This window comes from Ceratotherium simum, unplaced genomic scaffold (assembly GCF_057802395.1).
Source record: "Ceratotherium simum simum isolate JZ-2026a unplaced genomic scaffold, ASM5780239v1 HiC_scaffold_43, whole genome shotgun sequence".
Classification (NCBI taxonomy): domain Eukaryota; kingdom Metazoa; phylum Chordata; class Mammalia; order Perissodactyla; family Rhinocerotidae; genus Ceratotherium; species Ceratotherium simum.
The window spans coordinates 5,590,238-5,725,079 of record NW_028261259.1 but is presented as its reverse complement, the minus strand read 5'-3'; the positions used below and the strand labels follow the sequence as shown (position 1 = coordinate 5,725,079).

General features: G+C 41.2%; 1 long non-coding RNA gene across 5 annotated transcripts; it reads left to right on the top strand.

The window, feature by feature from the left end:
* The first annotated feature begins 25,806 nt into the window (after window positions 1-25,806).
* On the top strand, window positions 25,807-78,519 carry LOC147911472 (uncharacterized). Of its 5 annotated transcripts, none has more exons than XR_015550839.1 (5): window positions 25,881-25,895; window positions 60,594-60,734; window positions 61,730-61,887; window positions 75,187-75,345; window positions 77,246-78,519. It is a non-coding gene; the product is annotated as an uncharacterized LOC147911472 (long non-coding RNA). The 5 variants fall into 5 exon arrangements; XR_015550838.1 differs by lacking the exon at window positions 25,881-25,895 and adding an exon at window positions 25,904-26,004; XR_015550837.1 differs by lacking the exons at window positions 60,594-60,734; window positions 61,730-61,887 and having other exon boundaries at window positions 25,807-25,895.
* The last annotated feature ends 56,323 nt before the right edge of the window (window positions 78,520-134,842 follow it).

Here is a 134,842-nt window from a genome sequence, read left to right as displayed (position 1 = left end):
GGAAGAAGAGCTGAAGACAAAAAAATAAAGGCAAAAAACCAGTTCTCAATTTTCTAAGATGGAAATGCAAGTCTTTCTTCTTCAAAAAGAAAAGAGTCATTGAACCCTTTCCTTTAAAATAAAATTGAAAGGGGTCACATGTTACAAATAATGATTTTAACCATGATGTCACTACACAATAATGTGTAACAATCAGTTGTTAAATGCACTGCAAATAGTTCAAACTTAACAATTATGTTATCAAAGTATGCAATTGATATATATATATTTTAGTAAATATTAGACTGTGTGCAAAGTTGTCACTATATTATTGACAATATCACTCTTACTACTGAAAACATGACTAGGAGGGAGAAGATAGTGTGACCTCAGATTGCTAGAGTCACAGTAAGAAAAGTCAAGAAAGTGCCATCAGGTCATTTGGACAAAAGGATGCTATATGGCTGTTGGGTTTATAACAGATCAACTGGAGAAAAACAAGTCACTACATTAAACTATTTTCTACCTACCTCCATCACCCTCTCCAAGAACACATATTTTAAAATGAGACAAGTTATTATATTAAAAATTACTTGCTCTGTCATTTTGAAAACTACATCAAAAAATGAAGAAAAAACTGGGTTACAAACATCCTGGTATCAATTCCAACTACCATCTTTCACCAAACTAAAACTCTAATCATCACTAATTCACTTGCAATCTAGTGCTCCTCCAATATACAATATCAACAACTTAAAATGTTTCATAACTTTTTTTAAATTGCCCTAGAATTTTAGACGATAATATAAATATATCTCTTAGAAAAATTGAGAAAGATAAAGACACTAGGACAGGAAAAGATGAAAATATTACCCTAATCGATGATGTAAAACACAAGATATGAACAACTGTTAAAAAGAATTCTCTATGAAATCGATCAATTCTACTATCTCTACACGTGGCTATTTCCTATCAGTAATTTGATGCATAAACAAATAGAATAGTGTATTTAATGGGATCAATTCTTTTAGTTGTGTGCTTTTCCTTGTAAAACTACATATGCTTTTATGTTCTTCCTTTATTTTCAGGTGGTGTCACATTAGAACACCCTCATCTCTGAAGATCTTTGCATTAAGGAACTCTACCTTGGCCCTTGATCAACTGTACTTTGCTATATGATAAACTCAGAGACCTACATAGAACAATGTTTCCTACATCTTATCTCCCATGAGTTGTTCATGTCAGGGAGTATAGTCCACCAAGTAAACACCAAGCAGTGTTTCAAAAGAATCGGACACTAAAAAGAAGACATGCGGGGTTGGGTGTGGGCCCCCATTCAGTGCCTAGTGCAAAGAAGAAAGAGGTCAATGCATCCCTCCAGAGACTGGGATAAAACAGGAGGTTATAAGCACGAGGCTTCCTTTGCAGGCCTTTAAGCAGGGACCTAGAATAAAACTGTTGACACTGTGGATCATTGTTGGTTTTACAGGGAACTCATGAGGAAGATAAGGAGATAAAATAATGATAATTATAATAACAGCAGCAAACACTTCTACTGAACCAGGCACGGCAATCTGAATGTTACTTCTGTGCTTGAACATACATGAACTCCTATATCCCTCAAAATATCCTGATTTAGTAGATGTTGTTCTTCTCACCATTTTACAGATGAAGAGACTGGGTACAGTGGCTAGAAAACTCACCCAGGTTACAAAGCTGATAAATGGCAGAGCCCAAGCTCAGTGCTCTTATGTTACGCTCTTTGACTACAACTCCAAGTTAAGTCTCTAATGACTATATTTCTCTCTATAATCCAATGGGGGAAACATCAAAATTCTTAACTCTAACACCCATGCTACCATTTAAGAAAAGTTGGTGAAGGAGAGATTTCTGAATAGTAACAATGTCCTTCTATTAACTCTTCACTTATAGATCAGACATCAATAGTCCTGCTCAGTCCACCAAGAAGAAACTGGGACTTTATTATGCCAAAAAGAAGAAAAAACAAATAATAAAACAACCAAATTCCTTTATACATCATTACACAAATGTGATTCTTAATTCCGCGTGACAAGATAAAGTGCTTTCCTGGTTTACGGCTCCATATAAAGCTGATGTTAATCTCATGCTATCTTCCCAGCCAATAACACAAAATACTTTAAAACAACAAAAGGCACAGAGACAAAAAACAACCCCAAATAAAATTAAATATTACATCTGAACGCTGTACAATTTTTTAAAGATTACTTAAAAGTTAGGTTTAGTAAAATTTTTATCTCTATCTTGCCTCTCCCAGTTATCTCTGAAGGTAAAGAAAAGGACTAAGAGAGACACAAGGAAGCCAGTTAGGGAAGCGAGTCAGCGGGAAGAGGTAAGGTGGCCGCCCCTCTGCAGACGACAGACAGAAATCTCCCCTGGGAGCCGTCTCAGGCTTCACAAGATGTGGAGCTTTGACCTCGGGCAGTGGTTACAGCTGGACGCCAGCAGCAGTGCTTCTCAGACTTCAGTCTACACGGTAATAACTGGACAAGTACAGTGTCCCCTTCCCTGGAATTCTAACTCAGCAGCATTGAAGTTGGGACATGAGAATTTTCCATTTAACAAGCCTACCAGTGATTTTCCTTGAGTTATCTGCAGATTATGATCAAAGGCGTACCCTGAAGAGAAGCACAAACTCACAACCCGGTATGCACTGCACAGATACTTTGTGTCACACACTCTCAGACCATTCCCTGCTCCAGGGGTCCCACATGCCTCAGCATCCTTGGGCCTGTGTTCTTCATCAGGAGGTTCCAATGGTGGCAAAACAGACAGGACTCAACTGGGAAACTGCCCCTCTGTGTAATTCAGTGAGTGTGTGGGCTGCCTGCAGCCCAGGTGTAAAGTGGGTCTTGCTATATTAAAAATAAATTTCTTTTTAATTTTATTGAGGTCATATAGCTTATAACTGTAAATTTCAGGTCTACATTACTATATTTCAGTTCTGTATAGACTGGATCATGTTCACCACCAATAGTCTTGTTTTCATCTATCACCATACATATGTGCCCTTTTACACCTTTCTCTCTTTCCCTCTGGTAACCACAATCTGTACTCCTTATCTATGTGTTTGTTTATTTTCCACATATAAGTGAAATCAATCAGTATTTTTCTTTCTCTATCTGACTTGTTTTGCTCAGTATAATACCGCCAATGTCCATCCATACTGTCACAAATGGCATGAGGTTGTCTTCTTTATGGCTGAGTAGTATTCCATGGTATATATGTATATATATCACATCTTTATTATTTCATCCATTGATAAGTACTTGAGTTGCTACTCAGTGTTGGCTATTGTGAATAACGCTGTGAAGAATATAAGGGTGCATACACATTTTTTTGAATTACTGACTTAATATTCTTTGGATAAATATGCAGAGGTAGAATAGCTGGATCTTATGGTATTTTTATTTTTAATTTTTTGAGAAATCTCCATCATTTTTCCCTAGTGGCTGCAGCAGTTTGCGTTCCCACCAGCAATGTATGAGGGTTCCCTTTTCTCCACATCCTCTCCAACACTTATTATTGCCTTTTTAATAATAGCCATTCTGATGGGTGTGAGGTGATATCTCATTGTAGTTTTGATTTGCATTTCCCTAATAATTAGTGATGTTAAACATCTTTCATGTGCCTGTTGGCCATCTGTATAACTTCTTCAGAAAAATGTCTTTTCATATCCTCTGCCCATGTTTTGATCAGGTCGTTCATTTTTTTGTTGTGGAGTTGTATGTGTTCTTTATATATTTTGGAAATTAGCCCCTTGTCAGACATATGATTTGCAAATATTTTCTCCCAGTTGGTAGGTTGTCTTTTCATTTTGTTGACAGTTTCCTTTGCTGTGCAGAAACTTTTTAGTCTGATGTAGTCCCACTTGCTTATTTTTTTTTTGTTTCCCTTACCTGACAAGAGACAAAGACAGACATTATATAAAGATAAAAGGGACATTCCACTAAGAAGACATAACACATTAATATACATGCACCTAACACAGGAGCAACAAACTATATAAAGCAACTATTAACAGACTTAAAGGAAGAAATTGACAGCAACACAATAATTTTAGGGGATTTCAACACCCCACCCACATCAATGGATTGATCATCCAGACGGAAAGCCAACAAGGAAACAGTGGTATTAAATGAAACATCAGACAATATTGTCTTAATAGATATATAGAGAAAATTTCATCCCAAAACAGCAGAATACACATTCTTCTCAAGTTCACATGGAACATTCTCAAAGATAGACATATGTTGGGAAAGAAAGCAAGCCTCAATAATTCTAAGAAGACTGAAATCATATCACGCATTTTTCTGACCACAATTGTGTGAAACTAGAAATCAACTACAAGAAACGGTTGGAAAAGTCACAAATATTTGGACACTAAACAACATGCTGCTGAACAACTATTGGATCAATGAATAAAGCAAAGGAGAAAACAAAATATTACTAGAGAAAAATGAAAATAAAAAACAACATATGAAAACTTATGAGATGCAGGGAAAATAGTACTAAGAGTGAAATTTATAGCAATAGAAGCCTACGTCAAGGAAGGAGAAAAATCCCAAATAAACAATCTAACACGGTACCTAAAAGAACTAGAAAAAGAAGAATAAACAAAGCCTAAAGTCAGTAGAAGGACATAAATAACAAAAATCAGAGCAGAAATAGATGAAAGAGAGGCTAGAAAAAGAATAGAAACGTTCAATGAAACTAAGAGCTGTTTCTTTGAGAAGATGTCTCTTTCTTTAGAGGTAGAGATGGCATATGGGCAGAGATTATAAGATCAGAAAATCCAGACACTCAATCGGAGAACTCCCTGAAATTTAAGCATCTTTTAAGCAACTTTTTAGCATTTTTAATACATTCGAATATGCTGTCCCTTTAACATCTGTTTGAATACGTGTGGCCAAGTCAAAGGACAGCCTATACTAGGCACCACAGGATGATAATAGCTTCCCTGCCTTCAACAACAAAAGGTCCAGGAAACTGACTTATCTTGGGTCCAAGTTGGGAACTATTTGGGAGAAATATAGTGAAAAAGTAAATAAACCAGACAAGAATAAAAGAATTAGACAGGGATCTGATGGTAAAGAATACTTTTCCCAGCTACAGACCAATAGAATCTGGACAGAATGAGAAGGCTCACAACTACACCTGGCATCAGGGAATAAAGTGGAAATCTCACAAAGGAGGCCACTTTGAGGCCTATAAACTCCTTGCAAAGCTACTCATTAGGATTTCAGGACAACAACATGTTTAGGATGTGTGTGTTCAATATATGCATGTCCTGGGTTCTCCTCATGATATTTTCCTTACCTATATGTATATTTCCCTAAACCTTTGTTGATTATAAAGCAAAGTGAAGAGAATAACTGTGTGGTAGAGGTAAAGAGCAAATTAAAAACAAAAAACATACTGTAGTCATCGTGTTGAGACTATAAAGTAAACTGAATTAACTGATGGACAGGAGATGCTCCTTCTGAAATTTTTTTAACAAATTAAAAAATTCATAAAATATTCTTCAGCATTGACGGTAATATACAATGCATAGATCAGTTAGTTCAAGCTTTACCTTCAGGGAGAGTCATTGACCATAATAGAGAATTCAGATTCCAGGAGTCAGCTAGTCTTATATCAGAAAGTGTCACATTTCAGACCTGGCTGTGCGTTTCAGCTATTCACTTCTCTTTAAGCTAGTCATATCTTGATAAGCACCAGAGGCTTTGCTACTTAGCTTACTGAATATCAGAAATAGCTTTTCACTGGTGAAATGAGTGGTTCGTTTAATTAGCATGAATTTAGAAATGAGCTCTCATTGGTGAAACTGAAGGGATTCCACATACGTGGATTGGCCGAAACATCAGAGAATATCCTCATACTTAGAGGAAGAAGGTAAGAGTCGAGCAAGAGAGGATGTCAGGGGTGATGTCCTGACAGTGCTGCACCACCTGCTGGTTTAGGAAAATGTCTCCTTGCCTGTTGCCAGCCTTTAGGCACAGGATCCTGCCTCCTTCACATCTGTATCATGTGAAACTTTCATGGAAGGTGTAGCCGGGCATCTATCCGGGTAGCGAGCTGCACATCCCCCAATTAAGGGACTCTTGCCTAGAATGCTTCATCATCCTAACACAATGCCACTCAGTCTTGGACTTCACTGGCTCCATATAAAACAGGCAACACCAATAGCCAAAGGGATAAATGGTTTCACTTAGGATTCCATGTTCAACCCAATACAATGTATGCTATAAGCACTCTATACAACCCCATAAAACTATATATATATGGAAAGTTCAGTTGGTCCTCCAGGCTTTCAGCCACACCCCAGGACTCTCACATATTGCAGTGCTGTGACGTAATCTCAAAACCTCTCCTTCACCTCATGGATCAAGTAGCAGAAAATAAGGAAAACACATTTTCTTTCATGGCTTTTTAGTGTCTACACATGCCATCTCTTCAACCAGACTATCACTTAAATTTTTCTACATGCCTCTCGCCCACCCCCCAAATTCGTCTCTCCCTGTTTCCTGAGTCAAGCTCCACTCCACTAGAAGGCCCTCCCTGGTCCTCCCCTCACAAAGTCTCATCAATCACTAAAGTCAGGTTGAAGCCCCAGCTCACGTGGACCACTCCGGAATCAGCACACAGACAGGGCACACCTGCACCCCTCGTTTTGACAATAATGTTATGCTGTCTGGAAGGGTGGCGGCTTAACACTTTCCTGAGTGTATTTCATTTTCCCTCAAATGCACTGAAAGCCTCTTCAGCACGAGAAGTGTGCACACTTGTCCTGTCAATCCACCCACTCTTGACAATGTCATGATGACTGCATAACAGCCACTTAATGTCTATTGAATGAACATGCTTGTCAGGTAGAAAAATAAATGAAATGTCTTGTCAATATGAGCAGCAGCTGTAGCTGGTAATATCATTTTCCTCATTTGCTTAAAAGGTACCAAAAGACTCCGACAAACTTTGTGGGTTTCATTTGAAAAGCCAAGGTAACAAGTTATCAGTTATATCGAAACCTAATGGCAATTACAGAAGATAAATAAAAATAGGGAGTAGACAAAAATCCTAGGATATCATCAATATCCAGACAGATCTCCTAACTTTACAAGTCCTCAGCGTTCTCACCAGGAAATCAAGAATGATACCCCCCTTGGCCCTGTTCATAGGGCAGGTGTGACGCAGGAGCAACTACTATGCGGAAAGAGCTAAGACAATGACAGCTGTTATTCAGAAATAACCCACCAGGAGTACCACTTGTTTTGAGATTTTAAAAATCTATGTTTAGTTAGAATAATCACACATTATTTCCTGTGTTTAAAAAATCCTCTTCAGGGCCGGCCCCATGGCTTAGCGGTTAAGTGCACGCGCTCCACTACTGGCGGCCTGGGGTCAGATCCCGGGCGGGCACTGACGCACCGCTTCTCTGGCCATGCTGAGGCTGCGTCCCACATACAGCATCTAGAAGGATGTGCAACTATGACATACAACTATCTACTGGGGCTTTGGGGAAAAAAAGGAGGAGGATTGGCAATAGATGTTAGCTCAGAGCCGGTCTTCCTCAGCAAAAAGAGGAGGATTAGCATGGATGTTAGCTCAGGGCTGATCTTCCTCACACACACAAAAAAATTTTAAATCCTCTTCAGAAGAATTCAACGTCATCACCATATGCCCACATCAAGGTCTCTCCAGAACCAGTGCTGAATCTTTGCTTTATTGTGAGAAGCTAGTTGAGCAAACTTGAGTCTCCAGAGCTTTCTTGGCATTTGTGCTGATTGTCGCTGTTTTGCATTCAATTAATAACTTTGCTGTGGCATTTCCTCGACCATCGAGGCATGTCTTTTTCTCTGCTGTATTTCTGTTTAGCATTTCAGAAATGTAGTTATTTTCCAAGTAGGGTTATATGCTCCCTGCCTCCAGGCACCATATGGTATGACCCCTGTTTTCCCCAGGATATTACATATTCCATATACCTAACAGACACACAATGAGAACTAAGGAACTGATAAATAAATGGCAAGCAATAGGATATATTGGAACACATGAGGAAGCCATTTGGGGTAAAACTAATTTGGCCAGAGTTTGTTTTTCCAAAATGGCCTGTCTCCTGCATTGTGTATCTGCTTTCCCGTGTCCCAAAGAGAAGAGTAAATGCCCTTAAGATAAGGATGCAACTTCCCCCTCATTGACATTACCTTAAGGATGAGCATTTCTCCTTAAGCTAGGATTTGGTTGCTGCAGTCATCCTGTGACCACCCAGTTAGAGACAACAGACCTGACCCAGCCAAGCCCATCTAGATAGCAGACCTGCTCCCTGCTGTGTCCATCAATAGCTATTCTGGCCAGGTAATCTGACAGGGTGATCTTGTCACTATAGTAAAAGGGACATTACAATCCTATGTGATACATGCTCTTTGACGGTATATAACCACTCTGTACACCCCACTTCTTTGGTGCCCTTCCTTCCTTAGGGAAGGAAAGCCCAGGGGCACAGTCCTCAAAAGTTGGCTCATAATAAACTCACTCCAATTTTGATTTATACATTGATTATGGATTATTGACGTAGACATTTGTTGGTGTAGTCATGGCAGGATTTCAGAGAAACCCACCAGAGACCACCTGGGAATCTACACTGAACTGGCATTGGGTACCAATAGGGGCCCATTGTGCCCCCCAGATCACTGCATTCTTCAGGTGATCCTGGTGAGTTCTCCTGAAACCCGGACCTCCTTACTGTAAGTCAACAGTTCAGAGTTTATTTGAGCTCTTTTCCAGTCTTAAGGCTAGGTGTCTTAAGGCGGTACCGGTACATACCCTAGGTCAGAGGAACCTAGGGGAGCATTCCTAGGAAAGAGAAACCCAGGGGGTATTTCCTAGACCAGAGGAGCCTAGAGGGCACTTTTGGAGTGAATGGGGCAGGCTGACATTTTTAATTTGGCTTAAAATTGGAAAGAATTGTGTTTATAAGGTCTGAACAAAACTGCTTGATAGAGAAATGAGAGACTGAATCTGTTCAGCTGCGGAAAAAAGGGACATTGCTCCTCCCGGCCTTTTCTGCATTCTCAGACCTGAAGTTGTAAAACTTCTAGAAGAAAACATAGGGAAGAGGCTCCTCGATATTGGTCTTGGGAATGATTTTGTGGATAGCCCACCAAAACCGCAAACAACAAAATAAAAAATCAACAAATGGGACTACATCAAACTTAAAACCTTCTGCCCAGCAAAAGAAACAACCAACAAAATCAAAAGGCTGGGAGAAAAATTTTACAAACCACGTATCAGATAAAGGGTTAAATATCCAAAATTTATAAAAAAAACTTTTACAACCCATAAGAAAATGTATAAAGAACTCATACAACCCAATAAGAAAAAAGCAATCCAATCGAAAAATGGGCAAAAGACTAAGTAGACACCTGTCCAAAGAAGACATCCAAACGGCCAACACATGCATGAGAAGGAGATCAACATCAATAATCATCAGGGAAATGCAAATCAAGACCACAAAGAGCTATCACCTCACACGTGTAAGGATGGTGATCATCAGAGACAAGAGATACTAAGTGTTGACAAGGATGTGAAGAAAAGGGAACCCTTGTGCGCTGGTCATGGGAATTTAAATTGGTGCTGTCACTATGGAAAAGACAGTGGAGGTTCCTGAAAAAATTAAAAATAGATACACTTCAGTGTATTTATCCGAAGAAAATGAAAACACTAACTTGAAAAGATATATGCACCCCTGTGATTATTACAGCATTATTTATATAGCTAAGATATGGCAACAACCTAAATGTCCATCAATAGATGAGTGGATAAAGAAAATGTAGTATGGGCCGGCCTGGTGGCGTAGTGGTTAAGTGCATGTGTTCTGCTGTGGTAGCCTGGGGTTCAGATCCTGGGAGCGCACTGCCTCACCACTTGTCAGGCCATGTTGTGACGGAGTCCCATATAAAGTGGAGGAAGATGGGTACGGATGTTAGCCCAGGGCCAGTCTTCCTCAGCAAAAACAGGAGGTTTGGCACATGTTAGCACAGGGCTGATCTTCCTGACAAAAAAAAGGAAAGAAAATGTGGTACATATTTACAATGGAATATTATTCAGCAATAAGAAAGAAAAAATCTTGCCATTTGCAATGTCATGTATGGACCTTGAGGTCATTATGCTAAGTGAAATTACTGAGACAGAGAAAGACAAATACCATTTGATCTCAGTTATACATACAATCTGGCTCTTTAGTTTCTCACCAAACTGTCACTGGCAGGCCAAGTTGAGTACCGGTTTTCTTTTTTTCTTTTTTTTTTGGGAGGGAGATCAACCCTGAGCTAACATCCGTGCTAATCCTCCTCTTTTTGCTGAGGAAGACCAGCTCTGAGCTAACATCTATTGCCATTCCTCCTCCTTTTCTTCTTCCCCAAAGTTCCCAGTAGATAGTTGTATGTCATAATTGCACATGCTTCTAGTTGCTGTATGTGGGATGCCGCCTCAGCATGTCCAGAGAAGCGGTGCGTCAGTGTCTGCCCGAGATATGAACCCGGGCCACCAGTAGCGGAGCTTGCGCACTTAACCACTAAGCCACAGGGTCAGCCCCAACATCTGTCTCTTCTTTATATGTGTCTGTCTACATGTATGTTATATGTATTTTACCTCTGGGGGGTATGGTCAAAATTAAGAGCTCTATTCAATTAACTTGAGGTAAGTGCTTAGAAAAGTTATTTCTAAATCCAAATGTTTTTCCAGTTAACATGATACGAAATAATATTTGGTAAATAAAAGCTTATTTAAGCTTGTTAGTTTTCAGCATTGGATATAAGACAGACATACAGACTTTCTTTGTCAGATAGACAATCTTGATGAAGAATAAATTGATGAACTCACACTTCTCAATTTCAAGATTAATTACAAAGTCAAGAGACTGTGATATTTTACAATACTACAATAATCAAGAGACCATGATATTTTAAAATGAATAGACACAGAGGTAAATGAAAAAACATGGAAAGTCCACACATAGGCCTCTGCAAGTACAGACAACTTGATTTTGGTCATGGCAATAAATGCACTCCAACAAAAAACATAATAGATTTTTAGTCTTTAGTCTTTTAGTCTCTAGTCATCATCAACCATGGTGATGATACAAAAGGAAGACCCTATGGAAATAAATGAACAAAGACACAAATTTTGCACCTTAGAAATAAATCAAAATCACTCATCAACTTAAATATAAAATGCAAAACTATAAAAATCATACTGGGAAATAAGAGAAAATCCTCATGATTTATAGTTTGATGATTTGTTTTCATATACAACACAAAAAGCACAATCCATGAAGAAAAGAATTGATCATGTGGACTTGGTTAAATTTAAATTCTCCAATATGGGAAAGACAGCATTCACGGAGTGGAAATACAAACTCCTGACTAAGATAATACATTTGTAAAACACATATCTGCAGAAAGACTTGCATGCAAATTATTCAAAGAACCAGTCAAACGCTGCAGCAAGAAAACAAACTCCCCAAATTAAAATAAATAGACCAAAATATGAATAGACAAGTTACCAAATATATATATATATATATATATATACATGGGAAATAAGCAAATATAAATTGCTCAACAACAAGGAATTATTGGAAAATAAAATCCATTGTGCATTAAGAAAAAGCAAATTATAACACCAATGTGATACTCTACGCTTCTAGTAAAATAGCTAAAAACCAAAAACTGACAATACCAATTACTGGTGAGGATGTGGGACAATAGGAAATCTCATTCATTGCTGACGGGAATACACATAGTATAACCTCTTAAGAAGACATCTTGCTAATTCTTGTGAAGCTAAGTATAGTGTCACTATATGATGCACCAATTGTGCACCAGTGTATTTCTCCAACTACCATGAAAATATACATCCACACACAGACCCCTAAGAACATCTAAAAAGCAACTTTATTCACAATGACCAAAACCTAGAAGGAACAATGATATCCTTTAACAGGTGAATGACACCCAAGTGTGGGACACTGGGTGAAGATACTTGAGGAACACATGGGCTACAGGCACAGGGTAAGGAAACACAAGCGTTCAGACAGCGCCTAGAGTAACAGTAGATGAATACACTGGTTGTCTAGATGGGCTGGAGGCATAGAGAACACAGACAAACACGAGCTGGCATGGGCTGAAGCACAGCTAACAGGCACACTCAGGGATGGAAAGGGATGCAGACACATGGAGTGAGAGAGACATGTGAGGTCTGGTATCAAATGTGGGCACAGGAGATAGAGACACTCGAGGAAAGATACCCACTGAAATTACGTGAGAGAATGAAATTAGGTTTCTGACATGGGTTTTAGAGAGATGGAATGGAGACTCATATGGGTTGACATGGGCTACAGGAACAAGGAATGGAGACTTTTGAGAGGTGGCATGGACAGAGGGGAGAGAAAACCTTGACAACACAAAAGGTCAGACGTGGGCTGCAATCATATGAGATGGTGACACTGGACAGAAGATATCAGTTTCAGGTGGAGGGATGGAGACACACGAAGGCTGGCATTGTTGCAGGCTCATGGGCTGGAGATCCTATGGGACAGACATGGCTTGCAGCACAGAGTTTAGAAGTACACTAGAGAAGACAAGAGATACCAGCTACATCTGTGCTTGGAAGACAATGGTGTGTAGCCTTAAATGAATGTATGAATATGGAAGAAATACAGGAAATCCATAATCTCAGCTTCTGTCTTAAGAATTAAAAGAGAATCACACTGGAAAAAGTACAGAATGGAAACAATAATAAAGATAAGGATCAATGAAATAGAAAAATACTAAAGAAAAAAATCAGGATAAAAGTTATTTTTAAAAATATTAATAAAGTTAATAAACCACTAGAAAAACTGATTAAGGAAAAAAAAAAGAAATGAAACACAAATCACCAGTATCAGAAATCAAATAAGAATTTTTGCACCCAAGGTGGGGCTACACTGGCTAGCAAGTTGCCTTCTCTGCCTGGAAGAACTGCCTTCTCCCTGGATTACTACAGCGGATGAAATACGGGAACCCCTGATGAAAGCCGGCAAAATGTAAGACTTCTTAGCACGTCAGCCTCCCGGAATCTCTACCTGTGGAGTCCGGTGGAAGGAAGTGGTGAGAAATTTTTTCTCTTTCTAAATTTAGATTGGCAGGAGAAAATATTTGGGAAACTAGTTTCTTGCGAGTTAGTGACTCTGGTAAATTTGATAGAGTACTCTTGGTTTTGATCTTGATCCCTTTTCCCCCCAGAGATAATCTCTGTTTTTCTCTTTTGTCTCTGTCTTTTGTATCGTGTGTCATAAGAAGGAAATACTATAGGGTGGGATGCAGGCATAGGCCCTATGAGCCTACTATCTGGGCCGGCCCCACAGACTGGTGAGTTTGCGGGTCTCACCAGACTGGCGTCTATTTAGACATATTTTGCTGTGGTTTAATATGCACATGAAGTGAAGGCCATTGCCAAGGGCATCTTGGAAGCCAAAAAGGCCGCAAATTTGGTGGGCACGGGTCGAGCAATTAAGAGCCTTTAGGGCGCTCTCCACTTTCAGAAGACTCCCGTGACAGGATAATTTGGGTCACAGAACAGGGTAGATGACACAGGTCTCCCACCAACTGCAAGAAAATGTCCATGCAATGACGAGGTACTCTGTAAAGCACACAGTCCCCAACCCTGTGGCACCTCCCCCCCAGGTATTATTCTGACTCCAAGAGACCTAAGGCGTGGCTAAAGCTGTCATTGTGCACATAAGAAAAAAACCAGATGAGGTTTTTCCTTCTGTCTTGTTCTGTGTCCTGAGACAACTTGGCTTTGTGACCAGTGAGAATATTCTCCTTGGTCTCCACCATACGGAAGGTGCATTTACCGGGGTGCCCCTTGGTGGCCAGTCGAGTAGACTGGGGTTCTGAACTGTCTCTTTGTCCGGCTGTGCCAAGCTCTCAGGGGAGTTTGTCATAAAGGGCCCAGTCCATAAGGGCTTTTGTCGTCTTAACCTTTGTTGTGTGGGAGATCAAGATTTGGCCACCCTGAAATGTATCTCTTTGCCTTGATTGTTTTCTCTGAGGGACATTTGACCTCCCCCACTAGCTGCCTAAAGAATTTGACATGGTGGTTCCTTCCTGGAACAGATCTTCTATCACGATAGCTGTAATGATAATGTAAGGTAGATGTTACAATGGGAGAGGCACCAAGCCCCTTTTATCAAAAAACTCTATCTCTCCCTGACCACATTATCTATAGATGACCCTGAAAAGAATTGTCCTCCTGCCCTCTGAAGTCCCAGGCCACTACCCACCCCCAACACGTTCCTCGCCTTTAGCTGCAATACTTAAGCAAGCAGCTTAGACAGAGGGACGAGTTGCTCATTTCTGAGTTTCTCCCATGTATACATGTTATTAAACTTGGTATTATTTTCTCCTGCTAACCTCTCTTGTTAATTATTTGACCAGCCAGAAGAACCTTAAGGAGAAGGGCAGAGGGAGATTCTCCCTCTTCCCCCAACAGTTTTGGCGTAGTCGCCAGGAGCCTCACTGGCTGGCAAGTTGTCTTCTCTGGTTGGAAGACCTGCCTTCTCCCTGGCCTACTGCAGATGATGAGATACGGGAACGCCTGACGAAAACCAGCAAAAGGTAAGACTTCTTACCACGTCAGCCTCCCGGAATCTCTATCTGCGGAGTCCGGTGGAAGGAAATGGTGAGAATTTTTTCTTTTTCTAAATTTAGATTGGCAGGAGAAAATATTTGGGAAACTAGTTTCTTGTGCTTTTAGTGACTCTTGGTTTAAATTTGGTAGAGTACTCTTGGTTTTGATTTTGATCCCTTTTCCTCCCAGAGTGGTCTTTGTCTTGTTCTGTGTCCTGAAAACTTGGCTTTGTGACCAGTGAGAATATTCTCCTTGGTCTCCACCATACGGAAGGTGCATTTACCGGGGTGCCCCTTGGTGGCCAGTCGAGTAGACTGGGGTTCCAAACTCTCTTTGTCCGGCTGTGCCAAGCTCTCAGGGGAGTTTGTCATAAAGGGCCCAGTCCATAAGGGCTTTTGTCATCTTCACCTTTGTTGCTTGTTAGTGCTGGAAAAATCCCATTCCAGTATCGCCTGCCCGGTGTCACTGATTAACGGGTATGTGACTGGAGGCGTCCCACACTATTTTGGGAGACCGGAGACACCATCCTTACCACCTGTGCAATGAAGGTCTTTACTTTCTCTGAATATCTTTGGGAGTGAATTCTGTGGATCATGGGGGCTACATCATCTGCGCCCTCACCAGGGACGTCTCTTGCATCCATGGTAAAGATTTATTCTAAGCGTGGAAAGTTACCCCAGGGTCTTTCCTTAAAAAGGCTTATTGGATTAAATCACTATTGGAATAAATATACAAATGAAGATCCTACTCGTCAATGGCCACACGACGGATCCTTTGAATTGGAAAAACTTCTAAATTGGGGGAAAAAAACATGTTTTGAGAGCTCTCACATAATTATTTATTTGGTACCTAAGAAAAGGCCAGAAAAAGGAAGGGAAAAATTTGAGTAGCCTTAAGACCTTGACTCAGGTTACAATTGACTTGAGAACATGTTAAGTGTTGATAAGATTATAAAGGTTGGAATGTTTGAGCTAATTTTATATAAAGAGGTTACATCAACTTTGCCTGAGTATGTTTTAAAATGTCTGACTGGGAATGCTTCCCTTGTCCAAAATTAGAAGACCAAGACCTATTGATAAAAATCTTAATGATAACTATGTTTAAAGGTATGAGGTGATGAAATTTACATGAAATTTTGTAGAAAAAAACTGATGTTATTTCTATTACAGAATTGGTTAACAAAAATAGTAATTTAAATGATGGCTAATTTTATCTGAAGTCTTATGAAGTCTTGTAGGCAATCTAAATAATTATTGGGAACAAGTAACTAAATATTTGTGAGAAAGATGAATGTTGAGTGAACTTTAAACAATAATTATGTGTTATGGTTGTTACAGATTCCAAACTATTTTTGGTGACTTAAAACTTTAGAGTTTTGCTAAATTTTATGATAAAAATTCAATTGAGTATCTAGATCATTTCGAAATAAGATAAGATATTAGACATTGATTGCTAAATGTACGTTTGTCTACTTTTGGCTTTTCATTACAGGAAAACTAAAAGGTGTTTTGGGTCTATCGGTAAACATGTGTTTTATTAAAAGATTGTACTATAAAGTAACATATTTCTAGAAGTTATAAGGTGTTTATAAATTTTCCAAGCCACAAGATAGTAATGTAAAAGAAATTTATAATTGTTTACTTAGTTTTTACTTACAAATTGGGGTTTCTAAGAGTTAAATTTCTAATTAGCATATGTGATTGAAGCCACTAAATATTAAGAAAAATATGTCTGTGTACAGGGAAAGTAAGATGTATAAAGAAGGTACAAAGAATGGAAATATTTTGTTTGGTTTATTAAGAAAGATAAATTTTTCCTCAAGTAGTAGGAGGGAAAAGAAAGACATGGGACAAATTCTGAATGTAAAAAGAAAGCTATAGAACGTTTGTGGAAGGAATTCTGGAAAAGCAGTTTTTGCATGGTCAAGTTGGCTAAGGTTGAAATGAATTTAATTAAGTAAATGAGTTTTAATATCAGAAGTAAGCTGGTACAAAATTATAATTTGGTCTTATTTCTCTTAAAAGGATAATTTTCTTGAACTTGATAAAGAGATTATAAAAGATTTTTCTTTACCATTGATTAAGTCTACCTAAAAAAAAAAAAAAACCTGTTACAATACTTTCCTACGTTCAAAAGACTGAGGTCTCTCTATTAAGGCTTGTTGGACTGTCAATGCTCTGTTTGCTTTGACTGTTTATATTTTTGACAAGCTCCCCAAAATTCATATCTTAAATAAAGTCTTTTTTTTTTACTTTTTTCTTTGAGAATTTTCAAAGGGCCCTGGAACTTCTCAAAGAAATTTGCTCTCTTAAGGAGAAAGATAATACTAAACTTATTAGGCTGATTCAGTATGTTAAATTACATGGGAAGCATTGTCAGACAAGTGATGATAAGTCTGCTTAAGTGCTATTATGCGGGTAAATGTTATTGATATAAGTGTTTTAAAATTGTATAACATTACTGAAATTCTGATCTGTTCTTGTTATCAGTCATAATTCTGGTTATTATTATTTTAAAATGTTGTATGTCACAAAATTAACCAAATTTCTTTGTCAATTGCCATTTTGAGGTCTTGTTGTTTACAGACTCATTTCTTTGCTCTAATGCTTTTACAAAATGTTTCAACTTCAGAAAAATTCATAGAAAGGACTCTGACATTTACACTGAAGTACAGGCTTCTGATAAACTTTCTGATCATAAAACTGAACTTGGTAAGAAATTACAGAAATCTGATGGAGAGACTGATGACTTCATGAAGCTGCTAACAAAAAGATTGGGATCAAGAATGGATTACACAGGACTGAATGAACTGATAAGGATGATTATAATTTTTATGATTTTTCATTTGAAGTATTGATGAATTTTTAATGTTTTGTTTTTTCAGATTTAAGGAAAACTTTTTCTCTTTTCTCCTGAGCTAGCTATGATTTATAGCAATTTGGTAAATGATATTTTTGTGAGTAAAATTGAAATATTTATCTTTTTCTCTCTATCTGATCCCTCGAATTTGGAAACTCTTAGTGAGTATTGTTGTTTTCATGACAATATAGTTATTTGCATAAGTTCAATAAGAATCTGTTCTCCTTATAACAGGATACAATTGGAAACACTGGTTATATTACCAAGGTTGTGACTGGAACATCATATTTGCAATATAACCATACAGCTTTTGAGGAATGAAGATTGGACTTTATGGAATAAAGCCACGTGGAAATATTGGCCTGGTACCTTATGTTCCAAGCAGCACTTACCAGGATAAGTAAAGAATGTCATTTATCTGGCAGGTACAAGGAACCTCGAAATATTTGGGGGGAACCTCGGAGGAGAGGAATTCACCCAAATCTGTAGGTATTGCAGGCAAAGTCTGATGACAAAATCCTTGGCTTGGCTTTCCTGGCCTCGAGAGGCCTTTGAAGTTCGATCTGAGATTCCTTATAAAAAGTTCCAGCAAAGCAGATCTAAAAGAACCTATGTGATCAATTGCTATTCTTGCTGTACTTATGTAAATAATTGTGCCAACTCTGTTGGAACTAGACTTATTTTGCAAACTAGTTAGTTTTAATTTGGCTATCTTAATAAAAATGAGAGTGATTTTAGAGAGAAAAATTATATTTCAGTAAAAACTCTAGTATACATTTGTGGATATTAGATCCTAGTTTTGCTGTCTTTTGAGGTTTTTGTTTTATATCTGTTGACTTGACTGGATCCTGATTTCTTCTATTCTCCTAAAATATCTGGCTACAGATCTCCAAACTAACGTTTTTGATTTCATCCATCATTTTCATTTGAAATCACTGAGAACTGAACCTCCCCTTTTTCCTGAAACCTTACAAACTGAAGCTGATGGACTTGATACAAACTTGAGATGACCTGACGACACCATCAGAGACATTTTAAACTGCAAAAGATTCTTTGACGCTGACATCTAAAAATCTTCTTAACTTGCTGTCCTCTAACTCAGAAACACGTTTCCAATTTGCTCCAACCATTAACCTTGTTTTTCTTTTGTTTCCATAGAAATGCTTCTTATTAAATACTTGATTGCTTGCTTCCATAAAATAGGTGCAACCTTGAGAGCCCACCTGCATCACCACCTTCCGAAATGAACTTAATTGAACTGATCTATTATCAGGACTAAGAAATGTGTTCAGTGAGATGAAACAATCTGCCAACTCAGCTTCTGGACTATGAAACTTCTTTAAGTTTCAAAAAGACTGTGAAACTTTTAGTTTCAAAGGTGGGACTGTGGGAGATCAAGATTTGGCCACCCTGAAATATATCTCTTTACCTTGATTGTTTTCTCTGAAGGACATTTGACCTCCCCCACTAACTGCCTAAAGAATTTGACATGGTGGCTCCTTCCTGGAACAGATCTATCATGATGGCTATAAAGATAATGTAGGATGGAGATTACAATAAGAAAGGCACCAACAAGCCCCTCTTATCAGAAGTTCTGTCTCTCTGGCCACATTCTCTGGATGACCCTTCGAGTAGTTGCCAGATAATCATTTACATTTATAAGGGAAATCTCCATTTGTAAAGGTATCTCCCTCTCTGTTTTGAGAAGAGAGGGGGATGGCCTCATTTCTAGAGGCTTATCAATGTGGAAGTTGAGGCCTTAAAGCTGCATAATAACCTTACTCTTGTTTACTGTGCTTTAGTGATAATCTCCTGTAACTGACTCTCCCCACCCCCAAAATCCTCCTTTGTCATTGGCTGAACATGGTATTTAAGACGAGAATTTCTGCTATTGTGTTGAGAAACGCAGTGTCCCTGCTTTCTCCCATGTATACATGTTATTAAACTTGGTATTATTTTCTCCTGCTAACCTGTCTTGTTGATTATTTGGCCAGCCATAAGAACCTTAAGGGAAAGGGCAGAGGGAGATTCTCCCTCTTCCCCCAACACTACCTAATAAGTTGAACCTAGAGAAGAACTGGAGAAAAAAAGCAATACACTTATTAAATATTTTTAACACAATAAAGAAACTTAGGTTATCTAAACTGAAGAGGAAAATGCTAATAGGTGACAATTACCATCTTCAATGTATGAGGAAGTCCAGAGAAGGCTAAATTTAAAAAGTGGATATAAAGTGAAAATTATTTAAATAACACAAAGAAAAATTTTATTATATGGCAAAGTAATATAGCAAACAATCAACCAATAAATAAAAAAACAATTAATGTATATCATTGATTAGAGATATTAATAATCAACAGAACTGTTTTCTGGAGGTTGTGGAGTCTTTGTCCCTGGAAACTTGTCAGAAAAAAACATTAAGCCATTTGTCCTGGATAGACTTTAGACCTTCTCCTGCTGGGGCTCAAGATCCCTTCAAGTTTCTTCTGTAATTTTAATCTACTGTTAAATTAAATGAGAGAAGACATGGTGAGGTCAATTATGAGTGTGCTCTGGGGGGTTCCTTAGAGGAGTTGTGGAGAAAGAGTAAACACACCTGGGATCCCGTAGGGTTCTGAGAAGCAGAGAAATAAAAGTATGTAAAGGGCTTGAGACATATTGGGACCTTAGTAAATAACCATTGTTATCAGTAATAATTCGTTTCCAATAGTGTAGATAAAGTTGGTTATTCTGTCAAAAAAACCTCACTCAAAAATGTCTTAATTGACTGAGGATTAAATAATCAAAGCTGGCTTTGTTTTTAATATTCTTTCCTAGCCAGGTAGGGCTCAAGGGAAGCAAGCAAAAGAATTGTGTGACACTTAGGAGAGTCACAAACCCTGAACTCAGAGTAATGTTTGCTTTAGCCCCTGAAAATTCAGGAGCCTCTAGATCCAAATGCCAACACATTCAAGTTGTTGGTGAATCTTGATTACGATTTTGATACTTTTGGCTGTCTGCTCGAGCAAAGCATCCTTTGAAACCTAGGGTTTCTAAGCCGGTGGTTCTCAATGTGTGGCTGGTCAGCAGCATCACCTGGGAAACGATCAGAGACGTAAATTCTCGGGTCCCCCCATTCTACTGGATCACAAACTCTGGGATGGGCTCAGCACTCTGTGTTGTAGGGGACCTCCACACGGTTCTAATGCACACTGGAGTTCAGGAACCACTGTCTTAGGAGAAGCCAGTCCTAAGTACAACATAGGATTAGCAAAGATTCCTCTCTCACGAGGGCTTCTCCTGAGGCCCCATGGCCAAAATAAGGATTCCCCTTTATGGCTATAGGAAGAACTCCTATGGCTCAACTCCAGGCAGCCAACTTCAGGAATTTTTCCAATATGACCAGGAGCTCTGAAATTTGGATTCAAAAAAGAAAAAAATATAAAAAATTGATTCAACATTCAAGAAATTTTCCTGCTTCAGATTGAGTGTGAAGTACCTGAAATAGAGAAATTTTTCCCAGAACACTGATCTGTCATTTCTTGATGGAAAACACTGAGTTATTTCAGTGGAACTAAACAATGACCAGGAAGGTTATGGTTAGTCTGATGTGTAAGAGGAGGAAGAAAACACAAAGATAAAGGAAACAAACAAAGAAACAAACAGGAGAGATGGAGAGTAAGGAAGGGAGATAGAAACAGCGACCATCAGTCAGAGGTAGTGAGAGGAGGGGGAAAGGAATAGAAGATGCAGAGGGAGAGAAGCAGGTGCCGCTCGGTAGGAAACATACCTGTGGACACTGTGCACGTGTGGCTTTCATAGAAAGGTGTAAGATTTCTAGAAAGCAAAGAAAATAAAAACAAATCCAATTTAGTAATTTGTCCTAAATTTATTTGATCAGCTCTGATCACTCTGATGTCTTCCTTCTCATTTATTTCATCCATGTCTCAAATTCTATGTCCTGCCCTTGTCTAAGGCTTCAGAAACACACCACAATTCAAACCTTCACAAGGTGAACTTTTTAAATCATTTCAACTTCTTCTTTGCCCTTCTGCACAAAATAGATGCCCTACAGTGTTAGCTTACCTTTCGGTGCCTTTCAAAAAAACTTTAAAAAACTTTATTCTTAAAAGTACAGTTTTATTTGCAGATGACATGATTTTATATATAGAAAACCCTAAAGAATCCACCAGAAAACTTTTAGAAGTAATAAACAAATATGGTAAAGTTGCAGGATACAAAATCAACATACAAAAATCAGTTGCATTTCTGTACACCAACAACGAAGTAGCAGAAAGAGAAATTAAGAATACCATCCCATTTACAATTGCAACAAAAAGAATAAAATACCTAGGAATAAACTTAACCAAAGAGGTGAAAGAGCTGTACACCGAAAACTATAAAACATTTCTGAAAGAAATTGAAGAAGACACAAAGAAATGGAAAGATATTCCGTGCTCTTGGATTGGAAGAATTAACATAGTTAAGATGTCCATACTTCCTAAAGCCATCTATAGATTCAATGCAATCCCTATCAAAGTTCCAACAACATTTTTCACAGAAATAGAACAAAGAATCCTAAAATTTATATGGAACAACAAAAGACCCCGAATAGCTAAAGGAATCCTGAGAAAAAAGAACAAAGCTGGAGGTATCACACTCCCTGATTTCAAAATATACTACAAAGCTATAGTAACCAAAACAGCATGGTACTGGCACAAAAACAGACACAGAGATCAATGGAATAGAATCGAAAGCCCAGAAATAAACCCACATATCTATGGACAGCTAATCTTTGACAAAGGAGCCAAGAACATAGATTGGGGAAAAGAAAGTCTCTTCAACAAATGGTGTTGGGAAAACTGGATAGCCATATGCAAAAAAATGAAAGTAGACCCTTACCTTACACCATACACAAAAATTAACTCCAAATGGATTAAAGACTTGAATGTAAGACCTGAAACTGTGAAAGTTCTAGAAGAAAACATAGGCAGTACGCTCTTCGACATTGGTCTTAGCAACATCTTTTCAAACACCACATCTGACCGGGCAAGAGAAACAATAGAAAAAATAAACAAATGGGACTACATCAAACTAAAAAGCTTCTGCACAGCAAAGGAAACCATCAACAAAACGAAAAGACAACCTAACAATTGGGAGAAGATATTTGCAAACCATACATCTGATAAGGGCTTAATCTCCAAAATATATAAAGAACTCATGCATCTCAACAACAAAAAAACTACCAACCCAATTAAAAAATGGGCAAAAGACCTGAACAGACATTTCTCCAAAGAAGATATACAGATGGCCAACAGACACATGAAAAGATGTCCAAAATCACTAACTATCAGGGAAATGTAAATCAAAACTACAATGAGATATCACCTCACGCCTGTCAGAATGGCTATAATTAACAAGACAGGAAACAATATGTGTTGGAGAGGATGTGGAGTGAAGGGAACTCTCAGACACTGCTGGTGGGAGTGCAAACTGGTGCAGCCACTATGGAAAACAGTATGGACATTCCTCAAAAAATCAAAGATAGAACTACCATATGATCCAGCTATTCCACTGTTGGGTATTTATCCAAAGAACTTGAAAACACCAATTTGTAAAGGTACATGCACCCCTGTGTTCATTGCAGCCTTATTCACGATAGCCAAGACTTGGAAGCAACCTAAGTGCCCATCAAGGGACGAATGGATAAAGAAGCTGTGGTATATATACACAATGGAATACTACTCAGCCATAAGAAATGACGAAATCCAGCCATTTGTGACAACATGGATGGACATTGAGGGTATAATGCAAAGTGAAATAAGTCAGAGGGAGAAGGTCAAATACCATATGATTTCCTTCATTAAGTAGTAGATAATAACAACAATAAACAAACACATAGGGACAGAGATTGGATTGGTGGTTACCAGAGGGGAAGGGGGGAGGGAGGAGGGTGAAAGGGATAATTCGGTACATGTGTGTGGTGATGGGTTGTAATTAGTATTTGGGTGGTGAACATGATGTAGTCCATGCAGAAATAGAAGTACAATGATGTACACCTGAAATTTTTACAATGTTATAAACCAACGTTACCGCAATAAACAAAAAATTAAAAAAAAAAAAAGTACAGTTTTAGATTTACAGATAATTGAACAGATAGTACATAGAGCTCCATACACCCACCGCACTGCCTCTCTCCTCTCTCCCAAGCCCCGTTTCCCCTATTATTAACACCTTGCATTAGTGTGATACGTTTGTTACAATGAATGAACAATATTGAAACGTTGTTATGAACTACAGTCTCTAGTTTAAGGGTCACACTTTGTGTTGTACAGTTCCATGGGTTTTGACACACATATAGTGACATGTAGCCACCATTATGCACAGAACAGTCTCACTAACCTAAAAATCCTCTGAGCATCAGATTAGCTCTTAGTCGCTTTTTAATATATTAACAATTGTCAGAATAACATAAATTTTTATGATGAAAAAAGTCCCACAAGTGTTAAGTTTTGTTAGTCTCACTATTATGATCACTATTAGAAATAATGAAAAAAATGAACCTCTATATAAATAGAAAAATCGTAGAATTTTAAAGATAAAAAAGATCTGGAAGATTAGGAAATCCCACATTCTTCAAGACTCTGCCCTCCCGTCTCTCAGCATTCTGTGTCATCTATCTGCCGACTCTGCTGAGGAGAAAGAAAAAAATCGATAAAGAAAAGCAAAGCATAAAACAAAGTTGGGCTCTAAGTAGTCCTCTTGAGCCAAATTTAATCACGCATGGATTCTTATTTATTGCATATTTGCATCAGGAACATAATTACTAGCTAGAGCCTAATTTGAGAATATTCATTACGAATGAAAGATGTCATATCTAAGAACAGAATGGAATTCACTGAGGTTTTACTCTTGGGACATTTGTAGGATTAAGTCAGGACATGCTGTGAGAGTGATAAATAAGTTCTATATATTTTTATTCTCCAAGACCATGGATTTCAGCCACACTTTATACCCATGTACTTTGCAACAATGAAAAACAATTAAACACTGACCTTGAATATTTTGCCCTCAGATTCATTAGTCTTTAAAATATAAATTGAGCAATTTTAATCTAGATGAGTGAAAGACTGTGGAGACTTCTAGAATGTCACTTTAGGTCCTTTGGAAGTGAAGAATTGACTTTATAAAGCATTTCTATTCCTTCTCATACCTTGACAATAGTGCTACTGTGACTCTGTTTTAAAGAGGATAATGGCAGGCTTTACTTTGATTTGCACCTTTTTGATTTTAGTACATTTACTTAATATTTCTCAGTCTCTTGAAAACTTTTATCATTAAGCTCAACCTTCATTTAAATCACCAGACCTATTTGATGAAGGCGACATGAACATTTACTTGCAAACTCCTCAGAAAATTACTAATTTAACCTTCAGATGATACATTGTAGAACTCAAACTGGATTTCCCAGGCCCCTCAAAAGGGCTCATAACTATGTGTTTGTACATTTATCTGGGAAGCTACTATCTGAAGGTAATTGTTATTCCCAAATGCTTTCTTTACCTCAAACAGCAATACTCCCAGAGTTTTAATGAAAATGTGGCCAATTTGGTGAAAACCAAGTGACTTGTTTGTTTTAGCATGCCAATGAGATTAAGAAAATAAGTATTTTAATTATTGTTATTGATTATAAAAATCAGAAATTAAGCAAACTTCTTTGTCCAAAGACATTTCTGCGAGTGAAATCGTCGGAAAAACTGACAGCTAGCTTCCCGTTTTAACGACTAAATCATAAGAAACGTAATACCATGGGCAAACCCTTGAGCGTTGTCACCTGCACGAGTCCCCAACGCTATAGCCCCATCAAGGCCACAAATCAGAGGAAGGAGCCCGCAGAGGGGAGACAGCTGTGCCCTCAGCATCCTTCCTTCCTGGGTCAGAACACGGTCCCAGCTGCTCGCTGTCTAGTTTTCTGGGGAAGCAGAGAATTCTTCTGGGGACACGACACATCAGGTGTTAAGGATGTCATCGTTCTTTTTGAAACAAATGTTAGTTCATGTGACACACTTCTCAGGACAGGAGGAGCCGCCTCAAGGGAAGGCAGATCTTCTCCAGGAGCTGACAGTCATCCAGGGAGAGCAGAGTCAAGAGCTGCAGAGGGACAGCCCGCTCCACCTTCCCTCTCAGGGACACCTCAGTCCCCAACCCCTCCCGCGCCCACCCCAGCAGTTCCCATTGTATCCTCGGAGATGCCTGAGCATGCGCAGGACGGATGCTCAAAGCAGCAGAGGGGCCGGCGAGCTGGAGAGCCCCGGAGAGTGTGCACTGGAGGCGGGGTCCCTGGTGTGGACGTGGCTGCCTCGGAGGTTTGTGTGGGGGTATTGGCGATTTCTGGATCCTTCCTCCAGGATTTTCAGCGCTGGGGAGCTCTCCTTTCTGTAGTGTGAAGGAACGCTGGGCAGGAGTGGCGCCAAGGTAGGCGGTGGGCAGCGGGCTCGGTGTGGAGATCTCCGCTGCAGATGGCGGGAGCGTAGTGTCGGGGGCGGGGGCTGGGGCTGCTGGCGGGCTGCCCCAGGCGGGGGAACCCAACTTTGTCCCTTGGAGGAGCAGAGGAGCACCGCCTGGCAGGCCAGTCCCTCTGCCTTATTGTAAACTGCATTTAATGAAAGGAGCTTTAAACAATCTTTGGTGCAAATTATGTAGCTTCCTAATAATAACTCACATTCTGTTATCATAGACTGATGACTGATAAGTGATGATTGACATAATGTGTAGGGAATTTTGGTATCAGTGGAAAGATTTTTCTTGGCAGTTGGTGATAGAATTAAAATCGGATAAGAAGGAGGTTTTTGGAAGTAGTATGTAGTGTGTCTTTTGTCTCCATATTCATTTACAATTGTAAGAATTTAGATTTGGAATGCTCATAGAAAAGGAATTTTCAAATTTTGATTTGACTGATAGGGTGAAAAGTCAAAAGGCCAAATACGATAGGATTCATTTATATGATATTCTAGAAAAGATAAACCATAGGGAAAGATAACAGGTCGTTAGTTGCCATTAGTTTTAATATTTAGTTAATCATTTAGTTTAATCATTAGTTTTAATATTTCTGATTAAAAAAATATATTTGTGGGAGCTCAAGATTTGGCCACCCTGAAATCTATCTCTTTACCTTGGTTGTTTTCTCTGAAGGACATTTGACCTCCCCCACTAACTGCCTAAAGAATTTGACATGGTGGCTCCTTCCTGGAACAGATCTATCATGATGGCTATAAAGATAATGCAGGATGGAGATTACAATAGGAAAGGCACCAACAAGCCCCTCTTATCAGAAGTTCTGTCTCTCTGGCCACATTCTCTGGATGACCCTGCGAGGAGTTGCCAGACAATCATTTACATTTATAAGGGAAATCTCCATTTGTAAAGATATCTCCCTCTCTGTTTTGAGAAGAGAGAGGGATGGCCTCATTTCTAGAGGCTTATCAATGTGGAAGGTGAGGCCTTAAAGCTGCATAATAACCCTACTCTTGTTTACTGTGCTTTAGTGGTAATCTCCTGTAACTGACTCCCCTCACCCCCAACATCCTCCTTTGTCATTGGCTGAACATGGTATTTAAGATGAAAATTTCTGCTATTGTGTTGAGAAACGAAGTGTCCCTGTTTTCTTCCATGTATACATGTTATTAAACTTGGTATTATTTTCTCCTGCTAACCTCTCTTGTTAATTATTTGGCCAGCCAGAAGAACCTTAAGGAAAAGGGCAGAGGGAGATTTCCCCTCTTGTTGTAATCGCCAGGAGCCACACTGGCTGGCAAGTTGCCTTCTCTGGCTGGAAGACCTGCCTTCTCTCTGGACTACTGCAGATGATGAGATACGGGAACGTCTGACGAAAGCCTGCAAAAGGTAAGACTTCTTACCATGTCAGCCTCTTGGAATCTCTATCTGCGGAGTCTGGTGGAAGGAAATGGTGAGAATTTTTTCTCTTTCTAAATTTAGATTGGCAGGAGAAAATATTTGGGAAACTAGTTTCTTGTGCTTTTAGTGACTCTTGGTTTAAATTTGGTAGAGTACTCTTGGTTTTCATCTTGATCCCTTTTCCTCCCAGAGGTAGTCTCTGTTTTTCTCTTTTGTCTGTGTCTTTTGTCATAAGAAGGAAATACCATAGGGTAGGATGCAGGCATTGGCCCTATAAGCCTGCTGTCCGGGCCGGCCCCACAGACTGGTGAGTTTGCGTGTCTCACCAGACTGGCATCTACAAACTTTGCTGTGGGTTAATATGCACATGAAGTGAAGGCCATTGCCAAGGGCATCTTGGAAGCCAAAAAGGCCGCAAATTTGGTGGGCATGGGTCGAGCCGTTAAGAGCCATTAGGGCACTCGCCACTTTCAGAAGACTCCCGTGACAGGATAAGTTGGGTCACGGAACGGGGTAGATGACACAGGTCTCCCGCCAACTGCAAGAAAATGTCCATGCAACGACGAGGTACTCTGTAAAGCACACAGTCCCCAACCCCGCGGCACCTCCCCCCCTAGGTATTATTCTGACTCCAAGAGACCTAAGGCATGGCTAAAGCTGTCATTATGCACATAAGAAAAAAAAAAAAGGATGAGATTTTTCCTTCTGTCTTGTTCTGTGTCCTGAGAAAACTTGGCTTTGTGACCAGTGAGAATAGTCTCCTTGGTTTCCACCATACGGAAGGTGCATTTACCGGAGTGCACCTTGGTGGTCAGTCGAGTAGACTGGGGTTCTGAACTGTCTCTTTGTCCGGCTGTGCCAAGCTCTCAGGGGAGGTTGTCATAAAGGGTCCAGTCCATAAGGGTTTTTGTCATCTTCATCTTTGTTGCTTGTTAGTGCTGGAAAAATCCCATTCCAGTATCGCCGGCCTGGTGTCACAGATTAGCGGGTCTGTGACTGGAGGCGTCCCACACCATTGTGGGAGACCGGAGCACTACACCATCCTTACCTCCTGTGCAACCAAGGTCTTTACATTCTCTGAACATCTTTGGGAGTGAATTCTGTGGATCATGGGGGCTACATCATCTGCGCCCTCACCAGGGACGCCTCTTGCGTCCATGGTAAAGATTTATTGTAAGCGTGGAAAGTTACCTCCGGGTCTTTCCTTAAAATGGCTTATTGGATCGAGTCACTATTGGAATAAATATACAAATGAAGATCCTACTCGTCAATGGCCAGACGACGTATCCTTTGAATTGGGAAAACTTCTAAATTGGGGGAAAAAATGTTTTGAGATCTCTCACATAATTATTTATTTGGTACCTAAGAAAAGGCCAGAAAAAGGAAGGGAAAAATTTGACTAGCCGTAAGACCTTGACTCAGGTTACAACTGAATTGAGAACATGTAAAGTGTAAGTGTTGATAAGATTATAAAGGTTGGAATGTTTAAGCTAATTTTATATAAAGAGGTTACATCAACTTTGCCTGAGTATGTTTTAAAATGTCTGACTGGGAATGCTTCCCTTGTCCAAAATTAGAAGACCAAGACCTATTGATAAAAATCTTAATGATAACTATGTTTAGAGGTATAAGAGATGATGAAATTTACATGAAATTTTGTACAAAAAAACTGATGTTATTTCTATTACACAACTGGTTAACAAAAATAGTAATTTAAACGATGGCTAATTTTATCTAATGTCTTATGAAGTCTTATAGGCAATCTAAATAATTATTAGGAATAAGTAACTAAATAGTTGTGAAAAAGATGAATGTTGGATAAACTTTAAAGAATAATTATGTGTTATGGTGGTTACAGCTTCCAAACTCTTTTCGGTGACTTAAAACTTTAGAGTTTTGCTATATTTTATGAAAAAAATTCACTGAGTATCATCATTTCCAAATAAGATAAGATATTAGACATTGATTGCTAAATGTACGTTTGTCTACTTTTGGCTTTTCATCACAGGAAAACTGAAAGGTGTTTTGGGTCTATTGGTAAACATGTGTTTTATTAAAAGATTGTACTATAAAGTAACATATTTCCAGAAATGATGAAGTAAGTGTTCATAAATTTTCCAAGCCACAAGATACTAATGTAAAAGAAAGTTTATAATGGTTTACTTAGTTTTTACTTACAAATTAAGGTCTCTAAAGGTTAAAATTTCTAATTAATATATGTGATTGAAGCTACTAAAAAATTAAGAAAAATATGTCTGTGTACAAGGAAAGTAAGATGCATAAAGAAGGTACAAAGAATGGAAATAAATTGTTTGATTGATTAAGAAAGATAAATTTGTCCTCAAATAATAGGAGGGAAAAGAAAGACATGGGACAAATTCTGAATGTAAAAAGAAAGTTATAGGTTTGTGAAAGAGGAATTCTGGAAGAAGAGTTTTATGCATGGTCAAGTTGGCTAAGATTAAAATGAATTTAATTAAGTAAATGAGTTTTAATAGCAGAAGTAAGCTGGTACAAAATTATAATTTGGTCTTCTGTCTCTCAAAAGGATAATTTGCTTAAACTTGATAAAGAGGTTACAAAAGATTTTTCTTTACCTTTGGGTAAGTCTACCTAAAAGACAGAAAGAAAAAAAAAAAACTGTTAATTTCCTGTGTTCAAAAGACTGAGGTCTCTCTATTCAGGCTTTTTGGACTGTTAATGCTCTGTTTGCTTTGACTGTTTATATTTTTGACAAGCTTCCCCAAAATTCATATCTTAAATAAAGTCTTTTTTTTACTTTTTTTCTTTGAGAATTTTCAAAGGGCCCTGAAACTTCTCAAAGAAATTTGCTGTCTTCCTATAAGGAGGAAGACAAAGAAATTTGCTCTCTACCTATAAGGAGGAAGATACTAAACTTATTAGGTTTATTTTGTATGTTAAATTACATGGAAAACATTGTCAGACAAATGATGATGTCTGTTTAGGTGGTATTATGTGGGCAAATGTTATTGACATAGGTGTTTTAAAATTGTATAACATTACTGAAATTCTGATCTGTCCTGGTTATCAATAATAATTCTGGTTATTATTATTTTAAAGTGTTGTATGTCACAAAATTAACCAAATTTCTCTGTGAATAGCCATTTTGAGGTCTTATTGTTTAGACTTATTTCTTTTCTCTAATGCTTTTGCGAAATGTTTAAACTTCTGAAAAGTTCATGGAAAGGACTCTGACATTTACACTGGAGTACAGGTTTCTGACAAACTTTCTGATCATAAAACTGAACTGGGTAAGAAATTACAGAAATCTGATGGAGACACTGATAACTTCATGAAGCTGCTAACAGAAAGACTGGGATCAAGAATAGATTACACAGGACTGAATGAACTGATAAGGATAATTATAATTTTTATGATTTTCATTTGAAGTATTGCTGGATTTTTAATGTTTTGTTTTTTCAGAGTTAAGAAAAACTTTTTCTCTTTTCTCCTGAGCTAGCTATGATTTATAGCAATTTGGTAAATGATACTTTTGTAAGTAAAATTGAAATATTTATCTTTTTCTCTCTACCTGATCCCTCGAATTTAGAAACTCTTAGTAAGTGAGTATTGTTGTTTTCATGGCAATATAGTTATTTGCATAAGTTCAATAAGAATCTGTTCTCCTTATAACAGGACACAATTGGAAACATTGGTTATATTACCAAGGCTGTGACTGGAACATCATATTTGCGATATAACCATACAGCTTTTGAGGAATGAAGATTGGACTTTATGAAAAGCCACGTGGAAGTATTGGCCTGGTACCTTATGTTCCAAGCAGCACTTACCAGGACAAGTAAAGAATGTCACTTATCTGGCAGGTACAAGGAACCTCGAAATATTTGGGGGGAACCTCGGAGGAGAGGAATTCACCCAAATCTGTAGGTATTACAGGCAAAGTCTGATGACAAAATCCTTGGCTTGGCTTTCCTGGCCTCGAGAGGCCGTTGAAGATCAATGTGAGATTCCTTATAAAAAGTTCCAGCAAAGCAGATTTAAAAGAGCCTATGTGATCAACTGCTATTCTTGCTGTACTTATGTAAATAATTGTGCCAACTCTATTGGAACTAGACTTATTTTGCAAACTAGTTAGTTTTAATTTGGCTATCTTAATGAAAATGAGGGTGATTTTAGAGAGCAAAATTATATTTCAGTAAACACTATTTCAGTATAAATTTGCGGATATTAGATCCTAGTTTTGTTAATTGTCTTTTGAGGTTTTTGTTTTATATCTGTTGACTAGACTGGATCCTGATTTCTTCCAGTCTCCTGAAATATCTGGCTACAGGTGTCCAAACTAACATTTTTGATTTTTTCCATCATTTTCATTTGAAATCACTGAAAACTGAACCTGCCCTTTTTCCTGAAGCCTTACAAATTGAAGCTGATGGACTTGATATAAACTTAAGAGATTACCTGATGACACCATCAGAGACATTTGAAACTGAAAAAGATACTTTGTCGCTGACATCTAAAAATCATCTTAAATGGCTGTCCTCTGACCTCAGAAACTGGTTTATAATTTACTCCAACCATTAATCTTGTTTTTCTTTTGTTTACATAGAAATGTTTCTATTAAATACGTGATTGCTTGCTTCCATAATATAGGCGTAATCTTGATAGCCCACCTACATCACCACCTTCTAAAATGAACTTAATTGAACTGATCTATTATCAGGACTAATAAATGTGTTCAGTGAGATGAAACAATCTACCAACCCAAATTCTGTACTATGAAACTACTTTAAGTTTCAAAAGGACTGTGAAACTTGTAGTTTCAAAGGCGGGACTGTGGGAGATCAAGATTTAGCCACCCTGAAATCTATCTCTTTACCTTGGTTGTTTTCTCTAGGGACATTTGACCTCCCCCACTAACTGCCTAAAGAATTTGACATGGTGGCTCCTTCCTGGAACAGATCTATCATGATGGCTGTAAAGATAATATAGGATGGAGGTTACAATAGGAAAGGCACCAACAAACCCCACTTATCAGAAGTTCTTCCCCTTGGCCACATTCTCTGGATGACCCTGCAAGGAGTTGCCAGACAATCATTTACATTTATAAGGGAAATCTCCATTTGTAAAGGTATCTCCCTCTCTATTTTGGGAAGAGGGGGAGATGGCCTCATTTCTAGAGGCTTATCAATGTGGAAGCTGAGGTCTTAAATCTGCATAATAACATTACTCTTGTTTACTGTGCTTTAGTGGTAATCTCCTGTAACTGACTCCCCCCACCCCCAAAATCCTCCTTTGTTATTGGCTGAACATGGTATTTAAGACGAGAATTTCTGCTATTGTGTTGAGAAACGCAGTGTCCCTGCTTTCTCCCATGTATACATGTTATTAAACTTGGTATTATTTTCTCCTGCTAACCTGTCTTGTTAATTATTTGGCCAGTCATAAGAACCTTAAGGAAAAGGGCAGAGGGAGATTCTCCCCCTTCCCCCCACAACATTATAGTTTTTATTGAAATATAATTTTTTTTAAATCACCCTCATTTTTATCAAGGATAGTCAAATTAAAACTAACTAGTTTGTAAAATAAGTCTAGTTCTAATAGAGTTGGCCCAATTATTTATATAAGTATAGTAAGAATAGCAATTGATCACATAGGCTCTTTTAAATCTGCTTTGTTGGAACTTTTTATAAGGAATTTCAAATTTAACTTTAAAGGCCTCTCTAGGCCAGGAAAGCCAAGCCAAGGATTTTGTCATCAGACTTTATCTTATCTATAGATTTGGGTGAACTTTTTTTGAGGTTTTTCTAAAATATTTTGAGGTTTTTTGTACTTGTCAGCTAAGTGACATTTTTTATTTATCTTGGAAAGTGTTGTTTGGAACATAAGGTACTAGGCCAATATTTTTATGTGGCTTTATTTTATAAAGTCTAATCTTTATTTTTCAAAAGCTGTATGGTTATATCGTAAATATGATGTTTTAGTCACAGCCTTGGTAATATAACTAGTGTTTTTAATTGTGTCTTGTTATAAGGAGAACAGATTTTTATTGAACTTATGTAAATAACTATATTGCCATGAAAACAACAATATTTACTCACTAAGAGTTTTTAAATTTGGAGGGATCAGGTAGAGAGAAAAAGAGAAATATTTTAATTTTGCTTATAATAGTATCATTTATTAAATTGTTATGTCATAGCTGGCTCTGGAGAAAAGAGAAAAAGTTTTCTTTAAATCTGAAAAAAACAAAACATTAAAAATTTAGCAATATTTTAAGTGAAAAATCATAAAAATTATAATCATCTTTACCAGTTTATTTAGTCTTGTGTAATCTATTCTTGATATCAATCTTTTTGTTAGCAGCTTTATGAAGTTATCAGTCTCTCTAACAGATTTCTGTAACTTCTTACCCAGTTCAGTTTTATGATCAGACAGTTTATCAGAAACCTGTACTCCAGTGTAAATGTCAGAGTCTTGTTTATGAATTTTTTTGAAGTTGAAACATTTTGCAAAAGCCTTAGAGCAAAGAAATGTCTGTAAACAACAAGACCTCAAAATGGCAATTGACAGAGAAATTTGGTGAATTTTATGACATATAACACTTTAAAATAATAATAACCAGAATTATGACTGATAACCAGGACAGATTAGAATTTTACTAATGTTATCCAATTTTAAAACACCTATATCAATAACATTTACCCAAATAATACCACATAAGGAGGCTTATCATCACTTGTCTGACAATGCTTTTCATGTAATTTAACATGCTGAATAAGCCTAATAAGTTTAGTATCTTTTTCCTTATAGGAAGAGAGCAAATTTTTTTGAGAAGTTTTAGGGCTCTTTGAAAATTTCCAAAGGAAAAAAAAGACTTTATTTAAGATATGAATTTTGGGAAGTTGTTCAAAAATATAAAAAATCAAAGCAAACAGAGCATTAACAGTCCAAAAAGCCTAAATAGAGAGACCTCAGTCTTTTGAACACAGGAAATTAACAGTTTTTTTTCTTTCTGTCTTTTAGGTAGACTTACCGAAAGGTAAAGAAAAATCTTTTGTAACCTCTTTATCAAGTTTAAGCAAATTATCTATTTAAGGGACAGAAGACCAAATTTTAATTTTGTACCAGCTTACTTCTGCTATTAAAACTCATTTACTTAATTAAATTTATTTTAATCTTAGCCAACTTGACCATGCAAAAACTCCTTTTTTAGAATTTCTCTTCCACACCTTTTATAACTTTCTTTTTACATTCAGAATTTGTCCCATGTTTTTTATTTTCTTCTTAGTACTTGAGGACAAATTTATTTTTCTTAATCACCCAAACAAAACATTTCCATTTTTTGTACGTTTATACATCTTATTTTTTTGTACACAGACATATATTTTTTTAATTTTTTAGTAGCTTCAATCACATATATTAATTAGAAATTTTAACCATTAGAAACCTTAATTTGTAAGTAAAAACTAAGTAAACAATTATAAACTTTTTTTTTGCATTAGTATCTTGTGGCTTGGAAAATTTATAAACACATTATAACTTCTAGAAATATGTTATTTTATAGTACAATCTTTTAATAAAACACATGTTTACCAATGGACCCAAAACACCTTTTATTTTGTTTATTGCAGTAACATTGGTTTATGACATTGTAAAAATTTCAGGTGTACATCATTGTACTTCTATTTCTGCATAGATTACATCATGTTCACCACCCAAATACTAATTACAACCCATCACCACACACGTACCGAATTATCCCTTTCACCCTCCTCCCTCCCACCTTCCCCTCTGGTAACCACTAATCCAATCTCTGTCCCTATGTGTTTGTTTACTGTTGTTATATCTACTACTTAATGAAGGAAATCATACGGTATTTGACCTTCTCCCTCTGACTTATTTCACTTTGCATTATACCCTCAATGTCCATCCATGTTGTCACAAATGGCTGGATTTCATCGTTTCTTATGGCTGAGTAGTATTCCATTGTGTATATATACCACAGCTTCTTTATCCATTCGTCCCTTGATGCACACTTAGCTTGCTTCCAAGTCTTGGCTTGGCTATTGTGAATAACACTGCAATGAACACAGGGGTGCATGTACCTTTACAAATTGGTGTTTTCAAGTTCTTTGGATAAATACCCAACAGTGGAAAAGCCGGATCATATGGTAGTTCTATCTTTGATTTTTTGAGGAATGTCCATACTGTTTTCCATAGTGGCTGCACCAGTTTGCACTCCCACCAGCAGTGTATGAGAGTTCCCTTCTCTCCACATCCTCTCCAACACATGTTGTTTCCTGTCTTGTTAATTATAGCCATTCTGACAGGCGTGAGGTGATATCTCATTGTAGTTTTGATTTACATTTCCCTGATAGTTAGTGATTTTGGACATCTTTTCATGTGTCTGTTGGCCATCTGTATATCTTCTTTGGAGAAATGTCTGTTCAGGTCTTTTGCCGATTTTTTAATTGGGTTAGTAGTTTTTTTGTTGTTGAGATGCATGAGTTCTTTTTATATTTTGGAGATTAAGCCCTTATCAGAAGTATGGTTTGCAAATATCTTCTCCCAATTGTTAGGTTGTCTTTTCGTTTTGTTGATGGTTTCCTTTGCTGTGCAGAAGCTTTTTAGTTTGATGTAGTCCCATTTGTTTATTTTTTCTATTGTTTCTCTTGCCCGGTCAGACGTGGTGTTTGAAAAGATGTTGCTATGACTGATGTCGAAGAGCGTGCTGCCTATGTTTTCTTCCAGAAGTTTCACAGTTTCAGGTCTTACATTCAAGTCTTTAATCCATTTGGAGTTAATTTTTGTGTATGGTGTAAGGTAAGGGTCTACTTTCATTTTTTTGCATATGGCTATCCAGTCTTCCCAACACCATTTGTTGAAGAGACTTTCTTTTCCCCATTGTATGTTCTTGGCTCCTTTGTCAAAGATTAGCTGTCCATAGATGTGTGGGTTTATTTCTGGGCTTTTGATTCTATTCCATTGATCTGTGTGTCTGTTTTTGTGCCAGTACCATGCTGTTTTGGTTACTATAGCTTTGTAGTATATTTTGAAATCAGGGAGTGTGATACCTCCAGCTTTGTTCTTTTTTCTCAGGATTCCTTTAGCAATTCAGGGTCTTTTGTTGTTCCATATAAATTTTAGGATTCTTTGTTCTATTTCTGTGAAAAATGTTGTTGGAACGTTGATAGGGATTGCATTGAATCTATAGATGGCTTTAGGAAGTATGGACATCTTAACTATGTTAATTCTTCCAATCCAAGAGCATGGAATATCTTTCCATTTCTTTGTGTCTTCTTCAATTACTTTCAGAAATATTTTATAGTTTTCAGTGTACAGATCTTTCACCTCTTTGGTTAAGTTTATTCCTAGGTATTTTATTCTTTTTGTTGCAATTGTAAATGGGATGGTATTCTTAATTTCTCTTTCTGCTACTTCATTGTTAGTGTACAGAAATGCAACTGATTTTTGTATGTTGATGTTGTATCCTGCAACTTTACCATATTCGTTTATTAATTCTAAAAGTTTTCTGGTGGATTCTTTAGGGTTTTCTATATATAAAATCATGTCATCTGCAAATAGTGACAGTTTCACTTCTACTTTCCAATTTGGATCCCTTTTATTTCTTTCTCTTGCCTGATTGCTCTGGCTAGGACTTCCAGTACTATGTTAAATAGGAGTGGTGACAGTGGGCATCCTTGTCTGGTTCCTGTTCTTAGAGGGATGGCTTTCAGTTTTTCACCATTGAGGATGATATTAGCTGTGGGTTTCTCATATATGGTCTTTATTATGTTGAGGTACTTTCCTTCTATACCCATTTTATTCAGAGTTTTTATCATAAAAGGATGCTGGATCTTGTCAAATGCTTTCTCTGCATCTATTGAGATGATCATGTGATTTTTATTCTTCATTTTATTAATGTGGAGTATTACGTTGATTGATTGGCGAATGTTAAACCATCCCTGCATCCCTGGAATAAATCCCACTTGATCATGGTGTATAATCTTTTTAACGTATTGTTGTATGCGATTTGCTAGTATTTTGTTGATGATTTTTGCATCGATGTTCATCAGTGATATTGGCCTGTAATTTTCTTTTATTGTGTTGTCCTTGTCTGGTTTTGGTATCAGGGTAACGTCGGCTTCGTAGAATGAGTTAGGGAGCTTCCCCCGCTCCTCAATTTTTTGGAAGAGTTTGAGAAGGATAGGTATTAAGTCTTCTTTGAATGTTTGGTAGAATTCACCAGGGAAGCCGTCTGGTCCTGAACTTTTATTTTTAGGGAGGCTTTTGATTACTGTTTCGATCTCCTTACTGGTGATAGGTCCATTCAAATTCTCTACGTCTTCTTGATCCAGTTTTGGAAGGTTGTATGATTCTAAGAATTTATCCATTTCTTCCAGATTGTCGAATTGGTTGGCATATAGCTTTTCATAATATTCTCCTATAATCTTTTGTATTTCTGAGGTGTCTGTTGTAACCTCTCCTCTTTCATTTCTGATTTTACTTATTTGTGCCTTCTCTCTTTTTTTCTTGGTGAGTCTAGCTAAAGATTTGTCAATTTTGTTGATCTTTTCAAAGAACTAACTCTTGGTTTTATTAATTTTTTATATTTTTTTTTGGTCTCCATTTCATTTATTTCTGCTCTGATTTTTATTATTTCCCTTCTTCTACTGATTTTGGGCTTTGTTTGTTCTTCTTTTTCCAATTCCTTTAGGTGCATTGTTAGATTGTTTATTTGAGATTTTTCTTGTTTGTTGAGATAGGCCTGTATCACTATAAACTTCTCTCTTAGAACCGTTTTTGCTGTATCCCATAAATTCTGGCATGTCGTATTTTCATTTTCATTTGTCTCCAGGTATTTTTTGATTTCTTCTTTGATTTCTTCATTAACCCAGTCGTTGTTCAGTAGCATTTTGTTTAATCTCCTCATATTTGTGGCTTTTCTGATTTTCTTCCTATAGTTGATTTCTAGTTTCATACCGTTGTGGTCAGAAAAGATGCTTGGTATTATTTCAATCTTCTTAAATTTATGGAGAATTGTTTTGTGGCCTAATATGTGATCAATCATGGAGAATGTTCCATGTGCATTTGAAAAGAACATGTATTCTTCGGTTTTTGGATGGAATGCTCGATATATATCTACTAGGTCCATCTGTTCTAGTGTGTCATTTAAGGCCAATGTTTCCTTATTGATCTTCTGTTTGGATGATCTATCCATTGGTGTAAGTAGAGTGCTAAAATCCCCTACTATTATTGTGTTAATGTCTATTTCTGTTTTTATGTCTGTTAATAATTGCTTTATATATTTAGGTGCACCTACATTGGGTGCATAGATATTTACAAGTGTTATATCCTCTTTTTGGATTCTTCCCTTGATCATTATGTAATGCCCTTCTTTGTCTCTTTTTACGGTTTTTGTTTTAAAGTCTATTTTATCTGGTATGAGTACTGCTACCCCAGCTTTCTTTTCATTGCCATTTGCGTGGAGTATCTTTTTCCATCCCTTCACTTTCAGTCTGTGAGAGTCTTTAGTCAAAACACCTTATAGTTTTCTTGTAATGAAAAGCCAAAAGTGTACAAACGTAAGTTTAGCAATCAGTGTCTAATATCTTATCTTATTTGGAAATGATGATACTCAGAGAATTTTTGTCATAAATTTTTGCAAAACTCTAAAGTTTTAAGTCACCAAAAAGAGTTTGGAAGTTGTAACCACCATAACGTATAATTGTTTAAATTTTATCCAACATTCATCCTTTTTACAACTATTTAGTTACTTATTCCCAATAATTTTTTAGATTGCCTACAAGACTTTATAAGACTTCAGATAAAATTAGCCATCATTTAAATTATTATTTTTGTTAACTAGTTAAGTAATAGAAATAACATCAGTTTTTTTCTACAAAATTTTATGTAAATTTTATCACTTCTTATAACTTTAAAGATAGTTATCATTAAGAAATTTATCAATAGGTCTTGGTCTTCTAATTTTGGACAAGGGAAGCATTCCCAGTCAGACATTTTAAAACATACTCAGGCAAAGTTGATGTAACCTCTTAATATAAACTTAGCTCAAACATTTTAACCTTCATAATCTTATCAACACTTACATTTTTACATGTTCTCAATTTAACTGTAACCTGAGTCAAGGTCTTAAGGCTAGTCAAATTTTTCCCTTCTTTTTTCTGGCCTTTTCCTAGGTACCAAATAAATAATTATGTGAGAGCTCTCAAAACATTTTTTTTTCTCCAATTATAATTTATTCCAATTTAAAGGATCTGTCATCTGGCCATTGACGAGTAGATCTTCATTTGTATATTTATTCCAATAGTGATTTAATCCAATAAGCCTTTTTAAGGAAAGACCCAGAGGTAACTTTCCACGCTTAGAATAAATCTTTATCATGGACAGAAGAGGCGTCCCTGATGAGGGCGCAGATGATGTAGCCCCCATGATCCACAGAATTCACTCCCAAAGATGTTCAGAGATAGTAAAGACATTCGTTGCACAGGCGGTAAGGATGGTGTAGTGAAAATGGTGTCTCCGGTCTCCCACAATAGTGTGGGATGCCTCCAGTCACAGACCCGCTAATCTGTGACACCGGGCAGATGATACTGGAATGGGATTTTTCCAGCACTAACAAGCAACTAAGGTTAAGACGACAAAAGCCCTTATGGACTGGGCCCTTTATGACAAACTCCCCTGAGAGCTTGGCACAGCCAGACAAAGAGACAGTTCAGAACCCCAGTCTACTCGACTGGCCACCAAGGGTCACCCCGGTAAATGCACCTTCCATATGGTGGAGACCAAGGAGAATATTCTCACTGGTCACAAAGCCAAGTTTTCTCAGGACACAGAACAAGACAGAAGGAAAAAACCTCATCCGGTTTTTTCTTTTTTCTTATGTGCACAATGACAGCTTTAGCCACGCCTTAGTTCTCTTGGATCCAGAATAATACCTAGGGGGGGAGGTGTCGCGGGGTTGGGGACTGTGTGCTTTAAAGAGTACCTCGTCGTTGCACGGACATTTTCTTGCAGTTGGCGGGAGACCTGTGTCATCTACCCCGTTCCGTGACCCAACTTATCCTGTCATGGGAGTCTTCTGAAAGTGACGAGTGCCCTAATGGCTCTTAACGGCTCGACCCGTGCCCACCAAATTTGCGGCCTTTTTGGCTTCCAAGATGCCCTTGGCAATGGCCTTCACTTCATGTGCATATTAACCCACAGCAAAGTTTGTCTAAATAGACGCCAGTCTGGTGAAACCCGCAAACTCACCAGTCTGTGGGGCCGGCCCGGACAGCAGGCTTATAGGGCCTATGCTTGCGTCCTACCCTATGGTATTTCCTTCTTATGACACACGATACAAAAGACAAAGACAAAGACAAAAGAGAAAAACAGAGACTATCTCTGGGAGAAAAATGGATCAAGATGAAAACCAAGAGTACTCTACCAAATTTAAACCAAGAGTCACTAAAAGCACAAGAAACTAATTTCCCAAATATTTTCTCCTGCCAATCTAAATTTAGAAAGAAAAAATTCTCACCACTTCCTTCCGCTGGACTCTGAAGATAGATATTCCGGGAGGCTGACATAGTAAGAAGTCTTACCTTTTGCCGGCTTTCGTCAGGCGTTCCCGTATTTCATCATCTGCAGTAGTGCAGGGAGAAGGCAGGTCTTCCAGCCAGAGAAGGCAACTTGCCAGCCAGTGTGGCTCCTGGCGACTACGCCAAAACTGTCAGGGAAAGAGAGAGAATCTCCCTCTGCCCTTTTCTTTAAGGTTCTTATGGCTGGGCAAATAATTAGCAAGATAGGTTAGCAGGAGAAAATAATATCAAGTTTAATAACATGTATACATGGGAGAAAGCAGGGACACTGCGTTTTTTAACACAGTAGCAGAAATTTTCTTCTTAAATACCATGTTCAGCCAATGACAAAGGAGGATGTTGGGGGTGGGGGGGTCAGTTATAGGAAATTACCACTAAAGCACAGTAAACAAGAGTAAGGTTATTATGCAGATTTAATGCCTCACCTTCTACATTGATAAGCCTCTGGAAATGAGGCCATCCCCCCCTCTTTCCAAAACAGAGGGAGATACCTTTATAAATGGAGATTTCCCTTATAAATGTAAGTGATTGTCTGGCAACTCCTAGCAGGGCCATCTAGAGAATGTGGCCAGAGAGACAGAACTTCTGATAAGAGGGGCTTGTTGGTGCCTTTTCTATTGTAATCTCTATCCTACATTATCTTTATAGCCATCATGATAGATCTGTTCCAGGAAGGAGCCACCATGTCAAATTTTTTAGGCAGTGAGTGGGGGAGGTCAAATGTCCCTCAGAGATAACAATCAAGGTAAAGAGATATATTTTAGGATGGTCAAATCTTGATCTCCTACATTAGTATGGTGAATTTGTTTTGGAATGTTAAAATGGGAGAGGACATATGTGTTACCTGAGGGTGACCCAAGTCAATATGGTGGGTTTCGCTGTTTATATGCTCTTTCTGAGTTATGATCTTGATTAAACAGCTAGTCATAGACGTACTAATAAATTTGGGCCATTTTATGTATCAATATTTTAAGATGTCCTATTTCCCTGATAGTTTCTGATTTCAGGGTGTCTGGGAAAAACAGTTTCTCAACATAGGTAAATTGGAATATAATTTTTGATTGTTGACTTATTGAATCATAGAATTGTGGAGTTGGAAATAATTTTAGTGGTTGTAGAGCCTAATCTCTTCATTTTCCAGGAAATGGAAAGTGAGGTTTCTCAAGTTAAGTCATCCATAGTCTGACTGCTACTGCGTGGCAGAGTTGGAACTAAATGCTCAGATGCTTGTCTCCAGATTCCTAGTACAGTGCTGTAGACAAACCAATGAGTTACCTTCCCAGATCATATATGTAGCCAGCAGGGTTGATTCTTTCCCATATGCATTTTTCCTTTCTTTTTTAAATAACTACTAACCACAATTAATTCATTCCCCTACCATGTTTAATGACTATACTTGTGTTTGTGTCTCCTCGACCACACCTGGACTCCTTAGAATGGACACCTGCTTGTGAGTGGATTGCTGGGCCAGAGGCTGATGTGCATCTGCAACTTGACGAGCTGCAGCTAAATCACCCTCTGAAGTTTTAACAATTTCCATTCCCGCCAACAGTGTCTGAGTCATCCTTGCCTTGGGAAGTGTCAGATTGGCATTGTCAGATTTTTAAATTGTTGCCATTCTGATGGGTGAGAAATGATGTATTTGTTTTCCTCTTTGTACATTAGTTTTGACAAATGCATAGAGCTGTGCAACTACCAAAATCAAGATACAGAACAGTTCCAGCACCCAGAACTCCCTTGAGCTGCTCTTTTGTAGTCAACTCTTCCCCCACCCTTAACCCCTGGTGGCTAATGATCTGTTGTCTTCCCCTATGGTTTGCCTTTTCTAGAATATCATATAAATGGAATCCTACAGTATTCAGCGTTTTGAGTCGTTTCTTTCATTTAGCGCAATATGTATATTTGAGTGTTCATCCATGTTGTTGACTGTATCAGCAGTTCCTTCTGTTTTATTGTTGAATGTGGTATCCATTGTATGAATGTACCACAGTTTATCCACCCACCAGTTGAAGGAGGTTTCGGTTATTTTCGGTTTTGTCTTTTTTGACTATGAATAAAACTACTATAAATCTTTGCAAACAAGTTTTTGTGTGAACATTAGTCTTCTTCTCTTGGGTAAGCACCTAGAAGTGAAATTGCTGGGTCACATGGTATGTGTATGTTTAACTTTATTTTAAAACTGTTTGTAGTAGCAAAGTCATGGCCCACAAAGATGTCCTAATCCCTGAACCTGGGAATACTTTAGTTTACTTGGCAAAGGTGAATTAAATTTGCAGACGGAATTAAGGTTGCTGATCAACTGCCTTTAAAATAGGGAGATTATCCTGGATTATCCAGGTTTGCCCAGTGCATCACAAAGGCCCTTAAAAGGGAAAGAGAAGCAGTAGAGTATAAAAAAGATGCAACAAGGGAAGCAGGGCCAGAGAGATGCAGAGTTCTTGGTTTTGAGGGTGGTGGAGGGGCGCCATAGGCTAAGGAATGTGGTGGTCTCTAGAAGCTTGAAAGGGCTAGGAAATGGATTAACCTTTATAGTCCCCCCAAAAAAACCTAGTTCTGCCAACACCTTGATTTTAGCCCAAGGAGACCCATGTCAGACTGCTAACCTACAGAACTGTAAAACTATAAATCTGAGTTGTCTTAAGCCATGAAATTTGTGCTAATTTGTTACAGCAGCATAACAAACTCCACTTTAAAACTGTTTTTCCAGGGGCCGGCCCCGTGGCTTAGTGGTTAAGTGCGTCCGCTCCGGTATTGGTGACCCGGGTTCGGATCGTGGGTGCACACTGATGCACCACTTCTCCAGCCATGCTGAGGCCGAGTCCCACATACAGCAACTAGAAGAATGTGCAACTATGACATACAACTATGTACCGGGGCTTTGGAGAGAAAATAAAAGGAGGAGGATTGGCAATAGATGTTAGCTCAGAGCTAGTCTTCCTCAGCAAAAAGAGGAGGATTAGCATGGATGTTAGCTCAGGGCTGATCTTCCTCACAAAAAAGTAAATAAACAAATAAAACTGTTTTCCAAAGAGGTTGAACCACTTTGTAGGAGCAATGTAGGAGTGTTCCAGTTACTTTCCATCCTCATTAACACTTGGTATCCTCAACCTCTTTAATTCTAGTCATTCTAATAGGTACATAGCAGGATCTCAATGTGGTTTTTATGTGCATCTTTCTCACGATTAATGACGTTGAGCATCTTTTCATGTGCTTATTTGTCATCTGTGTATCTTCTTTGGTGAAGTGTCCAAACCTGTGCCCATTTTAAACTAGGATTTTCTTATTGCCGAGTTTTGAGCATTCCTTATAGTCCTGTCAGATATGTGATTTGCAAAGGTCTTCTCCCAGTCTGTGTCTTACCTTCTCCATCCTCTCACCAGTGTCTTTGGAAGGTCTGTGTAACATAACTCAAGAGGTTCCACATGACTTTATTTTCCTTCATTGAGAAACAGAGTGAGGTTGGAGCACCTGAGTCCAATCAGACCTTGATAAGATTCGGGGCTGGGTCTCACTTTTAGTAAACCCAGCCCTTCCACTTTCCCTGTTCCTGTTTGCTGTGCTCCCCTCCCCCGCACAGGCGTCTGGTTCTAAGTCTGGTAGATTTCTGTCTCCTCAAGTTTGGGAGCCCAGAGACAATTCAGCTACACCCTTCAGACATCTCAGCACAGCTCTCCAGCCTCCTACCTGATATCACTTCACAATATGGGAAATTACCTGAAGATCAGACTAGCCGTATGTTGGACTTAGGCCACTTCCACCACTTCTGGAGGTTTCATTTTGTTTTGTGGAAGCTTTTGGCCTAGTTCCCCAGATGTCTGTGTGGCACCAAAACTTAGCACAAGTGCTGTGAGAAAGAGCAGTTGTGTGTCTGAAACCTCTCAGGTTTCATCTGCCACACCAGTCTTGCAGAATCACTACAAGTTTGACTAGTTTCTCTTCCTTAGCCGAGGATCTGAATGAGCAAGCCAGATTCTCGGCAACCACCCAGAACCAGAAAACGCCTGCAGGGCTCACATAAAAATCTTTTTCTTCTTTCTGGAATTTTAGTTGGTTGATTCTGAAGTTCTCCGATGCTCTAAAAATATATTTATAATTTATCTGGCTTTGTCCAGTTTTGCAGCGAGTGCTTTCCTGTCCTGGTCTACTCTAAAACAGAAGTTCCCTTGTCATTGGTTTTTAACTCCATTAGTTATACATTGTTAATATTATGATTGTTTGGAAAAATCATGCTTTCAATAATTTATTCAGACGTTTACCCTTTTTTAACCTCACGATCCATTTTTACCTCTTACCATTTCTTCTTCTATCAGTTTGTTTCTTCTTTTTTTTTGTGTGAGGAAGATCTGCCCTGAGCTAACATCCATGCTAATCCTCCTCTTTTTACTGAGGAAGACTGGCTCTGAGCTAACATCTATTGCCAATCCTCCTCCTTTTTTTTTTTTACCCCCAAAGCCCCAGGAGATAGTTGTATGTCATAGATGCATAACCTTCTAATTGCTGTATGTGGGACACGGCCTCAGCACGGCCAGAGAAGGGGTGCATTGGTGCGCATCCAGGATCTCAACCCAGGCCACCAGTAGCGGAGCGCGCACACTTAACTTCTTAGCCACGGGGCCGGCCCAGTTTCTTTCTTCTTAAAGTACATTCTTTTTTACTTTTTAAGTCTTTTCTTTGAGGAAGATTAGCCCTGGGCTAACATCTATGCCAATCTTCCTCTATTTTGTACGTGGGTCATCACCATAGCATGGCTGATGAATGGTGTAGATCCACGCCTGGGATCCAAACCCACGAACCCAGGCCTTGGAAGCAGAGTGTGCTGAACTTAAACCCCTACGCCAGGTGGCTGACCCCCTTAAAGTACATTCTTTAGAAATTCCTTAATGAGCATTTGTTCGTGGTAATACCCTTAGTAAATGTTTACATAAAAATGTCTTTAAGTCACCCTTGTTATTGAGATATGGTTTGATTGGGTATACACTGAAAGTTATTTTCTCTCTGTATCTTGAAGATTTAATCCAACTCTCTCTTGCCTTCCATTGTTAAGTAATGTATCATAGGTCTACATGTAAGTCTCTGTAAGTGTTCTGTTCCTCTGAGGGACTTTGAATATCTTCTTTTGTATTTAGTGTTCTTTGGTTTCCCTGAATGGATCTGGCTCTAGATTTTTTTTTTTTTATAATATCGCTTGAGATGTATTCAGCTGCCTGAATCTAGAGTAGAAGTCTTTTATCAATTCTGGAAATTTCTGTTATTATATCTGAATATTCCTTTAAATCATATATATATATTTATATTATTTAATTCAAATATATATACATATACACATTCAATATATATTCATTAAATATATATTTATATTATTTAATTCAATATGTGATATTATTCAATATAGTGATTTTTATTGAAAAAATATACGAGTATTACTTATATATATAGTTTCCTGTACTTGACCAAACTCAAGCCAGTCTCCTTTGAGCCTATAATAACTTGGCCTATAATAACTACAGCCTCTCAGCACAAATGGTTTCACACTCCCACACATATTATAAGACTTAAACACTTACACAGTTTCTAACAGCTCAAATCAACATCCTTAGGATGACCCCTGCCACCTTAAAGTGCCTGCCTGAGAAACCTCAAGGCAGCCAAAAGAATTGACTATTTGTTCTGGCCAACACTTGATCATTGGCCCCTGACATCCCTTTCTTAGAGCATTTACCCAAAAGTGCTTACAACTGTGAATCTTTCCTCTGTCCTTTAGAGTTGTAGGTGTGTCTGCTATAACTCAGGGGTGCATTTCTCAAGGTCTTGAGAGCCATTCATTGAAATGAGGACAGGGTGTCTGTCTCCCAGACGCTGTGAGAGGAGAGAAGTGAAACTTTGATTATTTCCAACTAGCAGACACTACTGGCCAGATCACACTGTACTGACCAACATTCTGTAACTTTTCCCTCCCTGACTCTACTGAGCCCCTGCTCACCCCTCTGCCTGCTTCCTCATTCTCCCTTTCAAATGCCCAGTCACATCTGTACAAATCAAATTGAGTTCAGTTCATCCTGTTCCTTCTTCCCTATTGCAGTAGTATATGCCTGATTAAAATCTGTCCTGACCACTTTAACTAGAGTCTGGCTTTCTGTATACTCCACATTTAACACACATACAGATAATCTCATGCATATGCATAGATACACATATACAAACGTAACCATAGGCCCTCCAGGACCAGTTCAACTGACCCCATCTTATGAACAGAGTAGTTAAGAGTTTTCTTTCAGGAACTGAGACCCTTCTTCCAGTTCAGACCAGTTGGGACCACCAACTCATCAACTGGGAGTTCACAAATGCTTTATATGTGACCTTTATGACATCAAGGAGATAAAACTCCATTCTCCGATCATGGTAACACTGCCCATTTGTGAACACACATCTGATGAAGAGCTGCAAAGCTTGACTTTGCTTGCGCAGATCATCAATTCCCTCACTTCTCCTTACTTCCAATCATGTACCTCCACACGTCAGAACACCCTGCCCTTCATCCCATAAATTGTGCCCCAAGACCTGGATCAGGGAGACAGATCTGAGACAGACACATGCCCCCGTCTCCTTGCAGATCAATCTCACAAAATAAAGTTACACTTCATTTCCCAAAAGCTGATGCCAGAATAATTGGCTTTTTTAATGTGCGTTGGGCAAGAGAACCCCAATATTGTGCAGTAACATCAATACATGTATATACACTTAGTGGTTGTTTTTTTTTTATTCTCTTTGCTTAAGAGGAGTCACCCTGAGCTAACATCTGTTGCCAATCTTCTTTTTGCTGAGGAAAATTCACCCTGAGCTAACACCTGTGTCCACCTTCCTCTATTTTGTATGTGGGTTGCCACCACAGTGTGGCCACTGGTGAGTGGTGTAGGTCCACGCCCAGGAACTCGACCTGGACCACTGAAGTGGAGTTTTCTTAACTTAACCAATACGCCATGGGACCAGCCCATGTCTCATTGTTTTGAAGATGTTACTAGATATGCAATTGAAGTTTCACTATGATCTCTGGATTTCCTTGCTGTTCCTTTAGTCTCTCACTTCAGTGTATGTGTTTCTTGCTACATCTTTCATGTTGGAGGAATTCCTCAAATATCAAGTGGTCCTTGGCTACCTGTTCATATTTCTGTGATGGGAAGAAAACAACTGAGTTCGATCTTTGTGGGCCTGATGGGGCCTATGAATGTCTGGACTCAATGTTTCTTCAGGGGTGTTGAGGGTTGAAGTAGTAACAGGCAAACAATGTTGGTGCCCACACTGATCTCTAACAACATACTTATTCTACACATTCCCACAATGACAGACATCCTCTGAACACGTGGAAATGCTGACAACACACTCCCACACACATATACACACTATTTGCAAATGACCAGCAACATTCAGACTGTAAACTACACATAATGCACACTGATACTCAGAACATACACACAAACACACACACATAAAGACCACTCATTGTCTCAGAGACCAGTGACTTGAACTCTCTCAACACACACACGTCAACAAAACACACCTTCACATAGAAGCCATAAAAGCCATACACCCTGTGACCATACAGAATTGCTGAACACACAGACATCCACACAACAAGGAATGTGGCCGTGCACATCTGGGCTTGATCAGGGGGGTTTTCACACCTCAGCATCAACATGGACACCCCGGGGCGAGAGGGAGAGGCAGAGGGCACAGGAAGAACATGTGGGGAGCAGTCAGGAGACACTTGCATAAAGCAAATATGATACCTGCAAAGCTGGTTGCTAAATGACATATGACTCAAGGGTATGAGGACACAAGAGGATCTGAAATGGTACAAAGGAGGTGAGTGATACAATCCCATCACAAGATATTTAAAAGTAAGGAACAGTGATATTTTAAAAAGCACTGAAGAGAGTGCATCAAAGCTTAGATATAATTCCAAACAATGAATGACATGGAATTCTGGCCAAAGAACAGCCATTATTGCTGTTAAAATTCCTATTTAAATGTTTCTTATAAAATTATAGAAATACTCCTTGAAAAATGACAAATATTCATTGGTTTAAAATATTTAAAACATTTCAGGATAAAGTTACTTCAGGTTCCACTTTTATTGAGTAGCTTTTCTTGGGCAGCTAGAATAGCTGGACAAAGCACACAGAACAGCTGTTTGAAGGGTTATAGAACATCTTGTGCAGACAGGACTTGAGGGCTTACAATCTCTGAGACTAGGGAAGCACAAGATTGTGAGCACCATCTCCACGTGGCTTCTCCCCTAAGGCATTTGCTATTTCAACAGTGAGAGAAGAGAGTCTGAGCAGAATGAGGAGGAAAAATGAACTGAAACTTGGTTCCAGCCAAGTCCAGTAACTTCTGCTTCTAGTCATGTGTGGTAAAGGCAGAGCAACAATTAAACATTGATTTAATAAGTACTGTGTGTTTGAAAACACCAAAGGGATGTGGAAGCAAACAGGACTAGATGAAAGAAAATTTCAAAAGGGAAAGAGCTTTTATAGGTGAGATTGCCACACATGCCCTCACCCGGGGGAATTTGCTTAATCTGGACTCTGATAATCAGACCTGTCTTACCAGAAGACAATTGTAAGTACAGTCTGTCATAATTGATCTATGTTAGCTTTTAAATATCACAAGTTTTGTTTGGCTGTTAATTTTTACTCCCTCCACTAGAAGACTCTATGAAGGGAAAGACATTGTATCATTTGCCACATGATCTCCAGAACATTCTTCAGTTTGGGCAGTATGACTTCTATAAATATTTGTTAATTGTTGGTTTCATGAATGCTATGGACTGAATGTCTATGTAATCCAATTTCATACGGTAAAATCCTAATCCCCGACCTGAGGGTATTTGGAATTGGGGCCTTTGGGTGTTAATTAGCTTAGATGAGGCCATGAGTGTGAAGCCCCCATGATGGAATTAGTGCCCTTACAAGGAGATGGATTGCCAGAGCTCTCTCTGCCAGATGAGGGTAGAGCAAGAAGCTGTCCTTCTGCAAAACAAGAAGAGAGCTCTCACAAAAAGCAAATCAGCTTGAACCTAGATCTTGAACAAGCCGGTCTTCAGAACTGTGAGGAATGCACTTTTGTTGTTAAGAGTGCTCAGTCTAGGGATGGCCAGGTGGTGCAGTGGCTAAATGTGGGTGCTCCGTTTCAGTGGCCCCAGGGTTCACAGGTTCAGATCCGCGGCATGCACCGATGCACCGCTTCTCAAACCATGCTGTGGCAGCGTCCCATATAAAAAGTAGAGGAAGGTGGGCACAGATGTTAGCCCAGGGCCAATCTTCCTCAGCAAAAAAGAGGAGGATTGGCATCAGATGTTCCTCAGGGCTGATCTTCCTCTCACACACACACACACACAAAACCCAAAAATGCCAAGTCTAGGGGCCTGCCCCATGGCCTAGTGTTTAAATTCAATGAGCTCCTCTTTGGTAGCATGAGTTCGGTTCCTGGACACAGACCTATACCACTCATCAGCAGCCATTCTGTGGGGGTGACCCATATACAAAATAGAAGAAGACTGGCACGGATGTTAGCTCATGGTGAATCTTCCTCAGCAAAAATATAAATAAATAATGTACCCCGTCTATGATATTTTTGTTACAGCATCCCATACGGACTAGGACACCGAGTGTGTGAATAAGTTCATTTAGATTGACGATCCTTCTTCTACATGACACGTTATTGCCAATGATTCCTAAATTGGTGTGAGTCAAATTTCCCTTAAGGGTCATAAAGATGTTAAGGCCCTTCTCCCTAGTTATGCACATATTGATACACATGAAAACATGTTGCATCAAGTGCTTTATTGACACCTTAGTCTCACACCTGATCCCATTGGCCTTCAGTGAACCTCAGTTTTACAGTCAGTGTATTCCCCAAAGGGCAATAAAGGAAAGTCCCTGGACTGAAAAGGGTCGGTATCCATTGTGCAGCTCCTGCCCTCTGCCCAGCCAGCTCTAGAGCAGTGTCAATTTACAAGCTAAACTTTTCTCCAGGCAGCTCTGTCTTTCTCCCAACATGTTCTCATTTAGGATGATCTCACCAGGAGGAATGAGTGGAAATTTGGAGAGAAGAGCTACAGAAGGCATCTGCCAGGGGAAATTCTTTGTGGTTACATGACCTAGGATATGGACACCTGGCTGCTCTAAGGTGTCCTGAAAATGGAACCCTTCCCATGTCTGCAATATCCTTCCATGTCCTCTTTCCCCACCATCTCTCTGTTCTTGGTGGCCAAATTCCCTTGGCAATGACAATAAAAGAATGAAAGTAGGGAATGGCCCATTTCCAGTCTCAGAATTCTGTGAAATTTTACTGCCTATCCCCAGTCTCCCAGGACTGACACTCTTCTTATTCTTTTAAGATTAGATTACATTTTAATCTCCTTTAATCAGAGTTTTCTCTCATCCTTGTTATGTATATACATGTTCTAATACATAATATTGAAAACATTATTTTTGGCCCTACAATCTCCAGATTCACTCATAGTTATTTTCTGATGGATTCATGCCTTTGTAATTATGTTTATAACTCCATTAACTATAGAAATTGACTAAATGCTGAGTAGTAATGTACTAATACAGGAAAATGTCCCATTTTTATTCAACATAAAGTTGCATGTTTCCATCAAAACAAATACGTGAATACTTAATTGTTCAGCAAAAACTTTTACTATGTACATGTAAGCAATTATAAATCTATTGGAGTTGGTTTATCTTGTCGATTATTCCTTGTTTCTGAATTGTGCATTCAGCATTTCCATGAACACTTTAGAATTCTGCATCTTTATCCTACCATTTTATTTTTTGTTATAATTTTTATTAATTTATTTTCCCCCAAAGCCCCAGTAGATCGTTGTATGTCATAGCTGCATATCCCTCTAGTTGCTGTATGTGGGAAGCTGCCTCAGCATGGCCGGAGAAGTGGTGTGTCGGTGCGCCCCTGGGATCCAAACCCGGGCTGCCAGCAACGGAGCACGCGCACTTAACCACTCAGCTACGAGGCCGGCCCTATCCTACCATTTTAAATACTAGGTCATCGACAAAAGTCCACATGACTCGTTCAGTTCTGTGTTAGTGGATCCTTTGTAGGGTGTGTTCCTAGGTACGTTTTCACATGGTCATCGACAAAAGTCCACATTACTTGTTCAGTTGTGTGCTAATGGGTCCTCCGTAGGGTGTCTTACTGGGTATATTTTCCAATGTGAACTCCAGCTGATGGCCTTGTGACATTGATATAAATACTGGTGTCTCCACAGATCATGGGGCCAATGATGTGTGGTCTGTTATGTGAGGTTCAGGGATTCGATCAGAGATGTAAAAGACACTTTCCACTCCAAACAAATGGACTGAAGGTATATTTTATTATATAGAGGATATTAAAGGCGAGAGTCTGCAAACAGATCTGAATAGGTCAAATATTAAGAGGGAAAAACATCAGCTCGACTGGAAAGAGAAAACATCCACATCGGCTGAAGAGAAATGACACAAATCAACCGGAAAGAGAAACACCAGGTTAACCGAAAAGAGAACACATCAAATCAATTACTTCATATCAAATCAATTACTCGCAACATCCCGGCCTCACTGCCGGGAAAGCCCTGTCAATCGACGCGGCTAGGCAAGGATCACACGTCCTGGGCAAGGTGTCCCTTCCACAGGTGTAACTCTCACCAGGTCTCAGTTTCCAGCAGTTTATATAAGCAGTTACAGAGTTTACAGAGCAAGCATCTAGTGTTCCCATGCACAAAATGGTTATCAGTGGCATACGTACACTGAGCCCCTTGGCTATTGTCCCAGCCCAGTAGTTGTGTACGTGCATTGTTCTCTTTGGTTATCATCTTAGCCCAGCACAGATGGCCAGTCCATCCCACGCTACGACGCTCTAAGAGCCTTGAAATGTTACAACTTGCAACTCTCTCCGTGGGAGAAAGGCCAGTTCCCGGGATAAGGCCAGTTCCCACAACACAGAAAGGAGCTTTGTATTTCTTTGTGTGCTGGTGGCTATAGGTCAATGGAGCGGCCAAATATGGCTGTACTCACATCAAGACAGGTCCTTTACAGAGTCATATATAACCTAATACTTTTCATTCAATCAGTGTAAGGAATACTATGGAAAGTAGATTGATGACAATTAATAAAAGATGATTGATTATGAACATGCTGTTAGGGAGAAAAATTGAACCTCTGGGTATAATGGTTTACTTTTTATGCAATTAATCAGCCACCCTAACAAACCCCATTTATAGGCAGGTCTATATACAGATATATATTAGATTAAGATTATATCATCATTTGTTTGCATGTGCTTTTGTAAAGTATGCCTTGTTTCTCTTGCTCTTTCGTACTGGGTGAAATATGGAATAGATAGAAACTGACTGGATTACTCTGGTCTGAACTCAGATCATGTAGGGGTTGAATCGTTCAACAAATGAGCAATTAATGGCAGCTACACCACTGGGATCTCCTGCTCCAACATCACAGACATACACCCTATTGTGGATACGGAGTGTAGAATAGGATGTGCTGTTATCCCGAGGGTAACGTGTTCTGTTGATCAATATTTTGGATCAATAAGTGATAAAATATTTTGACTAGCTGGTCTAGATTTTAATCACTCAGAGGTTATTTTCTTCTCTGAGGTCAACCCAACCAAAATTCTTAGTCCATTTAAGTTTTGTTATCCCTTGATTTGGCTTACCTTTGTTTTTTTAAATTAATTGAAGCTCCATAGATTCTTCTCGTCTTATTTTGTCATTCCCGCCTCTTCAGGGAAAGGTCAATTTCACTGTTTAAATGTAAGAGAGAGTAAAACCCTCGAGTGGCCCTTCATACAAGTTCTCATTTAGACAACAAATGATGATGTTGCCTTTGCAAGGTCTGGTCACCACGGCTTTTACACCGTGTCACTGGGCAAGCAGTGCCTGTAACACCAGAAATGCCAGAGGAGATGCTTTAGGTAAACAGGTGTGGGCTGTGTTTGCCGAGTTTCTTTTACTTTTTAAAGCTTTCCTTGAATGCCTACCTGTGTTGGGTTAAGAATTAATGTAATAAATAATTATTGGGTTGAAATTATTTTATTGCTAACTTTTGGTGATTATGTGTTCTGATATAAGATTATGCAAGGAGAAACAACTCTTATTCCTCATAGTGACAGTACTACTTGTATGAATTAATACATTAATGCAGTATTAGATTAGGAGTTAGTTTCTGTGATTGAAATCAAGATAAGTATATTGTCGAACCTGAAGGTTTTCTTAATTGCTGGCTGAATTTAGGACAACGAGGGTATTGTTTGTACTCCCTCTCTAAGGAAGGTTGTATCCTGTATCTAAAAGGCTGTACCTCTTTAGGGCTGGGTCTGTGCGAGGCAAGAGGCTGGACAAGTGTGGAGCTGGCTCTGGCTCAGAAGGATGAGCAAGAGACACAGAGCACCTGCTGCCACACACAGCAGCAGCAGACATCACTCATCAGTCACGACATGCTTGGCTGCAGAGCCAAGAGAGACCCCAGTCTTCAACAAGGTGCACTCCGAAGCCACTCCCGGGCAGAGCAGGGGACTGTGATGAACCCATTTGCAGTCCCTGCTCCCCTAAGACGTGCTGTAGACCTCCTCTCCCCACTTACTTCAGCAGATCTTCACTGTCCTCGGGACTCAGGCCTTCAAGGCCCGCCAGCAGGCTGCTCCAGCACTTCTCCCTCCTTATCATAGTCTCCCTTCTCTGCTCTCAATCTAGTTCCAGGGAAAGTTACTTGTGTCTCCTGAGTGCTGCTCCTTGTCCTGGAAGGCCCTTCCTTCAGCCCATCCACCCTGTGCACTCCTACTTACCCTTCAAGACTCGACTCCAGTGACGCCTCCTCAGGAAGCCCTCCCTGATGCTCCATCTTCCCAGGCATGCTCTGGGCCACCACTCTGCCTCCTGCCCATGTCCATCACTGCCGGGAACCTTGCTGGGCCTTATCTGGTCTCCACGTTCAATCTAGCCCCTAAGGGGGGAGGAAATACTTAGGTTCAGGCAGTGGAGCAGACTCCTGGACCGTGGTGACTCTGCCCACTCAAGGAGAGGTCATTCTTTGACCCACTTCCAGCTTGGACCCAATGCAGCCCAGGGGGAGCCAGGACACAGGGAGGCTGGCTCTTGGCTCCACAGGTCACAGGGTCAGCCTAGAGAAAGGGCACAAAGGGCCACACAAAGGGGCTCAGGAGAGAACCCAAAGTCAACAATACCCTTGGTAAGGGCAGCAGGGGCCAAAGGCAGCTGCACTGGTCGCAGGAGGTGCTGGCGAAATTTTTATCTGCTCAGAGCATCTCAGGGCTGGATAGAAGGAACTCAGGAGGCCGGTCTGAGGTGGAGGCCACCTCGGGGGCATGTAAGCAGAAGCTGAGGTTCCCACAGCAAGTGGAATCTGAAGAGGTGACACTCAGACCCCTGGCAGCTCTAACGTCTCCGAGTTAGAAGTCAGCACCCTTAGTCACAGCCTCTAGCTGCCTGCTCACAGGGCTGTGCCTCTCAAACACAGCTCCCAAGGCAAGTGGAGGCTGAGGGTGAATCAAACTTCCTACGCATGAGAACCTCTGTGATCCCGGCCTCCCACAAGGGGTCAAGGATGATGAACAAGGGACAGAGGGACTGACCCACACGACTTCCCCACGGATTCTGAACATGCTTGTGATTCACGGGACCACTAAGTATCTGTCCTCATGTCCACTCCTTTCTCCCCAAAAGGACATGTCAGTGTTTACTATGACATCCACAGACACATCAAGGGCATCTGGGAAGAATCATGTGTACATCTGGAGAGAAAAGAACTGTGAAAAACAGTAATATCTGTCTCCATGTGTGCAGATACTGACACCCACATACAGCTGTCACATTCCTCCAGCAGCCCTGGAATAATCCGCAATCACGCTGACAGGTTTTGGCACATGGCAGCCAAACCAACTGGTGGTGTCCCCGAATGCCACCACTGCTGGGGCCTACCTTGAGATTGGGGGTGGCAGGGTGTCATGCCCCATTTCACAAAAGTCTGGCTGGTGTCTAGGAGGGTCTCACAGCCTTTGAGGATCATGCACTCCATGGCTATGTTTTCCTGGATGCTCTCTGTCTCGTTTACTTCATTGTTCATTATCCTGTGGGGACAGAAAATAAGCCAGAGACAGGCTGCCCCCACCTCTCAGGGAGAAGGGAATGCCGGGCCTCTGGCCAGACGTAGGAAGAAGGCCTGGCACCCAGGATGCTCAGGTGGAGCCTGTGGTCATGAAGGGGGAGAGAGCATGCATATTGAATACCTGCTGTGTTGGACACTCTATGGGCATGATCTCACATCATCCTTCTGACAGCCCAAGGAGACAGATGGCCTTATTTCAGAGAGACAGAAATGGAGATTAATAGCTAGAAAACAGGTCTGATCTAAAAGTCTGAACCAGGTCGAACAGAGATGGCAAAACTGGGAGGAGGACGGGTGTACAGGAAACAACCTTTCTTCATTACTCTGCCCCCTACAACACTGTTGGCCTTATCTCCATCCATAGAATTCCACCCACCCATCCTGCCTCAGGGCCTTTGCACTTGTTATCTCCTCCATTCACCCAATGCACTTTATAGAGTTCTTCCTTAATGTTTGGGCCCTGGAATGGCTTAGCTTTGGAGCACCTGACAAGCCTACTTGCTCATGGAAAGACTGACTTCAGTAGGCTCCAGCACACCTGGGGGTGAGCAGGACACAACTTACCCCTTAATCTGAGAATAAGGACAACTTTCCTATTTGTCCTGTTCTGACTGCCGCAACAGCCCTCCTCTCCAGGAGGTTGAGCCATTTAACTGCTTTTGAAAAATAGCATTGGTGGAAAAAGAGGAGTGTGAGTTACCAACTTTGATAAGAACCTTGGTGGGTTTTCAGGAGTCTTAGGAAGTTAGTGATTTTGGAGGGAATACCCCACCTACTCCAAGAAAAGCACAAAACCTCTTATTTGTCTGCTGATGCCTCAAACTCTACAACCACAACTAGATCACCAAGAGGGCTGGTTAATATGCATGGCTTTCAAAGTTCTCTCGTAGACACTGTCCCATTTAACCCTCCCAGCAATAAGAGATGACACTGGTGGGGCTGGATCCATGATTAACGAACTCAGCATGATGAGCAAATTACTGGGCCCTTCTGACCCTCAGTTTGTTCACCTGTAGAAGGTCGGAGTGAGAATGGAAGAGAACGCATTTCACTTGCTGACCTCAGGCCCATCACATGGAAGATGCTTGAGTAAAGGGCCGTGATGACTGTTGCTATTATCACTGGTTGCAAAGGTGTTATTATAAAACTATTATTATCTGTTGTTTTCTGGTTATCAGACTGGGGCATGGAGATGGGGTCTCTTCCTTAGGAGACTCAGTCCCTCCCTCCAAGCAATGCTCTTCTTAGCAGCCCAGGCCCTAGCCCTGTTCTAGGATTTCAAGGATATGTTAGTTCCCTGGATATGGACTCATTTTTGGAGGTTAGCAAAGGTAAGCAGAACCATTTCTTTTGAAGAGGGTGGGGATTTTGCTGAGGAGGGCTGTATTTGCTAAAAACAAGGTGGCGATTCCAGACTAGCCACACTAGTTTCACTCTTAGAAAAGTGCCAGCTGCAGCTGCTCAGGACTCCTGCCAGCCCCGGCTGGGGATTGTACTGAGAGCCACACTGTCCACGAAGCTGGGGAGGAGTTCCCAGGGCCACAGGCTCCCGGGGGTACTGAAAGTGACGACCTGGGTTACAGTGAGCCCAAGAGATGAGGTTCAGGAGAAAAAGCGGGACAAAGGCCAGAGGTAGGAGAGAGTCAGCCCCAGGGGAGGAGTGTTTCTGAGCACAGCCAAGGAGGATAGGTTATCTGATGGCTTCTTGCCGGGCTGGGAGCCTTCCTCAGTCCCCAAAGGGAAGGAGAGAGAAGGATGAAAGGGCTGCTGTCAGGGTGACAGGAAAACCCTCTTCTGTGCTACTAGGGCTGGGTTCAGGCCAGGTGCAGGTGATCAGGTGGGACAATGGAGGAGTAGGCTTCAGGAGAGGGGATCAGGGTCTTGGGACAAAGGGTTTGGTACTCATGTGCCTTCCTCACTCCTGCCCGCACGGGAGCAGGGCATCCCGCAGTGACGAGGAGCCTCGCTAGAGCCCCAAGTCTTCTCCTTGGGGAAGTGTGCAGGATTTGGCTCCTTGGAGCACGAGAAGACTGGGGTCCCCACCCCACAATGGTTTTCGTTAGTCTGCAATCACGCTCTGATTACATTTGCTCCCTGAATGAACCTCCACTCCGGGGTCTGTGCCCTGCCCTGGTCCAGCCTTGTCCTCCATCTACCCAGCTGGGATCCGTGGCCCTACTGGCTGCCTTTTGCTGGATTCAGGAAGCCATTTAGGGCACTGAGTGGTTGGCAGGGTTGGGTAGTGGACCTCACATACTGCACACCGACACTCCTTTGCAGTTTGTGGCAGCCCAACACTGACTACGAGGCTGCTCATCATCTCTTGGCCTTCATAAGGTGGAGACCCCAGGGCTCAGCTCTTGGTGTGCATCTCGTTCCTGCCTAAACTCACTCCCCTGGTGATTTCACCAGTCTTGTGACTTTAAATACCATCTCCGAGCTGATGGTTCCTGAATGGCTCCCTCCCTGAAACCCCAGACTCAAACACCCTCCTCCCTTCTTGTCCTCTCCACCACTGTTGTCCATCTCAAGTTCAACGTGCCCCCAGTAAAGCTCCAGTGAAGCAAGAAAGACTCCCCCTCCACACCTGCCCTTCCTGCACCTTTCTCCATCCTGGTTAGCAGCAACTCCAACCTTCTGCTTGCTCAGCCAAAAATGCTGGACTCATCCTTGACTCCCATCTTCTCTCTCCTCACATCTAATGCATCAGAAACTGCTGTTGGTTCCATCTTCAAAACACACACAGAATCTGAACCTCCTCCTCGCCTCCACTGCCACCACCTGGTACAGGCCACCGTCAACTGCTGCCTGGGTTGTTGTAGGCGCCTCCTTCCCGGCCCCTCTGCTTTTGCCCCGGCAGAGGAATGTTGCTCCATACTTTGGTGACTGAAAGAGGGGCAGGGGAGGGGCCTTGACCAGAAGGCTGGGGCCTCTGACACTGGACTAGTCATGGGCTTCTCCACCCATGACACTGTCTGCTGTTGACTGCAGCCTTGGGCACATGAAGGCCCATCACCCAGGACACCCTCTGGGGCTCCTAAACCACAGATTGTGACACACTGACACTGGAGAACAGAGGAAGTTGGCAGAGTGCCTGTGAGTCCCTGGGCGGTTCCCCATTCTGGCAGGTGGGCTCACGTGAGTGCCCAGGGCCCTTCCTCGAACCCCATCTGTGTCAATGACAGCACAGCACCCACAGCATCCCACCAAGTGCCCACTGGGCCTCAGCAGTGACCTCCTCAGATTGCTCCGGGGGCCCTGCTTGCAGGTGGGGCAAGCTGGGGGACACCCAACACTCACCACTTGGGATCCTAACCTGAACATGAGCTTTTACCATCTGGGGGTCAGCAAACTCCCGCTGGGGAGCATCCTCAGCCCTGGCTTGTCTACTGGCGGGGGCACCAAGAAGCTGGGCTAACCCAGACAGCTCCTCCATTTTAGCCCTAGCGTCGTCCAGGCTGTTGGTTCGATGTGCTCGTGAAAAGTGGACCAGGAGCTCGTGCAGTGTCAGAATGTGCCTGGGAATCTGCAGCAGGGAGAGGTAGGGGGAGAGGAACAGAGGCAAAGATGGGAAAGGAGAGAGACAGTGATGAAGCAAGTCAGAGAGAGAGCAGCAACGTAGAGAGGGAGAGAGAGAGAGACAAAGCAGACGGAGAATGGTTCTCTCAGCTCCGAGCACTCCCACGAGCAGGGCTGAGGACGGACACGCACAGCACTTCTGATCTCAGACTCTAACGTGGAGCCTCTTCCAGGGTCTTGTCTGGGGCAAGAGCCCAGAGCTTGAGGCTCTAAGCCGACAGGAGGAAGGGCCTGGATGTGGGCATAGGACCCGGAGCTCCCCCTCACCTTCCCACACTGCCTGCTCTGCGGAGCTGGACAGTCTGTGGTCCGCTGTGTCAGGGGCTGGCTCTAACCCCATTCTCCACGCAGCCCAGAGCTGGGGCTTGTTAGGGCCTGAGCCTTCCCGGCCATGGGCCCCTGGTGCCCCAGGTGTGGTTTCCTCTCAGCTAGGGCCCTCACTGCCATGGTCCCCGAGTGGGATCCCCAGGCATGTGCCCTCAAGGACATGGTTCAGACTTTTAGAACAGACCCGCTTTCTAGCTATTAATCTCCATTTCCGTCTCTCTGAAATAAGGCCATCTGTCTCCTTGGGCTGTCAGAAGGATGATGTGAGATCATGCCCACAGAGTGCCCAGCACAGCAGGTATTCAATATGCATGCTCTCTCCCCCTTCATGACCACAGGCTCCACCTGAGCATCCTGGGTGCCAGGCCTTCTTCCTACGTCTGGCCAGAGGCCCGGCATTCCCTTCTCCCTGAGAGGTGGGGGCAGCCTGTCTCTAGCTTATTTTCTGTCCCCACAGGATAATGAACAATGAAGTAAACGAGACAGAGAGCATCCAGGAAAACATAGCCATGATCCTCAAAGGCTGTGAGACCCTCCTGGACACCAGCCAGAATTTTGTGAGATGAGGCATGAAACCCAGGCTCCCCCCAATCTCAAGGTAGGCCCCAGCAGTGGTGGCATTCGGGGACACCACCAGTTGGTTTGGCTGCCATGTGCCAAAACCTGTCAGCGTGATTGTGGAGTATTTCAGGGCTGCTGGAGGAATGTGACAGCTGTATATGGATGTCAGTATCTGCACACATGGAGACAGATATTACTGTTTTTCACAATTCCTTTCTCTCCAGATGTACACATGATTCTTCCCAGATGCCCTTGATGTGTCTGTGGATGTCATAGTAAACACTGACATGTCCTTTTAGAGAGATAGAAGTGCAGATGAGGACAGATACTAATTGGCCCCCTGAATCACAAGCATGTTCAGAATCCGTGGGGAAGTCGTGTGGGTCAGTCCCTCTGTCCCAAGCTCATCATCCTTGGTCCCTTGTGGGAGGCCGGGATCACAGAGGTTCTCATGGGTAGGAAGTTTGATTCACCCTAAGCCTCCACTTGCCTTGGGAGCTGTGTTTGAGAGGCACAGCCCTGTGAGCGGGCAGGTAGAGGCTGTGACTGAGGGGACTGACTTCCAACTCGGAGACGTTAGAGCCGCCAGGATTCTGAGGGCCACCTCTTCAGAGTCCACTTGTTGTGGGAAGCTCAGCTTCTGCTTACATGCCCCCGAGGTGGCCTCCACCACTGACGGGCCTCCTGAGTTCCTTCTATCCAGCCCTGGGCCTCTCTGAGCAGATGAAAAGCTCACCAGAACCTCCTGCAGCCTGTGCAGCTGCCTTTGGCCCCTGCTGCCCTTGGCAAGGGTATTGTTGACTTGGAGTTCTGTCCTGAGGCCCTTTGTGTGGCCCCTTGTGCCCTTTCTCTAGGCTGACCCTGTGACCTGTGGAGATCAGAGCCAGCCTCCCTGTGTCCTGGCTCCCCCTGGGCTGCATTGGGTCCAAGCTGGAAGTGGGTCAAAGAATGACCTCTCCTTGGGTGGGCAGTGTCACCACGGTCCAGGAGTCTGCTCCACTGCCTGAACCTAAGTATTTCCTCCCCCCTTAGGGGCTAGACTGAACGTGGAGACCAGATAAGGCCCAGCAAGGTTCCCGGCAGTGATGGACATGGGCAGGAGGCAGAGTGGTGGCCCAGAGCATGCCTGGGAAGATGGAGCATCAGGGAGGGCTTCCTGAGGAGGCGTCACTGGAGTCGAGTCTTGAAGGGTAAGTAGGAGTGCACAGGGTGGATGGGCTGAAGGAAGGGCCTTCCAGGACAAGGAGCAGCACTCAGGAGACACAAGTAACTTGCCCTGGAACTAGATTGAGAGCAGAGAGGGGAGACGATGATAAGGAGGGAGAAGTGCTGGAGCAGCCTGCTGGCAGGCCTTGAAGGCCTGAATCCCGAGGACAGTGAGGAGCTGCTGAAGTAAGTGGGGAGAGGAGGCCTGCAGCACGTCTTAGGGGAACAGGGACTGCAAATGGGTTCATCACAGTCCCCTGCTCTGCCCGGGAGTGGCTTCGGAGTGCACCTTGTTGAGGACTGGGGGCTCTCTTGGCTCTGCAGCCAAGCATGTCATGACTGATGAGTGATGTCTGCTGCGGCTGTGTGTGGCAGCAGGTCCCCTGTGTCTCTTGCTCAGCCCTCTGGGCCAGAGCGAGCTCTACACTTGTCCAGCCTCCTGCCTCCTCCAGACCCAGCCCTAAAGAGGTACAGCCTTTTAGATACAGGATACAACCTTCCTTAGAGAGGGAGTACAAACAATACCCTAGTTGGCCTAAATTCAGCCACCAATTAAGAAAGCCTTCAGGTTCGACAATATACTTAATTTCAGTCACAGAAACTAACTCCTAATCTAATACTGCATTAATCTATCAATTCATAGAAGTAGTACTGTCACTATGAGGACTAAGAGTTGTTTCTCCTTGCATAATCTTATATCAGAACACATAATCACCAAAAGTTAACAATAAAATAAATTCAACCCAATAATTATTTATTATATTAATTGTTAACCCAACACAGGTAGGCATTCAAGGAAAGCTTTAAAAAGTAAAAGAAACTCGGCAAACACAGCCCACACCTGTTTACCTAAAGCATCTCCTCTGGCATTTCTGGTGTTACAGGCACTGCTTGCCCAGTGACACGGTGTAAAAGCCGTGGTGACCAGACCTTGCAAAGGCAACATCATCATTTGTTGTCTAAATGAGAACTTGTATGAAGGGCCACTCGAGGGTTTTACTCTCTCTTACATTTAAACAGTGAAATTGACCTTTGTCTGAAGAGGAGGGAATGACAAAATAAGACGAGAAGAATCTATGGAGCTTCAATTAATTAAAAAAAACAAAGATAAGCCAAATCAAGGGATAACAAAACTTAAATGGACTAACAATTTTGGTTGGGTTGACCTCAGAGAAGAAAATAACCTCTGAGTGATTAAAATCTAGACCAGCTAGTCAAAATATTTTATCACTTATTGATCCAAAATATTGATCAACAGAACAAGTTACCCTCGGGATAACAGCACACTCCTATTCTAGAGTCCATATCCACAATAGGGTGTATAACCGATGTTAGATCAGGAAATCCCAGTGGTGTAGCCGCCGTTACCGGCTCATTTGTTCAACGATTCAAGCCCTACGTGATCTGAGTTAGGACAAGAGTAATCCAGTCGTTTTCTACCTATTCCGTATTTCTCCCAGTATGAAAGGGCAAGAGAAACAAGGCATACTTTACAAAACCACATTCAAACTAATAGATGATATAATCTTAATCTAATATATATATGTATATAGGCCTGCCTATAAACGGGGTTTGTTAGGGTTGTTGATTAATTGCATAAACATAAACCTTTATAGCCAGAGGTTCAATTTTTCTCCCTAACAGCATGTTCATAATCAATCTTCTTTTATTAATTGTCCCCAATCTACTTTCCATAGCATTGTTTACACTGATTGAATGACATGTATTAGGTTATATATGACTCCGTAAAGGACCACACACCACTGGCCCCATGATATGTGGAGAGACCAGTATTTACGTCAGTGTCACAAGGCCATCAGCTGGAGTTCACATTGGAAAACGTACCCGGAAAGACACCCTACAAAGGACCCACTAGCACACAACTGGATAAGTCATGTGGACTTTTGTCAATGACTTAGTATTTAAAATGGTAGGATAAGGATGCAGGATTCTAAAATGTTCATGGAAATGCTGAAGGGACAATTCAGAAACAAGGAATAATCGACAAGGTAAACCAACTCCAATAGATTTATAATTGCTTACATGTACACAGTAAGAGTTTTTGCTGAATAATTAAGTATTCGTGTATTTGTCTTGATGAAAACATGAAACTTTATGATGAATAAAAATGGGCCATTTTCCTGTATTAGTACATTACTACTCAGCATTTAGACAATTTCTATAGTTAATGGAGTTATAAACATAATTAAAAAGGCATGCATCCATCAGAAAATAGCTATGAATTAATCTGGAAATTGTAGGGCCAAAAATAATGTTTTCAATGTCCTGTGTTAGAAAATGTATATACGTAACAAGGATGAGAGAAAACTCTGATTCAAGGAGATTAAAATGTGATCTAATCTTAAAAGAGTAAAAAGGGGGTTAGTCCTGGGAGACTGGGGATAGGCAGTAAAATTTCACAGAATTCTGAGACTGGAAATGGACCATTCCCTATTTGCAATTTTATATTGTCATTGCCAAGGGAATTTTGCCACCAAGAACAGAGAAATGGTGGAGAAAGAGGACATAGAGGGATATTGCAGACATGGGAAGGGTTCCATTTTCAGGACTCCTTAGAGCAGCCGGGTGTCCATATTCTAGATCATGTAACCACAAGGAATTTCCCCTGGCAGATGCCTTCTGTAGCTCTTCCCTTCCAATTTCCACTCATTGCTCTTGGTGAGATCATCCTAAATGAGAACAGACTGGGAGAAAAACAGAGCTGCCTGGAGGAAAACCCATCTTATAAATTGACCCTGCGCGGGAGCTGGCTGGGCAGAGGACAGGAGCTGCACGAAGGCTACCAGCCCCTCTTCCGTCCAGGGACTTTCCTCTATTTCCCAAAGCACTGGCTGTACCTGAGGTTCATTGAAGGCTAATGGGATGAGGTGTGAGAGTAAGGCGTCGATAAAGCACTTGATGCAACGTTTTCATGCGTATCAATATGTACATAACTACGGAGAAGGTCACTAACGTCTTTATGAACCTTGAGGGAAATTTGACTCACACCAAATTAGGAATCATTGGCAATAATGTGTCATGTGGAAGAAGGATCATCTATCTAGATGAACTTATTCACACACTCAGTGTCCTAGTCAGTATGGGATGCTGTAACAAAAATATCATAGACAGGGTACTTTATTTATATTTTTGCTGAGGAAGATTCACCATGAGCTAACATCCGTGCCAGTCTTCCTCTATTTTGTATATGGGTCACCACCACAGCATGGCTGCTGATGAGTGGTGTATGTCTGTGTCCAGGAACCGAACCCAGGCTACCAGAGAGGAGCTCACTGAACTTAACCACTAGGTGGTGGGGCAGGCCCCTAGACTGGGCACTTTTGGGTTTTTTTTTGTGTGTGTGTGTGTGTGTGTGTGTGTGTGAGGAAGATCAGCCCTGAGCTAAGATCTTATGCCAATCCTCCTCATTTTTGCTGAAGAAGATTGGCCCTGGGTTAACATCTGTGCCCATCTTCCTCTACTTTTTATATGGGACGCTGCCACAGCATGGCTTGACAAGCGGTGTGTTAGTTTGCACCCGGAATCCGACCCTGCAAACCCTCAGGCCACCGAAGTGGAGCACACACACTTAGCCACTGTGCCACTGGGCTGTCCTTAGACTGGGCACTTTTAACAACAGAAATTCATTCCTTACAGTTCTGAAGACTGGGATGTTCAAGATCCAGGTTCCAGCTGATTTGTTTTTGGTGAGAGCTGTCTTCCTGTTTTGCAGAAGGACAGCTTGTTGCTCTACCCTCATCTGGCAGAGAGAGTTTTGGCCTTCCATCTCCTTATAAGGGCACTAATCCCATCATGGAGGCTTCACACTCATGGCCTCACCTAACCTAATTAACTCCCAAAGACCCCACTTTCAAACACCATCGCGTCAGGGATTAGGATTTTAACGTATGAAATTGGGTTACATAGACATTCAGTCCATAGTATTCATGAAACCAACAATTAACAAATATTTATAGTAGTCATACAGCCCCAACTGAAGAATGTTCTGGAGATCAGGTGGCAAATGATACAATGTCCTTCCCTTCACAGAGTCTTCTAGTGGAGGCAATAAAATTTAACAGGGAAACAAAGCTTGTGATATTAAAAAGCTAACATAGATCAATTATGACCGATTATACTTACTATTGTCTTCTGCTAACACAAGTCTGATTACCACAGTCCAGATTACGCAAATTCCCCCGGTTGAGGGTATGTCTGGCAATCTCACCTAAAAAGGCTTTTCCCTTTTTGAAATTTTATTTCATCTAGTCCTGTTTCTTCCACATCCCTTTGGTGTTTTCAAACATACTGTATTTATTAAATCAATGTTTAATTGTTGCTCTGTCTTTACATCTGACTGGAAGCAGAAGTTACTGGACTTTGCTGGAACCAAATTTCATTTCATTTTTCCTCCTCTTTCTACTCAGACTCTCTTCTCTCACTGTTGAAACAGCAAATGCCTTAGGGGAGAAGCTGCATGGAGCTGGTGCTCACAATCTTGTGCTTCCCTCATCTCAGAGATTATAGACCCCCAAGTCCTGCTTGCACGGGATGTTCTCTGACCCTTCAAGCAGCTGTTCTGTGTGCTTTGTCAGCTTTTATAGCTGCCCAAGGAAAGCTACTCAATAAAAGTGGAACTGACAGTAATTTTATCCTGAAATGTTTTAAATGTTTTAAACCAATGAATATTTGTCATTTTTCAAGGAGTATAATTTTATAAGAAACATTTAAATAGGAATTTTAACAGCAATAATGGCTGTTCTTTGGCCAGAATTCCATGTCACTCATTGTCTGGAATTATATCTAAGCTTTGATGAACTCTCCTCAGTGCCTTTTAAAATATCACTGTCCTTTACATTTCAATATCTTGTGATGGGTTTGTAACAGTCACCTCCTTTGTACCATTTCAGATCCTCTTGGCTCCTCATACCCTTGAGTCATATGTCATTTAGCAACCAGCTTTGCAGGTATCATATTTGCTTTATGCAAGTGCCTCCTGTCTGCTCCCCACATGTTCTCCCTGTTCCCTCTGCCTCTCCCTCTCGCCCCGGGTTGTCCATGTTGATGCTGAGGTGTGAAAACCCCCCTGATCAAGCCCAGATGTGCACGGCCACATTCCTTGTTGTGTGGATGTGTGTGTGTTCAGCAATTCTGTATGGTCACAGGGTTCATGGCTATTATAGCATCTATGTGAAGGTGTGTTTTGTTGATGTCTGTGTGTGTCTAGAGAGTTCAAGTCACTGTGGGCTCTGAGACAGTGAGTGGTCTGTATGTGTGTGAGTTTGTGTGTATGTTCTGATTATCAGTGTGCATTTTCAGGTGCAGTTTACAGTCTGAATGCTGCTGGTCATTTGCAAATAGTGTGTGTGTGTGTGGTGTGTGTGTTGTCAGCATTTCCAAGCGTTCAGAGGATGTTTGTAATTGTGGGAATGTTTGGAATAAGTATGTTGTTAGGGATCAGCATGGGTACCAACATTGTTTGCTTGTTTATGTCAACACTCTACACCCCTGAAGAAACACTGAGTCCAGACAGACACAGGCTCCATCAGGCCCACAGAGATCATACTCAGCTGTTTCCTCCTCATCACAGAAATACGAATGGGTAGCCAAGGACCACTAGATATTTGAGGAATTCCTCTAGCATGAAAGATGGAGCAAGAAACACATACACTGAAGTGAGGGACTAAAGGAGCAGCAAGGAAATCCAGAGATCATAGTGAAACTTCAATTACATCTCTAGTAACATCTTCAAAACAATTAGAGATGGGCCAGACCCATGGCCTAGTGGTTAAATTCAGAGAACTCCACTTCAGCGGCCCAGGTTCAGTTCCTGGGCATGGACCTACAACACTCATCAGTTGGCTAGGCTGTGGTGGCAACCCACATACAAAATAGAGGAAGGTTGGCACAGAGGTTAGCTCAGGGTGAATCTTCCTTTGAAAAAGAAGAAGATTGGCAACAGATATTAGCTCAGGGTGAATCCTCTTCAGCAAAGAAAAAGAAAAAGAAGATAAAACATCCATTAAGTATATATATATGTATTGATGTTACCGCACAATATTGAGGTTCTTTTGCCCAATCTACGTTTAAAAAGGTAATTATTCTGGCATTAGCTTTTAGGGAAAGAATTGTAGCTTTATTTTGTGAGATTGATCTGCAAGGAGACAGAGGGCACGTGTCTGTCTCAGATCTGTCTCCCTGATCCAGGGCTTGGCTTACAATTTATGGGATGAAGGGCAGGGTGGTCTGATGTGTGGAGGTAGATGATTGGAAGTAAGGAGAAGTGAGGTAATTGATGATCTGTGCAAGGAAAGTCAAGCTTCATGGTTCTTCATCAGATGTGTGTTCACAAATTGGCAATGTTACCATGATCTGAGGATGGAGCTTTTAGCTCGATGTCAAAAAGGTCACTTATCAAGCATTTGTGCAGGCCTGGTTGATGGCTTGGTGGTCTCAACTCGCCTGAACTAGACGAGGGGTGTCATTTCCTGAAAGATAATGCAGAACTACTCTGTTGATAAGATGGGGTCAGCTGAACTGGTCCTGGAAGGCCCATGGTTGTGTTGGTATATGCATACATATGCATATGCATGAGATTATCAGGATGTTTGTTAAATGTAGAATATACACAAAGCCAGAATCTAGTTAAAATGATCAGAACAGATTTTAATCAGTAATATACCACTGCAGTAGGGAAGAGGGAACAGGGCTGAACTCAATTTGATTTGTACAGAGGTGACTGGGCATTTGAAAGGGAGAATGAGGGAACAGGCAGAGGGGTGAGCAGGGGCTCAGTAGAGTCAGGGAGGCAAAAGCTACAGAGTGTTGGTCAGTGCAGTGTGATCTGGCCAGTTTTGTCTGTTAGTTGGAAATGATCAAAGTTTAACTTCTCTCCTCTCACAGAGTCTGGGAGACAGACACCCTCTCCTCCTCTCAAGGAATGGCTCTCAGGACCTTGAGAAATGCAGTTATAGGAGACACATACACAACTCAAAAAGACAGAGGAAAGATTCACAGTTGTAAGCACTTTTGGGTAAATGCTCTAAGAAAGGGATGTCAGTCCCAATGATCGAATGTTGGCCAGAACAAACAGTCAATCCTTTTGGCTACCTTGAGCTTTCTCAGGCAGGCACTATAAGGGTGCAGGGGTCATCGTAGGGATGTGGATTTGAGCTGTTAGAAACTATGTCAGTGTTTAAGTCTTTAATGTGTGTGTGTGGTGTGAAACCATTTGTGCTGAGAGGCTGTAGTTATTATAGGCCAAGATCAAGGCCTAGTGAAGAAGAGGGCTCAAAGGAGCCTGGCTTGAGTTTGGTCAAGTAAAGGAAACTATATATATGAATAATATATGTATTTTTTTCAGTAACACAAATCATTATATTGAATAATATAATACATTGAGTTAAATGATATAAATATATTTAATGAATATATATTGAATGTGTATAAATATGTGTATATATATTTGAATTAAAAAATATAAATATATATATGATTTAAAGGAATATTCAGACATAATAACAAAAATTTCCAGATTGATAAAATTCTTCTACTCTAGCTTCAGGCAGCTGAATACATCTCAAGCAGAATTAAAAAAATAAACCTAGAGTCAGATCCATCCAGGGAAACTAAAGAACACCAAATACAAAAGAAGATATTCAAAGCCCTGCAGAGGGACAGAACACTTATAGAGACTTACATTTAGACCCATGATACGTTTCTTAACAATGGAAGGCAAGAGAGAGTTGGATTAATTCTTCAGGGTACAGAGAGAAGATAACTTTCAGTGTATACCCAATCAAACCATATCTCAAGAACTGGGGTGAATTAAAGATATTTTTATGCAAACATTTACTAAGAGTATTACCACCAACAAATGCTCATTAAGGAACATCGAAGAAATGTACTTTAAGGGGGCCAGCCACCTGGTGTAGTGGTTTAACTTCACCACACACCTCTTTGGTTGCCTGGGTTCATGGGTTTGGATCTCAGGTGTGGACCTACAGCACTCATCAGCCATGCCGTGGTGGTGACCCACATGCAAAAAAGAGGAAGATAGGAAAAGATGTTAGCCCAGGGCTAATCTTCCTCAAGGAAAAATTTAAAAAGTGAAAAAGAATGTACTTTAAGAAGAAATGCTAAGATGTAAAAATGGATCGTGAGGATAAAAAAGGGTAAACGTCTGAATAAATCATTGAAAGCATGACTTTACCAAACAATAATAATATTGACAGGGTATAACTGGTGGAGTTAAAAACTAATGACAAGGGAACTTCTGGTTTAGAGGAGACTAGGACAGGAAAACACTCTTGCTGCAAAACTGGACAAAGCCAGATAAATTATAAATATATTTTTAGAGCATCAGAGAACTTCAGAAGCAACCAACTAAAATTCCAGAAAGAACAAAACTCTTTTATATGAGCAGGGATTTTTATCTTTCTTCCCCCTGCAGGCATTTTCTGATTCTGGGTGCTTGCCGAGGATCTGGCTTGCTCAGTCAGAGCCTCGGCTAGGGAAAAGAGAAACTAACCAAACTTCTAGTTTGGTGTGGCAGAGGAAAACTGACGGCTCTCAGACACACAACTGTTCTTCCTCACAGCACCTGTGTTAAGTTTTGGTGCCACACAGGAATCTGGGGAAATAGCCCAAAAGCTTCCACAAAACAAAGAGAAACCTCCAGAAGTGGTGGAAGTGGCCTAAGTCAAACATACTGCTAGTGTGACCTTCCGGGAATTTGCCGTATTGTGAACAATGTAAGGTAGGAGGCTGGAGAGCTATGCTGAGATGTCTGACGGGCGTAGCTAGGTTTTCTGTGGGCTCCCAAACCTGAGGAGACAGAGATTTACCAGACTTAGGACCAGATCCCTGTGCGGGGGAGGGGAGCACCGCAAACAGGAACAGGGGAAAGTGGAAGGCCTGGGTTTACTAAAACTGAGACCCAGACCCAACTCTGATCAAGGTCTGATTGGACTCAGGTGCTCCAACTTCACTCTGTTTCCCACTGAAGGAAGATAAGGTCATGTGAAACCTCTCGAGTTATGTTACACAGACGTTACAAAGACACTCGTGGGAGGCTGGAGAAGGCAAGCCACAGACTGGGAGAAGACCTTTGCAAATCACATATCTGACAGGACTATAAAGAACTCTCAAAACTCGGCAATAAGAAAATCCCAGTTTAAAATGGTCACAGATTTGGACACTTCACCAAAGAAGATACACAGATGGCAAATAAGCACATGAAAAGATACTTAAGGTCGTTAATCATGAGAAAAAGGCACATAAAAACCACATTGAGATCCTGCTATGTACATACTGGAATGACTAGAATTAAAGAGGTTGACCATACCAAGTGTTAATGAGGATGGAAAGTAACTGGAACACTCCTACATTGCTGGTGGGAACACAAAGTGCTTCAGCCTCTTTGGAAAACAGTTTTAAAGTGGAGTTTGTTATGCTGCTGTAACAAATTAGCACAAATTTCATGGCTTAAATCAACTCAGATTTATTGTTTTACAGTTCTGTAGGTTAGCAGTCTGACACGGGTCTGTTTGTGCTATAATCAAGGTGTTGGCAGAGCTAGGTTCTTTTTGGGGGACTTTAAAGCTTAATCCATTTCCTAGCCTTTTCAAGCTTCTAGAGACCACCACATTCCTTAGCCTATGGCCCCCCTCCTACACCCTCAAAACCAAGAACACGACATCTCTCTGGCCCTGCTTCCCTTGTTCTATCTTTTTCTCTACTGCTTCTCTTTCCCTTTTAAGGGCCTTTGTGATGCACTGGGCCCACCTGGATAATCCAGGATAACCTCCCTATTTTAAAGTCAGTTGATCAGCAACCTTAATTCCATCTGCAAATTTAATTCACCTTTGCCAAGTAAACTAATGTATTCCCAGGTTCAGGGATTAGGACATATTTGTGGGCCATGACTTTGCTACCACAAAGAGTTTTTAAAATAAAGTTAAACATGCACATACCATATGACCCAGCAATTCCACTTCTATGTGCTTACCCAGGAGAAGAAGACATGTTCATACAAAAACTTGTTTGCCTTCTCAAATCATAAAGATTTACAGCAGCTTTATTCATAGTCAAAAAAGACAAAACCGAAAATAACTCACATGTCCTTCAACTGATGGATGGATAAACTGTGGTAAATTCATACAATGGATACTACATTCAGCAATAAAACAGAAGGAACTGCTGATACAGTCAACAACATGGAGAACATTCAAATAAATGTATCATGCTAAATGAAAGAAACCAGAATCAAAAGGCCAAATACTGTAGGATTCCATTTATATGATATTCCAGAAAAGACAAACCATAGAGAAAGACAACAGATCATTAGCCACCAGATGTTAAGTTTGGGGGAAGAGTTGACTACAAAAGAGCAGCTCAAGGGAGTTCTGGGTGCTGGAACTGTTCTGTATCTCAATTTTGGGAGTTGCACAGCTCTATGCGTTTGTCAAAACAGTTGTACAAAGAGGAAAACAAATTCTTCATTTCTCACCCATCAGAATGGCAAAATTTTAAAAATCTGACAATGCCAATCTGACAATTCCCAGGGCAAGGATGACTCAAACACTGTTGGAGGGAATGGAAATTGTTAAAACTTCAGAGGATGATTTGGGTGCAACTCGTCAAGATGTAGATGCACATCAGCCTCTGGCCCAACAATCCAATCACAGGCAGGTGTCCATTCTAGGGAGTCCACACGTGTGTTCGAGGAGACACACAGAGGGATAGTCATTAAACATGGCAGGGGAATAAATTAATTGTGGTTAGTAGTTATTTAAAAAAGAAAGGAAAGAAATGCATATGGGAAATAATTGACCCTGCTGGCTACGTATATGATATGAGAAGGTAACTCATTGGTTTGTCTACTTAATAGTATGTAACACAGAGAGCACTGTACTAGGAATCTGGAGACAAGCATCTGAGCATTTAGTTCCAACTCTGCCACTAAAGTATCAGTCTGACTTTGGACGACTTAACTCAAGAAACCTCACTTTCCATTTCCTGGAAATTGAAGAGGTTAGGCTCTAAACCACTAAAATTATTTCCAACTCAACAATTCTATGATTCAATAAGTCAACAATCAAAAATTATATTCCAAAGTACCTATGTTGAGAAACTGTTTTTCCCAGACACCCTGAAATCAGAAAGTATCAGAGAAATAAGACATCTTAATATATTGATACATAAAATGGTCCAAATGTCTTGGAATGTCTATGACCAGGTTTTTAATCAAGATCATAACACAGAAAGAGTGTAAAAGCAACTAAACCTGCCATATCGACTTGGGTCACCCTCAGGTAAAATTTATATATCCTCTCCCATTTTAACATTCCAAAAGAAGTTCCCCATACCAATGAGTCCATCTTGTCAAGTTCAGGTCTGTCTAGCCAAAAGTCATTCATGTATATGGTAAGATTTACTTGATTTTTTTAACAAAGATAAATCGATGAATGGTTTTTTGTATTTTTGCCTGTTTCATCTATAAAGAGCTTACATTATAATTTAATAGCTTCAGCCTGCTACAATAATTTAAAGAGCCTTTTGAACGCCATGTCCAAGAGGATCTAGTAAAAAAATCAGTAGTTCAGAATCCAAAAAAGCTCATTTAAAAGTTTCATTACCGCCAATACTTACACTGCAAAGACACCAATAACCAACATGTCATTTCTTCCTACTGCAGAATTTAATAGGTTATTAACTTCTGGTATCATCCAAAAGCATAATTAGGATGTTATCATTAAAATGTATTTTTAATAAGAAATATTAAAACTAATGATTAAACTGTTAAACTAAATGATTAACTAAATATGAAAACTAACGACAACTAACGATCTTGTCTTTCCCTATGGTTTATCTTTTCTAGAATATTATATAAATGAAATCCTACCGCATTTGATCTTTTGACCTTTCCCCTTGTCAGTCAAATCAAAATTTCAAACTTCTTGTCCTATGGGCTTTCCAAATCTAAATTCTTACAATTCTAAATGAGTACGGGGACAAAACAGACACTACATACAACTTCCAAAATCCTCCTCTTTATCCGATTTTAGTTTTAACACCAACTGCCAAGAAAATCTTTTCAACTGAAACCAAAATTCCATACACATTATGTCAGTCATCAATTGATCAGTCATCAGTCTATGTTAACAGAAGGTGAGTTAGTATTAGGAAGCTACACAATTTGCACCAAAGATTGTTTAAATCTCCTTTCATTAAATGCAGTTTACAACAATTCACAGACTTCAAAGTTCACCTTGCAAATATACAGTCAATTATCAGAAACCATGAATGCGATCAGGCTTTTCTATAAAGGTGGTCCCAAGGACGTAGGAACCGTTCATTTGTTTAATGAAGGCCATGAGGAGCCCAATAGCCTGAGTGGAGTCAGGCAGAGGAGCGCTGACCACAGGCCCTCTTCCGAAGGAAAGCTTTCACCCAGAGATGTCTCGACCTGGCCTAGACGGGGTCCCGGGTGGCGCGAACTCAAGGGCGGGCGCACAGGGCAGGCGACTCCCTGCCGCCCCCTGCACCTCGGATGGGTGGGCAGGAGGCCCCGCCAAGGTGAGGCCCCGCTGAGGTGGGGCCCCGCCAAGGCACAGGGAAAGGCTGGCCAAGCGGCGCTCTTCCGCTCCTCCAAGGGACAGAGGTTGGGCTCCCCCACCTGGAGCAGCCAGCCAGCAGCCTCAGCCCCCGGTCCCGTCCGCCGCCCCAGACACTGCGCTCCCGCCATATGCGGCGGAGATCTCCATGCCGAGCCCGCTGCCCACCGCCTACCTCGGCGCCGCTCCTGCCCAGTGCTCCTCCACACTGCAGAAAGGAGAGCTCCCAGAGCTGAAAATCCTGGAGGAAGGATTCAGAAACTGCCCAAGCCCCCCCACACAAACTCCAGTGGCCACCACTTCCGCATCAGGGACTCCGCCCCCATTGCATGCGCCCCAGGGCTCTCCAGCTCGCCGGCCCCTCTGCCACTCAGAGCACTGGTCCTGCGCTTGCGCAGGACTCTGAGGATACAATAGGAACCCTTGGGGGGGCACTGGGAGGGGTGTCAGGGATTGGGGACCGAGGTGTCCATGAGATGGAGAGCAGGAGTGCGCTGACGCTGTGCAGCCCTTGACTGTGCTCTCCCTGGATGACCTTCAGCTCCTGGAGAAGTTCTGCCTTCCCTTGAGGTGGCTTCTCCTGTCCTGAGAAGCCCATTACACGATCTAACATCTGTTTATAAAAGAACGATGACTTCCTTAACACCCAATGTGTTTTGTCTCCAGAAGAATTCTCTGCTTCCCCAGAAGATGAGACAGGGAGCAGCTGGTACCTGGTTCTGACCAAGGAAGGAAGGATGCTGAGGGCACAGCTGACTCCCCTCCACTGACTCCTTCCCCTGATCCATGGCGCTGATGGGGCAACAGCGCTGGGGACTCCTGCAGGTGACAACGCTCAAGTGTTTGCCCATGGTGTTACATTTCTTATGGTTTAGTGGTTAAAACAGGGGGCTAGCTGTCAGTTTTTCAGACGATTTCATTTGCAGAAATGTTTTTGGACAAAGAAGTTTGTTTTCTTCATCTCTGATTTTTAAAATCAATAACAATAATTAAAATACTTATTTTCTTAATCTCATTGGCATGCAAAAACAAAAAAGTCACTTGGATTTCACCAAATTCGCCACATTTTCATTAAAACTTTGAAAGTATTGCTGATTGAGTTAAAGAAAGCATTTGGGAAGAACAATTACCTTCAGATAGTATGTTCCCAGATAAATGTACAAACACAGTGTTATGAGCCGTTTGAGGGGCCTGGCAAATCCAGTTTGAGTTTTACAATGGATCGTCCAAAGTACAGATTAAATTAGTAATTTTCTGAGGAGTTTTCGAGTAAATGTTCATGTCGCCTTCATCAAATAGATCTGGTGATTTAAATGAAGGTTGAGCTAAAGATAAAAGTTTTCAAGAGACTGAGACATATTAGGTAAATGTACTTAAAAAGGGTGCAAGTTAAAGTAAATCTGCCATTATCCTCTTTAAAACAGAGTAACATTATTGTCAAGGTATAAGAAGGAATAGTTATGTTTTATAAAAACAATTCTTCACTTCTAAAGGACCTAACGTGACATTCTAGAAGTCTCCATAGTCTTTCACTCATCATTGAATTGTTCAATTAATACTTTAAAGACTAATGAATCTGAGGTCAAAATATTCAAGTTCATTGTTTAATTGTTTTTCATTGTTGCAAAGTACATGGGTATGAACTGTGGCTGAAATCCATGGTCTTGAAGAAGAAAAATATACAGAACTTATTTATCAATCTCACAGTGTGTCCTGACTTAATCCTACACATGTGCCAAGAATAAAGCCTCAAGGAATTCCATTATGTTATTAGAAATGACATCTTTCATTCATAATGAATATTCTCTAATTAATTCTCTAGCTAGTAATTATGTTCCTGATGCAAATAGGCAAGTAAAAGAATCCATGCCTGATTAAATTGGGTTCATAACATATATACATGGGAGACACATGAGAAATGGAGTCTCTCAAAAGAATGAGAGAGATGCTCCTCTTAAATACTATCTTCAGAATAGACAAAGGAGGATGTTGGGGGTGGGGTTTGGGATGTGAGTGTGGCAGAAGACAATTCTCATGGAGAGGGACATGTAAATATTTGTCTGAACCAACCCCCTTGCACTGGGTTCTGGTCCTGAAGGGACAGCAGGGCAGTGACCAGGAACAGGCCTCCCAGTGGTGGTGCCTTCCCAGGGGTAGCATGGGGATGCTGGGGGAAGGGGGATGGTGTGTGACAAGGCACCAGCGGTGGAGGCAACAATGCAGAGGTCAGGGATCTCTCTAGCTCTCTCACTCTCTGTCTCTCTCTCTCTCAGGGACATGAGAAGAGGAAGTTGGCACAGCCTGCGCCCCTCGCATACCTCTCTCATGGGCCCTTCTTTCTCTGGCCACTATGGGAGCCCTGCGGCCTTGGGTTTAACCCATGAGGCCAAGGGCATATGCACAGCCACTGGGCCTAGGGGGGGCCTTGGGGGTCCTCAGTGAAGGCCCCACCTGCCCACGAGGCCTTGACATGGTGACACCACCTGAAAATAAAGCAAACACATATAAGCATATGTAGTTTCAAAAGGAAAAGCACACAACTAAAAGAATTGATATCATTAAATACACTATTCTATTTGTTTATGTGTCAAATTACTGATAGGAAATAGCCCGGAGTAGTGATAGTAGAATTGATCAATTTCATAGAGAATTCTTTTAACGGTTGTTCATATCTTGTGTTTTACATCATTGGTTAGGGTAATATTTTCATCTTTTCCTTTCCTAGTGTCTCCATTAATCAGCCTTGAAGTGGAACTGAGTACATGTTTTTCAGAAGCGGCATCATTCTCTACTCAGCCAGAGCATTGGGCCTGACAATAGCTGTATCCAGCAGAAAACTGCACACTCTAGGAGATGTCATGTGGAGATGTGCCTGGCTGGACTAACAGTCACGTGGATATGATTTTTAAAAAAATCTCTCAGAGCTTTCCTAAAATCAAATAATATTCTTCAGTTGCTTTAGTAGACGAGACATTAGTTAGTGTCTTTTTAAATTCCACAGAAGCTTTTTTTATGTTACTAAAGAGACTAAACATTATGTCTTTTTTCTTGTTACCAAAATGGACTTAGTATTAAAAACAAGAAACCTACAAGAAAGGAAACACTCATATGGAATAGAAATTGTGGGTCGCAATTGCTACTTTTTTATATAAAATCATGTTTTAATTATTTACAACTTCTCTCAACTGTGCTTTTGAAAATAACTTAGTATTAGAAATTACCAGTAAGAAGAGGGTGTGCTCCCTTGAGTGTGGTCCAGTAGAAGTCAGGTGACTCAGACCTGAGTTCTAGGCCCAGGTCTGTTTCTGGTTAGTGTGTGACAACGTACTTAGGCTCTCTGGAATGTAGTATTCCTTACTGTAAAATTAAAGAATTTGATGATTTTTGAGAACTTTTCCAAATATTAAATGACTTCTCTTTTATATTTTATAATTTTATTTATTTATTTTCCCCCCAAAGCTCTAGTAGATAGCTGTATGTCATAGCTGCACATCCTTGATGTATGTGGGACATGGACTCAGCGTGGCCGGAGAAGTGGTGCGTCAGTGTGTGCTCGAGATCCGAACCCCGGGCTGCCAGCAGCGGAGCGCACGCAGTTAACCACTAAGCCACAGGGCCAGGCCTTACTTCTCTTTTAAAAAACAGAAAGATCCTTCTCAAACTTATACATTATCAAAAATTTTTTCTGAACTTTCACTTACCAAGAACAACTGATGTCCCTTCAATTATATTGATTGAAAATAAAGATCATAAAAGTATAAATTTGGTAATCTAATAAATGAATTAGCATAAAAATGAGCCAGGAAAAAATTTATGATCAATCAAGATATTACACTAGGAGAATGTTACAGTACATAAAGTTATGACACTAAAATAGTATCTTTTTGTTGTTTGTAAGTTTATATTGTTACTCATATATCACTATTAATCCTATTATGTTTTACAAGTAATAAAATGTCTTGAAAGGAGAGAACAATAAAGCAGCAGCTTTGCATTACACACGAAAGTTGTGTTTCCCCTGGAGGGAAAATGAGGATACAACATTGATCAAATACTTTTGTAATCCACTGGTGCCTTTCAAAAATATAGCTATTATTGTAAGAGAAAAGATATTCTTTTTTTTATAATTTTATTTATTTATTTATTTTTCCCGCAAAGCCCCACTAGATAGTTGTATGTCATAGTTGCACATCCTTCTAGTTGCTGTATTTGGGACGAGGTATCAGCATGGCCGGAGAACCAGCATGTCAGTGCATGCCTGGGATCCAAACCTGGGCCGCCAGCAGCAGAGTGCACACACTTAACCACTAAGCCACGGGGCCAGCCCAAGAGTAAAGATATTCTCAAGAATAGTGCCACAAAACAGGTTTTCCCAGCTACTTTTTGTCAGAGCTGAGACAGACATTAGGCTGGCGCACTTGAAGAGGCATGGTGGACTCAGCTGAGGGTGATTTAATTACTGTGCGATGATTAGTCAATAGCGAATAAGACGGAGAAAGACTAAAAAGAGGTAAAGGGAAATAAAGTTGGAAATAATTGAGAAAAATAGTGCCTTCAAAATATCCTCTCATTATTTTTATGGCTTTTTTTTTTTTTGAGGCATGACTAGAATAGTATGTTAGATTTTTATAAACCCTTTTCTCCTGGGCTTATATTACTGAGTTCTTCATTATTTATGACAATGCCAAAGAAAACCTGGACAAAAGTATTCTGTACTATCAACAAGCACAAAACATGTACAACATTGCTCTACATATTAAGAGTCCAGCTGTAATAGTCAAGACATATATTCATGTGTGTAAAATTATAATGATTTTCTTATTTTCTCCGGCTGTGAACCATGTTAAAATATATAGTAATAAGCAGAAAACTTGAAGAACTAGGTGATTTAAAACACCTGTTGTTACAGCTAGGCCATTCAAGGGTGAAATTAATTTCAATTTCACACCTTCTCCTTTCCTTGTAGCCAGTGAAGTGTCTGGAAGACAGGAAACACATGAAATTAATCGAAAGTTAACAGTATTTGGAGGCAGTTGAGGTTAAGCACTCAACAATGATGTCCCTTACTTCAGGAGCCATTGACTCTTTGTCATAAGTTTAATTTATACACGGGTTCTCTTCTTAGATTATTTCTGTATGTTTCGTAGAAGAGAGACAGGGAAGAATTAACTATCAATCTACTGTGCGCCAGTTCCTTTACTGTATTCCCTTATGCAATTCTTACAGTAATCCTTTAAAGTAACTGTTATAATTCATATTTAACTGATAAAGAAAACCATGTTTACAAAATTAATCAAGGGTAAGAGGGAAGATCTGAACATCAGTCCGTTGGGCTTATGCCTCATATTCTCTCCATTGTGATAAAAATGGTTCTTCAACATGGGTACTCACCATCTGACTATTTAATACCGGCTCCTGCCAACAGCATTGGATGAGATGAGATGAGAAGTTTGTTTCCAAAGTTATTCTATTATATTTAAACTCTACTATGTATGAGTAGGATGTCAAGACATGTTTTAGAGGCATAGAGAGCAACTGATTAGTTCACCTACACATTTTTCAGGTTTGCTATAACTTTCGTGTGCCACATTGTGTCAACTTTACCAAGTTTAGTGTTTCACTGTTCTGTTTTATAAAACTCAGAATTTCACTTTTCATGTAAAGCACTTTGCTGCTCTCTTAGTCACTAGATGGCAGTTCTGTATCTCTGTAAATTACCACTGCAGCAGGAAATGAGAGATCTTAAGCCAGTTTGCTCTGTACAAATGATGGACATAGGAGGACTTCTGGTCCATCAAGACTGCCTGTGTTATTCCATGGCTGTAACGGGGATGTCCAGGACTGCTTAGTCAGAGGCACGAAACAGAGTCAGAATGCATCCTCTAAGTTCTTCTTCAGGTGTGAGTTCAGGCACCTGTCTTCTCTCCTGAGCACATTGGAGTTTATTGAATGTGTTCAGACTCTTACTCTCTCCCTGTAGTTAATAAATCTGGGAGCTCCATACCCCTAGAAACAACACATGACACATAAAGCCTTTTCTCAACTAAACGGAGTTGAGGGCTATGGTGTTGCTTGAGAGACTGATGCTTGAAGAAAATGCAACTGGTGCTCAGGCGGAAGGAAAGAGCGTCAGCTACTGCTGGAGGGCTTTTACTGATGCTCCTATGGAATGAGCAAGTTTAAAATAATACCACATGTCTTAAACCTCACTAACTGATTGTTTTGTTATCAAGTAATATGCTCTGAAAATCTGCTATGTCTAAAAAGGTATTTCATAAAACTGAAACAGTTCTGTTTTTTATTCTCTGGTATTTGAAATACTATTAAAACTGTAAGTCCTTTAACATTCTACAATATATAAATAGGCAAATATCAATTATATTCTCTAAAAATGTCTGCTCCCATGTTAAAGTTTAATATATAGCAGCAAAATTGGTTACCACCCAATTTTTAACTCATTTTTTGCTTTTGAAATTACATATGAAACTTGTGTTTTGAAGTATTTTCCTAAAACTCAGCATCTTTCTGATATAAATAGACTAGTGGAAAGGTAACTAGAATGAAGTTTGATCTTTAATACTTTAGCTTTGTGTAAGAATTGATAACAAGAGGCAGTTGGGTCTCTCCACGTTTGATATTTATTAATTGTGAGTAGCCACATCTATTACAAAGTGGTGAATAATAAAAAGAAATTAAACAATATCAGCACTCTCTTACCCCCCAGGTACATTTTATATGCAAATAAATTCTCAAAGGTCAGAAAAATTCCTATGATTTCAGATAACTGGTAAAATACTATCTCATTCCAGTTTTAACCTCATTTGAAATTGACTTAAAACTCTTCTCTTAGATTCCTGCTCTGATCAGTGCCCCCAGGTCCCCTCAATGTCTCATTTGATTGTAAACTTAACTGAGGAATTGAATATTCTTTTCCATTTTTTCTCTTTAAGAGAAAAAAGAGTAAGGTATCTGTGATAGTGCTTTTTATACAATGACCACTTGGTACAATTCAGTATTAGTTTCAGAAACATCTTTAGTTAGGAACAAATCAAAGAATCAGATGTGAGGAATGTGGAGATGCCTAGCTGATGGTGCTTCAGGGATTCCTTACGTGAGTCTTGTCATAGAAAAGTTTAAAAAGTAAAGCAGCATTGGTCAGTTCAAAAGTGTGGGGTGAACATAATTCTAAATAATGATGGAGACGTAAAAACAAGAAGCCACTTGAATTTCGTTGAAAGGTATTAGACACATCAAAGGGCTGGGAAACAACATTGTATAATGTAAGTTCTTTCTAAACTCTAAGGCAACAAGTAATATGAATTTACATGGTAATTATAAACCACAAAACAACAATTCACAAGACAAGTAAACAACTAAAGTAGAAACCAGAGTAAGAAAAATAGAGGTTAAAGCAGAGATGGAGAGTGATGTTTGGGGTCAGAAACCACGGCTTAGTCATCCTTGAAGTCTCCCTCAGACTCTGATAACTCCTAGTGCTCAGTAGACAGTTTGACCCCATGAGCCTGGGGATGGCCAAAGTGAGTGGTGGTTGGGAGGGGAGACAATGCAAGGATACCCTTGCGGAGGCAATGACATTGAAAATCAGTGACATTTTTGCCAAGGTGTTTACCATATTAAAGATTATTCTGGAAAGTTATGGATGTTTCTGGAACGTACATTTTCATATTATGGAAACTCCAACTAGCCCAGAGAAAGATTTAGACATTTTAACTTTAGAAATAGAGAGAGGGGCCAGCCCGGTGGTGCAGCAGTTAAATGAGCACTCTCCGCTACAGTGGCCCCGGGTTCAGAGGTTCGGATCCCAGGAGCACACCAATGCACCGCTTGTCGAGCCGTGTTGTGGCGGCATCCCATATAATGTAGAGGAAGATGGGCACAATTGTTAGCCCAGGACCAATCTTCCTCAGCAAAAAGAGGAGGATTGGCATTGTAAGTTAGCTCAGGGCTGATCTTTCAAATAAAACAAAAGAAAGAAAGAAATAATGAGAAAGTTTTTTGTCAGTTTTAATAATGAAAACCAATTAGCAACTGGGAAACAGTTACAATTTGAGATGAGAATGTGAAGAAAGAATTAGACGTCACATGTTTTTGCTTTTCTCTGGGGCAGTAAGGCTTGCAAGGGGAATGAAGTTCCATCTTTGCTCTATTGAGTTTGAGAAGGTGTAAAATTCATTTGAGCTGGGCAACACTGTTGACCTGTGGAGAAAAACAAATGGTTCAAGCAGCTGATCTAAAGGAATAACTGAACTCATAAAAGTTTTTAGCTGATAAAGTGTGCTTAACTCTACTTAACTTTACTGGACATCCATTGACCTCTATGTGCAAGGTACTTGTGGTAGGTATCGAAGGAAATATAAAGAATTATAAGGTTCCAAGCTCCTCCACATACATGAAATTGTTTGCAAGATATAATTTGATTCTGCCAAGGTATTTAGTGCATGTTGTATTACAGAACCTTAAAAAAAAATGAGAATGTTATCGAGAAATTGTAATTAAGGACAGCTTCTTAGGAGAGGTGGACTAGATCAAGTCCTCAAAGGGACCACTTTTGAGCAGATGGAGGGAAGAAAGAGTGAGGATTTCAGATGGTAGAAGAGAGGAAAGGTACAGAAGTAGAAAGGAACATGGCATTTGGGCATGGGGGTGGGGAGGCCATGACAGGCACAGTCTTCCCGTGACTGAGAGGCAGCTCAGTTTCCTCCTTCAGGAGCCCAGCACTGCTTCCCACCTCCTGGCCTCCTCCACCTGCAGACTCCGTGCTTGAGCCAAGGCCTATCATTTTTTTTGTGTGTGTGTGAGGAGCTCAGCCCTGTGCTAACATCTGCCAATCCTCCTCTTTTTTTTGCTGAGGAAGACTGGCCCTTGGCTAACATCCGTGCCCACATTCCTCCACTTTGTATGGGACGCTGCCAGAGAATGGCATGCCAAGCGGTGCGTCGGTGCGCACCCGAGATCCTAACCGGTGAAACCTAGGCCCTTGCAGTGGACTGCGCATGCTTAACAGCTTGGCCACCTGGTCGGCCAAGACCTATCTTATCTGGATCGCTGTCTAGTCTTCCAACAGGTCCCTTTCCTTCAGTCTTAATTTCTTCCAATCTTTCCTTCACAATGCCTCCAGAGTTACCTTCTAGAATCCAAATTTGCTTAAATCTGTTATCTGCTTAGACTCCTTCAATGACTGCTCAGAGCATCCGAGAGAACATTGAGACTCCTGAGCTGAACATGCAGGCTTTCTCTTGCTGTCCTCATCTTTAACCTCATCACCCACTGTGTCCTACATGTTCGCTTTGTTCCAGCCTTAAAAATACCTCCATTTTCTGAAAGCTTTAACATCCTTTATATCTGTCTTTTTATATATTTTTCTTCTGCACTCCTACCCCCTTTATTAATCAACTTAATTCCTATTTCTTGATCTAAACTCATATCAAATGTTCCTTCCTCTTGGAGACATTTCCTGAGAGGTCTCCATCTAGAGACCCATTTTGATGTCCCCACTCTGGGACCCTGTACTTATTTCCTTTTCCATAACTGTTGTTTTATTCTTGTCTCATAGACAGTGAGCTCCTTAAATCTGAGACGATCCTTCTTCTTGATAAATAAATGGCAAGCAACAGGATACATTGGAGCATACGAGGAAGCCATTTGGTGTAAAACTAATTGGGCCTGACCTTGTTTTTTTTTTTTTTCCCAAAAGGGGCCTGTAGCCTCTGTTCATCCATTGTACATACACTTTAAGCAATTAACGTGTCCCAAAGACAAAAGCAATGACCTTAAGGTGTAATGCAACTTCCCCCACATTAGCATTTCCTTAAGGATAAGCATTTCTCCATAGATTAGGATTTGATTGCTGTGCTCATTCCGTGACCACCAAACTTGAGACAACAGCCACGCCCATGGAGACAGCACACCTGATACCCACTGTGTCCATCAATGGAGGTGCCGACCGGTCAAGGTTGCGGCTATTGTAAAAGGGACATTGCAATCACATGTGGTACATGCTCTTTGATGGTATATAACCACGCTGTACACCCCACTTCTTTGGAGTGCTCCATTTCTTTGTGAAAGGACTCTCTAGGGCTATATGATCCTCAAAGCTTGGCTCATAATAAACTCACCTCAATTTTCATTTATTGGTTGGTTATGGATTATTTGCATTGACATTCTATTTGTCCCTCCAGTATCTAAACACCGTACCTGACTCCTTTGGTGCACTCAGAAAATGTGTGATGAGTGAATAAGTATGTGTGAGACCACACAGTCTGGAGCAGAAGGGGCTTTTTAGGGAGTGGTAGAAAATTCGCTCACATTTCTACCATAGTGGATGGGGCTGTGGGCTTTGTGCTAGTTTGTCTGGGCATCAATCCCAGTTATTTCACTTCTAACTGGAGAACCTGTGGAAATATTTACTCTCTGAACCTTAGTTTCCTCATCTATAAAAAGGGGCTACTGAAAACTCCTGTCTCGTAGGGTTTTAGTGAGATTTACATGCATTAACTATGTAAAGTACTTAAAAGAACTCTTAGCACATAGTAGGCACTTATGTTAGCTGTTATGTTATCATTATTGCTCTTATACATAAGCAATATTCTGGTTTTGAAAAGATGTTTTCATAATATAGTTGATCCTCATTATTTGTGGATTCTGTGTTTGCACACTTGTCCACTAGCTAAAACGTACCAGCAGCCCCCAAATCAACACTCTCAGGGCTTTCATGTCCATTTTCAGATATGCACAAAGTGGTGAGAAATTTGATTCACTCGACGTGCACGTTCCCAGCTGATGGGGATCAAGGTGCTGCTCTGCCCTCTTGTTTCAGCCCACATTGTAAACAAGTGTCCTTCTTGCAGTCTATTTAGTGCCTCATTTCTTATCTTTTTGTGCATTATGTTGGTGACCTTGCCATTTAATATGTCCCCCATGTGTAGTGCTGCAATGCTGCCTGGTGTTCCTCACGGCAAGAGGCTGTGACGTGCCTTTACTGAGAAAGTATGTGTGTTCGACAAGCTACTATCAGACACGAGTTGCAGTGCTGTTGGTGTGAGTTCAATGTTAATATATCAACAATATATATTAAATAAGGTGACTTTAAAGAGAACACACAGATAACAAGGTAATGTACTGATCAGTTGAAGAAAATGTGACTAAGGCTTACAAGAACCTAACACTGCATTTCCCGTAGGAGCAGTGGGTCATATTCACCGATTCAGTGTACACAATGACCTTATAGAACGTCACACTGTGCATAAAGAGAACTGACTGTATCTTATGTAATCCTCACATACTCCTTTATAGCAGGCAAGGTACGGAACAGGGTGTCCACATTTTACTATTAAAGTAAGGCTATTAAAGACCTTGTGAACCAAGTGGAGAATTTAAAATATCTTGTGTTCAGCATAAGAGTCATGAGTTTTTGAGCAAGGAATATCTATGATGCACTGATGTTTAAGGAACAGTTACCTGGCAAGAGAATGTAGTATTGAGAGGAAGAGGGAGAACTGATCTGGAAAGGAGAACCAGCTGTTAAACTCTCCACGTATTCCCATTGCTAGGTGAGGAGATTCGGAGCAGAGGTGCTGATGTGATAAAGGAAAAGTAGCAGCCAAAGGATGAAATAATGGATTTGGTAACCATATACAGGGTCTAAATCAGGCTGTGGTTCTCAAAGTGGAGTCCTTGGACCAGAAGCATCAGCATCACCTGGGAACTGGGCTGAAATGCAAATTGTCAGGTGCTGCTGCAGACCTGCTGAACTGGCAAGTCTGGGGTGGGGCCTGGCAATCTGGGTTTCAACAAGGCCTCCAGGTGCTTCTGGTGCCCATCAAGTTTAAGAACCAATGAATTAGGGGCCGGCCCCAGGGCTTGACGGTTAAGTGCACACGCTCCGCTGCTGGTGGATCAGGTTCGGATCCTGGGCGCTCACCAAGGCACCGCTTCTCCTGCCATGCTGAGGCCGAGTCCCACATACAGCAACTAGAAAGATGTGCAGCTATGACACACAACTATCTACTGGGGCTTTGGGGGAAAAATAAATAAATAAAATCTTCAAAAAAAAAAGAACCAATGAATTAGAAAAACGATTCCAACACATCACTATGTCCAGGTAAGCTGCAAGGCAGGAGGTGGTATTTGTTTGGAGGATAAGATGCATTTTATTTTTATTTTTTTTTGAGGACGATCAGCCCTGAGCTAACATCCATGCTAATCCCCCTCATTTTGCTGTGGAAGACCAACTCTGAGCTAACATCCACTGCCAATCCTCCTCCTTTTATTTTCCCCCGAAGCCCCAGTAGATAGTTGTGTGTCATAGTTGCACATCCTTCTAGTTGCTGTATGTGGGATGTGGCCTCAGCGTGGTCGGAGAAGCAGTGCGTCGGTGCGCGCCCGGGATCTGAACCCGGGCTGCAGGTAGCGGAGCGTGCGCACTTAACCGATAAGCCACGGGGCCGGCCCAAGGTGCATTTTAAGTTTCAGAAAATAGTAGTTCAGCATCTGTTTCATCGTAAGGATTCCAGAGATGCCATTTTAGCTCTCTGGTGTGAAGCTCTTTTGTCCACAATATGTTCTCCTTTAGAGAGCCCGTGGTAAGTTATTTACCACTTCCCACATGTTCTGAGAGTCTCGTCTTTCTTGAAATCCCCTTTCAGACTTGAAAACGTACTTTATTTTTGTGCATAATCTCCTCTATTTAAAATCTGGATTTCTCTTCCTGCAGGATCCTGTGTGGCACATGTAGCCTTACTGTAAATTTGGAATGCCATTGATTTGTTCCAAAACCTTAGAATGTTTTAGAACTTAGAACCTGATGAATAGAGAATTTATATGCTTCTGTTTAGGATTCATATTTTTCAGATGTCTAGAGGTATCCCAACTTGCCAGTAATGTGGCTTTAGGTTTAGCAGAGCTTGAAAATCTGAACATACTAGAAAATGAATTACATCTCTCATACTAACATTTACAAAATAAATGATCACAATATTAACTTACCAATAAGCATTTTCTATATTCTAGGCTCTATATAATGCTTACATAATAAACATGATCAAGTTTCAAAGAGGAGTCAATTAACTTTTGAGCAAAAGCTTGACTTGAGTGTATCTTGGCTTCATTTTGACAGTTGTAGCCTTAATATAATAGTAATGTTTTCTTTTTCTGGGAATCAGATAATCTTGTTGTTGGGGGAAGAGGGAGAATCTCCCTCTGCCCTTTCCCTTAAGGTTCTTATGGCTGGCCAAATAATTAACAAGACAGGTTAGCAGGAGAAAATAATAACAAGTTTAATAACATGTATACACGGGAGAAACTCAGAAATGAGCAACTCATCCCTCTGTCTAAGCTGCCTGCTTAAGTATTGCAGTTAAAGGCGAGGAACGTGTTGGGGGTGGGTAGTGGTCTGGGACCTCAGAGGGCAAGAGGCAACTCACATGGAGATAGAAATGCAAATGTTTGCCTGACAACTCCTCTCAGGGTCACCTATAGATAATGTGGTCAGGGAGAGATAGAGTTTTTGATATAAGGGGCTTGGTGTCTTTCTTGTTGTAACCTCTATCCTACATTATCTTTACAGCCATCATGATAATAACTCCTTCCTGAAATAGATATTTTGTTTTAAATTCTTTAGGCAGTTTGGGAGGAGAAACTCAAATATTCTTCCTGAGCTCTCTGAGTCCTTATTGTCTTCAGCTCGAAATAATCTGCATACCAGAGTTGTGCCTCCTGGGGTAACTTGCCCTGAGCACCATCAGTTCCCTCCTCTGAAACTTCCCTAGAAGTTTGACAGTCCTTTTGAAAATTAAAGAAGTTTCATAGTCCAGAAGCTGAGTTGATAGATTGTTTCATCTCACTGAGCACATTTCTTAGTCCTGATAATAGATAGTTCAATTAAGTACATTTTAGAAGGTGGTAATGCAGGTGGGCTCTCAAGGTTACACTTATATTGTGGAAGCAAGCAATCAAGTATTTAATGGAAGCATTTCTATGTAAACGAAAGAAAAACAAGGTTAATGGTTGGAGCAAGTTGTAAAGCAGTTTCTGAGTTTAGAGGACAGCCAGATAACATCTTTAGATGTCAGCATCAAAGCAGCTTTTGCAGTTTAAAATGTGTCTGATGATGTCATCAGGTAATCTCTTAAGTTTATATCAAGTCCATCAGCTTCAGTTTGTAAGGCTTCAGGAAAAAGGGCAGGTTCAGTTTTCAGTGATTCCAAATGAAAATGATGGAAAAAATCAAAAACGTTAGTTTGGACATCTGTAGCCAGATATTTTAGGAGACTAGAAGAAATCAGGATCCAGTCAAGTCAACAATATAAAACAAAAACCTTAAAAGACAATTAACAAAACTAGGATCTAATATCCGCAAATGTACACTATAGTTTTTACTGAAATATAATTTTTCTTTCTAAAATCACCCTCATTTTTATCAAAGATAGACAAATTAAAACTAAGTAGTTTGCAAAATAAGTCTAGTTCCAATAGTGTTGGCCCAATTATTTACATAAGTACAGCAAGAATAGCAATTGATCACATAGGCTCTTTTAAATCTGCTTTGCTGGAACTTTTTATAAGGAATCTCAGATTGAACTTTAAAGGCCTCTCCAGGCCAGGAAAGCCAAGCCAAGGATTTTGTTATCAGACGTTGCCTGTAATACCTACAGATTTGGGTGAATTCCTCTCTTCCGAGGTTCCCCCAAAATATTTCGAGGTTTCTTGTGCTTGCCAGATAAGTGACATTCTTTACTTATCCTGGTAAGTGCTGCTTGGAACATAAGGTACCAGGCCAATATTTCCACGTGGCTTTATTCCATAAAGTCCAATCTTCATTCCTCAAAAGGTGTATGGTTATATCGCAAATATGATGTTCCAGTCACAGCCTTGGTAATATAACCAGTGTTTCCAATTGTGTCCTGTTATAAGGAGAACAGATTCTTATTGAACTTATGCAAATAACTATATTGCCATGAAAACAACAGTACTCACTTACTAAGAGTTTCCAAATTCGAGGGATCAGATAGAGAGAGAAAGATAAATATTTCAATTTTACTTACAAAAATATCATTTACCAAATTGTTATGTCATAGCTAGCTCAGGAGAAAAGAGAAAAAGTTTTCTTTAAATCTAAAAAAACACAACATTAAAAATTCAGCAATACTTCAAATGAAAAATAATAAAAATTATAATCATCCTTATCAGTTCATTCAGTCCTGTGTAATCCATTCTTGATCCCAATCTTTCTGTTAGCATCTTCATGAAGTTATCAGTCTTTCCATCAGATTTCTGTAATTTCTTACCAAGTTCAGTTTTATGATCAGAAAGTTTGTCAGAAACCTGTACTCCAGTGTAAATGTCAGAGTCCTTTCCATGAATTTTTCTGAAGTTGAAACATTTTGCAAAAGCATTAGAGCAAAGAAATAAGTCTGTAAACAACAAGACCTCAAAATGGCAATTGACAGAGAAATTTGGTTAATTTTGTGACATACAACACTTTAAAATAATAATAACCAGAATTATGACTGATAATCAGGACAGATCAGAATTTCAGTAATGTTATACAATTTTAAAACACCTATGTCAATAACATTTGCCCACATAACAGCACCTAAGCAGACTTATCATCACTTGTCTGACAATGCTTTCCATGTAATTTAACATACTGAATAAACCTAATAAATTTAGTATGTTTCCCCTTGTAGGAAGAGAGCAAATTTCTTTGAGAAGTTCCAGGGTCCTTTGAAAATTCTCAAAGAAAGAAAGTAAAAAAAAGACTTTATTTATATGAATTTTGGGGAGCTTGTCAAAAATAGAAAACGTTAAAGCAAAGAGAGCATTAACAGTTCAAAAACCTTAATAGAGAGACCTCAGTCTTTTGAACACAGGAAACTATTTTAACAGGTTTTTTTTTTCTGTCTTTTAGGTAGATTTACCCAAAGGTAAAGAAAAATCTTTTATAACCTCTTTATCAAGTTCAAGAAAATTATCCTTTTAAGAGAAATAAGACCAAATTATAATTTTGTACCTGCTTCCTTCTGATATTAAAACTCATTTACTTAATTAAATTCATTTCAATCTTAGCCAACTTGACCATACAAAAACTCCTTTTCCAGAATTCCTCTTCCACAAACCTATAACTTTCTTTTTACATTCAGAATTTGTCCCATGTCTTTCTTTTCCCTCCTAGTACTTGAAGACAAATTTATCTTTCTTAATCAATCAAATAAAATATCTCCATTCTTTGTTCCTTCTTTATACATCTTACTTTCCTTGTACACAGACATAATTTTCTTAATATTTAGTAGCTTCAATCACATATACTAATTAGAAATTTTAACTCTTAGAAACCCCAATTTGTAAGTAAAAACTAAGTAAACAATTATAAACTTTCTTTTACATTAGGATCTTGTGGCTTGGAAAATTTATAAAGACTTCATGACTTCTAGAAATATGTTACTTTATAGTACAATCTTTTAATAAAACACACGTTTACCAATAGACCCAAAATACCTTTCAGTTTTCCTGTAATGAAAAGCCAAATGTAGACAAACGTAAGTTTAGCAATCAATGTCTAATATTTTATCTTATTTGGAAATGATGATACTCAGTGAATTTTTATCACAAAATTTAGCAAAACTCTAAAGTTTTATGTCACCAAAAAGAGTTTGGAAGCTGTAACCACCATAACACATAATTATTGTTTAAAGTTCACCCAACATTCATCTTTTTCACAACTATTTAGTTACTTGTTCCCAATAATTATTTAGATTGCCTATAAGACTTCATAAGACATTAGATAAAATTAGCCATCATTTAAATTACTATTTTTGTTAACCAGTTCTGTAATAGAAATAACATCAGTTTTTTGTACAAAAGTTCATGTAAATTTCATCACCTCTTATACCTTTAAACACAGTTATCATTAAGATTTTTATTAATAGGTCTTGGTCTTCTGATTTTGGACAAGGGAAGAATTCCCAGTCAGACATTTTAAAATATACTCAAGCAAAGTTGATGTAACCTGTTTATATAAATTTAGCTCAAACATTCCAACCTTTATAATCTTATCAACACTTACATTTTACATGTTCTCAATTCAATTGTAACCTGAGTCAAGGTCTTAAGGCTATTTAAATTTTTCCCTTCCTTTTTCTGGTCCTTTTTTAGGTACCAATTAAACAATTGTGTGACAGCTCTCAAAACATATTTTTTTCCCCCAATTTAGAAGTATTCCCAATTCAAAGAATCCGTCGTCTGGCCATTGATGAGTAGGATCTTCATTTGTATATTTATTCCAATAGTGACTCGATCCAATAAGCCTTTTGAAGGAAAGACCCGGAGGTAACTTTCCACGCTTAGAATAAATCTTTACCGTGGACGCAAGAGGCGTCCCTGGTGAGGGCGCAGATGATGTAGCCCCCATGATCCACAGAATTCATTCCCAAAGATATTCAGAGAAAGTAAAGACCTTCGTTGCACAGGCGGTAAGGAAGATGTAGTGAAAACGGTGTCTCCGGTCTCCACAATAGTGTGGGACGCCTCCAGTCACATACCCGCTAATCTGTGACACAGGGCAGGTGATACTGGAATGGGATTTTTCCAGCACTAACAAACAACGAAGGTTAAGACGACAAAAGCTCTTATGGACTGGGCCCTTTACGACAAACTCCCCTGAGAGCTTGGCACAGCCGGACAAAGAGACAGTTCAGAACCCCAGTCTACTTGACTGGCCACCAAGGGGCACCCCAGTAAATGCACCTTCCGTATGCTGGAGACCAAGGAGAATATTCTCACTGGTCACAAAGCCAAGTTGTTTCAGGACACAGAACAGGACAAAAGGAAAAACCTCATCTGGTTTTTTTCTTATGTGCACAATGACAGCTTTAGCCACGCCTTAGGTCTGTTGGAGCCAGAATAATACATGGGGGGGTGCCACGGGGTTGGGGACTGTGTGTCTTACAGAGTACATCATCGTTGCATGGACATTTTCTTGCAGTTGGCGGGGGACCTCTGTCATCTACCCCGTTCTGTGACCCAAGTTATCCTGTCATGGGAGTCTTCTGAAAGTGGCGAGCGCCCTAATGGCTCTTAACTGCTTGACCTGTGCCCACCAAATTTGTGGCCTTTTTGGCTTCCAAGATGCCCTTGGCAATGGCCTTCACTTCATGTGCATATTAACCCACAGCAAAGTTTGTCTAAATAGACGCCAGTCTGGTGAGACCCGCAAACTCACCAGTCTGTGGGGCCGGCCTGGAGAGCAGGCTTATAGGGCCTATGCCTGCGTCCTACCCTATGGTATTTCCTTCTTATGACACGCGATACAAAAGACAAAGACAAAAGAGAAAAACAGAGACTATCTCTGGGAGGAAAGGGATCAAGATCAAAACCAAGAGTACTTGATCAAATTTACCAGCTTCACTATAAGCACAAGAAACTAGCTTTCCAAATATTTTCTCCTGCCAATCTAAATTTAGAAAGAGAAAAATATTCTCACTACTTCCTTCCACGGGACTCCACAGGTAGAGATTCTGGAAGGCTGACGTGGTAAGAAGTCTTACATTTTGCCGGCTTTCGTTAGATGTTCCCGTATCTCATCATCTGCAGTAATCCAGGGAGAAGGCATTTCTTCCAGCCAGAGAACGCAACTTGCCAGCCAGTGTAGCCCCACGTTGGGCACAAAAACTGTTGGGAGAGAGACAGAATCTACCTCTGCCCTTTTCTTAAGGTTCTTATGGCTGGCTAAATAATTAACAAGACAGGTTAGCAGGAGAAAATAAAACCAAGTTTAATAACATGTATACATGGGAGAAACTCAGAAATGAGCAACTGGTCCCTCTGTCTAAGCTGCCTGCTTAAGTATTGTAGCTAAAGACGAGGAAGGTGTTGGGGATGGGTAGTGGTCTGGGACCTCAGAGGGCAAGAAGACAACTCACATGGAGATAGAAATGCAAATGCTTGCCTGACAACTCTTCTCAGGGTCATCTATAGATAATGTGGTCAGGGAGAGATAGAGTTTTTGATAAAAGAGTCTTGGTGTCTTTCCTGTTGTAACCTCTATCCTACTTTATCTTTACAGCCATCATGATAATAACTCCTTCCTGAAACAGATCTTTTGTTTTAAATTCTTTAGGCAGTTTGGGAGGGGAAACTCAAATATACTTCCTGAGTTCTCTGAGTCCTTATTGTCTTCAGCTCAAAATAATCTGCATACCAGAGTGGTGCCTCCTGGGTTAGCTTGCCCTGAGCACCATCACCTCCATTTATAAGGATGCAACCATTATATAGATTCTGTACAAAATTGCAAAGATCACTTTTTCCTTTTCAAAATTTATTAGTTTTAACTTTTAATAGTGAGAACCTTAGTGTTGGGTAAACTGCTGCACAATTACTGGAAATGCTGAGTCTTTTTGAAAAGTGTAGAAGTCTAAAGATAATGAAAAGTACATTTCTCAAATGTCAAGTCCCTTGATGATTTGATAGGCATCTGTCTACTTGTACCCGGAAGAGATGGAAGATTAAACACCAGCACAGCACACAAGGAAACAGGCTGCAAACTTGAGGGCTTCCCATGGACCACAGAGTACCTGGCTGACTCTTGGAGATTAAATCTGGGCTTTGTCCATGGGTGGACCCTGAGAGGAAAATTTTGCTTAAATGACCAGAGAATAGACAACGTTTTATGTTCATAATAATACTTACCGTGTAAATTTCTTTATAAATCTCTGAATAAAATAAAAAAATATAACCCACATAGAAATCAACTCTTACTGACAAGCCCCACAGCCTTCTCTAGAGAGCTCAACAGAAAATATCTCTGCTGACTGTGAATTGCTCTTCTTTGAAAACCAACCAGCACTTCACTGATAGCCCTGGATAAGGAAGGCCAGATACAATTCTTTGAAGGTGTTTAGCTGAATTCAGAACCAAAAATCCTACCTCCAGTTGGCTCCTCTGTGAGAATTGATGGCCGGCCCTGTTTCACAGCCTGAGCAGTTGAGGTTTCATATGAGATAAATTGTTCTGTTCCCCAGGGATGGAAAAGCTGGACTGTGACATCAATTCAATGCTGAGATTTTGCAGGTAAACATAGGGTCATAGAGGGGAATAAAGATATCAGCAAATTGGATTTTTGTTCTCAACAGTGGAAATAATTTAAGAAGCAGATAGTCTCTTACTCCAACTTCTCTTCCCTGTTCTCTATCTGTCATATCACTGTAAAAATTCTCTCTAAGAAAATTTCAATCTTTTTTCTTTGTAGTGTGTTTATTATCATCTTTACGAATTCTATGACTTCACCACATTCCTGGCACCACAACATTAGCCATTGAGATATTATTATAGATTCAGTTTTGCAATTTCATCCTCTTATCTCTATTTCCTCCGCCATTTCGTAGTTTTAGTTCTTATTGTATCTTATGCTTGAAAACATTTGAAGCTTACAGTGTGTAACGGTTCCTTATTTTCTCAAATTTTTATCTAAGTGCCCTCAACTATCACTTTTTTTTAGAAAAGAAGTGAAATACATAACAGAACAATACACTGTAATAAATTGACCACTTATAAAATTAAGTTCAACCTGATATCCCTCCTCACTTAACAGAGACCATCTTTTATAATTCACCATGCTTTAGTCTGGGCAGGGTCAGTTTATCAATGATTTTTGGATGTTTTAAACCACATGAGATGAATACAATATAAGGTAAAGTTGTTAATCTTGCAGAAGTTGTAGAATTTCCTGATGCTTAGGGAAGTATATGGTGGAGAACCTGAATCATATGCAAAGTAGTTGATTAATTATCACCTGAGTTTGTTAATTTGGTAAGGATGATGATGAGACATACATCTTGAAAAGATAACTTTGCATATCAGAGTACTGTCAGAGGCCACTGGGAAAATTCATAATATTCTCAAATACTACAAAAAATGATAATTTTTTCATAAAAGATGTCATACATGACGGCATCATATACTTCTGTCAGAAAATTTGCAATGAAGAAAATTAACACTTCAGTCATTTTAATTCTAACAATTTGTTCATGCTTACTAGTAGGTTAAAAAACTTTTTAGAAATAAAGTGATAAGTGATGTACTTGCTTAATTTTTAATTTTTTTTAGTAAGAAAACTTTTTCATATTTTTAAAAAATATTTATTTGTATTAATTTTATGCTGAATTTATTCTTGGGCCAAAGACTTTTTTTTTAATTAACTAACACCAATTCTTTTCAAGCTCTTTCAAAAAGTTGAAGAGGAGAGAATACCTCTAAAGTCATCCTATGGGATTAGCACTACCCTGATATCAAAGTCAAAGACACTAAGAGAAAAGAAAACTATAGGTCAATATCTTTGATGAATATTGATATAAAAATCCTCCATAAAATAGTAATAAACTAAATTCATCAGCATACTAAAAGGATAGTACAGCATTTTTAAGTGGGATTTATTCCTGGAATACAAGGATGTTTCAATATATGAAAATGAATCAATGTAATAAACCACATTAACAGAATGAAGGAAAAAAACACATGATCATCTCAATGGATGCAGAAAAGGTGTTTGACAAAACTAAACATGCTTTCATGCTAAAAACACTAAAAAACCCCTCAGAGTAAAAGGAAACATCTTCAACATAATAAAAGCCATATATAGAAATCCACAGAGAACATCATATTCAAGGGTGAAGGAATGAAAGCTTTTTCTCTAAGATCAGGAACAAGGCAAGAAGGCCCCTTTTCACCACTTCTATTCAACATGTTATTAGAAGTTCTAGCCAAGGCAAGTAGACAAGAAAAAGAAAGAAATAGCATCCAAATTGGAAAGGAAGAAGTAATATTCTATTTGTTTACAAATAGTATCTTATATGTTGAAACCCCTAAAAATTCCACCAAAAATTTGTTAGAACTAGTAAATTCTACAGAGTAGTGGGACACAAAATCAACATGCAAAAACTAGTTGTTCTTCTATACATTAATAATAAGTAATCTAAAAAAGAAATTTAAAAACTTTACATTTTTATTTACAATAGCATCAAAAAGAGTAAAATACTTAAGAATCAACTTACTCAAAGAGGTAAAAATTCCAGTGATGGTTTTGCAAAATTAGAAAAATCTATCCTAAAATTCATATGGACTCTCAAGGGACACTGAATAGCCAAAACAATCTAGAAAAAGAAGAACAAAGTTAGAGAACTCACACTTCCTGATTTCAAAACTTACTATAAAGTAATCAAAACAGTGTGGTATTGGCATAAATACACACACTATACTAATGAAATAGCACAGAGACCCCAGAAATAAAACTTTGCGTATGTGGTCCAATGACTTTTGACAAAGGTACAAAGACCATTCATTGGAGAAAAGATCAGTTTTTCAACAAATGTTGTTGGGAAAACTGGATACCCACATGCAAAAGAGTAAGGTTGGACCCTTACTTTACACCATATACAAAAATTAACTCAAAATGGATCAAAGATATAAATGTTAGAGTTGAAGCTATAAAATCCTTAGAAGAAAACACATGGTAAAAGCTGTGTGTCATTGGGTCCAAATGCCATTGTAACAATGATTTCTTTAATATGACACCAAAGACAAAAGTAAGAAAAAAAATAACAAATTGGACTTCATCAAAATGAAAAAGTTTTCTGTATCACAAGATACTATCAACAGAGTAAAAAGGCAAACCATGGAATGGTTGAAAATATTTGCAAATCACAAATCTGATAAGGGATTAATATCTAGAATAAATAAAGAACTTCTACAACTCAACAATTAAAAAAACTCAATTTAAAAATGCACAAAATACTTGAATAGACATTTCTCCAAAGAAGATATAAAATGAACAGGGAACACATGAAAAGATGCTCAACATCACTAAGTATCAGGAAAATGTGAAATAAAACCACAATGAGATACCTTTTCACACCCATTAGGATAGTTACTATCACAAAATCAGAACATAACAAGTGTTGGCAAGGATGTTGAGAAATTGGAACCCTTGTGCTCTGAGTGTGAGAATATAAAACTGTGGAAAACAGTATGGCAGCTCCTTCAAAAATTAAAAATAGAATTACTATATGATCTAGAAATTGCACTTATGGGTTCTGAAATAATAAAAAACATATTTATCATCCTCTGCGTCCAGTTCTTGGCACTAAGAACTCCTTTAGAGCTCCTAAAACCTTTGTAATTTCCCCAGGGATAAGAACACTAAGAGAATCTTTTGTTCTATTGAGGCAACTCTGGGTGGGCTCCTGGATGCCTCCTGAATGGGGGCTGGTCACCCGAAAGACCAAGCCCTGATTAGAAGCTTGGAATTTTTAGCCCTACCCCTTATCATCCAGAGAGAGGAGAGGGGCTGGAAACTGAGTTAATAATTGATCATGCCTATGTGAGAGAGCCTCCATAAAAATCCCAAGAGAAGGCGGTTCAGAGAGCTTCCAGGTTGGCAATGACAAGGACTGCTTGGAGAGTGGTCCACCTGGAGATGGCATGAAAGCTCTGTGTACCATCTCCATACCTTTCCCTATGCACCACTTCCAACAGGCTCTTCTTGAATTATATCCTTTTATAATAAACTGGTGATCTAGTAAATGTTTCTCTGAGTTTTGTGAGTAACTCTAGCAAATTAATCAAACCCAAGGAGAAGGTTGTGGGAACCTCTGGTTTTTAGCCAGTAAGTCAGAAGTATAGGTAACAGCCTGGGCTTGTAACTGGCATCTGAAGTTGAGGTGAGGTTGGGTGGGTGTGCAGACTTATAGGACGGAGCCATCAACCTGTGGAATCTGATGTATCTCTGGGTTGTCAGCATCAAATTGAGTTGAATTATCTGGCGACCAGCTGGCATTCCAAGATTTGCTTGTTGGAGGTGTGGGGAACCCTCCTACATGTGAAAAAGTGAATCTGAGAACACCATTTATGGGTATACACCCAAAAGAACTGAACGCAGAGGTATAAAGACATATATGTACACCCGTGTTCTTAACAGCATTATTCAAAATAGCCAGATGCTGGAATCAAGTCCGGTGTCCATCAATGGACGAAATGACAAAAAAATGTGGTGTATACACATAGTGGAATACTCTTCACCCTTAAAAAGGAAGGAATTCTGACACAGGCTACGACATGGATGAACCTTGAGGAATTTATGCTAAGTGAAATAAAGCCAGTCACAAAAGGAAAAATACTGTATGATTCCACTCATATAAGGAACTTAGAGTAGTCAAATTTATAAGAATAGAAAGGAGAATGGTGGTTCCCAGGGGCAAAAGGGAGGGATAACAGGGAGTTGTTGCTTAATGGTCACAAAGTTTCAGTGCAAGGTGAAAATAGTTCTGTGGATGGTCAGAGGTTATGGCTACACAATTATGTGAATGTATTGAATGTCACTGAACTGTACACTTAAAAATGGTTACAATTTTATGTTCTGCATATTTTATGACCATTAAAAAATTAATTATTTTCAACAAATGAACAAACACTAGCTACATGCAATAGCATGGATGAATATCACAACCATAATGCTGCATAAAATAAATTATATTCAAAAGGCTATATATTTTATAATTTCATTTATATAAAATCCAAGACAGAAACAAAACCGAGGTCTGGCTTCTAGTAATGGTGGAGTAGCCTGTTGAACTAACACTCTCACAAATAACAATGATAAAATCTGCACAAAATATTATATATATTTATACAGACTCGTGTCGCTATATGTAATACACATATAATAAATGTGTATTTGTGTGTAGTATAAATCACTTCCAAAAGCAAGCAGAACTGAGAGGGAATCTTCCCTTAAATGATGGGAATTGCACCAGGAGATATTTGCAAGCTTGAGTCTTTTGTCTCAAAGCATTCCAAAATCTGTACATGGCCTAGACAGGGGAAAAACTACAGTCTTACTTGTAATGTTAGAGGATGTATTTTTGGGCTGGCAAAGTAGCTGGAAAGTTAGGGGAGAAATTCTGGAAGGGAGGGAGCCACAAAGAGGAAAATCGCAAAATATATATGTAAGTCTCTCCCCCACACACTCCAAATTGGCAGATCTTTGAACAACACACATGCAGGGTAGACCCCAGAAGGCCTAGTGTAAAAACAGGAGTTGGAAGATGAAAGAACTAAACTAGGATTTCAGCTATGCCCACTGTAAAGGAGATAGGATTGGAATTTCAGTCTAGCCAAGTTGATTCCCTGCTAGAAAAATAACAAAACTCTTCCAAGGAATACAATAGAATCCAGAGCCTCTATACCTATCTTTCATGATTTCCAGTACACAATTTAAAAGAAGCATGAGATTTGAAGAAATAGGAAAATGTAATCCATATGTGACCAAAAGCAGGCAGTAGAAACTTTCCCCAATGTGTTGCAATTAGCAGTCAAGAATACGAAAGCAGTTATTATAAAGATGATCATGGTGGTAAAGAAAAATATTCCCATAATGAATGAACAGATGTGGGAACTCAGCAGAGAAGTGGAAATTACACAAAAGAACCAAATAGGAAGATGAAATAAAAAAAAATACTTTTGAGTTTACCGGTAGATTAGAAATAGTAGAAAAAACATGAAGATACAGCAATAGAAATTATCCAGTCTGAAGAAAAGAATGTAAAAATTTTCAAGAAAAATGAAGAGAGCCTTATAACCTGTGAGATGTTTGAGTCCCAAGCAGAGAGGAGAGAGACAGAAAAATTAAATGAAGCAGAAAGGCAAATCGATAAGTAATAGCATAAAACTTTCAAAATTTGGTGGAAAATCTAAAATTTTAGATCCCAGAAAGTCAACAAACCCACAAAATAAAATATAAAATAAAAGCATACTTAGGTACATGATAGTCAAGCTACTAAAATCCAAAGATAAAAAGAAAATCTTGAAAGCACTCAGGGAAATACACACATACAGCAGAAGACATTACATACAGGGAGAAATAATGTGAATGATGGATGATATACTATCAAAAACAAAAGAGACAACTCAACAACAAAATGACAGCATTCAAGTGCAGAAAGAAAACCCAAAAGTCAACACAAAATTCTATATTTAGCAGAACTCACTTTCAAAAAGGAAGCAGAAGCCACATTAAGATACTGCACGCCTATTAGATGGTTGAAATAAAAAATAAAATTGCAAATACCACGTGCTGGTGAGGACTAGGAGCAATTAGAACTGGGAATGCAACATGATAGTTGCATTCAGAAAACAGTTGAGCAGGTTCTTATAAAGCTAAACATACACTTATTATATGACTCAGATACCATTCCTAGGTATTTACTGAAGAAAATTGAAAACTAATGTTTAAACAAAAATCTTTGTGGGAATCTTTATAGCCATTTTATTCATAATTGCCAAAAGCTGGAAATAAACTAAATGTCCTTCATCAGGTGAATGGAGAAAGAAACTGTGTTGCATTGGTACATTATAATACTACTTGGCAATAAAAAGGATAAACTCTTTTTTTGTGTGTGAGGAAGATATACCCTGAGCTAACATCCATTGCCAATCCTCCTCTTTTTCACCCCAAAGCCCCAGTAGATAGTTGTATGTCATATTTGCACACCCTTCTAGTTGATGTATGTGGAACACGACCTCAGCATGGCCTGAGAAGCGATGTGTCAGTGCGCGTCATGGATACTAACCTGGGCCGCCAGTAGGTGAGCGCATGCACTCAACAACTAAGCCACGGGCCGGCCCCAGGATAAACTCTTGATTCACACAACAACATGGATGAATCTTGGCTGCATTTCTCTAAGTGAAGGAAGCCAGATTCAAAAGGCTGTATAGAATATGATTCCATTTATATGACTTTCTAGAAAAGGCAGAATTACAGGGATGGAAAATGATCAGTGGTTGCCAAGGGATGGAGTAGGGAAAGGGGTTGAATACAAAGGGATAGCATGAGAGAACTTTGGGGGTGAAAAACACAGCTCTGTATGGTACTGTGGACATGGATGCATGACCATAAAGTCAAAACCCATAGAACTGTACACCACAAAGAGTGAATTTTACTCTGCAAATTTTAAAAATCAATCAGGATGCTGGGGAACCCAGATGGAATGCAGTGACAAATGAATCTCACTGTATTACAAGCATGTGACATAACCATACAGAAGGAGTGGGGATGAAAGGTCCTGACCTAAGTTACTTTGGAAGACAGTGTTTTGACGGGATACTGTAATACTAAAGTACTGGACACAAACACTGTACTCTAGGTGGTAAATTTGTTTTTCATAAGGGTATGGATTAGCAATTCTGAAACTAGTTGACACAGTAAACATATTGTAGCTAACTGGAGTTAAGTTTCTCACTGTTGGTGAAAGAAGTTACAAATAGACAAAAGGAGAATGCTAGAATAAACCCTGTGGTGTTGGCTTGGAGTTGGAAGTATCAGTATGAATCCATGTCTCTTTTAATATATCTATCAAAAAAGATAGATAGATTGATAGATCGATAGACAGATGCGTATACTTGAGTTTATATTCATACATACATTTACAAGCTCTGCTGAGAGGGACTACAAGCAGTGACACTCTAATATTAATGAGCACATCTAGCTCCCAGATCTTGTTTTCTAAATATCATTCTCCAATGAAAGGAACCAGGTTTTCTTGGAGAAATGGCTAATTCTAGGGCTGGAGATAGAAAATACAAAATGAGCCTGGATCATCTTGTAGTGCCAGAAAGTAGGAAAGTGCTTTAAAAAAAAACACACACACAGAAAATGATGGGATGTGTCAAAATGAATCAGTCTAAAAGACTTCCCAATGACTCAAGCTGGAAAACTGTGAGCAACAAAATAAATAATGGTAGCATTGGATTATTACCCAGAGAATAAAATAAATATCCACGAGGCTATACTGATATAAAAAAGATTAAATAAGAAAGGAAGGGAAGGAAGAAAGAAAAAAGGGGAAAAAAAGAATGAGAGAAAGAGAGAAAGAAAGGAAGAAGGAAGGGAGAGGGAGGGTGGGGAATCTTCCTCACAGAATTCCAAATAATAAATGCGTTAGATAGCATGAAATTGAAAATCGCCACTAGAACGCTACAGTAATAATTACTGTTGGAATGATTGACTGATGAATGCAAAAACTCTGGAGGAAACTTAAAGAAGAAACAGTACAATTGCAGAGTCTCAAAGCACTTCCTTCCAAACACTTAACTTATTTCTCTTATGTCTTTAAAATACCCATGACTATTTAAAGCAAAAATTATAACACTGTATTTATACAGTGGGATTTATAACATGGGTAGATGTAAATTTTATGACAACAATAGCACAAAGGACAGACAGAGGTAGATGGAACTGTTCTGTAGCAAGTCTTCCATATTTTACATTGATTAAACTGGTGCATTATTAAGTCTAGGTAGGCTGTGATATGTTAAAGATGCATATTGTAATCTGGACCAACCAGTAAAAATGCAAAGGTGTGTCACTTAAATGCTAATAAAGGAATTAAACAGCATACCAAAAAACGTTTGTACAAGATTGTTCACAGGAGATGACCTGCACGTCCCCAGGAGGAAGATGAGCACACTTTGGGGCATCCACAGAGCAGAACACCCTCAGGCGTGCCAAGGAGCAAACGCTGACACACACATGCTGAGAGAGACTCATCAACCTCGTGCTGAGGGAGGCAAGCTGGACAGAAAACAACACACATGGGATGATTTCAGCCAAGATGAACCTATGCTGAAAAAACCAGAACAGGGGTTGCATCGGGGGAAGGAAAAAATTGCCTGGGAAGGAACAGGAAGGAGTTTTCTGGGGGTGATGGAAATATCCTATTCTTAAAGGGATGAAAGTTATATGGGCATGTTTATTTGCCAAAACTGTACGGTTGAGATTTGTGCCTTTCAGTGTGCATACATCTTACTCACCACACACGCACAAAGGCTTAAAAGAATAATAAAGTGAGGTGGGAATGGGATGGAGTGTGGATGAAACAAAAATGGCAGATGATTAGTAGTTGTTGAAGCTGGGTGACGGGCCTACTATGCTATTTTGCTTATTTTGTATATTGTTTAAATTGTTCTGTAATAAAACACTTGTATAAGAAGACAAACTCAACATACAGTGTTCGCTGGTAAGATATCAGTTACCTTTGGGGAGGAAATAGGGAGAAAGGGATTGTCGGGGCCTGAGTAAAGCTGGTGCTAGTTCTTGGTCACACAAGTGTGTTCACTTTGTAATAATTCTTTGAGATTTACGTGGATGACTTCTCCATATATTTCTGTACGCATGTTATACATCAATAAACATTTTAAATCCTGCATATTTGCACAAAGATACTAACTCAATATCTCAGAATAACAGCAGTGTTTTGTTTTAAAGTGGAACACATTCACTCATGACACCATTAGATGGATTTTAATACTCCCAAGTATCTATTAATGCCCTCATCCTTGCGTGGCTCTTGAGTCTTTGCATTTTTGCCTCAGTTTTGTAAGTGGCATGGATTTGAGATTTTATGATGCAATCTTTCTCCAGCAAGGTCCACCCCCACCACGATGCTCACCAAGGCCTCGACACCTAGCACAGTGTCGTGTTCACAGCATGCACTGAAGACCTGTGGGACTGGGTTGAATGAGGAACAAAATGAGGAGCACATGATGTTCGTAACTTATGTCTAGGTGCCATATTGTGATTTAGGAAATTGGTAGAGTTTTTCAATAGATTTGCTATGCCTTCTAATTTTTCCTATTTAAAACAATGGGAAATAGGGTCTCAGAGTTCTTTCTCAGAGAAAGTCTGACATTTCAGGCACAGATTACTGACAATTATTAATGGCATATGACTTTCCCACCTCATCTTAGTGTTAAGTTTTTAATTCCTTACCTTGGAAATGACCTAACTTTGCTTCTTCCAAATCTTGTAGTAATACCGATGCTCCAGAAAGTCAGGCCACGGATATTCTGCTGTTGTGCGTCCTCCCTGCAAAGAAGTGGAGCTGTGCATCCACCAGTCTAAGAAGCGTGTGGTGCTGTAGTATTTGGAGTCAATCAGAAAAGCTAAATGGAAAAACGACTTCAGAGAATTATCACCATAACCCCCCACAGCAACAAATTATTTTGTGATTCTGAGGGTATATTTAAACAGGGATATTAAAACTAGTTCCCAAGGAGCCAGCCCTATAGTAGAGCAGAAATTGCATATTACCTTCCTGCACAAACTTGCCTAACATTGTGGGAAGGACCAAAGGGAAGTTTCGGTGTTGTTGCCTATGTTAACGAGGCCAAGAGGTCCACACTGGGATAAGGAAGTCCAGTGAACCAGCCTGTGTGCAGCGTGGGAAAAGGGACATGTGTGTGGTCCCCTGAAGTGGCTTAGGGGTCACTTACCAGTGCACCTGGGTTTCCTGTCTGTATAATGCAGGAATTGGAGCTGTCCAATGTGATGTTTTCTCCTTTTTATGACATGGCTCAGGGCAGTCCTTCTAAGACTCCTGACCAAGGTATGGGCCCTTCAGGCAGATTGGGTCCAAAGGGAGGATCTCTGCAGCGACCCTGACCACGGTTCCAGAGGGAGGATCATGGCAGCCTGGAGGGATAGGGGGGATGGTAGGACAGGTGGCCTTGAAAAGGCAAATTCCAGGATCCCAGGCACCTGGTAGTTCCATTTTAGATATTGAATTTACATTTCAAATACTGGCCAGGGAGCTTCCACCAGGGCTGCAAGCAACCTCAGCAATAGCCATGCTGGTGAACCCCACCCCTACCTGAGTACCGGCCTCAAGGGATGCAGCCCAACCACACTGCACATACTCTGGGAGGTGGGCAGGGCATGGAGAATGGGCGTGGTATAGAGAAGAGGGTTGGTTGGAGAATCAGAGGCGTGGGGCCCAGGGCCTGAGGGACAAGGCACGAGTTGGGGCCACGAGCTGTGCATGCTGGGAGCTTTTCTCTCTTAACTGCTCCCAGCTGGCAGCCCGTAGGGCTGCAGGACTAGAACTCCCAGGATGCTCTGGGCACGGGGCTGTGCCTAGCCCTGGGGGGAGGAACAGGGAAATGTGAGCTTGGCCGAGGGCCAAATCCCCATTGAATCAGGACTCTGGCCCTGCACCCGCTCCAACTGGACTGAGTCCCGGAGGGATGTGACGGGATGAGAGGGACCAGGGAGTTAGGAGGGTGTGGCGGCTGCATGGGAAGCCGTGGGCCTGCAACGTGCAACTGCTTTTGTCCAAAATTGAAGCTGGACTCATGCCTCTTCCCCACCACCTCCCTCCGTTGCTTGATTCCTCCTCCCACCTGCATGCCTGTGGGTCTTTTCACAGCCTCCTACATAGTCCAAGGCCAGGTGCTTCTCTAAAGTGCTTATGGGAACTGGTTTGACATCCCAGAAACTTTCCAGTTTGCCTGCTGCCCTCTGCCTTCTCCAGCCAAAGTGCCATCATTTCATCAGCTTTTGGGAGACATTCGCCCTTGTGGCCCCTCTTGCAAGCACAACTTAAGAGTTTGCAGGGTGGTAACATTGGCTGTTGCTTGCCTTTTTCACAGATGTGGAAGTTGAGGCATCCTTGGGGTTAATCATTGGTTTCCCCAGGATCTGCTAAGAGCAGAGGAGAACAAATCAATTCCCAGGCAAGTATCTAGTAGGTCGTTTCCACTAACCCATTCCAGTGCAGAGGCCTCTGAAACAACATCCTTAAGATGAGAATAGCTTAAGCATTTTGCCCTTTAGATTGATCACCTAATCTCAGCTCAAGCCTGAGTGGCCAGTCTCTCAGGGACATGAGTGATGACTCTGATCCTTCAGGAAGGGACCGGTGGTCCAGCTTTGGGAGAGGCATGTTCATGGTAGACAGCACCTGGGCAGCATTTGAAACCCGTCAGCTTTAAAATCTCTGCTTTGGATTCTGGCAAGTTTCCAGGATAAACATGCCCAGGGATAGTCAAATGTACCGTATTCTTTAAAAAATTATTAGAGTAGTGAAAAGAACAGAGCATAAAATATCCTAATTATTTGCAAAAGATGAAATGCAAGCAAGACCTTGTTAATTTTTTTCTCCTCATTCTCTTGGCTGTACTATACGCTTGAATGCAGAAACAAAAAATTTGAATTGCCAAGTTATCTTTTCCTGAGATTGGTAAATTAACTTAAAAGTCTTATTGAAACCAGTGGAGGAATGGTTAGCAGCTTTCATGATTCATGTCCTCCCTAAAAACCTGGGTGTTGATCTACATGAAAAAAAGTCCTTGTTTATATTACACATCCCAATAGGTTACATTTCCAATTCCTGAATGTGGGATATTATCAAAATAACTGAAAAAGCTGGTCCTGGAAACTGGACCCTGTCACTATGTGAAGAATTTGCCTCTTTATGAATTAATGACTCGAATTCTTTAACATTTTTGTAAAGAACGGAGGGGAAACTCTGCAGTGTCTCTGAATGTGGCAAGACGGGGAATTCTCCTTAGACCACATCCTCGAGTTCTTCTCTCGTGTTAAACAGACCCGGGTGATAGTCCGTGTTGTCAGGTGCAGCGCCGCTCCCCCAGCCCCCAGTGTTCCATCCTACTCTGGCCTGTGACCTCTTCAGGGGGTTCTGATGACACTCCTCCACAAGGGTTGGAAGGAGACATTGTAACATGAGGATATTCATCATCTTAAAACAACGATTAATGGAGAGGAAAGTCTCGGGTTCTGTGTGCTCCGATGCAACTGCTGTTGGGGTGTGGCTGCAGTGACCACTGTGCTCCCAGCAGTCCCCACAATGGCTGTCTCAGACATTTGATCTCCTGGTGCAACCACAGCAGCTGTTGACAGAGCTGAGCGCTCGTGGTTCAGTGTCTTCCGTCAGATTTTGTGGCTCTGACCCTCCTATGCTCGCCCCCTTCCCATTCCTATCTGCTGAGTTGATTGTTTTGTAGTTGTTTCCTAGGAGCCACTGTGTGTAACTGGATTTCACAGTGTCTTTAGGGACCCACCCTCACTACACGGGACACTGTACAACAGTGACTTATCCTGGTGTAGCCCATGTTCATCGTCTCCAATGAAGCTGTGAAGAACCCTGCTTACTAGGAGCCTCTCTCATTCGCATGCTGCTTGGGCTGCTTATGAAGTTGAGCATCCCGTCTTTGGTCTCATTGCCATTATTCTTTTCATCGATTATTTTGAAGTCGGATATGACTGCTAATAACATGGACACTGGCTGTCACAGGAACTTTTATGTATCTTCCCCAACAGCTCTGTGAAGTAGTCCTGTGATCCCCATTTTACAGGGGGACACACTGAAGCTCAGAGAGATGGAGTAGCTTCCTTCACGTCACACAGTTTCTTGATACATTTTGTGTCTCCACCTGGAGCTCCGCTTCTCAGGTGTGCGCACTTAGTTGGTGTTCCACTTTATGCCTCTCTGCCAGTCTCCCCAAAGGCACATGCCCCATCCTGAGTCCATTGTCTGCTTGATGGCAGTCACCCTGCAAAAACAGGCTCTGGGCAGGGCTTGGACTAGCGGGGCGTGGTCCTCCGGCTTACTCTGGGCAGGTACTAGCTTCATGGCGAGAGCTGGAGCAGTGGAAGATACTGACTGTCACTCACCTGGACGGTTTGTTATGTAGAACTACTCCACTGACTTTTTGCAGGTGTCATGTCTTCTTTGTCTTCATTGCTCCTCTGGGCTTTCTCCTACAGTCCGTTCTGTGCAGTAACATAGAGTACAGAGACTGGTAACATAATACTGTTGCCCTGCACCAAATGATCACATCACTCATTTTTCTAATTATGAAACAAATACACACTGTAAAAAAAGTCAAATTGCACTGATCTATGTAGAGTAAAGTGAAACATTCCCCTTTCATCCCCTTCCCTGCAAACTCACTCTCCTACTCAGAAGGAACTATTGTTAAGAGGTTGCGGCTTATTCTTCTGGAAATTTCTTATGAATTTATAAATACACAAAGTTTTTATTTAAACATAAATTACATAACTACATCGTTTTGCAATTTGCTGTTTCCCAAACCATATATCATAGACCTCTCTCCTTATCAGTGCACATCACTCTAACTTACCTTTTTAGAAGTTTTAGAGGTATTCCAAAGAATAGGCATACCATGATCTGTTTATATCTTCTTTGATAGCAAAGGGATTACATCCAGTTTCACTATTATACATAATGCTGCGATAAGATCCTTGTATGGAATTTATTACACTGCTTTCAACTGCTCAATATGCTTTGTTTCCTTTTAGTCAGAGACTATGATATATTTTTAACAATTTTATGGGAATTATTTTATAGGGAAATTAATTTTATCACTGAATAACGACATTTATGTGGAAGCTGGACTTCAAGGTCATCCATCTCAGTATTCTGGAGAAAAATCATGAAGCTTAGAAGGTATTATGCTTGCTCCATCACATTCTAACAAGTCATGTTAACAATGTGAGTTGAATCTTTGAATAGCCTCTACTCTCTCTGTTCAGATGAAGGATGACTTTTTCTTGTCTTGAAAACTTCTGACTCCAGGGGCTCTCAGTTGGGCTTCAGAGAGGGTAAGATATTGGTGTTGTATCTATTTCTCTTCAGCTGTAGGCTGCGTCTTCTAAAGATCATAGAATTGAACATGGTCCAATCGATATATGTGATTTGGTTCAAAAATTCAAAGTAATGAACTCAACATAGGAATCTATATCTTTTGTTCTTAATAAAGAATTTCCTTTGATAGCCTTAAGTCTCTGTGATTACTAGTAAAAACTCACCTATGGGTGAAGAGATGTGGTTCTGCTGGCACTGTCTGGCTTGAACATCCATAGTTAAGCCTGCCACATCTGTAGGTAGGTTAGACTTGACCTCTTGATGACCTCTGCCCTTGGTCTTTGACCTGGGAAAAATAAGAATTTAAAAAAGCTGCTGTTATTAGCACTCAATGCTAGAAATGCCCATTAAAGAGTGAGTTTGGTTTGGTAAACCAAAGGGAGTATAAGCAGAACAAAGTCATTAATATCTATAAAATTTCAAAAAATTCTAATTTTTAAAAATATAACTCTATTTTTGCCACAGTGCAAACTGTGTATATATGAATGAAGTATCCCTCTGTCCATTTCTTAAGTTGTTTCCATTGATTTGATGGATTTATCTTCTAACCCGGGTTCCAAGTGTGAAAGAACATCTTGGTCCTTCAAAAAAAAGAAACCATTGAGATTTAATTTTCTTTTAGCTCGGCATCCCAAAGGTTTGAGGAATAAATGATCATGTAATGATACAATGATTTTGAAATCTAATTGCTAATTAGAGGGGTGTAAGAGATGATTGAATGGTGGTTCATCACCATGGTCAAGGGTATTGTACACATGGACATGTAAAAACGATTCAGGAAGCTGCGTCAGCCCCGTGACATCCCTGAGAACCACAGTGCAGGGGGATCCAGGCACAAAGCCGTCTGCCTCGATCTCCTGGGTTACATGTAGATCCAGGGGTCTTGACAGTGGCTTCAGAGCAGCTAACTTTTATCTATTTCTCCCCTTCCTTATCTCCAGTTTATCTCAAACAGTCCTGACTACCATATTTTAAAGTAAGGCCAATTATAGTTATCTACGTGAGTTTCTTGTTCATTATTAGAGAGTGATAATCAAGGATACCATCAAATATCATTTAATTGACCTAATTAAATTTGTTGTACCTTATAATTGATTAGAACACTACGTTTAGTTAAGCGTTTGATATTCACCAAGTGTGTTAATCTGCTTACAACTGCTATGTGCCTGATTCCTCATAGAAGTGTATCTTTGGCCCATCACAAGATTTTAATGACTCAAATCATCATAAATTAAGATAATGTACTGTCTTTTGGATGATAGGGAGGCATATGGGTCCATTTTGGAAATATGCCCATCTGTCTTTGCTCCCCATGGGAAGTTTCTGGTCACTAGGTCTCCAGGTGGCTTGCACAAGCCCTAGGTCTGTAATAGCTTGGTGCCTCTCCTTCTAATTGGGGTAGAAATAAAAGAGATCAGAGAGACTTATTAAAGTTTTGGTTGCATGAAGTCTTCTATGAAGACCATCCATGCATATTGTTCTGGATAGCTCTCTGTTCCTAAGACTACTAGTTACTTTAAGGGCTTGTCGGGAACTGTGAAAGGTCTGATATTTTACCTTTCCTGCAAGCTAATAAGTTAGCCTAAAATGGTCTTACAGATGCTGGCAAAAGACACGAGACCCATGGGTCAGAGACAAAGGACTTAATGACACAGCAATAGCAGTGGCCAGAGTATCAGCATTTGCACTGGTTCACTAAATCCCACTTCCTACAGGGTGATACACAGTGGGCCAGGTGACATGCAGAGGGTTGCAAGATCTCAGAGCCTAAGGAACTCAAATCTTTGATAACGGGCAGGATGTCTGCTAACTTTTGCCCTGAGGGGGTGTTATTTTTATTATACTGGGCAGTAAGCAAGCCTGCCCTTTGCTCCAGAGGAGGCCACTATTTCTATCTTCCAAGGCTCACAGCTGTACACACATCCTTGAAAAGATAACCTGGTCTTACTGGCTTTCAAAGATAAGCTTGAATGAGACTTGATCATCATTCAGTTCTTCTGTTTCCTTTATTGAGATTGTGCAAATATGTTCTTTTCTGTGTAAAGTTCACTAACTTTATTCATACATAAGGGATGCTTTTGGTTTTATTTATTAAGTTGAAATTGTCTTACTAGAGGAAATGATGAAACTGTTATGGGTTGGATCTGAAAGTATGCCTTTCCAGGAAAAATGTGAAAGAAGATCAGTGCTCACAGAACTTTGCCACAAGGAGCTGATAGCAACTTAAATGATTTTAATTTGAATAGTGTTTTGTACATCTTTCTTCCATTTACTTCATCCTCTCTGCTTCCTGTAACTCTCATATGGGAATGGGGCACTTTCAGGGATTCACTGAACTCATTTACAATATTCAAATTGTTTTGTTTGTTGTGTTTTTTTTATTGAGGTAAAGTTGACATACAACATTATATCAGTTTCAGGGGTACAACGTAATGATTCAATGTTTGAGTATATATTGAAATGATCACCACAATAAGTCCAGTTAACATCCGTCCCCATACATATTTACAAATGTTTTTGTCTTGTGATGAGGACATGGCATATTTCAAGGTGCAGAAGAATCAACGATGGTGTCATACTTTTCTATATACAGCTTAATGAATTTGGACATAAGTATACACCCTTGAGACTGTCACCACCATCAAGGCCACAAACATATCCATCACCTTCCAAAGTTTTCTCTCACCTCCTTTATTACTATCACTCTGTGGTAAGAACTCTTAGTATCTACTCTAGTAGCAAATGTGACGTATGCAATAGAGTTTTGTTAGCTGAAGGCACTACACCATATCCTACATCTCCAGAACTTATTTATCTTGATAACTGAAACTTTGTATCCTTTGACAATCAGCTCCTCATTTCTCCATCTCCCCAGCCCCTGCCAACCACCATTCTAACCTCTGCTTGTATGAATTTCACAATTTTAGATTCCACATATAAGTATTTGTCTTTCTCTGTCTGCCTTATTTCACTTAGCATAATATCTTCTAGGTCCCTCATGTTGTCAAAAATGGCAGGAATTCCTTCTTTTTTCAAGGTTGAAGAATATTCCATTTCTTTATCCATTCATCATCAGTGACGTTTAGGTTACTTCCATATCTTCGCTATTGTGAATTAGCTGCAATGAACATTAGAGTACAGGTATCTTTTTGAGACCCTGATTTCAATTTCTGTGGGTATATACCAGAAGTGGGATTGCTGGATCATATGCTAGTTTTCTTTTTTGGAGGAACCTCCTTACTGTTTTTCATAATGGCTGTACTAGTTTACATTCCCACAAGGGTTCCTTTTATTCACATCTTCACCAATATTCGTCATCTTCAGTTTTTCTGATAATCGCCATCTTAACAGGTGTGAAGTGATAGCTCATTGTGGTTTTGGTTTGTATTCCCTGATGATTAGCAATGCCAAACACCTTTGCATAGACCTATTGGCCACTAGTATGTCTTCATTGGAAAAAGTCTATTGTGGTCCCTTGCCCATTTTTTAAATTGATTTGTCTTTTTGTTATTGAGCCAACACAAAAAAAGGAGAACAAAATTTCCAGGCATTATGGATGCTTCCCAGTTGATGCAGATGGTTTTGTGTTTACAGTGGTACCAAAATATCATGTTTCGTGTTTTTTGTTCAGTTTGTTATAAGACCAACAGTAGCTGCGGCATGGCAGATAATCGGGATCTTCTGGGTTTGGAGGTTTACAAAATAAATGAGTGGTAAGGATTTTTTTATTTTTCCAAGGAAGTTATTGTGATCATAGTCCATGGAATCCAGGATTAGATAGGTGGAGGAGAAAATTAAGGTGAGGATTGGTGATCTGGCATTACTTCTGATCTTGAGAGACAGGTATTTACTGTATGAATGTTTGAATAAAAATATTAGAGATCAGGAATTTGTGGTGGGTGAATATGTTTTCTGAATTATTTACTTTTGAACATAACCACTTGGATTATGTGAACATCTGGGATATGGGAGTAAGTAGTTAGCAGGGGGTGGTTGATAATATCACTATTGATTTAACCTCTATGAACACCAAGTGGTCAATGGATTAAGCAAATGAGTAGACAGAAAACACAGAAATGGTAAGATTTGGGATTTAGTAAAGGACTGGGAACTTACTATCCTGAGTGGGAGTGCCAGGACTTGTGCGGTTGAGACTGACAAGGACAAGAAGAGAATAGAATCACACTCAAACAAGGAGAGGGTGTTAACAGGATGGAGGGAGAAATGATCTGGAGAAGCCTCGAGTTTTGACCTTGAGCTTTCTGTTCTTGATGCAAATCTGCCTGATAACATCCCGGGACGCAGGTCAGATCTATGCCCAGGGGATCGAGGGAGGGTGGAAGTACAAAACAGCCAGGATAATTGTCCTAAAAAGGCAGGCTTCCTTTATCATTTGACCCACTTTCATGATTGGTTTTGGTAGGGTAAGAGGAAAAGAAGGATGATAAGAAGGATGATAGTCACATCTTCGCAGACGTGGTGAACACAGAAGGAGCAGCAGGGACCTGGCTTCCTGAGGACAGGTTTAGGCTGAGGGCTAAACCCACCGCAACAGCCTGGAAGAAGCTACATCCAGCAGGATGGACTTGCACGGAAGCCAGAGACCTGCTGATGGCACCAGCTCGGCAACTCCTCCTGGAACAGCCCAGCAAACACCACTGTGTCCCATGACCAGGGCCTCCTGCCCAAAAATGGCACCCTGCTGCCCATGGGTTGAACATATCCCTCTGCTTGTTAACCTGGACAAGATAGACGGGAATGTTTCAGAGAAAGTTCAAGTGAGAAACTATCAAACCCACAGCCTGCCCAGTACTCCTGCCCCTCTCTCCTCTCCTCTCTTTCCAGACCCACAGCCTCCACTCTATCTTGGCCATCAGTTCTCTGCTCCAGGACACGTCTTGGCTATAGAGCTCCTTAAGTTTTTCAGAGCTTTACCCGAGGGGAGGGGAAAGAGGGAAGGATAAATTTAGGGATAATGTGAGGGGTCTGAGTGCAAATCCCTTTTCTTTGACAACCCAAGAGATTCAACCTGCCTGGAGGAGTGTTCTCACTGGGCTCCTCTGAGCGCTAAGGTCTCATGGGACTTGGAGGGGACTCTCCTGTTGGTCACTGGGGTCTCCACTCCCCAGCTCTACAGAGCAGCTCTGTTTTGACCACTATGAGTTTCAACTGGCCATAGAGTTCTGTTGCTATAAACACTTGAAAATCTCCAATGTGGCTCAACCCAGTAGCTGACATTTAGGGAAACCGAGTACTGAAGCAGAACTGGTTCACTAAGGACACCAGGAGAATTAGAGACCAACTGCCGATGCCCAGGCCCTGTCCCCAGCATTTGCTGCCTCCCAGGAGTTCCCGGCTGACTGAGGCGCCAATGGCAGTCAGGAGAACCCCCAACTATCCTGGTCCTCCTATGGAGAGAGGCCTACCCACGGGGAAAATTCCCCCCATGTGTTCTTCAGGTGGCTTGTGAAGGTTTTCTGCAGAGCAGAGATGACAGTGCCGGGTGAGGAGAAGTTCTTCCAGATCTCGCACTCCTAGGGAAGGGAAAAGAATGAGGTGTGAGGTTGGGCGCTGGATCCCCACTTGCTCTAGCTTCAGTCCCCTTCTATTTAAATCTCCCCTCCTGGATGAGACAGATGCTCAGGGAGCCGAGAAGGACATTTAGGACCCAGTGAGTAACACTCACAAGGAGGAGGAGTTTAGCTCAACCCAGGGAATTAGCCAGGTAGGAAGTGAGCATCCTCCCACTGGGACCTGGAGTCAAGGTCAGCGGGCCCCTGGCAGGAAGGGCCTAGGGATTTGCAGGAGCTTAGACCACACACTGCAATCCTGGGAGCTGATAAAGGTGGAGAGGCAATTCCCAAGTCTCCAGAGAGAGGCTCCACTGGGCCTCCCACGGCACACCTGGGCCACTTGGACCCAGTGCTCTACCACCCTCGCCCTGTCTTGCGCTGTCATGCTCAGGTCCCCGAGGCAGGTGGCGATGACAAGGCTGGTCACCCTTCTGAACTGGTCGATGGTGGCCTGGATGGTGGGTGTCTAGTGCTCACTGCCAGGTTTGTTCTTCTTCTGCCACGTGGATCCCAGGCACTGAGAGGGCACCACCTTCCAGAAGAGCTCCTGGGGAACACGGGGAGTGTCATCCAACCCTGTGACAGGCCAGCTCTGTGCCCAAAGCCCCTAAAGTCCAACGCAGGTGTCACAGTTTAGAGCTGGAGCTCAGGAAGCTCAGGATGTGTCCTGAGCCTTGTGAGAGTCCCTGGGTTTTCTTCTCTGTCCAACGAGGGTACCCAGCACAGGATGACCCAGGACCCAATCCCGGCAGGGAAGGGAGAGGAGCATTTGCACCCAGCCCGTCCTGGCTAACTCCAAGCTCCAGATGGTGGCTCAACTCTGCTCATGTCAAGGAGGCATCTTCCACCACCCTGATCTCTGCTCTGGTCCCACTCCCAATTCTGATGCATATTCCCCCGTGGCAGCTACAACCACTGGCCTTGTCTGTCTCCCTTGTAGTGAAGCACACATCAGGTGTCAAGTCCTGAGGCTGTTGAGCCTCCTGAGGAGACGGCTGGGCCACCGTAAACCTGGCTGCACACAGTGAGTTCCCCTCCACCACTGATGGGCCAGGCCCTGCCCAGCTTTCCATCTCTTCTACCTCATGGAGCCGGCACAGCCACTCTGTGCAGCAGGTCCTGTTAGTGTCCACCTCTACGATCTGCAGGTGGACAGCAAAGGCTTGGGGGTTTCGGAAGTTGTCCAGGTCATATGGTTGGTAAGGGGTGGAGCTGGGATTTGGGCCCAGATCATGGGAGTCTGGATCAGGTCTGGGGCAACGATGGCAGAGGGAAGGCCTGTTCCACCCCGCCCTGAGAGCCCAGCTGCTCACTGCATCCATCACGGTCAACCGCTCTACCACCTGCTTAGGAGAGAAGGCCATGAGGTTGGGCTTCTTCTCATGCTCCTTAACAGCCACAGGTGGAGACGGACTTCCCACTAGAAATGATGGTCCAGGTGACTCCAGCTCAGCAGCTCCCACTCCTGCTAGAGCCGATGTTGGCCCTTGCTCCAGCTCCAACACTGCTGATGGAGGGGACGCTGGCTCCAACGCTAGAAGGGGTGATGTCAACGGAGCTGTAGCCAGCTCTACCTCCACCACTGCCCACTGCTCTGCTTCTGCCACTGGCTGGAGCTCTGCAGCTGGCGCTACAGTGGGATAAAGAGAAAGATTCACCCACATAGCTGACTTTCCATGTGTCCTTCTAAACACAGGAAAGATCCCACTTCCCTTCCAGGAATATCCAGCCTGTAGTCCCCCTTACCCTCTGCCTCTGCCTCAGTGGCCTCCAGAAGCTCACACTGGGCAAGGGTAAGAGGGTCATGGCAGCTCAGCTCCGAACCAGGCAAGGTTACCTGCTTGTACATCCCCTTTAGCTTGAAAAAGGGACAGCCCCAGTCTGGTCATGCCCTAGTTCTAGTCCAACCTGGTTATCTCAAGGTCCTGAGTGTGGAGACCCTCTGCTCCTGCTCTCATCTCAGAGCAGCACTGGATGGTGTTTGTGGCCTCAGGCACCTTCCCCTTGCCTAGTGAGTTGGTGAAATTGAAACCATTGGGCAGCTCCTCGATGACCTTCTGATTGGAGTTCTGCAAAGACTGTTCTGGAGCTAGGCCAGAAGGAATCAGGGGCTGCCTGCAAACTGCACTGGGGTCAACCCCCATGAGAAAGTCTGTTCCTCAGTTCAGGCACAGAGGGACATCCCTGCAAAGAACTGTGGTCAGACAGGAAAAGAGATGAAACCTCTATGGCTCAGTAACATAAGAGTAGAGGAGATCAACTTCTCATGCTGTCAGCCATGACCTGGGCTATGAACATGACAGGCCCACCATGCTTCTGACACCTAACAACCAGCTTCTGCCTAGGAATGACCTGTCCCTCATACCCTGCCTCTCCCCTCCACACAAACAATCACAGACACACACACACACGATGAAGGGTAAGGGGTGTGGGGCTGATCAGGTGGGATCACAGTTGTGTCCTGGCCTGCACTAGCCTTTCCTGGGCTCCCCCATGTTAGCCTTCACTGCCTCCTGCCAGATGCCCAGAGGTGTCGGAGATGAGGGCTGAGCCAACGTCGGCAACGACCAAAAAGATTCTCTTTCTGGGTTTTTTTCAGCCTAGACCCTCCAAGAGTTGGGATACAACAACAAAATATTTTTGCCTGTTGACTGTCTCCAGTCAAGTGAGCTGGATGGGGGGCTGTGGGTGCCTTGTTACCAGAGTTCTAAGATCTGTAGAGGTCTATGACCAAGGAAGTGAGGTCATTTTTCAAGATTCCTTTACCTGGGCCCCTTCCCTCAATCAGACTTGTCCAGAGCTGCCCCCTGTGCCCTGGCTGCTAACCCTCTTCCCCCATGTCATCTCTTGAACTGTACACAAGGAGCCTACACAGCCCTAGCCACAGTTCCCTGGAAACCTAAGTTGGATCTTAGCTTTGAGGAGACAGAGATGAATGCAGACTTCCTTTTTCTTACCAGTTCTTCATCCTGAGAAAGTCCCTGTACCTCTCAGATCCTCCCCAGTCTCTAAAACTGCACCATGGGGATCAGGCTAGAATCTACTTCCTAGGGATGTCACCCGGTGTATATGACATAATATCTATTACCCCTGTGGGCTGGTGTCACATGTACCTATGGCACAAACTTAGAAATGGAAGAATAACAAGAAGGGGTGACAAGTAGCACAGAACACCACTCAAAACAGGCCTGGGTTCTAGTAATGTGATATTGAAACAGTCGCTTCCAACTTGGCCTCATTTTCAGGTCAGCATCATGAGGGTGTTGAAACTAATGGAAATTTAGATACTGCCATCCTGTGGCATAAAACCATTCAATTGTTTCCTGTTTAATGGAGAATGCGACCCAAGTGCCTCATCTTGGCCTATGAGGTGGGCAATCTCCACGGTGGTACCCAGTAAGCCCCACCCATGTTATAGCCATCCCAGTGGAACCACTAAGTAGTTAGTAACTGGCTTCTTAACATAATAACAGCCAAAGTGATGGGATGCCTTGTCTAAATTTTAACTAAAAAAGTCTCTCACTTCCTGTTACTCCCTCTTTCATGTTCCTTCTCTCTCTCTTTCTCACTCTGTCGAATCCCTGTAACTGAGGAATCAAATACCAGTGTTTTCGGGCTGCCCAATGTGGACGCCTAGAGAGAAGAGAAGCACGAGCTTGCCCAGACCAACGGACAGAAAGAAACTCAGGCTCTCAGTCCAAACTGAACCCTGAAAGCTGAGAGTGAACTTGGGGGCCAGTCCTCCCCCAGTTGAGCCTCACTTGCAGGCCTCACATGGTGGTGATGAGGTAAGAGGCAAGAAAGGACTGTGGGAGCATTCTGCCTGCTCCACCTGGAAGGGTGAGGGTGAGAACAGTGTCATGTGACACTGAGTTCTCAGGAGAACTTGTGAGGTAGCTGGAGTTCTCACACATTCCAGATGAGGAAACAGGTTCGGGCAGGCCTGGCACAAAGCTCAAGCTCACACCCAGAGTGAGAGTTGGAGCTTGGCTTGTTCTAGAATCACAACACCTTGGAGGATGGAGTGATATTGCTACCAGATGCCTGGAGTCAGATGTCCACGGTCAGAGGCCAGTGGTGCTGGAGAGAAATGGTGTGAGGGGAGTATGGCCTTACTGCCACTCACCTTGACTCTGCCAGCAGGGGTCCTCCACGTTTGCTCCCTGGCAGATCAGCCTCCAGCGAGTGCAGGAGAAGCAGCAGCAGCAGCAGGTGAGTGTGCCTGTGGGGGAGGGGCTCTGCCCTCCCAGCTGGAGGCCCTCAAATCAAGAGAGGAGGCCCCTTCCTCTTGGTGCCACAGTGCCTGAATCCCCCATTAGAAGTGATCAGGAGGAGGGCCTGGAAGAGCTAGTGCAGGATGGGTTTGTTGTGGGGAGGGCCAGGGACCGAACACCCTGTGATTTGCCAGAAGCCGGCCCTGGCAGGTGAGGAGGAGGAGTGTGGTGTTCTTGGGCTGTGAAAGTAGGAGCAGTTCAGGGGAGGCTGCTAAGGGTCTTGGCTGCTCCCCGTGGGAACACTTGTGTGGACCAGGAGGCTGAGGGTGAGGACTTTTCAGGGGAGGGCCTGCAGGGGGCCGACTTGAGAGCAAGGACTCATCCCACCCACATTCCGATGTCACAGAGTGACATCCCATATCTTGGCACTTTCCTTGGTCACCTGCTGATGCTGCACCTGCTGATGGGTGATAATCTCGAGGTGGGTGCACCTGAGGACCAGGCAGGGAGGACCAGGATCCTGAGCCTTGGGATGGGGAGCCCCCGAACTGAGCTCTGAGCTCTCAGCACTTGGCACATCTCCTGTCATAAGAGCCTCTCAGCCACCCCTGGGAGCTGGGGTATCAGGCCCATCTTAGGGATGAGTGAACAGAGGCTCCACCTGAGCCACCCATTCTGGTTCCTCAGGCTGGGGAAGCTCAGAGCTGCCTGAAGGCACAGCTGCTTGAGGTTTTATCTGAGCTGGACGCAGCCTCTCCCTCCCACGCTGCCCATGGAGGGAGGGAGAATTCGGACCCTTCCAAGTCAGGCAGCACATAAGTGGCTGAGCAGTCCTGTCTGCCTGAGGCCTCAGCCTCCAAGTCTGTCATCAGAGAGGGTTGTGTTGCCAAGTCCCTCAGCCTCTCCCCCATGTCCTGCTTCTCTGGAGCCCAGAGCCAGACCTAGGTCCAAGTCCTGTTTTCTGTACATGCCCGGCCCCCTCTGGGGACCTGGCAGTAGTGCAACATGAGAAGGGGTGGGCCTAGGGGTCTAGTCAGGCTAGGTTATTCTGTCTGACGGACTCTGGCTCTCTGCCTTCCAGGGGAATGAGATGAACCTGAGAAGAGGACTGAAGTAAACAGCTGTCGCACCCCCCTGCAGGGGAAGGGAAGGAGGAGGAAATCAGAGACCCTCTGGGCAGAAGAGTCCCTGGTTCCAGCCCCTGTATCTTACATTTAGTGGAAGAGTTTGATAACAGAGAAGTGGGAGACCCAACCAATTGGCGGGTGGGTTGAGGGGAGGATGGCATCAAGGAAAACTTCGTGGAGGAGGGGCTGATTATTTCCATTCTGTGAACAGGTAGAGCCTGGATGGAACTGGAGGGAAGGGGGGTTCCCAGGACTGGTCCCCTGCCCCACTCCTCACCACCCACAAGGTCCATGATTCATCCCCGACTCAGGCCCTATCTGCATCCTCTCCTTCCCTCTGGTCCCAGGAATACCCAGTCATGAGGGAGATCCTTCTGCTCCAGGTGGCCGCAAAGAATTACAACCTAGAGGCCAAGGAGCGATTTTGGGCCTGGTTCCAGGACGTGGAGCTGCTCAACGAGAATGATAGGTGACGCCGGGCAGGAATTGGATGAGGGCAGGGGTGGGCGCTCCCTGTTGGCCAGTCCAGAGAGCCTGTCTCCGTGGCCCCCCACTCAGCCCCAGGCCTTATTGCATGGCGACCTCTGGGACTCCTAGACTCCAGCTGCTGGGCAGGCAGTGGTGGGACACCTGAGGTGTGTCTCCTGGTAGTCTCACAGGTGCCTCTCTGTCCTGGAGCTACAGCCTGTCCTGCCAGCTGAACCCCCAGACCTAGTTGGCCAGCAGAATACTCAAGGATAAGAAGAACCCGCCATCATCAAGGTCAAGGGTGAGTGAGTCTCTGGGCCGTGGTGACTGACTCCTAGGTGTTCAGTAAAGCTTCATGCTAAACGTGCCCTTGGAGAGTCGGACAGCTGGCACTGGGATCCCAGCTCCACTACTGAGCATTCCTGTGACTGGGGTGACTCTCTTCAGCTTCTTGAGATTCCTTTTCCTCCTCTGTGAAATCGGTGATACTAAATTATCTCTTGCATGGCAGGGACAAAGGGGGTACTGGTGGCTGACAACACTGAGCAGAGTCTGGAGCACTCAGTGCAGTGGGGACAGGGTGGGGGCCATGATTCTGAGGGAGGCCCCCCAGGATAACCCGACTCTTCTACTCAGTCCCCAGGCCCCAACACCGAGCCCTGTACCAGTGGCTGATCACAGCCCCATCCTCAGCAGCGGGGACACAGCTGGGAGGCTTTCGATGCCCTGGGCCAGCTCCTCCCACCTGACAGGAAGGGGGAGCATTGCAAGCTGATCTCTGAGGTCCCCTGAAACCCAAGAGAGAGGGGACGACCCCACCCAAGCTCCCTGATGTCTCTACCCCATCACCTACTCACCCATTGGGGAGGGGCAGTAATTTGTTGCAAAAAATAAATGCCATATTTGAATATTATATTAAAGTCCTGTTCCTTTTAGAGCTGGGAGTTGTGGTGTGGTTCTGTCGCTTTCTGTAGGCATGTAAGTGAGACACTGAATCTCACATTTCTCCTAGAATCACGAACTCTTCTGGGTCGTCAGCTTATTATATGTGGGCGAAGGGAGAAGGGCCAGCCACTTCCCTGGTTAGTGGGGACACTCCCAAGTCCCCATAATTCCGAAGATCAGTTCATTTCAGTATCATTCAGCTCCTCGAGAAGCAGACATGGCCCCCGCCTGTTCACTTGGGATTTTAACGTTGAAGGTACTTTCACAGGCAGAGCAACAACCACTGAAATGTGGGTGTCTTTAAAACAGCACCACCCAGGACAATGTCTTGCCACAGGCAGGGGCTGCCTTTCTCCATTCTTGAGGAACAGGGAACTTTTCCTGCTTCTCTTGTTGAGATTTCTTTTGACTAAATTTTAGGAACTTGTAGTATTCTAGTTCAATCTCTGGAATTGTATCAGCTCTAAGTGAGGAAAACAATGTAAAAAGATCAAAACGTGCACGTTGAGAGAACAAGGCCCAAGGAAGCTCATTTGCAAATGGATTAAAGGCAGGCAGGACCTCGCTATTGAGGCCCCTCTAGGGGCTCCGTGTTCACCCCTGACCTGGATTTGAATCCTGCTGGGATTCTTGTCCAGGTCTCTGAATTCCAGTTCCTGCTTGTTCTGTATCCAGGCGGAAAGATTTGTGACCCAGCTTTTAAGGCTACTGCTGGGCCTCATTCCATAAAAATGACTGAACCCTGTGAACTAGGATTCTCAGCACCCCTGCCTTCCTTATGCAATTCCCTTTAGGGCAGAAATTCCCCAGAAGGCCCCAAGCCTCCTCCCTCGCTTGCCCTGATGGATCCTGGGTGAGCTCTACTTTGCCAGTATAAGGGACGATAATCCTGGCCAGTGAGTGACCTCACACTGTCCCTTGCTGTCCAAGGTGACTTCTGAGCCTGTGTCATTCTGAGGTCCATGGTCTTGGACAATCCTCCAGTTTACACACTAAGTGTTGGTGTTACCAACTCGTCCAAATGGGGCAATTGGGCTCGAGCCCATAAACTGTGTTGCCCATGGTTTTTTGTGTTTTTGTCCCCAGTCCTGTGCTGTGGTTACATTACCACCACCTGTTGGGGTGTGAACACTGTTTGGAGCTTTCAAAGATGAGGCATGACAGAGGTGTGGGGGGCTACAGCAGGGAATGCCACTGAACTGATGGTCCATGGACGTGCATGAACAAAGCCTTACCAATTAAAATACTGAAATGCTTCCCATCTGGTGGTGAACAGACACTGTTCTGAGCTCTCACCGAGAATCCACCCCATGACAAGGAGCTTTCAAATGGTTACCAAGTGGCATTTTGAACCTCATCCCTTGGGAACACCATGTAAGACAAGGACCAGATGAATCGCTTGGCACTTGTGAGTTATCCCCTACTTTCTGATGGCTGCAAGTGTCACCCAGACACACAGGCTGCACTCTGCCAGGGAAGCCTTGTCAGGACAACCAGAAGCTGAAAATGAATCCTGGTTCCCGGCATCCCAAGCCCTTCCTGACACGGCACAGCCACCCGGGAAAGTGATTTGGTAACGGAAAGACTGGGAAGGCTGTACTTTCCCTCCAAAGAGAAAGAGAAGAGTCAACAGTGAAAGCTTGATCCCTCAAATAGACAATTAAATCCCAACAAGCAGTGGGTTCTTTCAGCATTACTGATGCTGAAAAGATCTCTTTTGATAATAGCACGATCCCACAACTGCCATGTTCATCTCCATGAATTAAATTTCCAACATATATGGATCTAAAAAACTGAGGGAAATCTGGTATTTCCTTAGACGCAACTCTGAATTAGCATGCAACAGAGAACAGAAAAATGGAGACCTAGAAGTAAATATCTAATTTGAGAACATAGACACAAAAGTGCGTTTGAAATAATATTTTGGAATCTATTGGAATATTATACATAAAGAATAATCCATCTTTAGTAGGTTTTACTGTGACTGTGAGGGGAAAAACTGAATCATCCTGTGACATTGATAACTCTCTGCTGACTTTAAAGTACAAATAAATAATATACATAGTAAAGGAAAATGAGAGAACAGCATGAAAAAGGAAGATCTTTCTCTCCTCACCTGCAACTCAACCTCTCACCTCAGAAAGAAACTGTTGTCTATATTTTCTATGTCTCGAAGCAGAGTTTAATAAAAGAAAATTATTGGTATATTTTAAAGTTTCAAGAGCTCAAAGCAAGGAAACCTTAGGGACGCTGCAAGAGACCACACTGAGGTGCCTGCTCCATTTCATCTGCTGTCAGGACGGCCTTCTTAGACCCTCACTTTCTCTGCCTTGCTAGCAAGTGTGTCCGCCATCAGTGCTATCACCAGTCTCACTCCTGTGCTCTTCACTGCCCTTTCCTCCTACCTGATACATCCACAGTGGAGCTGTGGAATGCACAGATCCGTTCCTGGAATCATCTCTGCCAAATCTGAAGACCAGCAGGAGTGGGAATGGGATCTGGAATGCAGACCACCTGCGAGCACACCTGGCAGGGATTCACCTGTGTGAGTAGGTGCAAGTTTTTACAATGTTTTGGCAAGATTGAAAGGACTTACGAGTTGTCCTGTGCTGCTGCAGGCTTGGAGTTCTTGCGGTCTCTTGGGCCAGCAGATCTGGTGGTGCTGGTCCAAGTTGTCCTCTCAGAGACCAGAAATTGCCAAGATGGGTTGGGTTTCTAGTAACTGGCCTCTTGAATATGTCACTGGACATCCTCAAAAGAATGGAAATGCTTAAACCAGGTTTTGGTTTGGACTGGTTCCCACAGTTACGCTGCTTCTTCTGTGAAGACGTGACTTATCATTCTTCTTTTCCTCTTACCCTATAAAAACTAATCATGAAACTGGGTCAAATGATAAAAGAGGCCTACCTTTTTAGGACAATTATCCTGGCTGTTTTCTACTTCCACCCTCCCTCTACGCTCTCGGGGATATATCTGACCTGTGTCCTGGGATGTCATCAGGCAGATTTGCATCAAGAACAGAAAGCTCAAGGTCAAAACTCAAGGCTCCTCCAGATCATTTCCCCCTCAATCCTGTCAACATGTCCTCCTTGTTTGAGTGTTAGTCTATTGTCTTCTTTTCCTTGTCACTCTCAACCTCACAAGTCCTGGCACTCCCTCTCAGGACAGTCGGCCCCCAGTCCTTTACTAAATCCCAAATCTTACCATTTCTGTGATTTCTGTTTACTCATTTGCTTAATCCATTGACCACTTGGTGTTCATAGAGGTTAAATCAATAGTGACAGTATCAACCACCCCCTGTTAGCAACTTCCATATCCCAGATGTTCACATAATCCAAATGATTATGTTCAAAAGTAAATAAATCAGAAAACATATTTACCCACCACAAATTCCTGATCTCTAATATTTTTATTCAAACAATCATACAGTAGATACCTGTCCCCCAAGATCAGTAGTGATGCCAGATCAACGATCAAAAAGACAGTGCATTATGTTAATTTATGATGATTTGAGTCATTAAAATCTTGTGATGGGCCAAAGATACACTTCTAAGAGGAGTGAGGCACATGGCAGTTGTAAGCAGATTAACACACTTGGTGAATATCAAACTCTGAACCAACTTCAGTGTACTAATCAATTAAAAGGTACAACAAATTTATTTAGGTAGATTAAATGATATTTAATGTTATGCCTGATTATTACTCTTCAATAATGAAAAAGAAGCTCATGTAAATAACTATAATTGGCCTTACTTTAAAACATGATATTAAGTACTGTTTGAGATAAGCTGGAGAGAAGAAAGGGGAGAAATAGACAAAAGTTAGCTGCTCTGAAGACACTGTCAAGACCTCTGGATCTACATGTAACTCAGGAGATCGAGGCAAAGGGCTGTGCCCCTAGATCCTCCTGCACAGTGGTTCTCAGGGATGTCACGAGGCTGAAGCAGCTTCCTGATTCGTGTTTACATGTCCATGTGTACAATACCCCTGACCTTGGTGATGAACCACCATTCAATCATCCCTTACACTCCTGTAATTAACAATTAGATTTCAGAATCATTTTATCATTATTTGATAATTTATTCCTCAAACCTGTAGGATGCCGAGCTAAAAGAAAATCAAATATCAATGGCTTCTTGTCTTTGAAAGACCAAGATGTTCTTTCCCACTTCGAATCCTGATTAGAGGATAAATCCATCAAATCAATGGAAACAAGTTAAGAAATGGACAGAGGGATATTTCATTTATATATATACATTTTGCATTGTTGCAAAAATAGAGTTACATTTAAAAAAATTAGAACTTTTTGAAATTTCATAGATATTAAAGATTTTATTCTGTTTATACTCCTTTTGGTTTACCAAATCAAACTCACTCTTTAATGGGCATTTCTAGCATTCAGTGCTAGTAACAACAGTTTTTTTAAATTCTTATTTTTCCCAGGTCAAAGAACAAGGGCAGAGGTGATGGAGAGGTCAAGTCTAATCTACCTAGGGATATGGCAGCCTTAACTATGGATGTTCAAGCCAGACATTGCCAGCAGAACCACATCTCTTCATCCACAAGTGAGTTTTTACTAGTAATCACAGAGACTTGAGGATATCAAAGGAAATTCTTCATTAAGAACCAAAGTTATAGGGCTGCCCAGTGGCTTAGTGGTTAAGTGCGTGCGCTCCGCTGCTGGCGGACCGGATTCGGATCCTAGGTGCGCACCGAGGCACCGCATCCCTGGCCGTGCTGAGGCCGCATCTCACATACAGCAACCAGAAGGGTGTGCAGCTATAACATACAACTATCTACTGGCGATTTTGGGGAAAAATAAATAAATAAAACAAAACTTTAAAAATGAACCAAAGTTATAGATTCCTATCTTGGGTTCATTACTTTGAATTTTTGACCCAAATCATATATATAGATTGGACCATGTTCAATTCTATGATCTTTAGAAGATGCAGCCTACAGCTGAAGAGAAACAGATATAACACCAACATCTTATCCTCTTTGAAGCCCAACTGAGAGCCTCTGGAGTCAGAAGTTTTCAACACAAGAAAATGTCATCCTTCTTCTGAACAAAGACTGTAGAGGCTATACTAAAATTCAACTTTATTTATTTCGTTTTTTATTTTTGCTTTGTGAGCAAGACCGGCCCTGAGCTAACATCTGCCAATCCTCCTCTTTTTGCTGAGGAATACTGGCCGTGGGCTAACATCCATGCCCATCTTCCTCCACTTTATATGGGACACCGCCACAGCATGGCTTGACAAGCAGTGCGTCAGTGAGTGCCCGGGATCCGAACCCGCGAAACTTGGGCCGCCGCGAACCCCTGGATGCCGCAGCAGAGCACGCGCACTTAACCGCTTGCACCACCAGGCCAGCCCAAACATTCAACTTTAAATTGTTAACGTGACTTGTTAGAATGTGATGCAGCAAGCATAATATCTTCTAAGTTTCATGATTTTTCTCCAGAATACTGAGACGGATGACCTTGAAGTCCAGTTTCCCCATAAATGTCTTGATTCAGAGATAAAATTAATTTCCCTGTAACATAATTCCCATAAAATTGTTACAAATATATCATAGTCTCTGACTAAAAGGGAACAAATCAAATTGAGCAGTTCAATAGCAGTGTAATAAATTCCATACAAGGATCTTACTGCAGCTTTATGTATAATAGTGAAACTGGAAATAACCCCATCTCTATCAAAGAAGAAATAAACAGATCGTGGTATTCCTGTTCTTTGGAGTAGCTCTAAAACTTCTAAAAAGCTAAGTTAGAGTGACGTGCACTGATAAGGAGAGACGTCTATGATATATGTTTTGGGAAACAGCAAGCTGCAAAACCATGTAGTTATGTAATTTATTTATGTTAAAAAATCTTTATGTGTATTTATAAATTCATAGGAAATGTCCAGAAGAATAAGTTGCAACCTCTTAACAATAGTTCCTTCTGAGTAGGGGAGTGAGTTTGCAGGGAAGGGGATGGAAGGGGAAGGTTTCACTTTACTCTACATAGATCTGTATAATTTGACTTTTTTTACAAAGCATGTAATTCTTTCATAATTAGAAAAATGAGTGATGTGACCGTTTGGTGCAGGGCAACAGTATTATGTTCACTAGTCTCTGTACTCTATATTACTGCACAGCACTGAATGTAAGAGAAAGCCCAGAGGAGCAATGAAGATGAAAAGACATGACACCTGCAACAAGTCAGTGGAGTATTTCTACATAAGAAACCTTGCAGGTGTGTGACGGTCAGTATCTTCCACTACACCAGCTCTTGCAATAAACCTAGAATCTGCCCAGGGTAGGCCGGACGACCACGCCCTTCTAGTCCACTCCCCACCCAGGGCCTGTTTGTGCAGGGTGACTGCCAACTAGCAGACAATGGACTCAGGATGGGCCGTGTGACTTTCGTAATTCTAGCAGAGAGGGACAAGGTGGAACACCAGCTAATTGCACACACCTGAGAGGCGGAGATCCAGGCGGAGACTCAAAATGCACCAAGAAACTGTGTGAAGGAAGCTACTCGACCTCTCTGAGCCTCAGTGTCCCCCCTGTAAAATGGGGATCACAGGCATACTTCATAGAGCTGTTGGGATAGATACATAGAAGTGCCTGTGCCAGCCAGTGTCACATTATTAACAAAGTCGTAACCGACTTCATAATAATCGATGAAAAGAATAATGTGATGAGACCAAAGATGAGATGCCCAGCTTCATAAGCAGCCCGAGCAGCATGAGAATGAGAGGAGCTCTGAGTAAGCAGGGTTCTTCACAGCTCCACTTTAGAGGATGAACATGGGCTACACCAGGATAAGTGGCTGTTGTAGAGTGACTCGTGTAGTGAAGGTGGGTTCCTAAAGACACTGTGAAATCCAGTTACACACAGTGGCTCCTAGGAAACAACTATAAAGCAATCAATGCAGCAGTTAGGAATGGGAAGGGGCTGATCAGAGGAGGGTCAGAGCCACAAAATTGACGGAAGACCCTTAACCACGGCGAGCGCCCAGCTCTGTCAACAGCTGCTGTGGTTGCACCAGGAGGTCAAATGTCTGAGGCAGCCATTGTGGGGACTGCTGGGAGCACAGTGGTCACTGCAGCCACACCCCAACAGCAGTGCATCGGAGCACACAGACCCTGAGACTTTCCTCTCAATTAACTCTTGTTTCAAGTCGCAGACCAGAGTAGGATGGAACAATGGTGGCTGGGGAGCGGCGCTGCACCTGACCACACGGACTATCACCTGGGCCTGTTGAAAACGAGAGAAGAACCCGAGGATGCGGTCTAAAGAGAATTCCCCGTCTTGCCACATTCAGAGACACTGCAGAGATACTCATCCTTTCTTTAAAAAATGTTGAAGAATTCATGTGTCATTAATTCATAAAGAGGCAAATTCTTGACAAAGTGACAGGGTCTAGTTTCCATGACCAGGTTTTCCAGTTGTTTTGATAATATTCCACATTCAGGAATCGGAAATGTAACCTATTGGGGTGTTTGATATAAGCAAGGACTTGTTTTCATTTAAATCAACGCCCAGGCTTTTAAGGATGACATAAATCAGAAAAACTGCTAATCATTCCTCCACAGGTTTCAATAAGACTTTTAAGTTAATTTACTAATCTCAGGAAAAGAGAATACGGCAATTCCATTTTTTTTTTCTGCATTCAAGCATACAGTACAGCCAAGAGAGTGAGCAGAAAAAAATTAACAAGAAAGTCTTGCTTGCATTTTATCTTTTGCAAATGAGCAGGATATTTTATGTTCTGTTGTTTTCACTGATGTAATCAATTTTTAAAGAATATGGTACATCTGACTATCCCAAGGCGTGTTTATCCGGGAACCTTGCCTGAATCCAAAGCAGAGATGTTAAAGCTGACGGGTTTCAAATGCTACCCAGGTGCTGTCTACCATGAACATCCCTCTCCCAAAGCTGGACCATCGGTCTCTTCCTGAGGGATCAGAATCACCACCCATGTCCCTGAGAGACTGGCCACTCAGGCCTGAGCTGATATTAAGTGATCAATCTAAAGGGCAAAATACTTAAGCTATTCTCATCTTAAGGATGTTGTTTCAGAGGCCTCTGCACTGGAATGGGTTGGTGGAAATGGCCTACTAGATACTTGCCTGAGAATTGATTTGTTCTCCACTGCTCTTAGAGGATCCTGGGGAAACCAGTGATTAACCTCACAGATGCCTCAACTTCCACATCTGCGGAAAAGGCAAACAACAGCCAATGTTACCACCCTGCAAACTCTTAAGTTGTGCTTGCAAGAGGGGCCACAAGGGCGAATGTCTCCCAAAAGCTGATGAAATGATGGCACTTTGGCTGGAGAAGGCAGAGAGCAGCAGGCAAACTGGAAAGTTTCTGGGATGTCAAACCAGTTCCCATAAGCAGTTTAGAGAAGCACCTGGCCCTGGACTAGGTAGGAGGCTATGGAAAGACCCACAGGCACACAGGGGGGAGGAGGAATCAAGCAACGGAGGGAGGCGGTGGGGAAGAGGCACGAGTTCAGCTTCAATTTTGGACAAAAGCAGTTGCACGCTGCAGGCCCGTGGCTGCCCATGCAGCTGCCAAACCCTCCTAACTCTCTGGTCCCTCTCGTCCCTTCACATCCCTCCGGGACTCAGTCCAGTTGGATCCGGTGCAGGACCAGAGTCCTGAGTCAACTGCGGTTTGGCTCTCAGGCAAGCTTTCACAGCCCTGCTCCTCCCAAGGCTAGGCACATCCCCGTGCCCAGAGCATCTTGGGACTTGTAGTCCTGCAGACCTGCAAGCTCCCAGCCAGGAATGGTTAAGAGAAAAAAGCACCCAGCATGCACAGCTAGGGGACCCAACTCCCACCTGTCCCTCCACCCCTGGCCCACGCCCCTCTGCTTCTACACCCCACCTTCTACCCCACCTCTTATCTATACGATGTTATCTCTCCATGCCTTGCCCATCCCCCAGAGTTGTGCAGTGTGGTTGGGCTGCATCCTTTGAAGCCAGGACTCAGGTAGGGGTGGGGCTCACCAGCCTGGCTATTGCTGAGGATGCTTGCAGCCCTGGTGGAAGCTCTCTGGCCAGTATTTGAAATGTAAATTCAATATCTAAAATGGAAATACCGTGTGCATGGGATCCTGGAATTTGCCTTTTCAAGGCCATCTGTCCTACCATCCCCTACATCCATCCAGCCTGCCATGATCCTCCCTCTGGACCTCGTGATCAGGGTCGCTACAGAGATCCTCCCCTTGGAACCCACCCACCTTAAGGGCCCATACCCATCATAAAAACTCAAAGCCATGCCACTTGCCAAATTGAGGCAAAAATGGAACGACCCAGGGGGGCCACTCAAGGGTGAGGGCATTACTAGATACTTGGGAGTATTAAAATCCATCTGATGATATCATGAGTGAACGTGTTCCACTTTAAAACAAAACACTGCTGTTATTCTGAGATATTGAGTTAGGATCTTTTTGCAAATATGCCGGATTTAAAATATTTATTCATGTATAACATGCGTAAAGAAATATACGCAGAAGTCATCCATGTAAACCTCAAAGAATTATTACCAAGTGAACACATTTGTGTGACCAAGAACTAGCACCAGCTTCACTCAGACCCCCACAATCTCTTTCTCCCTACTTCCTCCCCAAAGGTAGCTGACATCTTACAAGCGAACACTATATATCGAGTTTGTCTTCTTATACAAGTGTTTTATTACAGAACAATTTAAACAATATACAAAATAAACAAAACAGCATAATAGGCTCGTCACCCAGCTTCAACAACTACTAATCATATGCCATTTTTGTTTCTTCCATACTCCATCCCATTCCCACCTCACTTTATTATTCTTTTAGTCCTTTGTGAGTGTGTGGGGGGTAAGAAGTACGCACACTGAAAGGCACAAATCTCAACCTTACATTTTTGGCAAATAAACATACCCATATAACCTTCAGCCCCTTAAGAATAGGATATTTCCATCACCCCCAGAAAACCCCTTCCTGTTCCTTCCTAGGCAATTTTTTCCTTCCCCCGAGGCAACCACTCTTCTGGTTTTTTCAGCATAGGTTCATCTTGGCTGAAATCATCCTACGTGTATTGTTTTCTGTCTAGCTTGCTTCCCTGAGCAGGAGGTTGATGAGTCTCTCTCAGCATGTGTGTGTCAGCGTTTGCTTCTCGGCACGGCTGAGGGAGTTCTGCTCTGTGGATGCCCCAAAGTGTGCTCATCTTCCTCCTGGAGACGTGCAGGTCATCTCCTGTGAACATTCTTGTACAAACCCTTTTTGTATGTTATTTAATTCCTTTATTAGCATTTAAGTGACACACCTTTGCATTTTTTAGTGGTAGGTCCAGATTACAATATGCATCTTTAACATATCACAGCCTACCTGGACTTAATAATGTACGAGTTTAATCAATGTAAAATATGGAAAACTTGCTACAGAACAGTTCCCTTTACCTCTGTCTGTCCTTTGTGCGATTGTTGTCATAAATTTTACATCTTCCCATGTTATAAATCCCACAATACAGTGTTATAATTTTTGCTTTCAATAGTCATAGGTCTTTTAAAGTAATTAACATAAAAAAGTTATGTATTTTGAGGCAGATGATTTGAGGCTCTGCAAATGTATTTTTTTTTAAGTTTCACCCACAGTTTTTGCATTCATCAGTCAGCCTTACCCACAATAATTATTACTGTGGTGTTCTAGTGGCGATTTTCTATTTCATGCTATCCAGACACATTTATTATTTGGAATTCTGTGAGGAAGATTCCCTCCCTCCCTCTCCTTTCCTTCTTCCTTTCTTTCTCTTATTCTTTTATATTCCTCTATCTTTCTTCCTTTCTTTTTTTTTTAAAGGTTTTATTCATTTATTTTTCCCCCCAAAGCCCCAGTAGATAGTTGTTTGTCATAGCTGCAAATCCTTCCAGTTGCTGTATGTGGGACGTAGCCCCAGCATGGCCGGAGAAGCGGTGCTCGCCAGGGATCCAAACCCGGGCTGCCAGCTGTGGAGCGCGTGCACTTAACTGCTAAGCCTTGGGGCCGGCCCCTCTTCCTTTCTTATTTAATCTATTTTATGTCAGTATAGACTCATGGATATTTATTTAATTCTGTGTGTAATAATCCAATGCTGCCATTATTTATTATGTTGCTCACAGTTTTCCAGCTTGAGCCATTGAGAAGTCTTTTAGATTGATTCCTTTTGACACAACTCATCATTTGCTGTGTTTTATTTAAAGCACTTTCCTACTTTCTTACACTACAAGATGGTCCAGGCTCATATTGTATTTTCCATCTCCACCATAGAATTAGCCATTCCTCCAAGAAAACCTTGTTCTTTTTGTTGGAGAATGATATTTAGAAACCAAGATCTGGGAGCTAAGTGTGCTCATTGATACTAAGGTGTCACTGCTTCTGGACCATCTCAGCAGAGCCTGTAAATGTATGTATGAATATAAACTCAGGTATACACATTTATCTATTGATCTATCAATCTATCCATCTATCTCGATAGATATATTAGAAGTGACATGGATTCGTACTGATACTTCCAACTCCTATCCAGCACCACAGAGTTTATTCTAGCATTTTCCTTTTGTTTATTTTTAACTTCTTTCACCAACAGTCAGAAACTTAACTCCAGTTAGCTACAATGTATATCCTAATGTGTCAACTAGTTTCAGAATTGCTAATCCGTACCCTTATGAAAAACAAATTTACCACCTAGCGTACAGTGTTTGTGTACAGTACTTTAGTTTTACAGTATCCCATGAAAACACTGTCTTCCAAAGTAACTTAGGTCAGGACCTTTCATCCCCACCCATTATGTGTGGCTATGTCACATGCTTGTAATACAGTGAGATTCATTTGTCACTGCATTTCATCTGAGTTCCCCAGCATCCTGATTGATTTTTGAAATTTGCAGAGTAAAATTCACTCTCTGTAGTGTACAGTTCTGTGGGTTTTGACAACTTTACGGTCATGTATCCGCCTCCACAGTAGCATACAGAGCTGTTTTTTTCACTCCCCCAAATTCTCTCATACTGTCCCTGTGTAGTCAACCCCTTCCCCCATTCCATCCCTTGACAACCACTGATCATATTTCATCTCTGTAATGCTGACTTTTCTAGAAAGTCATACAAATGAAACCACATACTGTACAGCCTTTTGAATCAGGCTTCCTTCACTTAGAGAAATGCAGCCAAGATTCATCCATATTGTTGTGTGAATCAAGAGTTTATCCTTTTTATTGCCAAGTAGTATTCTACTGTCCCAATTCACCACAGTTTCTTTCTCCATTCACCTGATGAAGGACATTTAGTTTATTTCCAACTTGTGGCAATTATGAATAACATGGTTATGAACATTCACCCAAAGATTTTGTTTAAACATTAGTTTTCAATTTGCTTGAGTAAATCCCTAGGAGTGGGATATCTGAGTCATATAAGTGTATGTTTAACTTTATAAGAACCTGCTAAACCATTATCTGAATGCAACTATAGTGTTGCATTCCCAGTTCTAGTTGCTCCTTGTCCTCACCAGGACTTGATATTTGCAATTTTATTTTTTATTTCAGCCACTTAATAGGTCTGCAGAATACTATTGTGGTTTCTGCCTCCTTTTTGAAAGTGAAATCTGCTAAATATAGAATCTTGTGTTGACTTTTGGGTCTTCTTTCTGCACTTGAAAGATGTCATTTTGTTGTTGATTTGTCTCTTTTGTTTTTGATAATATATCATCCATCAATGACGTTATTTCTCCCTGTATGTAATGTCTTCCCCTGTATATATGTATTTCCCTGACTGACTTCAAGATTTTGTTTTTATCTTTGGATTTTAGCAGCTTGACTATCATGTGCCCAAGTATGGTTTTATTTTGTATTTTATTTTCTGGGTTTGCTGACTTCCTTGGATCTAAAATTTTAGATTTTCCACCAAATTTTGGAAGTTGTATGCTATTACTTATTGATTTGCCTTTCTGCCTCATTTAATTTTTCTGTTCTCCCCTCTCTGCTGGGGACTCAATCATCTCACAGGTAAGGCTCTCTTCATTTTTCTTCAAAATTTTTACGTTCTTTGGTTCAGACTGGATAATTTCTATTGCTCTATCTTCATGTTTCTTCTACTGTTCCTTTTTATTTTTAATTTTATTTATTTATTTATTTTTCACCCCAAAACCCCAGTAGATTTTTCTATATCATAGCTGCACATCCTTCTAGTTGCTGTACGTGGGACGCAGCCTCAGCATGGCCAGAGAAGCAGTGCATCGGTGCACGCCTGGGATCCGAACCCAGGGCCGCCAGCAGTGGATCTCGCACACTTAACCGCTAAGCCTCAGCGCCGGCCCTCTTCTACTCTTTCAAATGTACATGTAAACTCAAAAGTATTTTTTTATTTAATCTTCCTATTTGGTTCTTTTTTGTAATTTCAATTTCTCTGCTGAGTTTCCAGATATGTTCATTCATTATGAGAATATTTTTCATACC